The sequence below is a fragment of the Bos mutus genome, chromosome 2, assembly GCF_027580195.1.
Source record: "Bos mutus isolate GX-2022 chromosome 2, NWIPB_WYAK_1.1, whole genome shotgun sequence".
Classification (NCBI taxonomy): Eukaryota; Metazoa; Chordata; class Mammalia; order Artiodactyla; family Bovidae; genus Bos; species Bos mutus.
In genome coordinates this window covers 119,070,713-119,192,608 of record NC_091618.1, presented here as the reverse complement: position 1 = coordinate 119,192,608, position 121,896 = coordinate 119,070,713, and the positions used below count along the sequence as shown (strand labels likewise).

At 37.8% G+C, this 121,896-nt stretch overlaps 1 protein-coding gene across 1 annotated transcript; it reads left to right on the top strand.

The window, feature by feature from the left end:
- Positions 1 to 273: 273 nt before the first annotated feature.
- CWC22 (CWC22 spliceosome associated protein homolog) lies at positions 274 to 62,786 on the top strand. The gene is made up of 20 exons (XM_014482092.2): positions 274 to 403; positions 17,449 to 17,584; positions 22,606 to 22,673; positions 24,038 to 24,148; positions 26,660 to 26,899; positions 32,497 to 32,625; positions 34,980 to 35,148; positions 35,423 to 35,476; positions 37,669 to 37,804; positions 37,903 to 38,109; positions 38,203 to 38,265; positions 43,010 to 43,114; positions 44,712 to 44,793; positions 48,305 to 48,365; positions 52,919 to 52,996; positions 53,619 to 53,771; positions 55,298 to 55,425; positions 57,091 to 57,192; positions 57,293 to 57,513; positions 61,962 to 62,786. The coding sequence occupies exons 2-20, from the start codon at positions 17,558 to 17,560 to the stop codon at positions 62,528 to 62,530; spliced, it is 2,703 nt and encodes a 900-aa protein (XP_014337578.2). The 5' UTR covers positions 274 to 403; positions 17,449 to 17,557; the 3' UTR covers positions 62,531 to 62,786.
- The last annotated feature ends 59,110 nt before the right edge of the window (positions 62,787 to 121,896 follow it).

Sequence of the window (121,896 nt, the reverse complement as noted above, 5' to 3'; positions counted from 1 at the left end):
ACAGTAAACTTTAAAAAATCTTAAGACAGAACTAGGTGGCCCGTGAGCTCCCAGAGCGAACTCTATGCTCCTTATCCAGAAGAACTATAATTCCCGTCGTGCATTGCTGCCTTCTCAGCCTACAACTGAGCGCCTCATTTCCGCCTGCATTGGCGGTGGGTTATGGGTTTTGTAGTTTGTGTTTCTTTTGTCGCTGTCTTGGGAAGGGAAAAGTGTGGCCGGATCGACGGCTCTGAATCTGGTATTACAAAACAATGTTTAAAATAAGTTAATACAATAACGCATCAGAGTCAGTTTAGCCTCAGGTTAGTATGTATTTCACGTTCCGCCTTCTTCCTACTGCGGGGCCCGGGAAAGGGAAGTGACGTGCTTCCGGTGTAATGGCGGCGCGGTGGAGCTCCAGGTAATTACCGAAGTCCGTAGACTCGCTGCAGGCAGCGAGTTGGAGTTGGGGTTCCAGGTTGCCGGGCCGGGTAGGAAATGAAGGGGGCCCAGGAGTAGGTGCGGGCTCGCTGGTACGGCCGTGGGCGGTTTTCGGGTGCGCTTGGGTCTCCCGCCGCGCGGTGGCCCGCGAGTTCGGACTGTGAGTGTCGGTCGGGCGGAAGAGCCCCAGCGAGTGGGATGGGGACTGCGCGGTGGGATGGAGAGTGCCTGCGCGGACAGGGGAGGTTCCTGGAACTGTCTCTCCGCGTTGGCTTTTACTGTGAAATCCAGCACCAGCGCGGGTACCCTTTCCTTTCGTGTGAGGTGTGTTTTGGGCGCGGATCACTTGGAGCCTCTCGAGTCCTTGGTTCGGGGCCGCAGGCCCCTTTCTTAGTGCCTGGGCCCCGAACCATAGGTGTGAGATTAATAAACCCTGGTTTATTAAAAAGCTGTGGAAGTTCTCCTCTCATTCCTCTTTCCGGCGAAGTATTTTTGTGACTGCTTCTTCAAAATATCATGAGTCGTTTCTTTTTCATCATTTACCACGTAGTTCTGAGGACTGTTCGTTCATTATTACGTGTGTTCTTCCTCTGTTATCCTTTATCCCTACATAAATTGTTTTTCAGTCGTTCCGTCGTGTCCTACTCTTTGCGACCCGATGGACTGCAGCACACCAGGCTGCCCTGTCCTTCACCATCTCCCGGAGTTTGTTCAGACTGGTGTCCATTGAGTCAGTGATGCCATCGAACCATCTCGTCCTCTCGTTCCCTTCTCCTGATTTCCATCTTTCCCAGCATTAGGGTCTTTTACATTGAGTCGTGTCTTCGCATCAGGTGGCCAAAATATTAGAGTTTCAGCTTCAAGGTCAGTCCTACCAATGAATATTCAGGACTGATTTCCTTTAGGATTGACTGGTTGGATCTCTCTGCTGTCCAAGAGATTCTCAAAAGTCTTCTCCAACACCACAGTTCAGAAACATCAATTCTTTGGCACTCAGCTTTCTTAATGGTCCAGTTCTCACATCCATACATGACTACTAGAAGAACCATAGCTTTGACTAGACTGACCTTTGTCACCAAAGTAATGTCTCTGCTTTAAATATGCAGTCTAGGTTTTTCATAGCCTTTTTTCGAAGAAGCAAGCATCTTTTAAGTTCATGGCTGCGGTCACCAGCTGCAGTCATTTTGGAGCCCCCCAAAAGAAAATGTGTCAGTAGTTCCTTTGTTCTACCATCTATTTGCCATGAAGTGATGGGACTGGATGCCATGATCTGGTTTTTAAACGTTGAGTTTTAAGCCAAGTTTTTCACTATTTCACTTTCATAAAGAGGCTCTTTAGTTCTTCACTTTCTGCCATGAGGGTGGTGTCATCTGCATATCTGAGGTTATTGATATTTCTCCCAGCAGTCTTGATTTCAGCTGTGTTTCATCCAGCCCTGCATTTAGCATGATGCACTCTGCATATAAGTTGAATAATCAGAGTGACAGTATATAGCCTTGAGATACTCCTTTCCCAATTTGGAACCAGTCTGTTGTTCCATGTCTGGTTCTAACTTGCTTCTTGACCTGCCTACAGATTACTCAGGAGGCAGGTAAGGTGGTCTGGTATTCCCATCTCGAAGAATTTTCCAATTTGTTGTGATCCACACTGTCAAAGGCTTTGGCATCGTCAGTAAAGCAGAAGTAGATGTTTATCTGGAACTCTCTTGCTTTATCTGTCATCCAGCAATTTGATCTCTGGTTCCTCTACCTTTTCTAATCCAGCTTGAACATCTTGAAGTTCTCAGTTCATGTACTGTTGAAACCTGGCTTAGAGAATTTTGAGCATTATTTTGCTATCATGTGAAATGAGTGCATGGTTCCTCTACCTTTTCTAATCCAGCTTGAACATCTTGAAGTTCTCAGTTCATGTACTGTTGAAACCTGGCTTAGAGAGTTTTGAGCATTATTTTGCTATCATGTGAAATGAGTGCAATTGTGTGGTAGTTTGAGCATTATTTGGCATTGCCTTTCTTTGGGATTGGAATGAAAACTGACCTTTTCCAGTCCTGTGGCCACTGCCGAGTTTTCCAAATTTGTTGGCATATTGAATACAGCACTTTAACAGCATCATATTTAGGACTTGAAATAGCTCGGCTGGAATTCCATCACCTCCACTAGCTTTGTTTGTAGTGTTGCTTCCTAAGGACCACTTGACTTCACATTTCAGGATGTCTAGCTCTAGGTGAGTGATCACACCAACTCATAAATGGATCAGACAAGAGTTCAGTACTTTCACCTTGAAAGCTACCCTGTGAGTCCTTTCCTGAATTAGTTTATCAGGATAGGTTTATTCTAGACATGATGACAGGAGCCTCTGGTCTAGAATGTAGTGCTGTATTTAGGGGCTACTTTATAAACATCTCTGTAGAGGCCACCCCCTCAAATTGTCTTTAAAATTTAGAATATGATTTACTAAGTGGCTCTATCATTTAATCATCAGCAAGCCCACCTTCAAAGCTGTACTGTGAGAGTTGAGAGAACATATCTGGCCCTTATACTTAAGTAAGGCAAGCTGATGAATGCTTTTTGGGGAGGGGGGAACAAAGTGGTATGAATGAAGGCATGCAACGTTCTCGGCAGTTAGACCTGTTTTAGTAACTTGAAGTCACTACACCTTGAGGGTCAGATTTCCTCTTGGATTGGAACTGGTAGGAAAGGAACTGATACTTTTTTCATCTCAATAGGGAAGGATATTAAAGCTACTCTCCAGGTTAACCGAGGGAGGGTGGCAGTGAAGACAGGTAAGGTTTGGCTCCTCATGGTACTGTCTTGATACTGTTGATGACAACAGCTTGGCCATTCCTAGAAGTAGGGGTTGATATGTGGGACAAGACTGTTGTGGTATTCCATGGTAAAGAAGTTGTCAGATATCATTATAGGGAGTTCTTCATAGGAAGAATTAGGAACAATCATCAAAAGCTTACACACTGCCTTTTATCTTTGATTTTAGAATTGGAACCTATTAAGTAGCGTGCACTGTCGTAAGTTCTGGATATATAGCAGTGACCAAGAATTTCAGGGATCCAGTGTTCTACGCGGTCTTTCACGCCTCTGAGTCCTTATACGTGCTGTCTCATTGCCTGAATGACCTACTTGTCCTTCACAATGCAGCTTCTAGACCGATTTCTTTCTTTGTTCCCCAGACCCACTTACTTGCCCTTCCATTTTTCTAGTAGTATTGTGTTTATAACATTGCTGTAGCACTTAGATCTCTCTGCTCTGCCTGATAATAGGAACTCTGTCTCAGCCCTCAGTGCCTTGTGTGCAGCTTAACATGTCTCCCCTCACAAGATACAGACACTGCCTTTGACCCTCTATTCTTAACTTGCTTCCAGAGAATTGGGGGTAAAGTAAAAAGAAAAAGACCATGACCATCCTGCTTTTTCTCAACCGTTTACTTTTTCTAAGTGTTTTTCTGAACCACTTTTTAATATAAATATCAGTTCTTTTCATTCTGTTTTCCTGTTTCTCCCATAAAAATTTTTTTCAGTTATAAAAAACCTCACAAAGGAGACTTTCCTCACAAATGCAAACTTTAAAGACAAAATGAAAAAAGTACTGTTCAGTGGGTGGTTAGAAGCACTGGAGATACTTCTTTGCCAGACAAGGTATATATTAAGTGGTGAGGGTTATGTAGGTTTTACATATAAGGTTTTTTGTCTCTTCTTTGTTGTCGTTACAATGGGTATAAATTTAACTTAATCACAGATCAGTAAAACCCATACTGATAATATTTGTTCAGTGAATCAGGTGCTGGGATTAGTGAGGAAAGTTGAATTCTGCTGCTGGCCACTTGAGCTGTGAACCAAGTGAAGTGTAGGGAACTAGAAGGCAAGATGAGGTGGGCTTAACAGGGTTTGAGGTCAGGTGGTTAAAGGCCTAGCAGCAGTGGAGATGTCCCTTGTGTGTGCTCGGTCGTGTCTGACAGTTTGTGACCCCCTGGACTGTAGTCCACCAGGCTCTTCTGTCCATGGAATTTCCAGGTAAGAATACTGGAGTGGGGTTGCCATTTCTGCTCTAGGAGTACCTTCTTGACCCAGGGATCAAACTCATATCTCTTGCGTCGCCTGTATTGGCAGGCGGATTCCTTACCACTGCACCACCTGGGAAGCCCCAGAGACATCCCTTAAGATTTATTTTTATTGAGTTAACAAGAAGAACTGCTACCAAAAACTCTTTTCTATTAAAGAATAATATAAGGAGACTGATGGTAGATACAGTAAGCATTGAGACAGAATTTTCATTTTAAAAATTTAGAAGGAAATTTCCAAAGTGTGAAATAATACAGTTATATTGTAGTGGGATGTGCTTTTAATTTAAGGCCTGGATTTCTCTCCAGGCAGCATTGCAGGTATTTACAGAATCCTTTTGCTCTGTGTGGGTAGAATGCAGTGGCGCCCTATGTTTTTTAGTGGCAAGTTGGGAAAGTCCTTATAGTCTGGAGATAAAGAAGACCTATGAGAAATCTTATTAGAGAGGTCAAAACTATTTTGCCTTCTTCTAAAATGAAACTAGGGATTATCTTATAGGATCTTCCCTAAATGGAACCTTCCCCTTAATTTTTTCCTGTATACAATGGCAGAGAGAATGGGGCGGTGGTGGGAAATGGGCAGATTTGATTCTGTCTCCTGTTAACTGAGAAAGTAGGATCAGTTAGATTTGATGACTGACACAGAATGAGGAAATTGTCACGTGGCTAGTTTTACAGGTAATATTTTAGAGGAAGTGCTGGTTTGAGGAGAGGAGGAAATGAGTTCCAACTTGGGCGTCTAGTTCAGCGGGCTTTTGGTGCATCCACACGGAGGTTTCTATAGGCATTTGGAGATAAAGCTTTGGAACACTGTAGAAAAGATTGGATGAAGTAAAATCGTTCTTATGAATATTAGCCTAAGATGTGGAAGTGGAGATGGTCTTCCAGAGAGAATGTGGAGAAAGGAAAGTTAAGGACTATTCATTTGTTCATTTAACAAGTATTGAGAAACTTTTGGGATTATAATAATGAACAAAACAGACAAAATCCCTGAGCAAAGATTAAACTCTGTGGAATGGTAAAATGTTAGAGGGGTGGACAGAAGAAGAGACAAAAGCAAAACCAGTGAACTTGGTGTCTTTGGTGTAAGATGAGAAATGAGAACTTCAAGAATGTGGTTAGCAGTACCAAGTGCTAGACACAGTGTTATAGAAGAAGGAAGTGGCCCCTAGATTTAGCAACAAGAAAGTCATTAGGTAACCTTGATACATACTGTGGAATCCCAAGAGTGGAAACCAGACTGGTAAAAGGGGTTAATGGGAGATTAAGAATTAGAGGTGCTTTATGTGAACTCATCTACCAGAAAAAGCTTGGTTGTGTAGAGAAAGAGAATGGAATTAGAGAGGGGGCAGCATAAAGGGAATTTGCCCCATATATGTCATAATTATATTTAAATGAATCAGTAAATAAGTTCAACATATAGAATTTTTCTTTAAAACTAACTCATTTGGAAATCAATACTGTAAATCCAGAAGTAGCTGATAGAGATTTTGAAACAAAAATCAACAACTTCCTGCTCTCATAGAGCCTGCATTCTAGTGAAAAGGCTGGATCTTCCTATGTACCAGAAAAAGACTTAAAAAAAGTTTAGGTAGCATATTCATATGATCATTATCATTTTAATTTCTTTGGTAACTTAAACACAGACTAATATGGATTGGCTTCATGGTGTGGGAAGTGAATGGGGGTTAACACTTTCAGTTTATAATGAGTGATTTTTGGTATGAATATTGGTCTTGGAAAAGGAAATGGCAGTCCCCTCCAGTATTTTTGCCTGGAGAATTCCATGGACAGAGGAGCCTGGGGGGCTACATTCTGTGGTGTCGCAAAGAGTCAGACATGACGGAAGCGACTTAACACACAACACGCGTTGGTGTCACTGAGTTCTTAAAAAATGACAAGACTTTTAGATTTTGTCTTTTTTTTTTTACTCATCTGAGTCTCACTGTCTTAAGAAGTCCCCAAGTTGGTGCTGTCTTCCCTACATAGAGTCAAAGACCAGTCAGAAGTGTTTATGTTGTTTATTCCTCATTGTTTAAAAACCCAAACAATATCTAATACTATCTGCACAGCTTCTAAGCCTGTCACTTCTACGTGGTAACCTTCAGTCATTCAGATGGTTATGCGTCCAAGCACACACCTGGTGTACTGTAGTGTACCAGAAAGCAGGCAGGGAGGACAGATCTGCATTTCTGCATTTGTATTGATAATTCTGATTTGACATTCAGAATTTGTTCAGATTTCTACAGAGAGAATACAGTGCAGATATATTTATTAAGTAATCCCCCTTTTGGGATCCCAGGGCAACATCATCTACTCAAATACATGTAATATTTCTATAGTACATCATGTGAAGAGTCACATAAAGTCTTGAGTTAGTGCATGTCAAATTTTGCTGTCAAATGAGTTTACCAAAAATCTGTATTTTTAGGACATTTCGGATTTCAGAATAGCAGGTAAGGGACTGTCACTCTTGTGACTTTTCTTGAAAAGTTTTGACCCTTTTATTTTCTTGGTATTATGAACCTGTGCTGAAATTGAATTACAGTATCAAATATTTTTCTTATGTGGCATATCATGGGGCAAATTTCTTGCTAATATGTATGTATTCCAAAAAATAGCAAGAAAAAAGAAGGAAGCAGTTTTCTTAAACAATTTTTTTTTCCTCTAGTACAAATAGGGACTGGCCATGGCAATCTTGTCATTCATGCTTAAGAACTGTGGCCAATCTGTTATTCCTATCTGTTCCTTGAAAAGGAAAATGAGTATTTGGAAGGGTCATCGGTTTGTGTCCTATTTGGAAATTTTTCCAAGGATTCCATCAACACCACCTTTCCATTACATTTTTGTATTAAGAACAGATTTGCACTAGCTTTCAATTTGAATGCTATTTACTATTCCATTTTCTTATTTTGTTTTTTGTTTTAAACTCTCTTATAATGTTTGGAGTTTGCCATGCTTACTGTTCCTATGTAGAATGCAGAAGAGCAAACTAAAGGAAATCGACTTTCTTTTAACAATTTTATGATAGTATATTTCCACAAGTTCCTCGAACATGGGTTGAAGATACCTAAGGGACAGTAGTAGATGTTTTATTTTGAAATAATTGAGAAAGTAATGCCTTAATTAATTGAATATTTTCCTGTTTTTTGAACTTTTGAGATAATTGCAGAATGTATAATTTTATAGTTTCCAGTTACTAAAGCAGTCTTCTTACAAATCTTATTAAGTATTTTGCTTTCTGATGCTTGCTGAAACAACATCTTCTTATTATAAAATATTCTCCTTGCTCAGGAGAGCAGGTGTGGTTTTGCTGAGTGACTTACTTGTGACAAGGAGAGAGAAATTTAATAATTCATCATGAAATCCACACAGTGATGCTAAGAAGAGCAGTGAGAACTATAAACTCTAGATAAATTACTCTCATTGCAGGAATTTCCAATTAGTCTACGTATCAAGCATGCACATATTGAACTCTCAGAATTTCCCTGCAGGCATATTCTGTATAAATCTGGACGATGATAGTACTTTATGCATATTTTGTTAGAACTGGGATAGCAGTCTATAGTATTATCAATTTCACTCTTATGTTTTGGGACATAGAAATGTAACAGATTGTACTTGATTGCCAGAAAAGTATTTGGTGATGACGGTTGAAGGGTAGAAAGGTGAAAGATGACACTGATCAGAAAGAAAACTCAGTAAACTTAAATGGGTGAGATAATTTCAAATTAAAGGCATTAAAAATTGCCAGGTGTGTGTGAGTGTAGGATGAGAAGAGAAACCAGGTTGTGTGTGTGTGTGTGTGTGTGTGTGTCGGATGAGAAGAGAAACCAGGTTTTAGACCCTAGAGGGATTGTCAAGGAAAATACTAGATATTGCACAGTAGTCAAGTGATTTATTTGCTCATATTGTACCTGGTCACAGTGAATTCTTGATATGCAAATTAAATAAAGGGATCCTTAACATTATTATTCATGTTAAAAAAAATAGTAGGGCCTCATTATATTAACATCAAAACCTTTACTATCTGGAACTTTGAATGGATCAGTTTAGGAAAATTTTATGCATAGTATATATAGATTGTGTCTTTTTACATTTTATAGTTTACCAATTTGGCATCAGCTTACTAATGTTGCTATTTTCCTTGGGATGCAGTATCAGATGGTTTGGCATCAGATAAACTTTCTTGAATTTTAGCTCTGTCACTTACTAGCAGTGATTTATTTGTACCCATCGCTTCAACTCTCTGTACCTCAGTTTTCCCATTGAAAAATAAGGTTTAAAAAAGTCACACAAGCAGGGTAACCATGAAGGTTGAATAAGAATATAGAAATGAAGTACCTGGTATAGTGTCTTTGTGACTATAACAGTTTTATATATTTGTTGTTGTTGCTATTGTTATCTGACTCTAAATTAGATGTTTCTGACTTCTGACACAGGAAATGTATGTAATTAGTTCATCTCATATATCTCAGAAACATCATTGTAATGTGCTGTAGAATTGTTAGTGTAGATGGCAAATTAGTGTGTTGTGGAGCTACTATACACATTGGCATTCTTCCCTTTGGCTGGTTCTGCACAGCATTGGGCAAGCTGTGTTCACTGTTGTATCATTCCTGTCAGCCAAGGGTCACTAACCATCACATTATTTTAAAATGACTTACCTCATTGGAAAACATGTTTTACAGTTGAGAAAAATGCTTTTGAATGTTTATAAATTATTGGTACTAGAGTTTAGACTATCTCCTTTATTATCAGTTTGGGCACACTATATAGGTAAAGGCTCTATAGGTATACAGTATACACTATATAGGTATATGGAGGAGGAAATGGCACCCCACTCCAGTACCTTTGCCCGGAAAATCCCATGGCGGAGGAGCCCGGTAGGCTACATACAGTCCATGGGGTCGCAAAGAGTCGGACGATATAGGTAAAGGCTGATTTTGAAATACATTTTATTTTAGGTACATGCTAAGGTAAGTTCTCTTGGGTTGAAAATACGTTTATCTGTATGGATTTAAGTATTTCTGAAAGTCCAGATCCCACCCTGTTCTCATTCTTCTACCCAGAAAACCATGATGTGCATATAATGCTTTTCAGCAAGTTCATACTATTAAACTGGACTAGAAAATGTGCTCTTCCATTATTTTGTCCCCCATTAAGGGAAGAGACCTCCAGTCTGCCTCCTTTATTTGGAAGGAAGACTGCATAGAGGATGTTGGTCAACTGAGTTAGTGCTCATTTCAAGTTAGCATGGATCCTACTATATAAACACACCCCATCATAGAGTAGGGCAAATTGTTCAACTTTGGATCTAAACACAGTCCACATATTACATGTGTTAAGTCTGTTAAGCCTCTTATAACAGTTGTACCACCCATTTCTTTCTTTTTTTGTCCCCCATGTCATCGAATTGTTGAAGAAAGTGCTTCATTTGTCTTGTATGTTAAAGCCCATCAATAAAAAAATCCCCAATAATGTACTTAGTGCTCACCAGGTATCTGGTCTTGCAGGCATTTGTTGACAAGAGAGAATTTGTAAACTAAAGAGTTGGTGGAACAGTAAGTGGGCGTATCTTAAGAACACATGAGTGCATGCCCACATCATTCTGTATGGGTCAGATGGGACTGAACAGAATTGACCTCAGATAATCCATGTTCCATATGATGACTTCAGTTCAGTTGAGTCACTCAGTCGTGTCCAACTCATTGTGACCCCATGGGCTGCAGCTTGTTTTTCTCTTTTGCAAATTAGTGGAAATCCATTCTAAAAGTTGTGGTTTCTGTGTCGGTGTCAATTCTTGGCTGTCAGCAGGGTTTGTTTTTCTTTTTTTCCATTTTATCAGTACCCCTTCTGGTTACTCAGTCTAAGCTAAAGGATAGATCATTTATCTTCTGGAGATGTGGTCAATCACTATCTGCACTGTTGTTCAGTGGCCCAGGATTGTATATGAAGTTTGTGATGGTAATAATACTTCTAATACTAGGCTTTTCTTGTTGTTTATGTAAAATGATTATTTATCATCATAGCAGACTGTGGGGATCACACATTGATGATTAAAACATAGACAAACTCTACGGTGAGGATTATTATATTCCTTATTTCTCATAATCTGAATCTGTCATGGAAAATAACCAAATGACTTTTCCCATAATTGGTTATGAGTTGTTTTTTTTTTTTTTTAACTTTTGACAGTATCTGAAGAATTAATTAGTATCATATCTTCAGTTCAGTTTAGTCTTTCAGTTGTGTCCAACTCTTTGTGACCCCATGGACTGCAGCATGCCAAGCCTCCCTGTCCATCACCAACTCCAGGAGTTTGCTCAAACTCACATCCATTGAGTCAGTGATGCCATCCAACCATCTCATCCTCTGTCGTCCCCTTCTCCTCCTGCCCTCAATCTTTCCCAACATCAGGGTCTTTTCAAATAAGTCAGTTGTTCACATCAAGTGGCCAAAGTATTGGAGTTTCAGCTTCAACATCAGTTATTCCAATGAACACTCAGGACTGATTTTCTTTAGTATGAACTGGTTGGATCTCCTTGCAGTTCAAGGGACTCTCAAGTCTTCTCCAACATCATAGTTCAAAAGCCTCAATTCTTTGGTGCTCAGCTTTCTTTATAGTCCAACTCTCACATCCATACATGACTACTGGAAAAACCATAGCCTTGACTAGACGGATCTTTGTTGGCAAAGTCATGTCTCTGCTTTTTAATATTCTGTCTAGGTTGGTCATAGCTTTTCTTCCAAGGAGGAAGTGTCTTTTAATTCCATGGCTGCAGTCACCATCTGCAGTGACTTTAGAGCCACCAAAAATAAAGTCAACCACTGTTTCCACTGTTTTCCCATATATTTGCCATGAAGTGATAGGACTGGAAGCCATGATCTTAGTTTTCTGAACGTTGAATTTTAAGCCAACTTTTCCACTCTCGTCTTTCACTTTCATCAAGAGGTTCTTTAGTTCTTGACTTTCTGCCATACAGGGGGTGTTATCTGCATATCTGAGGTTACTGATATTTCTCCCAGCAATCTTGATTCCAGCTTGTGCTTCTTCCAGCCCAGCGTTTCTCATGATGTACTCTGCATATAAGTTAAATAAGCAGGGTGACAATATACAGCCTTGATGTACTCCTTTCCTATTTGGAACCAGTCTGTTGTTCCATGTCCAGTTCAAACTGTTGCTTCCAGACCTTCATACAGATTTCTCAAGAGGCAGGTCAGGTGTCTGGTATTCCCATCTCTTTCAGGATTTTCCACAGTGTGTTGTCATCCACACAGTCAAAGGCTTTGGCATAGTCAATAAAGCAGAAACAGATGTTTCTCTGGAACTGTCTTGCTTTTTCCATGATCCGGCGGATGTTGGCAATTTGATCTCGGGTTCCTCTGGCTTTTCTAAAACCAGCTTGAACATCTGGAAGTTCACGACTCATGTATTATTGAAGCCTGGCTTGGAGAAATTTGCATATCGTATCTGGAGACTGTCAAAACAAGGATTCAGAATGCCCTGACTAAAAGCCTCTAGTGTCTACTAATCGTTTAGAATTGTGTTGTATAGTATGGTAACCAGTAGCCACATGTAGCTATTAATGTTTAAATATAAACTTAATTAAAATCATATAAAATAAATTTTCTCATTTCCACTAGGTATATTTGAAGTTCTCAATAGCCACATGTGGCCAGTGACTATTGTATTGGTATAGTGGCTACTGACAGTACAGAAAAAGAACCTTTCCATTAGTGCAGAAAGTTCTTTTGTATAGTGCTGATTTAGAAGTGTCAGCTAGCAGAGAGGGGAAAAAAAAATAAGAGGATCAAGGACAAAAATAATGCAAATGAGTCTGTGGCAGTGACTGGTGTCTAGCGTCTGTTGAAGGAGGGCCTTGTTCTGTCTTCTGTGTTTTCCCCTTCTGGATCAGAGAAGTCCTGAAAATGAGTCACAGGTGATTGATGGCAGCAGTATCCACCAGCATATTCCCTGCAAAAAGTAAAGAGTACCAGGCAGAGTCTTTTACTTAGATTAGATTCTTTTGAGGTTCATTTTGGACAATTCAGTTCTTGAGCCTAGTTCACAGAGGGAGTCTTGGTGAATGTAAGGAAGGGGCAGAAGCTCCTGTGGACAAAAAGTGACTCAGTTAATCCGTGGTGCCAGCGGGGTGTGTTTGTGCGTGCGTGCTCAGTCGTACCCCGTGGACTGTCATTCTCCAGGCTCCTCTGTCCATGGAATTTTCCAGGCAAGAGTACTGGAGTGGGTTGCCATTTCCTACTCCAGGGGATCTTCCTGACCTAGCGATCCAATTCATGTCTCTTGTGTCTCCTACATTGGCAGGCAGATTCTTTACCACTGTGCCACCGGGGAAGCCCCAATTAATTTGTATAACAACATTATTAAAATAGAAGAGAATGGAATCCTCTATTGAGGTATTGTATAGTATCATCCCAGGAGTAGGGACAAATTATGAATAGTAAGGACATTAACAGTTCTCTAGGCTTTTAATTTTTACATAAAATATGTTCCAGATCTCACAGTTAATAGGATATTTAAGCCTACGGGCAAGAAAATTTTTACTGTTTATGCCAGTCTATGTATATGCATTTTTTAACTTGAAAAGTACATAATCATTGAAACAATTACTGTTATCAGATACATATCTAGTTTACATAGGAAGACTGAATTCTGATGCAGGTTTTTTCTTTTCTTGCCCTATCAATTTTTCATGTTTTATTTTCATTTTAAGGATAATAAAAGTATTTCATGAACATATTTTGTCATCTGCATGACTCCAGTTCAGTGCTTAAATTTGTGTTTGTGATCATGTTATAGCAGATACATGCATGCTAAAGTCATTTCAATCATGTCCGACTCTGCGATGCTATGGACTGCAGCCTGTCAGGCTCCTCTGTCCATGGGATTCTGAATACTGGAGTGGGTTGATCTTCCTGACTCATGGATCGAACCCCCCATCTCTTATATCTCCTGAATTGGCAGCAAGTTCTTTACCAAAAGCACCACCTGGGAAGCCCATTATAGTAAATACTGTTACTTTAATTATCATGGCTGATGTCCTAAGCTCCAAAAAGCCTGTACTCTGGCCATCAGTGCATTATGAGTAAGAATTTTCTCCCTATAATTGTGCCCAGAATTTCTCAGATTTAAAAAGCACTGATACTGCTTTTTGTTTTTTACATACATGTATGTGCTTTTTATCAGTGAGTTAAGGATTAATATTTGAAATTTATGTTTCCCTTTTCAAATGGTTTATGTCCTAAATTCTTCACTACAAAGTAGATAAGCTGTGGAGTCTTGTATTTGACTCATGATTTAAGACAAATTGATAACCAGTTTCTCCTCCAGAATTGGAAAGCTGAGAAATCTTGAGGAAGAGTTGTATATTGGAATTACCTTGGGGATGCCTTTGTAAAACCAGTGTGCCTAGGTATCCCGCCCCCACCCCACCTCCACCCCTGTATTCAGATCTTCTAAGTAAGTAAGGTGGGTCCCAATATATGTACAAGTAATTCTCCAGCCATGCAGGTTTTCATATTCCACTTTTTTTTTTGTTAACATAGTAACTTTGGGATCTTGTTTTACAGTATTAAGTAATAATCTGAAGTGACATGTGTAAAAAAACCCCATCCAGCCACTTTGCTTTATTAGTAGCTGAGTGCTTTGCTTATCATTATAGATTTACTTTTTGTAAATAAATTAACTTTACTTTTTATAAGTTAATCTATAAATAAATTCATAAGTAAGCTTCATGTGTTAGGATTGTTCGTTGCTATCTACCCAGTTCTTAGAAGGATGCCTGGCAAAATACAAGTACAATAAATGTTTGTTGTTATTGAATAAATGTATGTATAAATAATACTGGATGATAAGGATATACTAGGATATAATGATGTAGAGGTTAAAAAAAAATACCATTACCTTTGGGCAAAAGTTTGTTGAATAAAATTTTTTGAGTTTTATACCTCTATACATTTATAGCCGTAAAAACAGAATCTTTGAAAAGAATCGTGATTTGTGTATGGCAAATACACATTGTGTAAGTCATTTTGAGGAGGCAAGTGGGACCTAAAATCCAGCCAAGACTAGGTTATAATACCTTCAGGGCTGTATCACCTGAGGTGAGGGAGGAGTAGCTTCTGTTTTTTAATTAGAAATGTTTGTTCATTAATACTTGACATAATTCATAGAGTTAGTTAAGTTTGCCATCTTATTTTTTTCTTTTTGTCCTCTGTTTTTTGTTCTGTTCCTTCTCTCCTGCATTTATAAATTATTTTTTTAATTCGATTTTAATTTATCTGTAGACATTTTAGTTATATTTATTTGCATTTTTTGTCATTTCTTTAGAGAATATCATGTCTGTCCTTAACTTTTCACAGGCTTCTTAGAGTTCATATTGTACTGCCTCAGAAAAAAATCAGAAACCTTGCCTCATGTAGGTCCATTTTAGTCCACATATATCTGCATACATACACTCAGTCGCTCAGTCGTGTCCGACTCTTTGCGACTCTGGACTGCAGCACTCCAGGCCTCCCTGTCCATCACCAACTCCAGGAGTTTACTCAAACTCATGTCCATTAAGTCTGTGATGCCATCCAACCATCTCATCCTCTGTCATCCCCTTCTCCTCCCGCCTTCAGTCTTTCCCAGCATCAGGGTCTTTTCAAATGAGTCAGTTCTTTGCATCAGGTGGCCAAAGTATTGGAGTTTCAACTTCAGCATCAGTCCTTCCAATGAATATTCAGGACTGATCTCCTTTACGATGGACTGGTTGGATCTCCTTGCTGTCCAAGGGACTCTTAAGAGTCTTCTCCAACACAGTTTCTGCTTTAAACAGATCTGTGTATTTTAGATAAAGGAAAAAGTAGTCTTTTATGTTTCTTGAGAGAGTTACCATTTCCAGTGTTATGCTTTCCCTTTTGAAAAGCCATACTTCTATCTGGTATTATTTCCCTTAGCATTCCTTGCAGTGCAGGTCTGCTGGTGATGCATTCTCTTAGTGTCTCTTAGTTGTTTTTGTTTGCTTTGTTCAGTCAGAAAAAATCCTTTATTTCATCTTCATTCTTAAGATTATTTTTGCTGAAAGTTAACAGTTTCTTAATCTTTCAGCACTTTAAAGATTATTCTGCTGTCTTTTGGTCTCCTTAGTTTCTAAAGAAAAGTCAGAAATAATTTGAATTATTCCCCATATATAATGTGTTCTTTTTTCTTCTTGCTGCTCTCAGGATTTTCTCTTTATCTTTAGTTTTCAGCAGTTTGATTACGACTACTATATATAACTATTTGTGTAAATGTGGTTTTCTTAATCCTGTTGGGGAGTGCTCAAGCTTCTTGAATCTGTAAATTTGTGTCTTTCATCAAATTTGGGGATATCTTGGCTGTTATTTCTTGAAATATTTCTTCTATCCCATTCTTTCTCTCTTTCCTTCTTGTACTTTAATTACACAATGCCCATTGATATTGTCCCACATATCCCTGATACAGTTCATTAAAATTTCTATTCTTTAGATTGGATAATTTCTAATGATTTTACATCAAACTCATTGGCTTTCCTTTATCTCCATTTTGCTCTTAAGTATGTCCAGTGAATTTTTTTGCTTCATGTATTTTTCAGTCCTTGGATTTCACTTTGGTTCATTTTTTGTTTTGGGTTTTTTTTTTTTCCCTGAAATTTTCTATATTTTTATTCCTTACAAGCATGTTTTCCTTTTCACTTTTGACTACGCTTTGAAAACCTCTTATGCTAATTTCAGCATCTGGGTTGGTGTCTCAGTATTGGTTTTCTTTGATTGTCTTTTTTCTCAAGATTGGGCCACAGTTATCTGATAAGTTGTTTTTTAATTATATGGTGGACGTTTTACTATTCTGTTAAGACTTTGGATTCTGGTGTATTCCCCTGAGGAATGGGGACCCTTTAGGCGATTATTTGATAAGGCTTAAGTTGCAAATTCTATCTCTTGAACCCATCTGTCTCTTGAGTTGTTCACATCTCTGTTCAGTTCTGTGATCCTGAGCGGGACTCTGTTCAGTATGTGTGTGGGTTTAGTATGTGTATGGGTGCAGGTGTAGTCAGAAATTTGGGAGAGTATATTGAGCACATGGGACTTCCCTTCTCTAGCTTTCTCTGCTCTGGGAGTCCCTGAGCAATAATATGCTTTAGATTGCAGTTATACTTTGTAGATAGATACATTTGTGAAGAATCAGCTATATTTTGTTTTTACTAATCTAGATAGCATGATAACCATGGTAAAGGAGACTTTTCTTAGTGATTTATATACCTCCTCAACTGCATTGTGATGGCAACTCTGTATCACTGTACTTTATAGTGCCTAGATTATTTGTGTATGTGGTCCAGTGAAAAGAATACCTAGTCAGGTGTCCTTAAGCTAGGTTTCTAGTCTGCTGCTAGCTTGTTTTATAGCTTAGAACATTGTTATAACTTAGAACATTGAAATGACTTATCTGACAGTGTTCTTATCCTTAAAATGAAGAATTGGACGAGATAATCTGTATCATCCTTTCTCCAATTCAAATTAGATTTATTTAAAATTGTTTTCAGTTATTTTAGTGCTGAGCACAGTTTTTACTCTATATTCTCTACCTCTTTTAATGTTTTTTTCTATTTGACTTTTGTGATTTCATTACCTTACACCATACCATAAATTATAAACTGCTGCTGCTAAGTCACTTCAGTCGTATCCGACTCTGTGCGACCCCATAGACGGCAGCCCACCAGGCTCCCCCGTCCCTGGGATTCTCCAGGCGAGAACACTGGAGTGGGTTAAATTATAAACTATTGATATGCAATTCTTATAAAATACGTGAATGGCAGTTGTGTATGAACATAACTTTGAGTTCAGCATTTTTCAAAAATTACCGAAATAATGACGTCATTATTTTACACACTTATTAATGTTAACAAAGGCTTATTTTGGTATATTTTACAGGTGACATTTGCAGACAGAAAGGTAAACTGTCAAGGAATTCATCCTGTTTGGTATTTATTTGGGCCGGCTTAAGGAGTCTTTGACATATCAGATCAACTGGCAAAAGAAAATGAAAAGCAGTGTGGCACAAATAAAGGTAAGTGTTTGAAACTTATAATAAAGAACATAAATTTGTAGTCATTCATCTACCCTTTAAACAAAAATGCATTTCTGTAATTAGGACAGTAGAATCAGACGGTAGAGTTGTGTTGTACACACATTGAACTTAACACAATTTCAACTCTAGATATTTGGCCAGATGGTCAAGTGGTTGGTTGAGAGAACATACAGGGGTGGAGGAGGATGTGTGTGTGTGTGTGTGTGTGTGTGTGTGTGTGTGTGTGTGCGTGCGTGTGTATGAGTGTGTGCATGTGTGTGTAAATCAAGAAAGTATATATGAGTGAGCATGTATGTATAAAAGAAAAATAACAAACAGCAGGAAATTCCGCCATTCTTCTTAAAGAGCATTATTTCCTGCATGAGTATAAAATGGAAGATGATTGTCTGCTTTCTCAGTTGGTCACAGTTTTTGCATGTCTGTCTACAAGTGAACCTCTTGTTGCATATTGCAGATGCATAAATGGGCTACTTATTTTGTGCTGTAGTTTAGACATTATACATTCGTTTATTCACCAAATATTCACTGAATTCTTACTATGTCCCAGTGATTGTTTTGAGCACTTTGGATAAAATGGTGAATAAAACAGGACTCCTTGGTCTTGTGGAGTTTGCATTCTAGTGGTGGAGAAAGCAAATAGATCATAAACTTAATATGTAAGTGGATTATATAGTGTTTTCACAGTGTTAAATGCTAGATTGTGCTATGGAGAAAAGAAATAGGGTAAGGTTGATCAGTAGCAATTGGATGATGCAGCTTTCAATAGGGAGGGCCCAGTGCAAGGGGGCTTTTGTGAGCACACATTTGAAGGAAATGAGGCAGTTAGCCCAGTAGATGTCTAGGAGAGGAGTGTGCTAGGCAAAGGGAACAGCAGAGGCAAAACTGACGAGTCCAGTGTGGCTCGAGTAGGTTCTGAGAATAGTAGAATAGTAGAGGTAGTCAGAGTGGTCACAGGAACTGTAACTCCATCTGCTTCAGACCTGTTCCTCTGACTCTGAGTGGACTTTGTGGAAGAGCAAACCATTCTCCTTCCTTTTCGTTTCAGCTGCACAGATCTACTTGCCAATGTGTGTAGTTCATAGATCTACAAGCAGGCACATTACTTCCTGTATCTTGGAGTCAGTAAAGGGGAAGGTGGATTTTTATTTGATTATAAAGACAGACACTTCTCCTTTCCGCTCCTCCACCACCTCTGCACCCCTAAACCTACTTTAGTGTGAGATAGGAGCTCCTTAACAGCAGGCACTAGGTACCAGGCTTGAGGTGTCATAAATGCTTAACAAAATGAATTGGTATGCTTAGGGACCGAGACAGGCTCTGTGGCCATCTCTTCAAACTTCTTTTGAGTATGAGAAGACACTGTCCAGTCCTCCCTCCTAGGTAGACATCCAGCCTGTGCTTACATATTTCCTTTGACAGGGCGTTCGCTGTCCCAGAAGCTGGCGCCATCTGTCAGTAGATACCTTCTTCATATTGCGTTCTGAATACTGCCTCTTTGGAACTTGTATTCATTGGTCCACTGACAGTTAAACACTTAATTGTGGGCCTAGTAGATGGCAGACTGTGGTAGGAGCTGGGGACCTAAGGAGAAAGGAGACCTTGTGCAGAACTGGCTCTTGACTGAGCCATGTTAGACAAGAGCACTCAGTTCAGTCTCTGCCTTTTACACAGAGCGAAAAGTGTTCAGTCTTTCTCAGAGTCCTCTTCCTGTTTCTCTCGACGGGGCCTCTCCACGTGCTCCTTTTGTTGTCCACATGGATCTTCTGGGAAATGTCCCCAGCAAGCTGTTCACTGTTAGTGGCTTAACCCTCTTCAGCCAGTTCTCAGTTTCATTTGCCTTCGTCTCTCCATCTTGTTGGCCACTAGCTGGGTTGGGTCCATTCTTACCTCAGATCCTCTCTTGATGTTCTGAGGCCTCATCTGTAAGGCTGACGATTCCTTATTTTTCCATTGACTTTACGTAGCTTCCTTAGTCGGTTAGAGGCAAGTTCCCTAACTCTTCCAGCCTCTCCTCTCTTTTTGTTCTAAAGACTTGTTCCCTGAGCCTAAGGGATGTTCAGAGCCTCTGGACACAGGCTTCCTGCTCCTATCACCTCCTTGCACTGCTGTCTACATTGTAAGAGACTACAGGTGACTGCTCAGTGTACCGTATTTGCTTTGCTTAAAGAAAAATTTAGAGAATTTTTAAAGGTAATTTCAACAATATATTACCATCAACTACTGCTCTGACTTCGAATCCAACCTCTGTGATAAGGGAAAGAGGGAAATTCAGGTTCTTATTATTTGGATCAAACTTTTAATTTATTTTTCACTAAGTAAAATGTTCTGAAACCCAGTTCAAGTTCCCCTTTACTCACTGTCACTCTTGGTACTGTGTACCCCAGTGCTTGGTCCTACTTAAGATCTCCTATTAGCACTGACTATATGTGCCAGTCATTTGTTAACTTGATCGCATTTATGAAATTCTGAGTCACGACTTCAGTATTTTTGATTTCTCCCTCTTGCTCACAACAGATGTTGTGGAGATGTGTTAAAAATCATTAGCACAGAATTGAGGCCTTCTCCCTAATGTAATCAAAATAATTGTCATGTCTTGTAAAAGAAAAGTAGAGAATGCAGTTTTATTGTTTTCTTTCTCTCCCCACTCCTTCCCCTTCTCCTCCCTATTCTTTATCTGTCTCACATATAATCTGATGTTTTTAACTGTGGAAATCTTTATAATCATCTCTCCTCTAAGATCCTAATCTCCTTGAAGGTTTTTCCTATCTTTTGTATCCCCCAGAGTGTCTAGGCTGGAGGAACGGGTGTGTCGTATAAAAAATAAGTAAATACTGTGTTTGATGTTACCATGAATTGCATGAATCTTGTTCTCCATATTTGTTTAGGATCTTGATGTCAAGTTTTATGGAAGCCTATGTCATATTGAACAACTGCTCACAACAGATGTTGTGCAGAACAATTCTACTTAATTATGCTGCCTGCCCAGTGAAAGAATTTTTAAAAGTTGTAGATATTAGAAACCGGACTTTTAAGATGTTTGCACTCAGTATAAAATATAGCCAGACTGACTACCTTAAATTATAAATTTTGATCACATGTTTATTCACCAGCACACATTAGTCTAATTATCGTATATTATTCAAAAAATTCACGGAGAAGGCAGTGGCACCCCACTCCAGTACTCTTGCCTGGAAAATCCCATGGGCAGAGGAACCTGGTAGGCTGCAAGTCCATGGGGTCGCTTAGAGTCGGAGACAACTGAGCGACTTCACTTTCACTTTTCACTTTCTTGCATTGGAGAAGGAAATGGCAACCCACTTCAGTGTTCTTGCCTTGAGAGTCCCAGGGATGGGGGAGCCTGGTGGGCTGCCGTCTATGGGGTCGCACAGTCGGACACAACTGAAGTGACTTAGCAGCAGCAGCGGCATTCAAAAAATTCAATACTTAAGGAGATTGTATTAGCAATTAATTTACTTGTGATAATAGACTCAAACTGTTGCTAATTAGTCATAGCATAAGAGCGAGGCTGCCCTGGTGACTCGGACGGTAAAGAATCCACCTGCAATGCAGGAGACCCAGGTTGAGTCCCTGGGTCAGGAAGATCCGCTGGAGAAGGGAATGGCAACCAGTATTCTTGACTGGACAGAGAAGCTTGGCCACAGTCAGTGGGGTCAAAGAGTTGGACGTGACTGAGGCACTGACAGCAGTAACATAAGACGACGTTGGAGCTTGTTTACATTTCTTTGCAGTATAATTTTCAATTTTTGAATGTATTTTTTTCCCATTAAGGAGGCAAGCATGTCAGTATGTGGAACAAATTACTCATCATTTGAGTTATTTTTTTCTTAGATTTCAAGATTAAGATTCTTTGAAAACATACTATATTTCCTTTCAGTTAATTAAAATCTGTTCAGTTAATTAAAATCATTTTAATTCTTAAAAATAAGCTTGTCAATATGAACATTTTTATAGGTGGTTTAAAAATTTACCTGTTTATAAATATTTTGGCATCTTATATGGATTTTTAAATTAGGAAATGTTCTTAAACTGGATAATTCATAGCTCTCTCTCATTGTGACATGTATCTTCAGCCTCATATTACATTGAAGTTTCCTTTTTGTATGTTATTCTTCAAAGGATTTGGCTTAGGAGCTATATTTTACAAGTCATATTTTTTAAATCTTTACAGCCTACCATAGTGTCATACAGGCTGTATCAGACACTTAAATAATGTTTGCTGAAAACAAAATTGAATTTTCATAAATACGTTAGTCCGTTTCTTTTGTTTTGTCCAGATTTGGTAACCTGGACTAATGTTATGGTTTTCTTAAGCCAAAGGAGATAAGAACATAAGTGCAACGTTATAGAAGACTTGGGCATAACCACAGAAAACCTCCGTCCTTTGGTCGTGGTATTCGCCAGGAAAGGCCTTTATAAAAATGGTGTTCTATAAATTTAAATCTTATTGAAAGTAAAAGTGTTAGTAGCTCAGTGGTGTCTGACTCTTTGCGACCTGTGGACTGTAGCCTGCCAGGCTCCTCTGTCCATGGAATTCTCCAGACAAGAATACTGGAGTGGGTAGCCATTCCCTTCTTTAGGGGATTTTCCCAACCCAGGCATTGAACCTGGGTCTCCCGGATTGCAGGCAGATTCTTTACTATCTTAATCTCATTACATAGGAATAAAATATTAGCTAAGTGGCATCGAAAATTTAAGAATTATTTTCTTCTAGTAAACCTTGAGGGGTTTTTTTGCTGTTGTTGTTGTTTAAAGACAGTATTTGATCTATAGCAAACATAACTGCCAGACATTTACCTGGGATGGCCTGAAAATTTTGTTTTATCTTATATACTATTTAGGTAGTATAAATTATTTTATGTTTAAAAACATATTTTGAATTAATTTTTAAAGCACTTCCAGTTTTCCAAGATACATGTGTCATTGTTTGTTTTTTTAACAATTTTAAAATTTCCCTTCCCCCTCTTTTTTTCCATTGAAAGCATTCTTCTGGTCATGACAGACGGGAAAATTATAATTCATATCAAAGGACCTCCTCTCCAGAAGACAGGTAAACAATTTTATGTGTTCTAAATACCATTTAAAATTTTATTGACAAGTTTAAGAAATTATTTAGCTCTTAGATTTCTAATTTTAGGTTTACTAACTTTTTTTGATGGTTTTACAGGAAATATTACTTGAGTGGGGTTGAGAACAGATCATCCTTGAATGACTGTTCTAGGAATTTCTAGTAAATAATTCTAGATTTTTATGAAAATTTTTAGGTGAAGGAGAATAATTTTAATATGTCAAATACTGCATAGAAGTTTATAAAATGGAAAGTTTAGTTGAAATCACATTATTTTGAAGTGCTTTTACTCTTAATACTAATGCTTTATATTTACATGGCTCTTTATAGTCTTCAAATGTTTTTATATGTATCTTACCATAATTCTGTTTTAAGTTCGAAGGCCCAGAAATGTTACCATTAATGTTCATCATGCCTTCATAGTATGACTTCAGTTATTTCACTTAGTAAGCTATAACCTTGAAAAAGAATTTATGAAAGGAGAAGCATCCTCTAGATTTTCTTCCAGTTGTCTGATCTCTTATTCCCTGTGTACTTTGTTCATATTCCATTCTGCTGTCTCAAAAAACCTTTGCTTTATACACAAGTTAATTACTGTGTTCTGCATCTACTTATTGTCTTTCATGGATCACCTCCTCCCTATATATATTTTTTAGAAACTCTCTCTATAGACATATACACACATATGTGTGTATGCAAATAAATTGTAGATATGCATATGAAACATAGATTATATTACTGTGTATATTTATCATGTGTGTATGTATTGACTTCTCTTAAGGTTCTCTGACTTTATTGACTTTTGAGATTCAAAAGGCAGATTTTATACTAACTATCCCTGTTTGCTGATCATTCAATCCATTCTCACAGATATCTAACAATATGACTTTAAGAATAGGAGCTGAGAAAAATAGCCTTTTGGAGTGGAATAACTGGATTTTATGGAGGCCAACCAGTGACACTAGTGGTTGCCAACCAGTGGAGGCCAACCAGTGACACTGTTCAGTACTTTGATAGAATGAGCCAGCTAGACAGCAGAGGATAGCTTTGTCCCCACTAAGCTGTATATGATATGCAAATATGTATCTTCTGCTAAGGACAGTATGCCCAGGATGTCAGGCTTGGTTAAGTGAATTCCAGGAGTTGTTTTTTTGCATACCAGTGGAAAGCTTTTATAATCATGACTAAGTGAATAGATGTCAACAAAATAATCTGTTTGTTAAGATCTACTTGATAGGACTTTGTACAGTCATAGAGTTACATCACCATTACCAATATATGACTTTTCTAAGTATAACATCATTGTTTTCAACTTGTAACTTTGGTTTTCTTATTTTATGTGTTAGATACATAGAACAAGAAAGATCTCCTCGGGATAGAGGTTACTTTGATTCCAGCAGGTCAGACTATGAGCGTTCAAGGAGAGAACGTTCTTATGATAGTAGCATGGAGTCACGGTTAGTATTGCATATTTTAACTATAGAAACATACTTGTTTAAATTTTCTTTATGCATAATAATAGTCACAGCTAGCATTAAGTGGATGTTTTTAGGTGCCAGGCTTTCTAATAAGGACTTAATGTGAATTAGCTTCTTATTGCAGTAAATATATACCTTTTATAGATGAAGAAAATGAAGCTTAGAGAAGTTAAGTCATTTGTTCATGTTTTAAAAGTGTGTCAGTGACAAGTCCTCGTCTGTCTGACTCTAGGTCTCAAGCTTTTATTCATTATACTGTGCTATATGAGGAATTGGCTTATATGAGTTTCAGAGATTGTTTACTGAATGAAAGTCATTTATGATATTGAATGATCTTAATTTACATAATGGCAGAGGGACATTGAGAATGAAGTTACCATTTTCTAAGTATAAATTATTCTTACTTGAGTCTTAGAGAACTTGACTGCCCACTTTATTAGTCATCTGGTTTCCAAAACTTGCCTAGCATGTACTTTTGTTCACATAGTTCTATATCCTTTTTGATGTCTCTCTCATATCTTCTATTCCATGACTCCCTAGACTATACCACACTAGAATTTTAATCTGATTTTTCCATGGTTTGGAACCAAGTGCATTATTTGATATCTGCAGCCAAAATTTCCTTTTTACTGCTTACTTTCTAACATGTAACCTGTCTGTATAAACATCAGATTAAATTAACCTCCAAAAGACAGGTTTATCTGCTGTCACCTTAATGACACTTTAATAAGAGCAGCTGCTACCACCGTAGTTGGTGAGCTAGGCATTCTCAGACCTTCTCAAATGCTGTCAAAACTCCTATATACTAGGTACTGTACCTCACAATTTACGTATAAGGAAGTGGGTTAGAACTGATTGTTACCTCAGGTTGCTGTTATCTGTCTAGTAGATAATGAAACTGAGATTTGAGCTCAATTCTGACTCCAGAGCCTATGTTTATATCCGTCCCTGACTGTATTACTTCACTATAATTCCTTGTCTAGTCCAGTGTTTGTATACAAAGTTTGATTTGATCCACACACACTGTGAAGTAAGCACATTGTTTATTATGTAGACTATAAAGGCTAACAGTAGAAAAACGCTTGAGAAATATTTCTGTTTAGACTGAGAAGACTATTACTTCTGCACTCTGAAGGAGAAACACTATAAGTGTATAAGGACACAATTTTACCAGCCAACAAGCAGTTTTACCTGGTGTTTCTCAGAAGAATCATAACCAATGTCAGTAAATTCCTTCTGTAGCTATTCTCTACAGAGAATAGATATAAAATGAGTTGCTTTTTCCTGTAGATGTAAAATGTTCAACTCAGTTACAAAGCAGTGGCTAGAGTTCAGAGCACCTGCCTTTGACTAATTGGGGTTTTTATTTGGAACCACTTTCCCGCTACCACTGTTCACATTGTGTTGGTAGGTACAGGCTGTGTCTTCATGGGGCGGTCACTCAGGTCTCTGTGCTTCAGTTGGAAAACAGTTTGTCCACAGCTACCTGGGTAGGTGACTAGAAGCACTCTTTTCCATGTATTAAGACATATTATTTCAAACATACCCTCTGGATTTAGGTGAAATCTACTAAGTGCTTTCCTGGTAGTACAGTGATAGTTATTCATATAACTCGTGGTCACACAAAGCATGAACAGAATAATCTGAGCTTCTAGGCAGATGTATGTAGCAAGCAGCCAAGTGGACAAACTCTCACTGGGGAAAGAGAGCAGACAGCAAAGATTCATTCTTTCTTGCTATTTCTTGATAGTTTGAAAATATTATATAATCATTTTACAAAGGGTAGTCACCTGCATTAGTAGGGAAGAGTTTTTGTGGCTAGAAAATGGTTTATTTTTTCACATTGTCTAAAATAATCAGAAGGTTCTGATATTTTGAGATTTATAATAAATTGCCAGTCCTATCAGGAAACAATTTCAAATTACAATTTATGATAACAGTCTCACTCCTAAATTGCTATTATTGGAGGTTAACTCTGGTTTCTCCTTTATGCAACTTATCACATACATCACAGGCCAATTTGTCTTTGGAAAATACTATTTTCATGTTACTATCCCACTCAAATTATTAATGATTTCTTATCACTTGCAGGATAAAAAAACTTAGTCTGTTGCTTGTCTTTTAAGATTTCATATTCTGAGTCGAACTCATCTTTCCAACTGCTGTTATACATTATTCTTTATTGTTTCGACTTATTCTGGCCTAAATAACCTTGCTCCATTTTTTAGTAGTTATTCTGTCTTCTACTAGTTGCAGAATGCCATCCTCCCTCCCCACCGCCCCCCCCACCCCCTCACCACCTTGCCCGCAATGTAAATCCTCTCGAGCCTTGATGACCTAGTTTAAGTTACATTTTCTCTGTGAGGCACTACCAAACCCCTTTTCCTTATCTGAATCTGTGGCCCCCAAATGGTCTCACTCATTTGGTATGCAGTTCATTTAAGAATGTATTTTGTGTCATCTTTTCTCCATCAAAAACATGTATTACAGAAGTAGAGACCGAGAGAAACGCAGAGAAAGAGATGTGGATCGGAAGAGGTCCCGGAAATCACCATCTCCTGGGAGAAGAAGCCCAGAACCATCGGTAACCCAGAGTTCCTCTGCTCAGGATGAACCTACTGCAAAGAAGAAGAAAGAGGAGCTGGATCCTCTTCTTACTCGCACTGGTGGAGCATATATTCCTCCTGCAAAACTCAGAATGATGCAGGAACAGATTACAGATAAAAACAGGCATGTCAATACCACTAAGTATATAAGGCGGTGACACTCTCACTGAAAAAAGTCATCTATGTTCCAATTAACCTTGACTGTTGAGAATTTACATGCAGAGTCCATAATGATAGAGACCTCAAATTATACTTCTTTCCTTCCTGCCTTCAGAAGCTCCACTGGAGCTCTGCTTAATATTTTCCCTGACAGCAGCTCTTAATGTCTTTACTTTCTGCATGAATAAGTGGAAAAGTCTGAGGAAAGGTCACTTATCTTTTTTTTTTTTTCTTTTACTGTTTTCAAACCATTCCTTTTGTAGTTGTATGCTTATTAGTGGTGTCCATTTTTCATTGATAATCAAGAGTACTATTTTAGAACTAAAATGGATCTTTCTAATTATACCAAACCAGGAGTCGGCAAACTTTTTCTATAAAAGGACAGATAGTAACTATTTTAGGCTTTGTGCATTATCCTGTCTGTTGTAGCTACTCCCCTTCACCATTATAGGGCTTCCCAGGTGGCACAGTGGTAAAGAATCCACCTGCCAGTGCAGGAGATGTAAGAGACGTGGGTTCAGCCCCTGGGTCGGAAAGATTTCCTGGAGGAGGAAAGGGCAACCCACTCTAGTATTCTTGTCTGGGAAATGCTAAGGACAGAGGAGCCTGGCCGGCTACAGTTCATGGGATCTCAAAGAGCTGGACATAACTTGAGGATGCGTGCTTCAGTATTTTATTGAATATAGCCATAGATAAAACATGTACACAAATGAGAATGGCTGTGTTCCAATAAAGCTTTATTTGCAAAAACAGGCTGTAGGCTAAATTTGGCTCTTGGGTGTAGTTTGTCAGCCCTTGTACTAACCTGTGAAGCAGTTGACAGTTTTCTCTTTTCCCTACTTTTTTTAGACCATAACATCTTACAGTTTTTTGCCACACTGAGGCAAATAATCAAAATTCATATGTGACCATTCTCTCTAAGTACCTTTCCTTCCCTTTTCAAAATAATTGAAATGATGAGAAACTATGTAGAAAAGTGCAGCTGTTTTCAAGGCCTTTTTCTCTAGTGAAATGAGATAATAACCAGGAAAACTGTGGCCTAAGATTGAAATGATCACTCAGTTGCCAGGTAGTCAAGAAAAAGATTGGGATAGAAGGTAGGTATACTTATAAGAAAAACAATTCCAGCTGAGTCAAGAAAGTCTTCTACATCTTTGTTGTGTATTTTCATGGCAACTTGAGAGTACTTGAGAACCTTATATAAATGAAATATAAATTTGTTGTAAGAATTAGCTTGAGGTAGAAATGTCATTTTTATAAAATAAGTTATAAATATTTGAAATACAGTATAAAAATTTATGAGCTAGAAGGGGACGTTTAAATGACATTAAAACACTAAGTTTTTCTTTATGTTTCATAGACTAGCACTTGGTAGTGATGCCTGCAGTGTTATGTAGAGAAGGGATTTGAAAGTTGCTTGTGTGGGTTTTGGGAGCTTCATGATCATGCAGGCATGCTGCTGTTATAGCAGGCAGTAGTGGAAGTATTAGTGAAAAATATGTACTGTCTCTGACCCCATTCAAAGCAATCCTAACTGTCAAAGATTGAAAGCATTGTCATTAATCTCTGAGTCTTCTTTTTAATGCGGGCAGAATCCATAATATATGCAATTTTAAGTAGATTCTTGGAAGATAATTTTATATACAGTTGAACTCTGCCTATAGGCTATAAAGGAAACAGAAGTGTAGTCTTTCCTCAGCAGATACTAAATCAGGTTAATTGTAGGTTTCCTAATTAAGAAGTACAGTTGTACTTGATTATTGTCTGTTGACCAAAGTTTAATGGAAGAGTTTGTGATTATGTATCAGCAGTATCTTGTTGATCAGGCTAGTTGTTAATCTATAAAGCTTACTACTCTGTATAGTAACATACCAAAGGGTTGGGTTGAGGGCAGGAGGAGTTCCACCTCAGATGCAGGCAGAAAGGGAATGTGCAATCTATAGAGAATTTAGAAACAGTGATGAAATTAACTGCCGTCTGCTTTTTATCTTCAGTGTTTGCTGATGACAGTGTCGGTGATAAAATGCGGTTTCTTACCAGTATAGACAGCTCTCACCACCACCTCCTTGATATACCTGGTATAGCACTCTAAAACAGGAGTTCTTTTTTTTTTTTATTTCATTAAAGTATTTGGGAACTTCCTTGCAGTTCAGTTGGTAAAGAGTCTGCCTGCAATGCAGGAGATCTAGGTTTGATTGCTAGGTTGGGAAGATCCCCTGGAAAAGAAAATGGCAACTCACTCCAGTATTCTTGCCTGGAGAATTCCATGGACAGAGGAGCCTGGCAGCCTACAGACATGGGGTCGTAAGAGTCGGACACAATTTAATGACTACACCACCACCACCATAGTTAATTTATAATATTGTGTTAGTTTCAGGTATATAGCAAAGTGACCCAGTTACATATTCTTTTTCAGATTCTTTTATTTATTATAAGATATTGAATATAGTTCCCTGTGCTACAAAGTAAATTCTTGTTGTTTATGTGTATCAGTTAATCCCATAATCTTAATTTATCCCTCCCTTGCCTTCCACTTGGTAACCATAGATGTTTTCTGTGTCTGTGAATGTTTCTCTTGTAGATAAGTTTATTTGTATTATTTTTTTATATTTCATGTGTAAGCGATAGAATATTTGTCTTTCTCTGACTTACTTCACTTAGTATAATAATCTCTTGGTTCATGCGTGTTGCTGCAAATGGCAGTATTCCGTTCTTTTTTATGGATGAGTAATATTCCATGGTGTAGACATACTACATCTTTTTTATATGTTCATCTGTTGATGGACACTTAGGTTGCTTCCATGTCTTAACTATTGTGTTAATAAATAGCACCACTGTGAACATTGGGGTGCGTGTATCTTTTCAAATTAGAGTTTTTGTCTTTTCTGGAGGTATGTCTAGAAGTAGGTTTGCTGGATCATATTGTAATTCTATTTAAGGAACCTCCATACTGTTCGTTATAGTGGCTGCTCAAGTTTACATTCCCATCAAGAGTGTCAGTCAGTCAGTCAGTTCAGTCGCTCAGTCGTGTCCAACTCTTGGCGACCCCATGAATCGCAGCACGCCAGGCCTCCCTTACCATCAACTCCTGGAGTTTACCCAAACTCATGTCCATCGAGTCGGTGATGCCATCCAGCCATCTCATCCTCTGTCGTCCCCTTCTCCTCCTGCCCCCAATCCCTCCCAGCATCAGGGTCCTTTCCAATGAGTCAACTCTTCGTATGAGGTGGCCAAAGTATTGGAGTTTCAGCTTCAGCATCAGTCCTTCCAATGAACACCCAGGACTGGTCTCCTTTAGGATGGACTGGTTGGATCTCTTTGCAGTCCAAGGGACTCTCAAGAGTCTTCTCCAGCACCACAGTTCAAAAGCATCAATTCTTCGGGGCTCAGCTTTCTTCACAGTCCAACTCTCACATCCATGCATGACCACTGGAAAAACCATAGCCTTGACTAGATAGACCTTTGTTGGCAAAGTAATGTCTCTGCTTTTGAATATGCTATCTAGGTTGGTCATAACTTCCTTCGTCTTTTAATTTCATGGCTGCAGTCACCATCTGCAGTGATTTTGGAGCCCAAAAAGATAAAGTCTGCCACTGTTTCCACTGTTTCCCCATCTATTTTCCATGAAGTGATGGGACCAAATGCCATGATTTTAGTTTTCTGAATGTTGAGCTTTAAGCCAACTTTTTCACTCTCCTCTTTCACCTTCATCAAGAGGCTCTTTAGTTCCTCTTCACTTTCTGCCATAAGGGTGGTGTCATCTACATATCTGAGGTTATTGATATTTCTCCTGGCAATTTTGATTCCAGCTTGTGCTTCTTCCAGCCCAGCGTTTCTCATGATGTATTCTGCATATAAGTTAAATAAGCAGGGTGACAATATACAGCCTTGACGCACTCCTTTTCCTATTTGGAACCAGTCGTCGTTCCATGTCCTATTCTAACTGTTGCTTCCAGACCTGCATACAGGTTTCTCAAGAGGCAGGTCAGGTGGTCTGGTATTCCCATCTCTTTCAGAATTTTCCACAGTTTATTGTGATCCACACAGTCAAAGGCTTTGGCATAGTCAATCATCAACAGTGTAGGAAAGTTCAAAACAGGGAATCTTAACCTATAGACTTTCAAGAGGTCATTGGATAAAATTCAGGCAGTCCATGAATGTGAATTGGAAATAATTGCATCTTTTAAAATTGATGTAGTTTAACATTTCTATCAGGAATGTAGGCAGCAGACCATAGTATTAACAGACTGTTTGTTACAAATACCTCAAAATACCGTTTATGCTACTTGAATTAGAGAAGCTATTATGCCTACTACTAGTTCTTGCTATATAATGTGTTAAGAAGCACATAGACTATCAAACTTTTGTTGTTTTCATCCTTTGAAAGCTCTATTTCAATATGATTGGTATCCTTTGTTATATATTTTTACACATTATTCTAAGAAGTTCATCACCTTCACCAGACTGCCAGAGAAATATAAGGAAAGGTTGAGACTTTTTGCACCTGAAATCATATTCCACAGAGAAATAATTATAAAAACTGTAGAATTTGAGCTTTAAAAGACCTTAGATATTACCAAGTTCAACCTAAAGAAACCCATTTAGACTAATAATTTACCTATGCTCGAAGTTAAAAAAAAAAAATAGTGTAGCCACCTAGCATTCAGCTAATAAGCCTGTGGGACTACTGCTTAAATATACAGATGTTCTTTAATATACTTAGTACAGTCTTTCAGTTCCATGATTTTGTATGACTTTCCCTTTTTCTATGATTAATACTATTTCTTTATGGTTTAACACTTAATTTTTTTCTTCTGTCATGCTTTTATGAGAAGGAACATAATACCAAATTTCCTTTTTACAGCTTATATTTAGGTATTATATATTGTAATTTAAATAAAAAATAGTTGCTTTTACTTTAAAACATTTCCTTTAAAGGCAAGTTTAGTAAATTAAGTGTTATAAAATAAGCATGTACTGAATCTAACTAATAAATGTTATAAATTGCAATATATATGGACTGGAGAAGGAAATGGCAACCCACTCGAGTACTCTTGCCTGGAAAATTCCATGAATGGAGGAGACTTGTAGGCCACAGTCCATGGGATCGCAAAGAGTCAGACATGACTAAGCGACTTCACTTCCTTTCTTTTTATAGTTCCTTTTGGAGAAGGAAATGGCAACCCATTCATACTCTTGCCTGGAAAATTCCATGAATGGAGGAGCCTGGTGGGCTACAGTCTATGGGGTTGCAAAGAGTCGACCAAGCTACTAATACACACATATATGGACATAAGAACAATGTTATCCTTACATATCCTTGTATTATTTTATTATGTTATTAAAACGAATTTGTAAATGAGTATAACATATATGGAGAATAAGATACGGTTTAGGTATAATTTCTATATCCACGTGTTCATATATTTTATTGTTCTTTTGGGTCATTTTGTGAAAATTATTTCAAAAATAAAGGAACACTAAGTATTTTTTGTGTTCTTATAACCTCTTGTTGTAATTGTTGACTGAATTTTCATCTTTATTAAAATCAATTCTTTTTAGCTTGGCATATCAGAGGATGAGCTGGGAAGCCCTGAAGAAATCTATCAATGGCCTGATCAACAAAGTCAACATTTCCAATATCGGTATTATTATTCAAGAACTTCTTCAAGAAAATATAGTCAGAGGAAGGTAAGATTGGCTGTTTTATTTGTAGTATTTCATAGCGCTTTTTCAATGGAAAGTAATATCTACATGAAAAGTAATCATTCATTTATTATGCTACTTCATTTCAAAGAAAATTTCAAGGAGTATTTAAAATGCAGTTGTTATAAATATGTAAGCTACTAACAAATAACTTAAACTCAACTATTAGAGCTTGTGTGGGGTTTTTACTGTTTGAGAAGCTTTGATGTCATATAATGATTTTGGCACAGTTATTTATTGACTGAATACTTCCAATAATTTAAATGCATGAATAAAAATAAATATTTAGTTTCTTTATATATACACAAAGTGCTCCTCACACCAGTTTAATTTCTAATGAAAGCAAAGTGGGAATGTGAAAGAAATGAGAAAGATAAGTAATAAATTTTAGAAAAGCAGAAGGGAATAACAACCATTTTCTGTGTGGTTTCTAAGTAGTTGTGATATTTTAACTCATCAGGAAATAGAAATATTCTATGTTCTATTTATTTTAAAATCTGAGGACTATTTTCCCATATGACCCAGATCATCAGTGCAAAACTTTGGGATATATATATATATAAAGGAAGGTGTAGCACGTGGTGGGGGTCAGTAAGGTGACCGGGAGGCAGCCACGGGAAAGCACTCTCATTTTATTCAGAAAGCAGCAGACTCAAAAGTTACAAGAGTAATTTAAGATGTTACTGTTTATAAACTGAGTTATCTTTTTTCAGTTTCTACTCTAGTGATTCAGATGTCATACCTAAACCTGATAACGAGGTTTAGGTATGACAGATGATAGTTTTTCTGCCTTTTGACAATCAAATATTGTTTGTTATTACATTGCTAAAAATAACTCTTCAGTTAGCCCGTTTTGTATCTCTCTTCTTATCAAATGTATACATTGATAGAAACATGTGCATTTCAAAATGAGTTAGAAGGTAGGACCTTTTATATTCCTGTCCTTGTTTTAGCATTATTTCTTCAGTGCTTACTTATGTCTTTATCTCTCAGGAATATTGTTTTCACTTTTATTTTCATGAACAGTAGACTTAAGCCTGTCTTTTAGATGGAAACCACCCCAATTTGTCTTTCATCACAGAATTAATTTATATGAATTTCATATAAAATTTCATAGTGGAAATTTTACTTTAAGTCAAAGTTCAGTACTTTTGAAGCAGGTCTTTTCTCCCTTCACTTTTGATAATGTTAAGTGAATTAATATAAGAAGTTAAGAACTTAAATTCATGAATAGATGTAATGAACAGCAACTGGAAAAGAAGATTTATATTTAGAGAGAAAAAATTTTGAAAAAAGTTATATTAAATCTATTTTATATAAGTACAGATTGAAATTTTATTTCCTCAAAATCAGTTTTAATTTATTAGTAAGACAGTTTCTTCCTCTAGATAAAGGTAGTGAAATTTTAGTTCTGATTTAGCTCTTATGATGATTTACAGAGAAGTAATATAGCTGGAATCAAGATTGCTGGGAGAAATATCAATAACCTCAGAAATGCAGATGACACCACACTTATGGCAGAAAGTGAAGAGGAACTAAAAAGCCTCTTGATGAAAGTGAAAGAGGAGAGTGAAAAAGTTGGCTTAAATCTCAACATTCAGAAAACTAAGATCATGGCATCTGGCCCTATCACTTCATGGGAAATAGATCGGGAAACAGTGTCAGACTTTATTTTTTGGGGTTCCAAAATCACTGCAGATGGTGATTGCAGCCATGAAATTAAAAGACGAAGGAAAGTTATGACCGACCTAGATAGCATATTCAAAAGCAGAGACATTACTTTCGCAACAAAGGTCCGTCTAGTCAAGGCTATAGTTTTTCCAGTGGTCATGTATGGTATGTGAGAGTTGGACTGTGAAGAAAGCTGAGCGTGGAAGAATTGATGCTTTTGAACTATGGTGCTGGAGAAAACTCTTGAGAGTCCCTTGGACTGCAAGGAGATCCAACCAGTCCATCCTAAAGGAGATAAGTCCTGGGTGTTCTTTGCAAGGACTGATGCTGAGGCTGAAATTCCAATACTTTGGCCACATCATGCGAAGAGTTGACTCATTGGAAAGGACCCTGATGCTGGGAGGGATTGGGGGCAGGAGGAGAAGGGGACAATAGAGGATGAGATGGCTGGATGGCATCACTGACTTGACACACATGAGTTTGGATGAACTCCGGGAGTTGGTGACAGACAGGGAGGCCTCGCGTGCTGCGATTCATGGGGTCGCAAAGAGTCGGACACGACTAAACAACTGAACTGAACTGAATATAGCTGGATTTTAGGTGAATTTTTTTCCTTCTAATGAAATCAGTGAGTATTGTTGACTCCTTTTCTTTTCTCTTTTAACCAGAGGCCTGCTATCCAGATCTGTTTTGCAAGCACAGAGTGCTTCTCCAATCTTCACCCATGTTTATGCAGCATTAGTGGCAATTATCAACTCGAAATTTCCACAAATTGGAGAGTTAATCCTCAAAAGATTAATTCTTAATTTTCGAAAAGGCTATCGGAGAAATGATAAGGTATATGTAATCGACTTGTAGGTAGACTGCTACAGATAACAGACTAATAAACCGTATCATAGTAATTAAGAATCAACCTTAGTAAGCGATGTTGATTTCTGTTGTTCCAGAAATGTCATGTTTTCACATATACTAATTTTTATTTTATAACACATTAAAATTACCTTGCATGTTACATATTTTAAGTAGAGTGTGTAAGTAAACTGTAGACTCTATAGATAAATGAAAATTTGTTTTAGTTTATAGATTAACTGTCTCTAATTTCCCTTTCCAGCCACTTTGTCTGACAGCTTCAAAATTTGTGGCACATCTTATTAATCAAAATGTGGTAAGTAATCATTTTCAAAATTTGGTGCCATTCAGTGCCATTAGACCACAGGCTTGATGCCACTTCAGTGAGAACTTTGTTTTGACTTACAGTCCTTCAGAAAAGTATCTTGAATGATATTTTAATTTTAGAACTATAATAAATGCATTTTTTAATGTAAAGAGGAACCCAGGACAAGTGTTAGTAAATTAATCAAACTCTTAATACTCTACGTGGTTACTTAACTGCATGTTTTTCCTTCAAAGACTATAATGTGTTTTTATTTTAAAAGGTACTATTTCTTCTCTTTTCCCTGTACCTAGTGTTCAAGAAAGCCTAACAGCTGATATTCTTTAAAAAATGCTATTCCCCACAACTGCATATATATATGTATATTCATATGTATAACTACATGGTATATGTAAATACTCATATATTCTTAGGATCATTTTATAAAATACTGTGTACTAAATACTTTTAATCTGTTTTAAATGCAAAAATTTATCATTTTATTATTTAGTTTTTGTGTTTATTTTTTTATTTATCCACTGAGAGTTTTGATTTGTTATCTTAAGTTAGGTTATGTGTCAGTCGCTCACTACTGTCTGACTCTTTGCAATCCCATGGACTGTAGCCCCCCAGGCTCCTCTGTCCCTGGGATTCTCCAGGCAAGAATGTTGGAGTGGGTTGACATTCCATTCTCCAGGGGGAAGTAAAAGTCGCTCATTGTGTCTGACTCTTTGTGATCCTGTGGACTGTACAGTCCATGGAATTCTCCAGGCCAGAATACTGGAGTGGGTAGCCTTTCTCTTCTCCAGGGGATCTTCACAACCCAGGGATTGAACCCAGGTCTCCTGCATTGCAGGTGGATTCTTTACCAGCTGAGCCACATTTTAAAAATGAAAACAGTAAAATTGCTCTCGTCCATACTCACAGTTTTCCTTCAGATATGTATTATTTTTAAAAATTATATCTATAAATAAGAGGAAGAATTTTGAAGACAGACTTAATCTTATTTCTCTAACATTTAATAATATTTTAATTCTTTGCTACATGAAATTCTGGTACTCACTTTAAGAAACCTTTTAGATTTTAACCTAGTCATATTACAATGATAATTTTCTACTTAAGATCACAGAAACATAATTTTACATGTCTGTAAACCTAATTTCACAGACTATAACAGCACAGATATGTTTCACTTTTTGAATATATATTATACTTGGAGATATTTTTGGCATTCACATAAACCAGTTAAAATGATAAGTATTTTGCATCTTCCAAACTGCGGTACAGGGCAGTATTTTCTTGTCCCTAATGTAAGACTGTTCAATCTTGCCTGTCTTCCCAAAATAAATTCAATGTTTATTTTTGATATTGTGCTAGATATGAAGAGGATATTTTCCTAAGTTGTCTCTCCATCTCAAGTAAGAGTCTAGTTTTTAAAAGGCATATGTATGGTCTTTTAAACACGCTTCCTAAGTCCATTTTCTTTTACAGCAAAGCTTCTCGATATACTTTTATTCCCTCTCTACTTGTTGGTGTTTATAAAATTCTAAACTTTGACCATGGCCAGTGTAGAGTTTGATTTAAATAAAAATAGAAGTATTCAAAACTGTCATTGTATGCTATAAACTATAGAAAGAAATTTTCTGAGAAAACTGGTATTCATGTAATTTAAGAACTGTTTGCTAACAGAATTGCTGAGAGAATGAATTGCGAAATGGATATAGAGTTGTGATCATGGAGAAGGATATTATAAAAAGAATCATGTTACTTTTCTTCATATAGTAGTTATGAAAATATCTCAGATTAAAAATTAATAAATGACTTTAACTTCTATTTTGAGGTTAATTATGACATTTCTTAAAAATAATGTATCTTTCTATTATAGAGAGTATAAGAGGAATATTTCTGCTAGAGATAAATCATCTAGTTCTATCCAGTAGAACTAGATGTAGTAATCCAGTATCCAGTGTAGTAAATTAAGATTTTTGGAAAAATCATCAGGAAATTCTTTGCAGATGCATAATGGAAATGAAAGAAAAATTGTATCCCATATTTGGAGTATTTTTATGTACATTATGAAACTTTGCTCATCATATGTACAATACCATCACTGTGTAAAAACTAGACTTACTAATTTTTAAAATTACCATCAGTAGTAGATTAATACAGGTGAAAGCATTTTGTATGTCTTCTTTCTATTCAAGGCTCATGAAGTTTTATGCTTAGAAATGCTCACTTTGCTTCTGGAAAGACCAACAGATGACAGTGTTGAAGTAGCTATTGGTTTTCTTAAGGAATGTGGTCTCAAATTAACACAAGTGTCACCAAGAGGGATCAATGGTAAATATATATCCTTGGTTTGAGATTGAGCTTTAGTTTGAGTATTATTATATGTAGTGCTTTGTGTTTACTTTTATTTTCTTTGTGTTTAACTTTAGCTATATTTGAACGGCTTCGAAACATTCTCCATGAGTCTGAAATTGACAAAAGGGTTCAATATATGATTGAAGTGATGTTTGCTGTAAGGAAGGATGGATTCAAGGACCACCCTGTTATCCTAGAAGGACTTGATTTAGTGGAAGAAGATGATCAGTTCACCCATATGCTTCCTCTGGAAGACGACTATAATCCAGAAGATGTTCTTAGTAAGTCAGGGGTGGGCATTGGGAAGTGGCATACAAACAAATGTCAGTATCGAAAATAAACACTAACTTAACTTGTGTTTATTTATTTTTGAGATGTTTTCAAGATGGATCCTAATTTTATGGAGAATGAAGAGAAGTACAGAGCTATTAAGAAGGGTATGTAGAACTTTAAAAAATAATTTCCTTTTAAAAGAAGAAGTTTACTTAATTGTGTGATACTGATAGAATGGTATAGATCACTCTGACCCCTGCCTACTGGAATCTTTGCTCTGTGAAGCCATTCTCTTTTCACCATTTGCTCGTGCATTATTTTTCTTTCTAGTGTTTATCCATGGTGGTGTTGTTGCTGTTGTTTAGTCTCTAAGTCATGTCAGAATCTTTTGCAACCCTAGGACTGTAGCCCACCAGGGAAGTCCTACCCATGGTATTACTTTTAAAATATTTAACTCATTTTCCTTCTCCTCTTTCTCTATTTAATTATGTAACTCTTCAGCTTCATCCCTCTTAAGAAATATCCATGTATTACAATGGCCGTTATTTAACCTCACTTCCAGTTAAGAGTTGCTGCTTAAATTGCCACCAATTTAGTATTTGATTAAGTGCTATACTGTGTTATAAAGTTCTATACTTCATTATTTCTTGAGGGCAGATTTATATCTTTCTGATAAAATCAATCACAGTAGCTTAATATACTTCATGGATAAATTGATTATTATCATTTGAACATCATTAGTATACCATAAGCACTGTTTGTTTAGATAATGGTTTGTATTTTGTTTCTGCCATTACTAGCTAAGTCACCTAGAGTAAGTTACTTTTTTGATACAGGAGTAAATGTTTGTGTAAAGATAAATAAAATACAGTACTTTGTCTTACCACAGAGCATGTATTTAGACACTGTACTGTTTTTTTTTAATGTGTGTCATTATTTTTCTACTAAAGCTAATATTCAGAGCTACTTACACCATTCTAATATATAATTATTTATATTATTTTACATATTATAATTCTGTAATAATCTTATAAGTTTATTTTCCTTGAGTTGTGATTTTACCTAACAAATACTTACAGCTCTGAAAGCTCCTCGGAAGAGAGAGCAGAGATGTAGAACTCTGTCGTTGCTGCATTCTGTGCTTTAATCATTCTTAGAAGGAGAATGTTGAAGGGGAAGTAAAAGTGTAAGAAGCTTCCCATTTTATACATTATCCTAAAATCTGGTACAATAGGGACATGCCAGATTCCTTTTTCTCTAATAAATTTAGTTTCCAAACATAGAGAAACCCCTTCAATCTATTTTGTTCTTTTCGTATGAATTTCTTTTTCTATAGTCTCCCTGCTATGCAAGCATGCTAAGTCGCTTCAGTTGTGTCCGACTCTGTGCAGCAGCCCACCAGGCTCCCCCGTCCACAGGATTCTCCAGGCAAGAATACTGGAGTGGGTTGCCATTTCCTTCTCCATAGTCTCCCTAAACGATACCAATAATTTTGTAGAATTCTTATTATACCTGGTATAGAGGTTTGTTTTTTTTTTTTCTTCCTTTTTTTATACTTGGGAATTCCCCATCCATTTCTTTATTAGGTTCTTGGCAGTTGGCCAAGAAAGTAGTATTTTTCTTTCCTATAGCATTCCTTAAACTCTGTGGTCTCAAGATCCCTTTATACTCTTAAAAAGTATTGAGAATTCCAAAGAGCTTTTGTTTATGTGGGCTATATCTATTGATATTTACTTACTAGAAATTTAAAGGGAGACTATAAAAAATACTAGGTCATTTCAAAATAACAATAATAAACCTAGTACATATTTGCAAAAGTTACATGTTTTTATAAAAATAATTATGAACAAAGAAATTTAAGAAAAAGAATGGTATGTTTTAAATATTTTGTGCAATTTAGTGTCTGGCTTAATGGGAAAATTGAATTCTCATATTGCTTCTGATTTTACTCTGTTGCAGTAGGTTGTTTTGATTGAAACATATGAAGGAAATTTAACCTCACCATAGACATGTAGTTGGAAAGGGAAGAGTATAGCCTTTTCAGAATTATAATTGTGTATATTTCTGTTTAACACTATTCCAATTAAATATTTAATAGCTAGTAGTTTCTAATGATTTAATTGCACTGTGAAACCTGAAATTACATCCATTAATGTTCCTATTTTGTTAACATTAAAATCTGTTGGTCTGTCACTTTGAATGGATCTTTTACCCAAGCATGATTTTGTAACATGTCTCCTCAGTCATTTGGAAAATACTGATGCACTAAGTTATTCACATCTTCCAAGTATTAACGGGTTAACATTATCCAAATTAAATTGACACATTAATATATTCTCAAAAAATCACATTTATTCATATTACCACCTGTCTTTATCAGAAAAATCTTAATGTTTTGGGAAGCTGTCAAGCTCATAGGAATAGATACGTGTTTTCCAGAATTCTGATATTCTCTTGAAGACTCATTTGATGATTGTGGCAAATATCTGAAAATAACTGTTGGTTGTTTTCCTTGAAATAACAGTATTACTTTGTTTATATTTTAGAAAATATCTGGTAAATACCTAATAACTCTAGTTTGTTTGCCATTTTTTAAAGTAAAAATGAAAAATATAAGTAATTCATCTTGCACCTCTGTCACACGAGTTTTTCCTTGAGATAACCATCACCATTGTGCATTTGTCTTTTAACAGAAGTGCTATATATAAACTTCGTATTTTCTTGCTCAAACTACTATAAATGCCAATACTCAAGGGCTAAGACTTAACGAAATTAATAATTTTATATTTTTTCTTCAAGGGCGTTCTTAAATGAAACTTTTTTCCTACTACATTAGTGTGGCAGTAAAAAGTACAATGAGTGCTTGTGCAGCTTGATACCTTGATTGTGCTCAGGATGCAGCAGGTTTTAACTCCTGTTGCCTTTGCGTCTTTATTTCAGATGTCAGCACAGTGAAAAGGCAGATAATATTTCGGTGTTACTATGAAAATAGTTTGACCTACAGACGGCTCAGACGGTAAAGCGTCTGCCTGCAATGCCAGAGACCCGGGTTCGATTCCTGGGTCGGGAAGATCCCCTGGAGAAGGAAATGGCAATCCATTCCAGCACTCTTGCCTGGAAAATCCCATGGACGGAGGAGCCTCATAGGCTACAGTCCATGGGGTCGCAAAGAGTCGGACACGACTGAGCAACTTCACTTTCACTTTCACAGACCACCTGGCAGGTCTCAGTGGTTTCCTCCAGGATTCACAGACCATACTTGGAAACCACTGCTTTATTTAGTTAATAAAATCCAGTTGTCATTGCCTAAATGATTTTAGTAAGTAGATTCTAAAGTGAAGGGATAAGAGAGGATGATGTAAACAGCTAGACAATCCATTTGACCTTCATTCTTTCATAAAGTGTTCTTCTAGAGTCGGCATTAAAAAAAATGACCGTGGCAGGAAGTGGGCACAGCTTTAGTAATTAGCACCTTAGAGTGACCTAGGTGTACTTGTGTTTTAGGTCTTACAGCATTTGGGAAAACAGCAGGAGTGCCGGTCTTCCTCCTGTTGAATACTAAATAGTTTCCCCTTTTAAAGGTCTGTCTGAACCACATTATGTAATAATAAACTAGACACTGCAGATCATTTCTTGCAGTCACATTGGTTAGAAATATTCTTGAAGAGATTTGTATGTCAGCTAAGGGCTGAATGACAACTCTCCACTTTTGTAAAATGACTTGTTTCTCTAGTATGTGGGTTTATGCTAACTTTACGTGTGACTCCTGATTTATACTATTTAGTTAAATATAAGGAAATTAGAATTTTCCTAAAAATTAGTTGGCCCAAAACTGTATTAAAATCTGTCTGATTATAATAAAAATGCAAAGAGGGATTGTTGGCCAGGTTTGTAAAATCTTTTGTCAGACTTACGGAACACATACCATTGGGCAAAATATGATTCTAGTTTTTGTCATTTATTACTGTTAACATGATGATAGACCTCATGTAGTCTTTTACATCACAGTTTTGAATAGTTCTGAATGTGAGTTGTATTTTAAGAAATGACAGTCCAATGAAGTGCTTATCTTTCCGGTTTTTTTTAAAGGTCTTTAGACTTCCATTTCTATTGCACATATGAAAATTCTATCAATTAATTATAATGTTCTACTTAATAGGTATACATTTTAATAAAAGTCTCACTACTATTTAAATTTCATTCACTATCTAAATATGTTAGTCACTCAGTCGTGTCCGGCTCTTTATGACCCTATGGACTGTAGCCCTCCAGGCTCCTCTGTCCATGAGATTCTCCAGGCAAGAATACTAGAGTGGGTTGCCATTACCTTCTTTAGGGAATCTTCCCGACCCAGGGATTGAACCTAGGTCTCTCTCATTGCAGGCAGATTCTTTACCATCTTAGCCATCAGGGAGTGAATACTAAATTATGCTTTTTTTTTCCTTCTGTCTTTTTTGTCTTTCAGAAAACTTTCTTAGGCTATATTCTTGTTTTCTATTGCTCATCTTAGGTTTTTATAATAGACTTATCTTCTTGGTGATGAACTAGTAATATTTTGACTACATTCTCCATTATGCTAATTTCTCTTCCTAATTTATCATTCCAGTGCTCCTGCTCTTTTGGAAAACCTTCATCTACTTTTTCTTTGTTCTTCTCATCCCTTGCTTATTTCATGGCTGCTTTCTATCTGGCAGAAGAATTATACTTATGGTTTTCTCTAGTCTAATTAGTTATAATGCCCTCTGAATACCTAGGTAGTAACATGAGACCTGTGTGATCATCTTTGTTGGCTGACAAACTCTTACACCACTGTGGGTTGTAGTGAACTGAGAATTATCTCCCCAGAATGCGGTACATTTATATCCCTTGCTCATTCATGTTTTCCTAAACTTAACTTTGTTCTTTTAGAAATTCTTGATGAAGGAGATAGTGACTCAAACACAGACCAAGATGCTGGAAGTAGTGAAGAGGAGGAGGAAGAAGAGGAGGAAGAGGGAGAAGAAGATGAAGAAGGTAAAAGTGTAGCTGCAAATAAAATTGTAAAATATACTCCCAGAATAATCTAATGTGATCCTCTAAACAGTGATTCTTAATCTGTGGAGTATTGGGAGAGATGCTACTGTTACTAGTGGGTGAAAGCAAGGACTCATAAACATCCTATGAGTCACAAGATTGCCCCTCACAGCAAAGTATTATCCAGCCCAAAATATCAGCATTGGCAAGGTTGAAAGAGCCTGCTTTAAAAGTATGAAACAAGGAAATTCATTTTTTAATACCAGCATAATTTAAATTTGATGTTTTATGACTTTGATTTTGAACTATGAAAAAGGTGCATTCATGTTGAGTACATGTGATTTATGTTACTATGGCGTGAATGTGACAGATGCGAGTGACTAGATATTTGCTCTTCATTTTGGAAAAATAGGTTGGGGAAGCCAAAAGCTATATTTGTACAGAAGCAGGCATGATGTCCTTCCTTTTCAGCTTTGATTATATTATTTCATAGGAAAATAAGCTCAGAACTTTACTTCAGTTAAGTCTCCATTAAAACACCAGAATATATATACACTGGTCACTATTTGCTTATGTTACATTTTTGATGTCCAGAGCCGTGTTAGGCATTACTGACAGAAAATATTAAAAGTATAACTCTCCCTTCTAGGGCATAATGTATTTTAGTTCTGTCTTAGAGTATAGTAGATCTTCTACAACATAATTTATAAAAATATGTTTAATTTTTTCCAGTGTCTTTTTCATTTAAAATGTCTCTTAACCAAGTTAACATTTAACTATAGAATTTGTCTTATGTGGAAATACAATTCAAATAAAAACTATTAAATGTTTATAAAGTTTTCATGCATTAGATAAGATAAAACTTTAACAAATATTCATATTTGTATTGGACCCATCCAACCTGTCATGATGATCTAATGTTCTCTGAACCTGAATTTCTGTCCATAATTTATAGTTCTTCCAAATCAAGATAATTGTTTATAAACATAGAAATAATGTTTTCCCTAACAACAGCTTAAGTGTGGCCTTTTATCATGTCTAAATGAGCAGGTAACCCAGAAACAAAAATAGTTTTCTTGGTTTGGCTCTGGACTTCTTTGAGCTGACAAAAACTTACTCTGCTGCTGCTGCTAAGTCGCTTCAGTCGTGTCCGACTCTGTGCGACCCCATAGACAGCAGCCCACCAGGCTCCCCCGTCCCTGGGATTCTCCAGGCAAGAACACTGGAGTGGGTTGCCATTTCCTTCTCCAATGCATGAAAGGAAAAGTGAAAGTGAAGTCGCTCAGTCATGTCTGACTCTTAGCGACCCCATGGACTGCAGCCTACCAGGCTCCTCCGTCCATGGGATTTTCCAGGCGAGAGTACTGGAGTGGGGTGCCATTGCCTTCTCCAATTAAAATACTCTAAGATATGGCAAAAGACTAGAAATAGTTATGTTGAATTCTATAAATATCAATACTAACTTACACTATAGAAGAGAATATTATATTAAACTCATAAATTCTAAAAAGATTATGAAAACATTACTATAAAGGGATACATTTTCAGTTCTTCATTTATTTTTATAGTTTTATAATTTTGTTATGTTTAATTTCAGGACAAAAGGTGACTATTCATGACAAAACTGAAATTAATCTAGTCTCATTTCGTCGTACCATTTATCTCGCTATTCAATCAAGGTAAGATACAGTAGCTCAGTTGATTCTAATTTTTGACAGGGGATGGGCAAGAAGATGGGATTGTTAGAATCCGGTGACAGAAAACTGGATACTGTTGCAGGGATTCTCCAACTGCTTGCCTCTCCTCCACCAGCCCAAGTCCCAGAGTGTAGATTCCTACTGTTTTTAGGAATCTACAGGAGCAATTTGTCTTTACTTTTAACTGTTTCCTAATTAAAATTTTTTTAAGTTATGTCATTTAGTATAATTAAATATTACCAACAATCTGAAAACATTTCTGTATTACAGAGTTCGCACAGTATTGTGTAGTGGAAGTTTAATGTTTTATTTTTTTCTAATTTGCTTTCTAACTCTGGCTCTAAGCAGAGAAACTCTTGTGATATTTGGACACTGATTTGTTGTGCAGATGGAAATGAATGTGAATGGAGGTAGGAAGTAGACTTAGGAAGGTTTTAAGGACTCTTTGAAGTAATATTAAGCAAGAACTGCTATGATGTCATGAAAACAACCTTTTCCCTTTGAAGGCTGTGAGGTTAGTTTTAAACAGAAATAAATGAAAATATTAAATGCTGAGTACATCTGTTTTCAGTGGGAATCAACCTACTGATTTAGTGGGCACCATGTTTTTATTTTACAGTGGAGAAGGAATATTTTCCCTGTTTTGTTTTGTTACTAAGTTTTTTATATTTCCATTTACTATGATGTAATAGCAAAAATGATTCATAAGTAGGAGTCATCTTGTTTTCAGTCTGTCTGAAAAGTTTTTGGCTTAGATTCATCTTCAAAAAGAGAAATGTTAAACAGCAAAACGTTAGTTAGAAATGTTTTTGCTTTACCCTTATGTGTTTCTTGGCCTTTCACATGAAAGAAAAAAACTAATTAATATTTTCTTATACAAACTTAAAAGTGGATAATGAGAAATTTTTGTTATAAGTAGCTATTCTTAGAGTTTTAGAGTTTGACCTTTTGTTTGTCCTTTTTAAAGAAATTCAATGCTAATCAGTTGTAAAGAGCAGATTCATTGTTTTAATTTTGCTGTTAACATTAACTTTGAAGAGTCACAGTGGAGCTCTTTGCATGATTATTATAAAGAAACTTTATTTTTTAGGTGATCTAACCTTGATAACAATAACCTCTGAATCACACAAAAATGTTAGAAAAACTAAAACACTAGACAAGTGACCGACACTGATAGAAGTTCTACCAATTTTAGTAATAGTACAATAAATACTGTCTTATATGTTATTTGTCAAATGTTCTCAGCCCCTAAATGCCTAGTAAAAATAATTTTAGGAAGTAAAGACAACTTTGATAAAAAGGTATTTAAAGAACATGGTTGGGAGACTCAGGTAATGGGATTATAAGTAAAACATAAAAATGTTATCAAACAAATATTCTAGATGCATAAGTACTATTGGTCATTAAAACAGCTGAAGTGGTTTATTTTTTTTAAAGCAACAGTACTCAGTAGTAATGATGATTTCAATTAGATACACAGAAAGATTTTTGGTGGAAATTTAAATTGGTGCATTCCTTTTGGAAAGCCTTTTGGTAGCATGAATCAATGGCTTAGTTGATTGCCATTTGACCCTTCTTTTTCATTATATTTCTTAAAGAAATACATATTGGCAGAGAATTATACAGAGCATTATTCAGTGCAAAAGAGAGAGAAAAATCGTATTGCTCAATATGAATAATCAAAGTGTTTTCATGTTTAATGCCACTATTAAAAATTAGGTTAATGGAGAATTACTGGGCAAGTGGTCTGATTTAATGTTAGTTGGGGATAATAATACAGAATATATGGCATCATGCTGATAGCATTGTCTTAATTGTATAAGTATGTGTGCAGGTTCTAGAAATAATACACTAACATATCAACAGTGATTATTTTGAGAGGAGGTTAGATTATTTATATAAACTGTTCACTTTTGGAAATCTTGTGAACAAAACCAAGTTCTGGTGACTGAACTATTTGGGGATTTTATTATTTAAATTTTCTTTCCTTTTATACTTGTTGACTGACCTCACCAATACTCTGATCTTTTTACTGTTCTGGCTCCTTAAACAGTCTTCTTTTATTTATGCAAACATTGAACTACATAGTTAACTTTGCTATTAAAAGTTGGACATTCCGGGTTGTTCTTGGTTTTAAGTGATGTTCCAGTCTGATGTTGTATTACTGGAGTAATATCCTTAACAATTTGAAGTTTCTTAATTGGAGACATCAACAAACCATTGAAAACTGGCATTATATAAAATCTATTTTCTTTACCCTTCCCTCAGTCACTGTTAATTCTAGAATATGTTTGGTTTAAAATAGCAAGCAAAGTTAATAATTTCTTTAATATTTACATTTAGTGCAACTTCAAAACAATTATGGTAGGGAGTCACCAAATACTTTTCAAATAAAACAAGAACAAGGAAAATACTGTCATACTTTCTCTTTGATTCTTCACTTATTAGACAAAAGGAAAGTTGTAAAAATTTTCCATGAACTACTTGACTTGTTTTTCAGAAATTATAGGATTTTTTTCCCAAATACTGTTTTTTAAAAAATAAAAACTAGAAAATGACACATTTTTTAAAATACTTTTTGGTATTGCTATATTATTGAAGTTCATCAACTACAGTTAGCTATTTTAATCTTAGTTCTAGTTATTATTTAATATTACATGTTATGAAAGCTCTTCTTGATAGATTTTTTTTTTTCATTTTTTTTTTTAATTCCATTCTACAATCCTGAATTACTACCCTTTTGTGCTTGTGAAACCCAATAAGTAATAGAAGCTGAGGATTACTGAAGAACTATAAAACTAAATTCATTATCATTATTTTTCAGTGGGTGATTATTTTATATTGCTGTTATCAAAAGATACTGGCATTATTCCTGAATCAAATTCACACTGAGTTTGATAATTCTCTAAGCAAAGCATATTGAAGATATTTTTCATGCAATTTATATGAATGTTGTACAAAAACAAATTCTTTTCTTTGTAAGTGATTTTAGTTATTTATTATTTTATAATAACTTTTTATATAGTATATAAAAGCCCTATGTTTGGGTATGAATCAAGATAACTTGTAAGTGTGGTGATTAAGCTCTGGATGTCATGCTGGGCTCTTGAAACATCTTTTACCTCTTCCTAACTTGGATCAGGGAGAAATGGAAATATTTAGCAGTATAAAAGATTTGTCTGCTTTCCATGTCTATGAATTTGTACATTCTGGACTTTTTATATAAATGGAACTATGCTATATGTGGTCTTTACGTCTGACTTCTTTCACTTAGCATCAGTCAAGGTCCCCCATGTGATAGTATGTATCAGTACTTAATTCTTTGTAGAGTTAAAAACCTTATCTTTTTTATATATACAATATAGTAATATGAAAATATAGAAGAAAAATTTTAGACAATTATTAGGGTAAGATTCTTATATATGAAAGAGTGCTACAACTTAAATATGCTGCTATTTTTAACCTAACTATTGTGACCATTTTATCTCTACAGTTTAGATTTTGAAGAATGTGCTCACAAGTTGCTAAAAATGGAGTTTCCTGAGAGTCAGACAGTAAGTTAGTACTTTTTTTTTTCTATTAGGAAATATATATATATATGTTATAAAATATATATATGTATGTTATAAAAATGTTTAAGATAGTTAATAGGTTTCATGAAATGAATCAGTAACTCAGTGCTTCATATACACTGCTCATTGCAGTGATTTAAATGAACTGCTTGTTTGAGCTGTGAGAAAAGGAGAAAGTTTCTCTGAACCACCACACTTTACATAGGTTTCTGAGTGGTTGCCTATAAATCAAATTGTGCCTTAAATACAATAGGAAGTTTGTTCTTTAGTGAAGTACCTGGTCCATCTACTTTATGCACTAAAGCATTCTTTTGTCATAGAAGCAAAGGTCACCATACTTGTTGTTACATTACTTGAATTGGATATAGAAGAACCTGTTCCATTTTTTTTCATTCATTAATTCATTTAACAAAACGTATTCAGCATATATAGAGAAGGAAATGGCAACCCACTGTGTATTCTTGCCTAGGAAATCCCATTGACAGAGTCTGAGCCTGGTGGGCTACAATCCATGGGGTCGCAAAGAGTCGGACATGACTTAGCAACTGAGCACATTCAACATATACTATATGTCAGGCTTTCTGTAAGGTGTCAGGGATTCAGCTATCCATAAAGTACATTTTAGCCCCCTCTTAGCCCATGGGACTCGTACCCTTATAACTCAGTACATACACTTAACTGTTCAAAATATCATGGAACCCTAATACCAAGGGTAATACAGGTTAGATTGAAAAGATTATCTTAGTTTTTGTTTTTTTTTTCCTAATTCTTTCCTTATGTATATTGCTCCCTGCCCATCTATATTTTGGATGCTTGAAATTTGAAGCAAAGGCTTTTAGGGTTTGGTTTTTCACATCTTGATTTACATGTAGTAGACTCAGCACAGGTCCAGAGTGAATGTATCAGCTCTAATAGGCTATTTGATTTCTGGTTCTAAAAGATCGTGACTGTCTGAACTAAGTTAACATTACATGGAAGTCCTTTGACTTAAGGCCTTAAATATGTTCTGTTACAGAGATTGGCATACTGTGGCACAGGCCCACTGCCCATTTTTGTTAATAAAGTTTTATTGGAGTGCAGCCTTACCCATTGGTTGGTGTATTGTGTGTGATTGATTTTGCCCTATAGCAGCAGAATTGGCTAGTTGCAGCAGAGAATATACGGCCACTAACAGCCTGAAATATTTGCTGTCTGGTCTTTTCCGGAAAAAGCGTCCCAATCCTTGTTTAAGAATGTAGATTAGTTCTTGAAATGCCATGGTATGGAATTTTGAGAAGAGATTATTTTTTGCAAATTAAAAAATTTATTTTTTCCCTCTTAAAATTTATTTATTGATATACTAATAATAGTGTCCTTATATGTATTATGGGTATACTTGATGTATTGTCATTAGAAGGGAATAAATTAGTGAATTAACCTTTAAAATTATCAGTGAAACTAAAGTTATGGTATGATCTTGTCACATTATTTGCTGAATATAATTGTTATTAAAAATGTTATTAATGTGGAGGATAGTTGTTCTAGAACTTAACTTCACTGTTTTTTTCCTTGAAACCACAGACCAGAATATTTATTTTTCCCTCATATCTGAAGGATTATTTGCTAGATAAGATCATTCTTGCTAGAAATTTTTTTTTTTTTACTTCATGTCGAATATGGCTTTTCACTGTCTTCTGGCCTGTAGCATTTGTGCTGAGAACTTCAACATAGTTTGATAACATTTGGAAGACTATCTTAGTGCATCTCTTTTCATGCACTCAAAAGAATCTCCTAAAATCACTATGATATTTAATTAAAATATTAAAACATTTAATTATTTTATGCCACAGGGAATAACTCTTATAATTGCATTTAGTCTCAGAGAGAAACTCATTTGTTTTGCAGGTTGTGCTGACTTTATTAGCAATGCTATCAGCGTATTACCATGTTATATTGCTTAAAACCTGATTAAGTGTTACGTTATTGTAAGATACAGTGTTGGTAGAAGTTGAAAATGCATTTTAATATATTGAATTAGTGTTGTGTGGCAGAACTCAGAAAAGGTTATTTAGGTTTTTTTGGTACTATATTAAATTTTGACAAAGTACATCTCTTCAGAACTTAAACATTTATAAACATTTTAATTGAGGCAACTTGTGACTAACCTTTAAAAAAAATAATAATCTAGCAGTATAATTACATCTAAAAATAACCTTATATTGTAAAGAGAAACCTTTCATTAGATAGTTTTATAAGTAGATTATCAGCTTCTCGAATAATACTGCCCAATAGAACATTTTGCATTGATGAAAATATTCATATTCTTCCCTTTTTAGTACAGTGGCCACTATACTGGTCACATGTGGCTTCTGAGTATTTAAAATGTGATGTATGACTAAGAAACTAAAATTTGAATTTTACATAATGTTGAATAATTTAAATTTAAATGGCTATGTATTGCTGGCCATCACATTGGCCAGCACAGTTGTAAAGTGTTCCATGCCTCTTCAGGGTCCCCCTTCCTTCTTGCTCATGGATCAGTCAGTTCAGTTCAATTGAGTCACTCAGTAGTGTCCGACTCTTTGCGACACCATGGATTGCAGCGTGCCAGGCTTCCTGGTCCATCACCAACTCCCGGAGCTTGCTCAAACTCATGTCCATCATGTCGGTGATGCCATTCAACCATCTAATCCTCTGTTGTCCCCTTCTCCTCCTGCCTTCAATCTTTCCCAGCATCAGGGTCTTTCTCCAAAGAGTCAGTTCTTTGCATCAGGTGGCCAAAGTATTGGAGTTTCAGCTTCAGCATCAGTCCTTGCATTGAATATTCAGGACTGATTTCCTTCAGGACTGACTCGTTGGATCTCCTTGCAGTCCAAGGGACTCTCAAGAGTCTTCTCCCATACCACAGTTCAAAAGCATCAGTTCTTCAGCACTCAGCTTTCTTTATAGTTCAACTCTCACATCCAAACATGACTACTGGAAAAACCATAGCTTCGACTAGATGGACCTTTGTCGGAAAAGTAATGTCTCTGCTTCTTAATATGCTGTCTAGGTTGATCATAGCTTTTCTTCGAAGGAGCAAGCGTCTTTTAATTTCATGGCTGCAGTCACTGTCTGCAGTGATTTTGGAGCCCAAGAAAATGAAGTCTGTCACTGTTCCCATTGTTTCCCCATCTATTTCCCATGAAGTGATGGGACCAGATGCCATGATCTTAGTTTTCTGAATGTTGAGTTTTAAGCCAACTTTTTCACTCTCGTCTTTCACTTTCATCAAGAGGCTCTTTAGTTCATCGATTTCACCATAAGGGTGGTGCCATCTGGATGTCATCTGGATAGTGTAATCTGGTGGTGCACATGGAGATTTCTAGTAAATGCATATTGACCTAATTTTTTAAAAATATATATAATAATTACATATTAATAGATTGTATCTCATTTTATCAGAGGACAAAAATGTCAGAATTCCTAATTGAAGTATAAAGGTAAAAAATAAAAGTGAACTGAAAGAGTATATAGTATATTTTATAGGCTTGCTTTCTGTTTATAGAACACAAATACATTACAGTTAATGTATTTATAAAAAGTTACTTTTAAACTTTCTGATAAGAAATGTTTTGTAGAAAAAGATCTTTAGTCAGTTTAGCAGTACTCAAAGTTAGGGTTAGGGTTATTCTCTTTTTCACTTTGTCTCCATTGATTTGTCCATATTTCCTGAGTTTCTTCATCTATGAAATTGCTGTAATTGATACATATTTAATTAGGGTTATTTCAGGAATTAAATAATATTTGTTCATTATAAGTAATTTGTGATGTTGGTATTTCCCGATCTTGGATTAACTCTTGCATTTCGTAGTTCAACAGAATTTTCACAAAGGAGTTTTCAAGACACAAAAATAAGTGCTTGGACAGTGTGTGGAAAGAGCAGTTATGGAATGATTCCATCTATTTATTTAGATTCATCTGTGGACAGATCTATATGCGTAACATTTATTTTGAGGCTAAAAATCTTAGCCACAAAGGTCTTTTTTGTTGTTGTTCTTTTAAATATATTTTCTTATCAACAAGGCGGTCATTATGTTAGCATTGACGTTGTGCCTATTTTATCCTCTGTAAAGATTCACCATGTTTTGCCTTTTCCATATTAACAAAATATATTCTTGATAACTCGGTTTAAATGTTGTATTGGTCTGTATTTAAAAGATTTCTGTATAGAATCTTTTAGAATGTGATATATTTAGTTTCTTTTTGTTGATGTATCTGTTTCCTTTACTAGGTTTTCTTGAAGTGGCTCATACTTATATGAGTTTAGAATTTTTTAAGCAGTCTGATTGGCATAAATGACATGGAATTTCTGTTAGCCAAACAGAAGACTTTAAAGAACTATAGTCTTGACATAGATTGAATTTTTTGTTTTGTCTTCATAACTCAACTTCACAAAGTTTTATGTTTTTAAAACCTTATTTAAAAATTCAGGCTATCTTTGTCATACTGATAAATTATCACACAGCATGGATTCATTGTGTTTTGAATCATTAATGTACTTTTTTTCCAAACAGAAAGAACTCTGCAACATGATACTTGATTGCTGTGCCCAACAAAGGACATATGAGAAATTTTTTGGCTTATTAGCTGGGGTGAGTTCCGACCTCATTTTTCATGTTGGATTTTGATGAAATCACAAGGGTAATTCTGAACATGAGTATTGTGAATTAATGGGTCTGCTTTGTTGCCTGGTCTAATATACTAACATATCTTTGCTGAAAACAAATCGTTCTTTCCTTCCACAGTTTTTCCCCATCTCTGTAGCTTCCTCCCTTCCCACTTCCTGTTTGTAGTTCTTTGATATTACATATCATTCTTCCAGAACTTTGAGGCATTCCACATACTTTGTAACAGTTTCCCAAAGAGAACAATTAAATGCTGTCTTTTCAAAATTTCACAGCAGTTTCTGGTCAAGTACATGTTCAGGCAACATATATAAAGCATGAGCTAAAATAATTTTTTGAATCCAAACTTAACCCATGGAGAAGTATATTTATTTATCTTATATAAATGTGTGTATCTGTGGTCAGCCATGTGTATAGCTTTGTTTTAGCATATAAATCCCAGGTAGATAGTGGTATAAATTAACTGCTTTTTTAAGCATCCCATTATACAACAAATAAGATTGATATTATATACAAATATTTATTAACTTTTGATTGAATAAAATTAGGATTTAATATGGTGTTGACATTTTTATTTTTAATTTATTAGCGGTTTTGCATGCTAAAAAAAGAATACATGGAATCCTTTGAAAGTATATTCAAAGAACAGTATGATACCATCCATCGCTTGGAAACAAACAAATTGAGAAATGTTGCTAAGATGTTTGCTCACCTTTTATACACTGATTCACTTCCATGGAGCGTAAGTAGATGAGTCAATATTTGTACTTCTTTCCTAATCCCCTGTTATTCCGAAATAAATATTATTAAGTATAACATAGCCATACTTTTCCAATGTAGGCAGTGTACTTTAAAATGACATGTGGAGCAAACATCTACTATAATGGCACTCTTTGAGGTTATATTCATGTAACGTGGGATCAAAAAACTAACAGTGTTTGAATGTAAGAAATAACATTTTGAATGATATTAATAGTCTAAACGTTACAATGCTTTTTGAAGGCGATACCTAGGAATGTTTTCAGAAAAAACATAGTTTTTTATCTTATCCGTGAGCATTCATGTGTGTGCATGCTCCGATCCATGTACGGCAGAGTTTGGTGGCACATGATCCTTTGAGTTACTGCCTGTTTCCTGATGGAGTAACTGTCAGAAGTTCCTCTGGTAAGGGCAAGAGAGAAATGACTGTTCTGGCAGGATGTATTTTTCTTAGCCAACACTGAAGTTGGATAAGTGTTTGGGAGGAGTTCCTGTAGTCATAGAACAGGGAAAGATACTCTCGATGGGGAAATGTACACTGGGTTGGAATTTGAACTGCATTCCCTAAGCTGCCACTTAATTGTACAACTGCTGTTCATTCAACAACCATTTGTTTAGTCACCAACTCTGTGCCCAGAAAGAGACACTGGGCTTCCAAAATGAATTATATATGGTCCCTGCTTTCAAGGAGTTAAATACCATATAACAGAAGAGGTAAGATGCCCATGGTAGTAATACAGAATACAAGTGGTAGATTAGGCTGAAGGAATTGAAAAATTCGAAAGAAATTATATCCAAGAAGAAAGAGGATCATATTGTAGAATACCACAGCCCAATGGTAGAATGAAACAACATTGTTGAGCTTATAAACGTTGGACACATTTTGTAATACTTTAAGTACTAAGTGTGTCCTAACCCTGCAGGCTGTTAAACTTTTTTACTTTGTTTTTTTCTTCCTTCTCTGGGAAAATGAAAGGGAAGTTTTAAAACAATTGGAATAGTAAGCTTCTGGAACACACGATCCATTAAAAACTGGAGGTTGCTTTTACTTTTTTTCACCCTGAAATCTCTCTCTATGAGCTTCAGTTTTGAAGCCCTAGTCTTACTATTCAGAACAAGCCGTCATTCTTGGTCTTTACCCTTCTCATGTACTGTATGCACTGGACATACAATGTGATAACATCCGTCCAGATAACTAGGTTTTAGGAGCTAGTAATCTTAGCATTATATGCTAAAGCCAATATTCCTCCCTGCTATAAAAAGCACAGTACTCAGGAAAGAGAATGAACTTTACTTCTGTAGCATCTTAACATTTTGAAAATTTGTATAGAAAAGCAGTCTTAAACTTTCCCAGGTACTATCAGCGTAATGGAAGATATTTATAGATAATTCTTATTGAAGATAACAAATTATAATTTCAGGGGACACTGAAAGTTAGAGATATTGGTCACTGTGTCTTACCATTTGAATACCAAAATAATAATGTCTTTTTTTAATTCTCATTTTCAGGTTCTTGAATGTATAAAACTGAGTGAAGAAACCACTACGTCATCCAGTAGAATTTTTGTGAAAATATTTTTCCAAGAACTGTGTGAATACATGGGTCTTCCTAAACTTAATGCAAGATTAAAGGATGAGTAAGTTTATTATTAAATTTTAAATTAAGCACTTTTTATTCTTACTTTTATTCTCCTACTTTAGCAACCGTAAGTCTACTCTTAGTTGTAAAAATAAGTCCTTAGGACATTCTGTCACTACTCTGACTCTCATGTTCTGTGTGACAGGGGACAACATGAAACTTTTAATGGTCATTTAGTTCAAGTAGAGAAAATGCAGATTTCATGCCTCTTTTAATTTAGTTAGAACATGCAAAATTATTTTTCCATACTGATTGGAATTTTCCAGTAATGAGTATTTGTAGTTTTATTTCATTTTTACCCTAAGGTTGAGGCTTAGAATGATAATGTTTTATTATCAGTGGATAATTGTAAACATATACTGGTGAAGGTCAGTCCTATAAGTCGTATAATTGTTTAGATTATTATGGTGAACTCAGGCTTTGTTCCAGGACTACTTTGTAATCCCTATCCCAGCTCTCTTTCTTGGCAGGTATTCAGATTGCCCATTACCACTTACATTGACGTCTACTCCATTCATACTCCTGAAATCCTTTCAAAGTTTTCTCAGTGATCATCTGCCAAATCCCCCAGTCCTGTACAGTCCTCATGCCTCTTGACCTCTTGGTCTCACTTACACTATTGACCACTTGCTCACTGACACCTTACTTTATTCTCATTCTGCCTTGCTCCTGCCAGTCTCTCTTCTTTGGCCTGCCTCGCTTATGTTCGCCAGAGGTCTGTCCTGAATTCTACATGCTCTTGGCCAATCCATTTGCTTCTCTTAGCTTCATATACTTACTTACTGGTCCTTGTCTACTTGCCAGGCTCTGGGACTCCTTCTCCAGCAAGATGTATTCTGGCCACTCAAACATTGCACAGCTTATTAAACATAATAGTAAGCTGATTCATGCTCCCTTACCTCTGTTTCCAGAGCTGGGAATTCCTTCTCTTGTTCTGTCCAGCAAACTCTTAATCATTCTTCTTATATTGTTACCTTTTCCTATGAAAGATGGTTTTTCCTAACTCTGCTGCTTAGTCCACTGAGTGTGTCACTCAAAACCACGTGACATTGCTGTTTTTCTATTTGTTCCCCTTCTGAGAAACAGCGATTCCATAGTCTTCACCCTTGATTTCTCCTGACTTTTCCCCTTCCGCGTGCCTTGCACAGTACTGTGTAGACATGCGTGTGTGTGTGTACAACAGAAGAGGGCTTTTTTTTTTTTACTTTTCTGTACATACACTCAAATATAAATACACATATGTATCCATAGATTTATATGTGTTATATATGTATATCCTGACTATATATGAAAGTTTTTTTTAAAAAACCTCCTCTCATATAATTATAGAAATCAATTTAATTTCTTTATTTTGTGCCGCACCTCGTGACTTGCGTGATCTTAGTTCCACTATCAGGAATGAACCGGGGCCCCTGGCAGTGAAAGCACTGAGTCCTAACCAGTGGACCGTCAGGGGAATTCCTGGAAGTCAATTTTAGTGAACTGTCACTTGCCCCTACTCATGTCATTAGATAGCATGCAGCCTGACCTAATCGGTGATTTTTAAATCACTTACTTATATTTCATTTACTAATTTAATGTATAGAAATTCTGAAAAATGTATGAGGATTTTGCCTTTTTATCTCCAAGCATTCTGTTCTCTTTTGTTCATTTTCTTTTTCAGAACTCTACAGCCATTCTTTGAAGGATTATTACCCCGAGATAACCCAAGAAACACTCGATTTGCCATCAACTTCTTTACTTCTATTGGTCTTGGAGGTTTAACGTAAGCATTATTATCAGAGTTTTATTCAACTTACTTATCTCAAACTTACCTCACAGTTCCTTCGAGGCAGAATCTAACAGTGGGTTATGTTTTTAATTAGGGATGAACTGCGTGAGCATCTCAAAAATACACCAAAGGTCATTGTGGCACAAAAACCAGATGTTGAGCCAGATAAATCCTCCTCCTCTTCAAGCTCTTCCGAGTCCTCCTCCTCAGAGTCTGACTCCTCTGCCTCTGATTCAGACAGCAGTGACAGCAGTTCAGAGTCTTCTAGTGAAGAAAGCGATTCTTCATCCACCAGTAGTCAGAGCTCAGCCTCAGGTACTGAAAGTCATTTATAATTGATCGTGCTCTTTTCTAACAAGTATGTTGCTGGTGCTGTTTACAAGGGAAGAGAAAATTTGATTGCTTATTTATTTTAGAGTTCACTTGTTTAAAAGCCACAATTAATAATATAAATGATCATCTATCACTGTTGCAGTCTATACTGAATTCAATATTTATAATGTTAGGATTATCTTTTGGAATCCTTTTCATCAAAATGAAGATACTCCGTTGGCAAATATTTGTCTGAGTGCTGACTGAAATGCCTTTCGTAATATCTGTCATCTGCTTTGCAGGAGCTCTCCTGATGGTTGTATTTTAAAGAAATTTTAATTTTTTTAGTATTAACAGTGAAGCCCTTATGTTAGTAATTGACACATACCACATATTCAGTGCATGTCTTATAAATGAACAGCTGTGTCAATTTTCATAAACCATATCCATGTAGCCAGGACCCAGAACAAGAGCAGTCAGTACCCCAGAAGCCTTCCCTTGTTCTCTCCCCTGCTTAGTACCACTCCTCCCATCCATTGGCTCATGGCAACTCCTGTTCTGATTTGCAATTCTCTAAATTAGTTTTGCCTGTTTTTAACTTTGGAATTATGTATTATGAACTCCTTTATGTCTGGTTTATCTTTCAACTTTATGTTTGTCAGATGCAGCCATACTATGGCATTTAGTTATTTTTCATTCATTCTCATTGCTGTATAGTTTTTCAGTATGTACAAGTGTTTCATAGTATATTTAACATTTATCCTTTTTACTCAATGGAAATTTAAATTTATAAATAGTGTTTCCATGAATGCTATGATACACATCTTTTGGTGACATATGTGCGTATGTGTATACACATTTCTGTTGGATATGTTCCTAGAGGTGGAATCCCTGGTTTGTAGGGTGTGTGTAGATACTGCTGAACAGCTTTCCAAGTGGTTATTCCAGTTTACACTCCCACCAGCCATGGATGGGGCTTCCCCAGTGGCTCAGCAGTAAAGAATTTGCATGCAGTGCAGGAGCTGCAGAAGAGGTGGGTCTGATCCCTGGTTTGGGAGGATCCCCTGGAGGAGGACATGGCAACCCACTCCAGGATTCTTGCCTGGAGAATGCCATGGACAGAGGAGCCTGGCAGGCTACAGTCCATAGGGTCACAAAGACTCGGACATGATTGAAGCAACCTAACATCCAGGCAGCCATGTGTGAGAGTTGCAGTAGCTCCCATCTTCACTAATGTTTTAACCATCATTTTCATTTTAGCCATTTTGGTGGGTATGTGGTGGTATTGCATTGTGATTTTAATTTGCATTTCCTTGATCACTAGTGAGGCTGAGCATCATTTTGTGTATTATTGGCCATTTGAATCTTTTCTTTTTGTTAAGTGGCTGTTCTAAGCTTTTTGCCTCCCCCTACCCTTTTTAAATTATGTTGTCTTTTCTGTTTATTTATAAGTGCATTTATGTATTTTGGATATGTCTCTTTTGTCACATGTATATATTGCAAATAACTAGCCCTGTTCCTGTCTCTTAAGCCCTGTGAGGCAACCAGAGCTCTGCTGGTTTCTTCCCTCGGCAGCAGCCCTGAATCAGCAGATGCTTGCAGGAAGAAGGTGACATCAGCTCACTTCTCTGTGGTTCTGCCTTCTCTTGAATCTTGGCCCTTCTAATCCTCCTTTTGTTTTTGCCAGCTCACTGGTGTCTTCTTTACTTTTTATTTTAAAATAATTTTGACTTATAAGAAGGTTACAAAAATAGTACAGAGAATTTCCATATAGCTTTCACCCAACTTTCCCTAATGTTAGTAGTATCTTCCATAATTATAGTTTAGTTATCAAAATCAGGAAATTAACATTGGGAAAAGTCTGAATTTCACCAGTTTTTCCACTGATGTCCCTTTTCTTGTTCCAGGATCCTTATTGGCCTTTAATTGTATTTCTCTTTAGCCTTCTATATAACCCATGATAGCTTCTCTCAGGCTTTCGTTGGTTTGAATGGCTTTGACCCTTTTTAAGTCCTTTGGTCACTTACTGTGCACAATCTCACTCAGTGTGAATATCTGTCTGATGTTTTCTCATGATTAGAAGGAGATTATTCATTTTTGGCCAGGATACCATAGAGATGATGTGTTATTCTTACTTTGCCTTACTGAGAAGTTGATAATATTGATATGTCTTATAGGTGATACTAATATGTCTTATAGGTGATACTAACTTTAATCACTTGGTTATGGTGATATCTGCTGTATTTTTCATGGAAACCGTTTTTCTCTATAAATTACTGTTATAGGAAGATAATTCAGTACGATGCAGATCTCTTTCTCCTCTTTTAGTCTTCTATTTTTGCGCCCATCTTTGGATCTTATCTGCAACACTTGTTACTATAATGTTTGCCAAATGGTGGTTTTTCTATTTGTCTCTGTTTTTCTGCATTTAATAATGAAATTTCTCTTGTAAGAAAGAGTTGTGCCCCCTGCATTTATTTATTAATCGTGTTACATATATCAGTGTAGACTCACGGATATTTATCTTATTCTGTGAGTTAAAGTCCAGTGCCGTCATTTATTTTCTTGTTCATATCATTTCAGCTTTGGCAATTAGAAGTTCCTTCAAGTTGACTTCTGTGTTCTTTTGACACACACCCATCCTTTTTTTCTTGAGCGCTTACTTCCTTATAGCATCTCAAGTTGTTTCAGATCTTTAATGCCATTAAATAGCAGATTTTAAGCTTTTATCGGGCATTTCTAGTTGTTTTCAGCAACATTACTAGTCTTTCACAATCTTCTTCATCTTCCTTGGAAGAGGAAGTGCTGTAGTAAAGTATTTTTTCAAATATGCCATTTTCTAAAAAGGTCTATGTTGTTTTCCCCAGGGCCAACTCTGCTTTCTTTCACCATAGTATCTTAATTTAAATAAGAGAGAGTCTGATTGCCCAAAATGCATGTCATTTCTTGTTTTTTTAGTGTGTATTTCAGAGACGCAGCACTTGTCCTCACAGCCTTATTAGTAGGTTAGTCAGGCTAGTCTTTACACACTTGTTTCTCTTCAGAGTGTTTTACATACTATGTGGCATCCAGAATTAGGGGACTCGGTGATTTATATTGTTAGAGCAAGACTCCATTTACTCACAGGAAGTTTTATTCTTAAGTTGAAATATACTAACATTGTTCATTTACCATTCACCTCTAAAGAATTTGTTATTTCATGGTATCTGTTTTGAGAACAGATGATAACACAGCATGAACTGCTGCAGTAAGGAAGCTTGCTGATTCAAAATTAATTTGCCTCATCATACAATTTCAGTAGAGAGCTTTCAGTTTTATTAATAACATATTAAATAGCATAAAAGCAATATGAATATATACCAAATTAGAAAATTGTAAAGCAAACACCAGAGAGGAAAATGCATATTACTGTAGGGCTCAGGTTTTGGTGTCAAGAAGCACCAGGGGTGGGATACAGAGGGTCAGAGAGAGGCGTTGATTCTGCACAGAGCCAGATGGTTTCTGCTTGGGTAGCTGTAGTTCAGCTGAACTGCTTGATAGGAACCAGAGAAACTGGTCCTTTGTGGCAAACCAGGACCCATGGTTTGCCACGGGTAGGCATTTGGCAGGAGAAATAGACGCTGGTACATTTGAGTGGAGGTAGGACAAAGATAGGCAACTTTCCACCTTTGACAGAAATTGTGGTCTTCTCAGTACTTTTGATATGTACCCAAAGCAGATAACACAAAGTGGCTAAGTGTGTTTTATAGCTTAAAATGGGTAAGATATTTCATTTTAATTAATACTTATATTTGTGGACAAACCAATAAAAGAAAAGTTTCAAAGCCTTGGAAGAGTTTTCTTAGCAATCAAGCCTTTGTGGCTCTCATAAAGCCTATGCTTAGATTCCATCATAGCTTCTCTTTGCATAGTTACTACTTCTCTGGTAGCAGGACTGTTATTTTTGTAGGCAGAGGTTTGTATTTGAAAAATATGTATTCCTGTTTTTACACAAACCCAGTCATCCCGTTCAACCCACCTTTTAGGAAGTGATGTTGCTGGCATGTAGGATCATTGTATTTTAATTATGTATCATATCTGACATTATATTTCATATGACATAATGCATATGGGCTGAAATTTATGTTTTGGATAAAATTTGTAAGTGCAAATGTACCACTTTAGTCACATCATTAAAACTTTTACATTTCCTATATACCTTATTTAAAACATTTGTTTAAGGATCAAAGCAGTTACTTCAGTAACTAATGTATTATATTGTATATTCTTAAAAATTATATTTTTTGTATACTGTTCTGTCATCAGATTTTGCATTCAGTTAATTTGATTCTTCTTCCAGTTTGTCTGAATTAGTAAACAAACCTATAATGTATAAATAAATATTTTTTTTCAATTGTGAAATTAAGATTAAAATATAAGCTAACTAACTATATTTCATTTTACACATGCAGCTAAAAATGTAAGAAAGAAGGGGCATGGGAACCACAGAAGTAAAGAAGTAGATAAATTGATCAGGAAACAAGAAATAAATGACAGAAAACAAGAAGAAAGGAGGCCAGAGCATCGGCACCAGGAGACAAGGACTGAGAGAGAAAGGAGGTCAGAGAAACCCAGAGAGAGGGACTCAAGAGGCTCTGGAACAACATACACTTCAGACAGAGGGATTCCTTCTGCGAGAAACAGCTGCAGCAGAGCCGTGCATGACCGAGACCAAGAAGCACGCGTGGATTTGGCACGTAATCATGGAGATCCCGAAAAGAAAAGGGAGAGGAAAAATTCTTTCTCTGAAAATGAGCACAGACATCGAAACAGGGACAGTGAGAATTTTAGAAGGAGGGATAGATCCAAGTCAAGAGAAAAAAATAAAAAACATTCAGGTTCTAGAAGCGAGGACGATAGGTATCAGAACGGTGCTGAGAGGCAATGGGAAAAACCTAGCCGATACTCTGAACAATCCGGAGAATCAAAGAAAAGTCAGGACCGGCGAAGAGAAAAGTCTCCAACAAAGCAAAAAAAATAATTCTGCAAAATCACAGAAACTGAACATGCCTTATATTCAGTTGCAACAAAGTATTTTTTACATCGATTGACAAACTTTGTAGAGAATTATTGTATAAAGTACTGGTTTGTATTTGTACATTTAAAAATGTTTTCATTTTAATATGTTTTATAATTGATATGTCTCAAGGCCTTCTACAAAAAATTATTTGAGAAGTTTCACCAGAGAGGGTTATAATTCTTGCCTATATTTTGTTAATAAAACAATCAAATGCTCATTGAATTGATGATTTTTTTATCAACAATTTTTTTTCTGATAATGTTTCTAATTGTTTATTGAATTATTATAATGAATTGTTAGTGACTTTTTATTTGTAACTGAAGACCAAAATAGATGAACCTTTTTAAGGTTTTTGCTTTGTTAATGAGATACTATAAACTTTTCTTAGGAGTCTTGCTTTTTTTAAAGTAGAGGAATTATTTTAAGTTTTATTTTATGTCTTTAACAAAATATGTATGTATAATTTTTTTTCAGAAGTGTTTCAGTGAAGCTAGGTGTGTGTTAGTCTTTAAACAGATACATAGCTGTCTTATTTAAAAATTAGGACTTTTCTCATTGATAACATTTCTTTCTGGACTGTTAGGTTAACTTTTAATTGAAATTCTTTGTGATGAGTGCTTTTTCTCAGCCTTGAAGTTCTGTCACTGTTGGTAAGTTACTATGTATTTAAGCTTTAATGTGGATTAATAGGTTATTGGAAAACACGCAGTCATGAGAAATACAGGCAAGACCAACAGTGAAATAATTTTAGTTTTTTTATAAGAATTTTAAGGGTTGCTATCCTTGTAACTCTCAGCAGTTACTGTGTGACCATATTATTTATTACTTTTGAAATAAAATATTGCCTCTGAAATTTTAGATTTGCTGACATTAAACCGCATTTAGTAAATAAGCTATTTGTACTTGCTCACCTTAAGAGTACATAAAATCCATTTTAGCCAGTGTCCAGATTCAAGAATAATCTTAAACCATTTTAAAAAATCAAACTATTTTAAAGTTTGGCTTTTGGGCATACTCCGATTTATTTAAGAACTTGAGTATAGGGGCTTCCCTGGTGGCTCAGTGGTAAAGAATCCACCTGCCAATGCAGAAGATACGGTTAGGTCCCTGGTCCAGGACATGCCACGGAGCAGTTAAGCCCGTGTTCTAGAGCCCACAACTATTGAGCCTGTGATGTGGAGCCAAAGGGTGGCAACGACTGAGCCCACGTGCTGCAGCTACTGAAGCCTAGTGCCTAGAGCCTGTGCGCCACAATGCTCAGAGCCTCTGCAATTAGCAGCCCACGCACCACGACTAAAGAGCCTTGCAGCATCCAAGACCCAGCACAGCCAAAATACATAAAATTATATATTAAAAAAAAACTTGAGCATAAGTATAATAAAGTCCATGTCGATAAAGGCATACTATGTTCTCTTTCTCTTCTCCCCCTGTCCCCCGAGTATTAATTGAATATGGCAGTTTGGAAAAAGTACCTGTGTTGGTTAGAAGGTGGTAAGTTGTGATTAGAAAGGACCATCACAGATGTAGTACATTTCACAGAACTGTGAAGCTCAGCAAATCGGATTTAAGTAACATACAGGTTGTAAGCCCTAAGGGAAATAAATGAGTTAATTCTTTTAACTTTATTATCTAATTATTATCTAACATTCATCTTTAGAGGTGTTAACAAGGAAAATGTACTAGAAATTTTATTTTCTCAACATTATTTCATAATTTTCTAAATGTAAAAATGGGAAACCATTCTTTTTATTGAGTGCTTAAGATGTTAAAGAGTTTTTAAAGTAGATTTTTTTTTTAATGTAACTTTTATTGAACTTCTACGTTGCCAAGTCTATTCTAGGAATTAAAGATAAAGCCATGAAGAAAACAAAGTCTCAACTCTTAGATAGTATCGTTGGGAAAGAGACCGGCAAAAGACAATGAACAAAGAAATGTAAGTGTACCCAGTGGTAATAAATGCTATGAAGAAGAAAGGAAAGGAGAGAGTGTGATAATGGAGGAGGACAGAGGGTGATGATTCTACCTAGGAAGCTTGGAGAAGAGCTCTCATAAGGTGGCATTTAACTGAAGCAGAAGGAACTGCTGAGGCATAAATGTTTGTTTATAATAAATATTGCCTGGAAATTTTTGTTAACATTTCCTGTTCTACTTAGTTCATCTTTCTTTGCTGCTCAGTATTTTATTAATATTTACTCTTAGAAAAGCAATTAATGGAACACCTAAGTGCCTTCAGGCAGAGGTTTTTAAGAGTAAGGGAGTCATATCAGGACATAATAAATAAGAGCCTAGGTGAAGAATACACTTTCTGCCTTCTGGATGCATTTCTGAAGCATCAGATATTTGTTCCCATCCACCACCTGCCACTGAGGCAGATTTCTCACTTTCATCCTTTTTAATATGCAGATAAGAAATTTATTTGTTATTTATTCCTAAGTTTTTATTTCTTAGGATTAGTATTTTGTAAGGACCAGCTGAGTTACAGATATTTTACATGCATTGCTCATTGTTTTTCAGTTTCTCAGCTTCCTTGCTTCTCATCCATCCCTGCCTTTCACATCCCTAGCTACCCACTCCCATGGTCATCTTCTTCATGTTGACTTTAAAATCCATGTAACCTCTGAACTCTCTCCTTCAAGCATCACACTTTGACCACTGCCCATCCAGCTCCTCTGCTTTAATGCTGCTCTCCTAGCAATCTTTTCACTTTATCACAACATTAGAGTTATTGACTTTGGTGTCGTGTTATCCCACTCCCTCATTTCTTCACTTCCTTGTTCTATAGTCCATCATTTGATGGATGAAGTAATGAATAAACCAGTTTTCACAAAATAACCCTATGAGAATTGGTTTTGTCTCCCCATATTACAAAAGAGAAGAGTGAAGTCCAGAGAGGTTAATTAGGTTCGAGCCAGAAAGCTAGGAAGTGGCAGACCAGATTTTAACCCAGATCAGCTTCATTCTAGTTTGAAAGAAGTGTTTGAGTACCAGCTCTGCCACCTAACAGCTGTGTGGACTTGGGCAAGTTATTTCATCTCTCTAACCTTCACATTCATCTTTAAAATGTTTATTGTGCCCACGTTATACAGTTGTAGTCATAATTAAATGAAATAAGCAGTCAAAGTTATATAGTAATATATAGCGCAAAGTGGGCATTCAACGAATACCGGTTTTCTTTTTCCCCAGCATCTAGCAGAGACTTAGGAGAAAATTAAGGTTCATTGATTGACTCGTGATTGCTCTATTATATCACTGTAATGTGTGTGGTTAGTTGCTCAGTTGTGTCTGACTCTTTGCGACCCCATGGACTGTAGTCCGTCAGGATTCTCTGGTCAAGAATACTGGAGCGGTACTAGTTTGCATTCCCACCAACAGTGTAAGAGGGTTCCCTTTTCTCCACACCCTTTCCAGCATTTATTATTTGTAGACTTTTGGATCGCAGCCATTCTGACTGGTGTGAAATGGTACCTCATAGTGGTTTTGATTTGCATTTCTCTGATAATGAGTGATGTTGAGCATCTTTTCATGTGTTTGTTAGCCATCTGTATGTCTTCTTTGGAGAAATGTCTATTTAGTTCTTTGGCCCATTTTTTGATTGGGTCATTTATTTTTCTGGAGTTGAGCTGTAGGAGTTGCTTGTATATTTTTGAGATTAGTTGTTTGTTGGTTGCTTCATTTGCTATTATTTTCTCCCATTCTGAAGGCTGTCTTTTCACCTTGCTAATAGTTTCCTTTGTTGTGCAGAAGCTTACACTGAGGAAACCAGAAGGGAAAGAGACACGTGTACCCCAATGTTCATCGCAGCACTGTTTATAATAGCCAAGACATGGAAGCAACCTAGATGTCCATCAGCAGATGAATGGATAAGAAAGCTGTGGTACATATACAGAATGGAGTATTACTCAGCCATTAAAAAGAATGCATTTGAATCAGTTCTAATGAGGTGGATGAAACTGGAGCCTATTATACAGAGTGAAGTAAGCCAGAAGGAAAAACATAAATACAGTATACTAACGCATATATATGGAATTTAGAAAGATGGTAACAATAACCCGGTGTACGAGACAGCAAAAGAGACACTGATGTATAGAACAGTCTTATGGACTCTCTGGGAGAGGGAGAGGGTGGGAAGATTTGGGAGAATGGCAATGAAACATGTAAAATATCATGTAGGAAACGAGTTGCCAGTCCAGGTTCGATGCACGATGCTGGATGCTTGGGGCTGGTGCACTGGGACGGCCCAGAGGGATGGTATGGGGAGGGAGGAGGGAGGAGGGTTCGGGATGGGGAACACATGTATACCTGTGGCGGATTCATTTTGATATTTGGCAAAACTAATACAATTATGTAAAGTTTAAAAATAAAATTAGAGAAAAAAAAAAGAATACTGGAGCGGGATGCATGCCCTCCAGGGGAATCTTCCCAACCCAGGGATCAAACCAAGGTTTCCCGCTTTGCAGGCGAATTCTTTACCGTCTGAGCCTCTAGGGCAGCTGTAAAAAAAGGAGGAAGGGTTGTGTTAGAATAGCCACACAGAAAATTAATGGATTTTTCTAGAGTCAAAGCACAGCAAAGAGTAATTTTCTGTCACTTTATTCCCACTGTAGTACTTCTTTCCCAGATGTATATATTGTTTTAATTTAAGCAACCAGCTTCTAATACCCCTGATTTCACATTTCCCAAACATGTCAGAAAGAGGGGGGAAAGTTTTGGTTATCTCTGGGTAATTACAAGTGATTTTTTTGTTTTTTTTTTTAATGAATGAATTTTTTGTTCTTGATTTCAATACTTTGTTTATGCCATTGTCACTTTGTCATTTTTACTCAACTAATGTATTTTTCCCCTAATTCATGTCTACCTTATAATTGTATGCTTTCATGCACCAAGATCTTTAAGAATCCTGTTTTTTTTCCTAATCCTTTTCTCACTTTTTCAAGTGTAATCATCAGATGTTCTTTCTCATCTTTCAGATTGTTTCATTCTGTTCCATATTTATTCCACTGAATGTTTCTTAAGTCAGGCAAACTTTAATGTTGGATGATATTTTAGGAGAGAACCCAGAGTGCCTGTGAGACCTTTAGGAAACCACTGTCGATTCACTGAAATACTTCAAATGGTTTTCCTGGCTCTCCTTATTCTCATCTCTTGTGTCCCCTATCCCAGCCTCTTGTCCCTGGATATGCTCTACAACTTCCATTTATACCCACCCTCATGTTTCTGTTTAAATGTCCTTTAAAACTTTTGAGTACATTGCATATCTCCATTTAGAACATGATTTCTTGAAGATAGTCCTACCTGCGCATTGTGTGTTTTCTAGAGATGAATGTGAGGACCTCTCTCTACCACTATGACTTACCCTCCTTACTGCGCTTTGTGGTGTGAGATGAAACTTAGTTCACCTTTGGCCAGCTTTACACAGGTAGAAGAAGAAAGGAAATAGCTGCCCAAAGTCATACAGGGTGTGCCTGTCTGTTGTGTATGTACAGAAGAGCACAGGCTTGCTTTAGGAAAAGATTCTGGTTCATAAAGAGTAATTTATTACCATTTAAATTAAGTCCTCTTTGGTGAATTTAAATCTGACTTTTAATTCACCTCTGCCACTTGCTGGTTGTTGACTTTCAGACAAATCCTTTAACCTCTGTGTCTCAGTTTTCTCATCTGTAAAATGGATTCGTAAGAGTAACTCCCTCAAACAGTGAATGATCTCTGTGGCATACTTAGAATAGGACCTGGAACTAAGTGCTAATTGTTACTGTTTGTATTGTTATTGTCACTAAAGCTGACATGGTAGCAGTTGACCAGAAACTGCAAAATCAAGTACCTACAGGGCCAGGTGGGTCACAATCAAATGTGGGAAACGAGTCATTTAAAGGCACAGCAGGTGCTTAGCTCCACTGTGCCAATGGAAAAGAAGACCAAGATTGACACATCTCCCTGGTTTTGAAGAGAATAAGAATTTTGTATGTAGCTTTTGACTGTTAAATGTTGATGATGACCTCATGTAAATTTAAAATAGCCCAGAGTTTTGAAAGTCCAAACAAAGCTTTTGAGTATCTGGTTTGTGATTCCACTGTAGTCCCTCAATAACAATCTGTTACTTAATTTTGGAAAGACACTACTTACTGTACAAAAAAGATCATTGTTTCAGTTTTTGCTCTCAATAATGTTGGGAGAATAGGCCCTTCATCTTTCTTGAGAAACCTCATCTACTTTGCTAGCAATCCCCTCTAGATAAATTACTCTAAAATTTTTGTTAAGTTTCAGTGCTGCGCATCACTGGCCTATTGCCCATAATGTCATGGATCCAAAATACAATTCATTTTTCCTCAGATCTATATCTTTTCTAACTTAACTGCAAATGATTCCACCCATCTCCCATCACCTTTACATTTCAAAGCTGTTCTCCTATCCTCAAATCACCAAAAATTTATCAATATTGCTTTTGGAAATCTTTGCCAATATCCCATCCAAACTGCCACCACTCTAGTCCTGGCCCTTTTAACTTTGTGGCTGAACTTGGAAAATAGTTTACTGATCATCTACTGTGTGCCAGGTACTATTCTGAGGATATTTGTTTTTGTTTGGTCTCTAGGTCATATCCAACTCTACCCCCATGGATGGTAACCTACAGACTCCTCTGTCCTGAGGATATAGTGAAAAGCAAACAAACAGGGGAGCTGTTTTCAATTGAGCCTAAATTCTTGCAACAGAAACCAAAGATAAAGTTTAAAAGTAGAGACTTGTGCTTAGAAAACTGTTAGCTATTAAGAAAAGTCAGAAGAATAATACAGTGACCACTTATATACCACCACCTAGATTCAGATTAATCTAAAGCATTATTTTTGTCCTGTCCTCCCCTTAGACCCTAAAGTCCAATGACTCTTCTAGTATTTCGGTACAGTTCAGTCTTCCTCAACGTTCACTTTAGGAGCTGACCATCGTTTGAGCACTACCATGTGGCAGGCCTAATTTTGACAACCATAAGGTAAGGCTATGGCAGTTTTAGAGTTCACACACTCGGCTAAGACATCACAAAGCCAGGACTCCATCCACCACGTGATCACACACACCAGGTGAAATAATTATTTCCTTAAGGTTACCCACCCACAAAAACCCTGCTGTAGCCAAGCTGGTTATTTAAAAATACTACCCTTGCTCCTCTCTAGACTTCTGCCTCCCTCCTACCCTCCACCTAAATTATCCCTGTTAGCCCATTCAAATTTTTCAAGATTCAACGTACATCTACCTCGCTACTAACACGAAGGTTGCTCTGATAGAGAACCCAACAATGGCTTTTCCTTCTGGACAGCCTGATGCAATTCAGGCACACATGGTAAAGGTCTTATAATTAGCATTTATGTATTACAGAATGAGATCATTTTTATTTTTTGTCTTATCCCACCTAAGTAGATTGTACATTTGTCAGTGACAGAAATTTTGTCTTAAGCATTGCCTTTTTGCCTGAACATTGCTATAGACCAGTGTTTCTTAACCTCAGTACTATTGGCATTTTGGGTTAGTTAATTCTTTGTTGTGGGGGCCTGTCTGGTACATTGTAAAGCATTTAGCCTCATCCTGGCCTTATCTGTTAGATTCCAGAAACACAAACTCCCAGCCCTGACAGTGAAAAATATTTTCAGACATTGCCAAATAAGCCCTTGGAGGCAAGATCATCTCTAGCTGACTACACTGCCATAGACATATCACTTAAGAAAATACTCTTCAGTTCAGTTCAATTCAGTCACTCAGTTGTGTTTGACTCTGTAACCCCATGAACTGCAGCACGCCAGGCCTCCCTGTCCGTCACCAACTCCCGGAGTCCACCGAAACCTGTGTCCATTGAGTCGGTGATGCCAGCCAACTATCTCATCCTCTGTCATCCCCTTCTTCTGCCTTCAATATTTCCCAACATCAGGGTCTTTTCAAATGAGTCAGCTCTTCACATCAGGTGGCCAAAGTATTGAAGTTTCAGCTTCAACATCAGTCCTTCCAATAAACACCCAGGACTGATCTCCTTTAGGATGGTCTGGTTAGATCTTGCAGTCTAAAAAGAGTCTTCTCCAACACCACAGTTCAAAAGCATCAATTCTTCAGCTCTCAGCTTTCTTCACAGTCCAACTCTCACATCCATACATGACCACTGGAAAAACCATAGCCTTGACTAGATGGACCTTTGTTGACAAAGTAATGTCTCTGCTTTTTAATATGCTGTGTAGGTTGGTCATAACTTTGCTTCCAAGGAGCAAGTGTCTTTTAATTTCATGGCTGCAATAACCATCTGCAGTGATTTTGGAGCCCAGAAAAATAAAGTCAGCCACTGTTTCCACTGTTTCCCCATCTATTTGCCATGAAGTGATGGGACTGGATGCCATGATCTTAGTTTTCTGAATGTTGAGCTTTAAGCCAACTTTTTTACTCTCCTCTTTCACTTTCATCAAGAGGCTCTTTAGTTCTTCTTCACTTTCTGCCATAAGGGTGGTGTCATCTGCATATCTGAGGTTATTGATATTTCTCCGGGCAATCTTGATTCCAGCTTGTGCTTCCTCCAGCCCAGCGTTTCTCATGATGTACTCTGCATATAAGTTAAATAAGCAGGGTGACAATATACAGCCTTGACGTACTCCTTTTCCTATCTGGAACCAGTCTGTTGTTCCATGTTCAGTTTTAACTGTTGCTTCTTGACCTGCATATGGGTTTCTCAAGAGGCAGGTCAGGTGGTCTGGTATTCCCATCTCTTGAAGAATTTTCCACAGTTTATTGTGATCCACCCAGTCTTCAGTGGATCATAATATTAGTCCATATTCTGGGAACCTGACTATCTTCCTCTTATACAAAGCTGTGTGTACTTATACTGCCCTCTTATTTTTATGAGGGTAAGATTTGTTTTAAATGGGGAACTCACCACTTTAATAAAGTGGTAGGCAGCAATATCCTGTTTTTGTTTGGCAAAATATTCTGATATCTCATTCTAGAGAACACATTCTGGTTGACATTTTAAAAGGTAGATTTTCTGCAAATGGAAGCATGATTAGCCTGTTAATATAATTATCTCATATAGATTCTTACATCTCACTGTAGCTATTTATTATTAACCAACACATTTTAGGAATGGAAAGCAATCAGCTGTTATTATTGTATTATTTCTTATCCCATATTAGAGAATCGTGCATGCTAAGTTGCTTCAGTTGTGTCTGACTCTTTGTGACCCTTTGGACCATAGCCCGCCAAGCTCCCAAGTCCTTGGGATTCTCTAGGCAATACTGGAGTCGATTGCTGTGACTTCCTCCAGGGGATCTTCCTGACCCGGGGATCAAACCTGCGACTCTTACGCCTCCTGCTTTGGCAGGTGGGTTCTTTACCACTAGCACAACCTGGGAAGCTTATCCAATATCCAAACACCTTAATTTTTGATCAGACATTTCAGTGACAGTCAAATGGTTGTTTAAAGTGAATTAACAAGTTATTTAATCAGTCATTTCATGCACTATAAGACCTAAAATATTGGGCAAGTTGGGGTTGAATCTCCTGTGCATTAGCTTCCTTCCTAGAAAAAATCCTGCAATGAGGAAGCTTGCTATGAATTAGTCCTTTTGAGTCCCATAATTTACACAGCAGCCTGTTTGCTCAGTCAGAGATGCGCCCTTCTCAAACACTCTTCATGGCCGATACGTGAAAAGCCCCTTTGAGGGCTCTGCTGAACATTTGCTGCTGTACAAGGGTTATTCCTTCTCTCTGATCAGATCGTTCTGGTGAACTGCCAATGAAAGAACTCCCTGGCCCGGTCATACAGAATACCTGAACCCCTGGGCAACACCACTGGTTCACAAGTGAATATGTCACATAAGCTGGGCCACTCAGAGCCTTCTCCAGTGGTTTTTCAACTTGGAAGGGCACACAGCAAGGAAGGTGTTTATTGAAGCTAGAGCATCCACTGCTCTATGGAAAAAGCCACCCTGCAATAGAGGACGAGTACAGCTCAAAACAAGCAGTGCACAGACGGAAGAGGAGTCCGAACAAGTTTGAGTCCTTAAATGTAACTGTGGCTGGCACAAGACCTCCCAGTTACATGAGCCAAGAAATTCCCCTTTCTACTTTAGCTACTCTGATTTAGAATTGTACCACTTGCATTAAAAGTGTGCCAAGTCACTTCGGTCGTGTCCGACTCTCTGCGACCCTATGGACCTGCCAGGCTCCTCTGGCCTAGGGATTCTCCAGGCGAGAATACTGGAGTGGATTGCTGTGCCCTCCTCCAGGGCATCTTCCCGAACCAGGGATCGAACCTTTGTCTCTTAACGTCTCCTGCATTGCAGGTGGGTTCTTTACCACTAGCTCCACCTGCACTAAAAGCATCTGTATTAATTCAGGTTGACTGCTGTTGATGGGCAGGCTTAATAAGGACAGCTCTTCCCGCTATACTTTTGCTTACATACTTCTGCTTCATATCCTCTCCTTCTGAGTATAGATGGAAATAAATATACACTCAATAAAGATAACCTGTGGAAAAAATATAACAAAGGACCTTTACGGAAATATCTAAATGAGTGATTTTAAATGAGGTTAATTTTAAATGACATTAATCTTATTACTAGTGCTCTATTTTTATAACACAACCTCACTTTGGCTATAGCACTCATCTTGGGCTTTGAAATGTATTGCACAGATGTAACAACTCAATTCACAAATGAAAATTGGTTTCATATTACTAGTAAAAGGACTAACTGCAGCTATTTTGGGAGTTGTAATGCCTCCTTTAAACCACAAAGATACTTGAGCATATCACCTTTACAACTAATGTATTCTCCCGATCATTTTACAAAATGAAATACTTTTCAAAATAGTAAAGACTTCAAAGGTTTGCAGTCTTCTCACACAATATAAATGCGGCCTGAGAATCCCATTATACACAAATACATGCAGATACACTTCCTCGAAATACAGGAAAAAATGTAGAAAATAAAGATTTCCATTCCTCAAGTTTGAGAACAATTTTGCTTATGTCCTTAATATTATTTTCTGTCCAAAAATGAGGAAGTGAAATTCTTAAGGATAGTTGTCCAAAGAGGGGAAAGAGAGGAGGGGTTTGTGGTTAATGAAAGGTGCTGTATTGCTCACCTGGGCTGGAGACAAGTATTGGAGAGTCTCTAGGAGAGGTGGGAGGCGCTGGAGAAGAACAAGAACTAATGAATGAGAGTCTTCTACTAGTGTAGACACTTCTTGGAGGTCAGAAGTTCACTTTTACATTCCTTTGTAACCCCCGGTCTCTCTATGTATTATAACTATATTATATATATATCAAATCTATCTCTTATCAATAGGCATTTGATGAGTGAATGGGCAGATTATTTTGACTTACTGCTTGGCAGAATGATTTGATATACTTTGGGATTCTTAGGTTTTTAAGAAATTTTAAATGCAAGATCAGCTACTGTTAACCTAATTGGAGTCCAAATGTAAGTATTTCATTTGGTAGAGCAAGAGAAAGTAGAAGGTAAGAATGCATAAGCTTAAAACCCTAAAATGTATATATAAAAGTAGTGGGAGTGTAAATGAGTAAAATCAGTTTAGAAAATTGTTTGATAGTATCAGCTAAATTTGAGCATACATGTTCTCTGTAAGCCAGCAGTTTTACTCCTAGGTACTTAATAGGAGAGTGGAGCACTGCATGTTGAATCGGGGGTGGTTGGTAAAAGGGTACAGCCTTTCAGTTATAAGATAAATAAGGTCTGAGGATATAATGTATAACATGGTGACTGTAGCTGATAACACTATTGTATAAATAAAATTTGCTAAGAGTATAGAACTTAAGTATTCTCATCAAAAACCAAACAACAACAAAAAAAGATTGTGTGTTACATGAGAGTTGTGTTAATTAACTCATTGGGGTGGGGGAGGAGTGGTATTTTTTCACAGTGTACACTGTACACTTTAAATATCTTACAATTTTATTTATCAATTATATCTCAAAACTGCAGGAGAATTAAAAAAAAACAAACACTGCCTGCTAAGTACTTAGGTACTTGAACAGTAAGAACACTCAAACATTTCAGTCTCCTTTCTTAGCAGAAATGTATGTACACCAAACGACATGTACAAGAATATTCAGAATATCCACATTCATAATAGCCAAAAATTGGAAACAATCCGAACATTCATCAACAGTAGAATGGATAAACAAATGTGTGGTTTATTCATACAGTGGAATGCTATACAGAAATGAAAATGATAAAACCGCAGCTATGTTCAATAACAGAATAGTGGTTACCTTTGGGGAGGAGAGTAGGACAATGTGGGGAGAAGAGAGAAATGGGACTATTGGGGTACTGGTATAGTTTTATTTCTAGACATCGGTGTTACAAAAGTGTCTTCATTTGTGCTAAGGCATTGACTTGAACAGGCTTAGTATTTTTATACTTTTTTTTTTTGTATTTATTTCAATCTTTAATTTCTCTCAGCAATATGACCCAGAGGGATGGTATGGGGAGGGAGGAGGGAGGAGGGTCAGGATGGGGAACACATGTAAAAAATTAAAAAAAAACAAAAAAAAAAAAAAGAAAAAGAGAGAAAAAAAAAAAAAAAAAAAATAAAATAATAAAAAAAAAAAACCAAAAAAATTCGAAATTGAAACTTTAAAGAAGTTCCATTTATAACACATCAAAATGTAAGAAATAGGGATACATACGACAAAATATGCACAATACTTGTATGCTGAAAATAATAATTATTTTTATACTTTCTGTTCAGTAGCAAAAGCAAAAAGAAAACATATACAGATGTGTAAAATCTCCTACAGCTGCTTTTGACCTTCCAACTCAAATACAACTTGAATTATTACCTCATATTTACTATAAGCAAAGATGCATGAGGTAGGAGAGTAGATCACGGCCACAAATTTGTCTAATCTCTTTTCACCCCTTTATCACTGCATTATACTCTATTACTCCATTGTTGGGTCCAAGGAGATACCCGATACTGAACCTGTGTGTTTGTCTGAACCCTAGTTAGAATTTCAGCCTTTTTACAACAAGATTATATAATTTACCCTTCTGCAAGAGGTTTGAATCTAGGGATGTGATTTGCTTTGGCAAGTGAATGGGAGTCATGAAAAGTCTTATCACTGGGGCTTAGAGTCTCATGATGCTGGAAATCCTTTTTCCACCAAGTACATGAGTCCAGGCTAGTTTGCTGGGTAATGAGAGGCCATGACCACACCCCTAGCCTCCAGTGAGCCCTGCCCTGGCTGTCACAGACCAGAACCACCCAGCAACCCCTCAGAACTTTAAGAACTAATAAATGTTTGTTCTTTTAAACACTGGTTTCAGAGTATTTTGCTTTGCAACAAAAGCAAACAGATACATACAACAATGATCTGAACTTTTTGCTCAGCAACTAGTATAATAAATACATTTCACATACTATTACATACTCAACAAATGTTCTAATAATGAGGACAGTTTCCTCTTGTTCTTCTAACCTTTCTCCTAAGTGGTCGATTTTACAACATAAACCTCCCAATGTTTAGCTTTAGAAATGTTAAAATATTTTAAATGCCTATTGCATTGTTTTTATCATTATTTTGTTTTGTTTTACTAGACCAGCCTTCTTGAAATCTCCAGGAATGATCTTCATATATGGTAAGGTTTTTTTCCCCAAACCATGCTAATCACTGTTTTCTATCTGTTTAGAAAATAATAATCAAAGCTATTTTTCAGCAACTGGATGACTTTTTTTTTAAGGAGTGTATTTCCTGTCAGAGAAATGTTGGACAAATTTTCTATGGAGGGTTGTGGGATCTACCGTAGACTTTTGAAGGAAAGACTTCTCTCCTTTTGGGATGTATCTAAAGGTAATCTTTTGATCCTTTCTAACCTCCTGATTTTAGTTTACGCCACAAATGCAACATAAAGAAGCAAGCCCAGGAAAGTTGGCTTGTATCTCTGCAATGTAGTGGGACTGCCAATAATTTTTATAATGGTCCTAACTCTGAGACTTGTTGCTTATAATTTGGGTACTAGGAGACTTCTATATAATAAATGATTTCTCTTAGCTGTGTGTGGTAGTCCCTATCTCTTAGCTGCTATCTTTCTGATGTGTATTGCTACTCAGAGGTGCGGGATGAGGGAGACTCTGGTGAATAACACGATTGTATGGCTACGATAAGAAACTCACCCAAGTATATGTTCTACTGAGAGAGGCTCAATAGCACCATCATTAAACAGCTATTAGGGAGTATTGCAGAGAATTCTATCTCTATTCTTGATGTTTCTAACAAGTCTATGTGGCAGATGTTTTGAAATATTAACTGGTATGTTTTCACTCTCATCTCCCTCCCATCACTTTCTGTTACCCAGTTTATCCTTTTCAGCGTTTAAATCATTAGGCAGGTGACCTATTGTCCTCAATGGGAGTTGCCACAGTAGAATCAGAGAACAAAGATGTCAGGTCTTGGCTTTTGAGTTTCAAAAGAGAAAAGCCAAGACATTTGGAAGAATTCATGATGAGGAAGAGGAAGATGAGGAAGACTTAACTTTTTATCACTCCCTTCTAAGATAAAGATTCTCTGAATTTGAAGGGAGAATAGACGACACCATGTAAATTTGAAATTCTGAGTGAAAGAGTCCTGTAACCTGCTGCCCTTTTGGGTTTCCTGGGAAGGTCACAAACCCTGAAGAATTCTTTGTATCATCATAGCACTGGAGAATACATTAGAAATATCTAAATACAATGAAGAGACAAAAGAATCTTAGGAAGCCTTACAGATTCCTCATGAAACTCAACCTGCAAAGCGAAGTGAAAGTGAAGTGTTAGTTGCTCAGTTGTGTCCGACTCTGAGACTCTGTGGAATGGACTGTACCCCTCGAGGCTCCTCTGTTCATGGAGTTTTCCAGTCAAGAATACTGGAGTGTGTAGCCATTTCCTTTTCCAGGGGATCTTCCTGACCCAGGGATCGAACCCGGGTCTCTTGCATTGCAGGCATATTCTTTACTGTATTTTTCTGTGAATATGACACTGAGAACCTGTGGATTTGTCATTTGGGGCCTCATAAGAGGGAGAAGGCAGAGCAGCATATTTAGTGTGAAATTTGCAGTAGAAGGTATATGAGCACTGAGACATCACAAGATTTGCCAGTGTAGAAGAGTGGTGGTCACTACAGTGTTCCAAGATGGATCCATAAAGAATAAGAGACTCAATCCAGGGGAGAAAATGGGGAGCAAGAAAACCATGACTTCATTGGATTTACCCTAAATTGGCTATGTTAACTTTTCTGTCACTAAATAAAATAGAGTTCAAAACTGAGGGTTGTTAGATGAGAATAAAACTGCACATCTTGTGATGTGAAATGAGGCCGTAGGTATCATGCAGCACCAGATCATAAGGAGCATTGTCATCTGTGCTGTGGGAGCCATTGAAGAGCTTCAAAGTTGGCTACAGAATCAGCTCTTGTGTTTTAGGAATTATCTCTCAGCAGTGCACACAGTGCCCTGGAGAACAAGCAAGATTAGAGGAATGAGCTTTGGTGACCAAGTAGGATGGTGGAGAGGCACCAGAAGAGGAGACTCCATTGTTGAGAGACTTGATTAGGGAAAGGTTCACTTGTATTAGATATAATCTCCATGATGGTACATGAAACTTCAATTATAGTGAAAGTAACATCATACAAGAAAAGATTGAGGGCCTCTGGGTTAAAGTCTAAGTTAATGTGATCATGGTCCTGCCTGGGGAAAGGGGAAGTAAAAACTTATTCCAATAACTTAATATTGTATAAGATTTAAGAGGGTGCTAGTGCTAAGTCACTTCAGTCATGTCTGACTCTTTGCAACCCTATGAACTGTAGCCCACCAGGCTCCTCTGTCCATGGGCTTCTCCAGGCAAGAATCCTGGAGTGGCTATGGAGAACAGTGTGGAGATTCCTTTAAAAACTGGAATATAGAACTACCGTATGACCCAGCAAACCCACTGCTGAACATACACCCTGAGGAAACCAGAATTGAAAGAGACACATGTACCCCAATGTTCATTGTAGGACATGAAAGCAACCTAGATGTTCATTGGCAGATGAATGGATAAGGGAGTTGTGGTACATGCACACAAAGGGATATTACTCAGTTTTAGAAAGAAATGCATTTGAATCAGTTCTAATGAGGTGGATGAACCTGGAGCCTATTATACACAGTGAAGTAAGTCAGAAAGAGAAAGACAAATACTGTATATTAACACATATATGTGGAATTTAGAAAGACAATACCAATGATCCAACATGCAGGGCAGCAAAGGAGTCACATGTAAAGAACAGACTTTGTACTCAGCAGGAGAAGGCAAGGGTGGGATGGTTTGAGAGAACACCACTGAAGCAAGTACATTACCATATGTAAAATAACTGACCAGTGCAAGTTCAACGCAGGAAGCAAGGCACCCAAATCTGGTGCTCTGGGACAACCCTGGGGGATGGGGTGGGGAGGGAGGTGAGAGGGCGGTTCAGCATAGGAGGACACATGTACACCTGTGGCCGATTCATGTTGACATATGGCAAAAACCATCACAATATTGTACAATAATTATTGTAAATTTATGACCAACCTAGACAGCATATTAAAAAACAGAGACATTATTTTGCCAACAAAGGTCTGTCTAGTCAAAGCTATGGCTTTTCCATAGTCATGTGTTGGAGGTGGAAGTTGGACTATAAAGAAAGCTGAGTGCCAAAGAATCGATGCTTTTGAACTGTGGTGTTGGAGAAGACTCTTAAGAGTCTCTTGGACTGCGAGGAGATCCAACCAGTCCATCCTAAAGGAAATAAGTCCTGAATATTCATTGGAAGGACTGATGCTGAAGCTGAAACTCCAATACTTTGGCCACCTGATGCGAAGAACTGACTCATTGGAAAAGACCCTGATGCTGGGAAAGATTGAAGGCAGGAGAAGGGAACAACAGAGGATGAGATGGTTGGATGGCATCACCGAGTCTATGGACATGAGTTTGAGTAAGCTCCGGGAGTTGATGATGGACAGGGGAGACTGGCGTGCTGCAGTCCATGGGGTGGCAAAGAGTCAGACACGACTGAGCAACTGAACTGAATTATTCTCCAATTAAAATAAATTAATTAAAATTACCAAGCCCAACGTTGGTACAGGGGAGGGAGCTGGAGATTGAGTTCAGTCATGTGGCCAGTGACTTCATGAATCATATCTAGGTAATGAAACCCTAGTAAAAACTCTGGACATGAGGCTTGGTGTTAGTGAGTACCAACCAAGGGCCTCCTGGTTGGTGAGTACATTGACATCCCAGAAAGGTGAAGCTCCCTGACACCATGGGGAAAATGCATGGGAGCTCTGCCTCCCCCCTCCCCTCAGTCCTCACCTATGTGTGTTATTTATAATAAACCCTTAATTGCCAATCTAAAAAAATTAATGATAAGACTTGAGTGGGTTGCCATGCCCTCCTCCAGGGAATCTTCCCAACCCAGGGATCCAACCTGAGTCTCTTATGTCTCCTGCTTTGGCAGGCAGGTTCTTTACTGCTAGTGCCACCTGGGAAGCCCAGGATTTACGAGTCTTATTTAAAGACTGGTGCTGGCCTTTCACATCTAGTTATGATGTAGGCAATAGAAAGTCCTATAGAACAAGAACAATCTGGATAATGTACAGATTCATAGTTTTTTTGTTTGGAGGGCAAAGAAGAGACCTGAGGATGCAAAGAACCTAATAAACTACAATGAGAGAGGAGATCCACAGATGCCCCATTCTTGGTGGAATAGCTGGAGGAGGAGGAAGCTGATACAAAAGTGTGTAAGAAGAGGATGGTTGAGTTTTTTAACACATCTTAAAAGTCTGAGTAAAGCGCAGTGTGATGATTCAAAAACCCTGAGATTTCATACACAAAGACAATTTGCTCTCACCCATCAGAGTGAGACTGTTTAAAATATCCAATTCTTCAGGATAAAGAGTATTTATAGATGGAAGTGGGACATTTAATAATAATAAACCAATAAACAATACGTAGGCACCTAATTAAGCTCTTAAGTGCTTGAAGTTATTAGTATGATAGGAGACAAATTTAGTGAGAGATTTTAGCACCTTACTAAATGACAGAGCAAGTAGAAGAAAAGATCAGTAAAGATATAGAAGATTGGAAAAAATGGTATCAACTAAATGGATTTACACATCCCTTTCAAAATATTACCACCGAAAACAAGAGAATGCAAATTCTTTTCAATTGCATATGGGAAATTTGTCAAGAGAGACTGTATATATACTCTAAGGCAAGTCTCAATAATTCCAAAGATTGAAATCTTTGGAGTATATTTTCTGACCACAATAGTATTTTTTTTTATTATTAAAGTATAGTTGATTTACAATATTGTATTAGTTTCAGGTGTAGAATATAGTGATTTAATATTTTTATAGATAATATATTCCATTTAAAATTATTATAAAATAATACCTATATTTCCCAGTGCTGTGTAATATGTCTTCTTTGCTTATTTATTTTATACATAGTAGTTTGTGCCATCTTGCCCCTCTCCATTTTCCCCACTGATAATCACTCTCTCTGTCTGTCTGTTTATCTTTTTTTAATATGTTTTATTTTTTTTTTAGATTCCACATAGGAGTGATGACAGAATATTTGACTTTCTCTGTCTGACGTAGTTTACTTAATATAATACCCTCTAGGTGCATCCGTGTTGTTGCAAATGGCAGAATATCATTTTTTATGGCTGAGTAGTATTCCATTGTGTATATACACCACATATTCTATATCCACTCATATCTTGTTGGACGCCTAGTTTGCTTCCATAACCTGGCTATTATAAATAATGTTGCTATGAAAATAGGGGTTCATGTATTTTTTTGAATTAATGTTTTTTTTTTTCAGATATATACTGAGGAGTAGAATTTTTGGTAGCTCTATTTTTAGCTTTTTAAGGAACCTCCATACTGTTTTCCACAGTAGCTGTGCCAATTTACATTTCCATCAACATTTCAAGGGTTCCCTTTTCTTTATATTCTTGCTAACATTTATTATTTCACAATAGAATTAAATTAGAAATTATTAACATTAAGATGTCTAGAAAATCCTTAAATGTTTGGAAAATAAACAACTTATTTCTAAGTAACTTATGGACCAAGGAAGAAATCACAAGTGAAGTAAAAAAATAAAATATGTGGCATGCAGCTAAAGCTATGCCTAGAGGTCAATTTCTATTTCAAATAGAAATGTTTATACTGGAAAAAATAATTTATAAAAAACCTTATTTATATTATAAGCTTGCATTTTATTTCTTTACTTTTTATATTTTTTTTTTCCACTGAGTTTCTTTGGTATTTACTATGCAATACTATGATGGTAATAGATACTAATACGAAACCTAAAGAAAATATTTTTAAGAGAATTTGCAAAGAAGTAGAACTAGAAAAAGTTTTGCTGTATAGTTCACTAATGATTTTTTTTAAATTTTTTATTCCTTTATTTCTCATGTGTTCCCCATCCTGAACCCTCCTCCCTCCTCCCTCCCCATACCATCCCTCTGGGTCGTCCCAGTGCACCAGCCCCAAGCATCCAGCATCGTGCATTGAACCTGGACTGGCATCTCGTTTCATTTCAGTGAAAATGAGTATACTACCCAAAGCAATTTATAGATTCAATGCAATCCCTATCAAGCTACCAACAGTATTCTTCACAGAGCTAGAACAAATAATTTCACAATTTGTATGGAAATACAAAAAACCTCGAATAGCCAAAGCGATCTTGAGAAAGAAAAATGGAACTGGAGGAATCAACCTACCTGACTTCAGGCTCTACTACAAAGCCACAGTTATCAAGACAGTATGGTACCGGCACAAAGACAGAAATATAGATCAATGGAACAAAATAGAAAGCCCAGAGACAAATCCACGCACATATGGACACCTTATCTTTGACAAAGGAGGCAAGAATATACAATGGATTAAAGACAATCTCTTTAACAAGTGGTGCTGGGAAATCTGGTCAACCACTTGTAAAAGAATGAAACTAGAACACTTTCTAACACCATATACAAAAATAAACTCAAAATGGATTAAAGATCTCAACGTAAGACCAGAAACTATAAAACTCCTAGAGGAGAACATAGGCAAAACACTCTCTGACATACATCACAGCAGGATCCTCTATGACCCACCTCCCAGAATATTGGAAATAAAAGCAAAAATAAACAAATGGGACCTAATTAAACTTAAAAGCTTCTGCACATCAAAGGAAACTATTAGCAAGGTGAAAAGACAGCCTTCAGAATGGGAGAAAATAATAGCAAATGAAGCAACTGACAAACAACTAATCTCAAAAATATACAAGCAACTCCTCCAGCTCAACTCCAGAAAAATAAATGACCCAATCAAAAAATGGGCCAAAGATCTAAATAGACATTTCTCCAAAGAAGACATACAGATGGCTAACAAACACATGAAAAGATGCTCAACATCACTCATTATCAGAGAAATGCAAATCAAAACCACTATGAGGTACCATTTCACACCAGTCAGAATGGCTGCGATCCAAAAGTCTACAAATAATAAATGCTGGAGAGGGTGTGGAGAAAAGGGAACCCTTTTACACTGTTGGTGGGAATGCAAACTAGTACAGCCACTATGGAGAACAGTGTGGAGATTCCTTAAAAAACTGGAAATAGAACTGCCTTATGATCCAGCAATCCCACTGCTGGGCATACACACTGAGGAAACCAGAAGGGAAAGAGACACGTGTACCCCAATGTTCATCGAAGCACTGTTTATAATAGCCAGGACATGGAAGCAACCTAGATGTCCATCAGCAGATGAATGGATAAGGAAGCAGTGGTACATATACACAATGGAGTATTACTCAGCCATTAAAAAGAATACTTTTTATATTTTAGTAGTGGGTTGCCATTTCCTTCTCCAGTGCATGAAAGTGAAAAGTGATAGTGAAGTCGCTCAGTCATGTCCGATTCTTAGCAACCTCAAGGACTGCAGCCTACCAGGCTCCTCCGTCCATGGGATTTTCCAAGCAAGAGTACTGGAGTGGGGTGCCATTGCCTTCTCTGATAATATAAGCTTCACTAAAAGTTATATTAGGGAAAAAAGATGTAGATTTCAGTTCAGTTCAGTCGCTCAGTCGTGTCCGACTCTTTGCAACCCCATGAACCACAGCATGCCAGGCCTGGCTGTCCATCACCAACTCCTGGAGTCCACCCAAACCCGTGTCCATTGAGTCGGTGATGCCATCCAACCATCTCATCCTCTGTTGTCTCCTTCTCCTCCTGCCCCCAATCTTTCCCAACATCAGGGTCTTTTCAAATGAGTCAGTTCTTTGAATCAGGTGGCCAAAGTATTGGAGTTTCAGCTTCAACATTCGTCCTTCCAATGAACACCCAGGACTGATCTCCTTTAGGATGGACTGGTTGGATCTCCTCGCATTCCAAGGGACTCTCAAGAGTCTTCTCCAACACCACAGTTCAAAAGCATCAGTTCTTCTGCACTCAGCTTTCTTCACAGTCCAACTCCTACATCCATACATGACCACTGGAAAAACCATAGCCTTGACTAGATGGACCTTTGTTTGGCAAAGTAGTGTCTCTGCTTTTTAATAATGCTGTCTAGGTTGGTCATAACTTTCCTTCCAAGAGTAAGCGTCTTTTAATTTCATGGCTGCAATCACCATCTGCAGTGATTTTGGAGCCCCCCAAAATAAAGTCTGACACTGTTTCCACTGTTTGCCCATCTATTTCCCATGAAGTGATGGGACCAGATGCCATGATCTTAGTTTTCTGAATGTGGAGCTTTAATCCAACTTTTCCCCTCTCCTCTTTCACTTTCATCAAGAGGCTCTTTAGTTCCTCTTCACTTTCTGCCATAAGGGTGGTGTCATCTGCATATCGGAGGTTATTGATATTTCTCCCGACAATCTTGATTCCCGCTTGTGCTTCCTCCAGCCCAGAGTTTCTCATGATGTACTCTGCATATAAGTTAAATAAGCAGGGTGACAATATACAGCCTTGACGTACTCCTTTTCCTATTTGGAACCAGTCTGTTGTTCCATGTCCAGTTCTAACTGTTTCTTCCTGTATACAGATTTCTCAGGAGGCAGGTCAGATGGTCTGGTATTCCCATCTCTTGAAGAATTTTCCACAGTTTATTGTGATCCACAGTCAAAGGCTTTGGCATAGTTAATAAAGCAGAAATAGATGTTTTTCTGGAACTCTCTTGCTTTTTCCATGATCCAGGGGATGTTGACAATTTGATCTCTGGTTCCTCTGCCTTTTCTAAAACCAGCTTGAACATCTGGAAGTTCACGGTTCACGTACTGCTGAAGCCTGGCTTGGAGAATTTTAAGCATTACTTTACTAGCGTGTGAGATGAGTGCAATTGTGCAATGTAGATTAAGTGACCTATGTTTTTAACTTAATAAGGAACTTGAAAAATCAGAGCAAATTTAGCCCAGTGTAAGTAAAAGATCTAATAGGAGTTGAAATCAGTGAAATAGAAATGGACAAAAACAAAAAAAAAAAGGATGATTTCAAAATTTGGTTCTTTGAAAAGATTAATAAAAACTGTTAAATATCTAACAAAACTGATCAAGAAAAGAGAGAAAGCGCAAATAGCCAATACTAGGAATGATGGAGGGGATAGCATTACAAATTCTGCATATATTAAAGATGAAAAGGGATATTACAAACAACCTTATGCCAGTAAGTTAAAACTTAGATAAAACAAGCAAATTCAATATAGATACAAATTACAAAAACTAACATAACAATATGTAGAAAATCTTGATAAGCTTACTTCTGTTAAAGAACTCAAAACCTCTGTATGAAAATTCCCAAAGTTTCAGAAAATACAGAAAGAGGAAACACTTCCCATCTTGTTTTATAAGGCCAGATATCTCTAATATCAATCAAGACCAGACAAGACTATTCCAGTCCACACTCACTAAAATGGCTAAAATGAAAGTGACTGACCACACCAATGTTGTTAAAGAGTAGATCAAACAAAATTCTCTTACATTCATGGTGGGAGTGTAAAATGGTACTTTGAAGAACTCTTTGGCAGTTAAAAACAAAAAATATACATTTACTTTGTAATCTAGTTGTCCCACATCTAAGTGTTTAATCTAAAAGAAATTAAAACATGTTGTTCACCAATACCTTATACAAAAGTATTCATAGCAGCTTTATTTGAACAGTAATAACTAAAGTCTGGAAACAGCTCAGGTGGCCAATAAGAATATGGATGAACAGTCCGTGGTATTCAATAGAACAAAAAGCATGAACCAGTTTTTAATTTTGCTGAACAAGAGAAGCCAGACACAAAAGAATGACTCTTGAAAATTAAAATCCAATCAATGATAATAGAAATCAGGGCAGTGGTTGCATGAGGTTACAAGTTGAGAAGGTCTGGGCACAAAGGAAAGTTCTCAGCTAATGATAGTAGTCTATAGCTTTATAGGTGTTTGGGTTACTCAGGCATATTCATTTGTTAGATTGGATTGAAGTGTATATTCAATATCTGTGCATTTCATTGTATATGATTATACTTTAATAAATATGACTGCAAATTAAAAGAAAACTTAGAAGCAATTTAGGCCACCTAAAAATTGCAAGCTAAATTAAAATCTTCAAATAGGAAACAGTATTCACCCTTAAGGATAAGTTAGCTTATTTTTTTAATGTTAGAAAAACTGAAGCACCTTTCAAAGAGATTTTTAAAATCTCATTGTCTCCTTGCATGATTTTGCAAACTGTAATTTTTATGAAGTGAAAAGTCATTCATTGGTGTCTGACTCTTTGCGACCCCATGGACTGTACAGTCCATGGAATTCTCCAGGTTAGAATGCTGGAGTGGATAGCCTTTCCCTTCTCCAGAGGATCTTCCCAAGCCAGGGATCAAACCTAGGTCTTCCACATTGCAAGCAGATTCTTTACCAGCTGAGCCACAAGGGAAGACCAATTTTTATAGTAAGTTGAATTCAGCACATTAAAGAAGTCTTTTTCCCTTCTCTTTAGGATTTGATTATTCAACTAGTTATTAAAAATTCTCTAAAAACATACCACTGTCAGTGTTTCTCTTACCAATGAGCCATATTCTAATCTTTTCTTTCTATAAACACATTAATTCAAAGTTAAATCAATCTTATTTCTGCCACAGACTCTGTTTGCAGCAAGTTTAATTCTCAGCAGTCTTATAATTTTATCAGTCCCAGATCTCTAGTTAATTTTTCATTAAATATAATTAAAAACTGAAGTAATTCAGTTTAAGAATCTTCATAAGTTCCAAAGAGTAATTTAAAAGCTTCCTTAATCCATTGGAAATTTTATATTATATTTTTATTCACCAAAGAAAAAACAGAACTCAAAGGAGTCTTCCCACTCTGTAATATTTTAGAACTTTGTCTATTTATCTATAAATAAGAGAGAAAATTCTAGGTAATAGGATTCTCTGAGTTTGGTATTGTATGCAAAGAGATTCATCATGTTGTGAAACCATATGCTTCTTTTCCTGTATTAAGTATGTTCATCATTATAGTTTTACTATAAATTTAATATAGTTTCAAGAAAAAAAGTGAAAGTATCAGAAAATATGGGAAAATAAAAATACTTATAGTTGCATGATCCAAATGCAACTATAGTTAACACTATGCAGTATTTCTTTTTAGGCTACTTTAAAAATAGATTAATAAAATATTTTATTAAATATTGACAATATAAAAAGGAACACTTAAAATGTATTTTAAGGCATAAAGAATAACAATAGAAAGGAATACCTGTGTATCCACTGCCAACATTAAGAAATAGAATGTTACTAGTACAATTATCCCATGAACAACATGGGTTTAAACTGCATGGAATCCACTTATACACAAGTTGGTGGTTGGTCGTATCTCTGGATGCAAAGGAACTCTGGATATGGAGGGTAGACTACTATGGATTAAGCTCCCATTGTTCAAGGATCAACTGTATTTTTATTTTTATTTTAATTTTATTTTATTTTTAAACTTTACGTAATTGTATTAGTTTTGCCAAACATCAAAATGAAGACCTAAGTGCCCCACATGAGCCAGTGCTCCTCTCCATCCCTCCGATAACCATTATTCTGAATTTAATATTTCTTATTCCCCTGTTTTTATTTATGGATTCACCACGTGTGTGTCTCCCCCTCCCCAACATTCTACCATACTACTCAACCTCTCTCACATATTTGCCACTCCTTCTGACACTTCTTGCTGCAAACTTGATACTTTCTTTAGATCTGCCTTTTGATTTTTCTAATGCTTTCTTCAGCTGTCTAATATTCTATTTAACTTGTTCAATGGGTTTTTCATTTCCATTACTTGATTTTTTTATTTATAGAAATACTATTTGTTTTCCTCAAATCTGTTTCTTTCTTCTATTTTAATAGACCTTCACTCTGTTCTCATATTTATAGTTCCCCATTTAATGTCTTTAAATATATTAAATTAGTTTTCTATTTTGTGCCCAATTTATATATTTGAAATTTTTGCAAATCTGTTTTTTTTGCTGTTGTTATTTACTGTCTCATTTTCTTGGATGTTTAAAATGTAGGCTAATATTTTTTTTTCCTTGTGCTAATTTTTGAGTCTTAGTTGTAAGTGTATTTCTACAGAAAGGGTTTGTATTTGAATCAACCAAAAGTCTGGGAATACTACCAACTGGGGCCACTTTTGAATTTCAGTTCAAAATAGGTAGTATGAGTTTCAGGTCCTAACATTTTCATGAGGGTAAGCTTGCAGTTAAATTTTCAGGGAAGATATTTTATCCCCCACCTAGCATCAAGTTTGTTTTCTGTCTTTTTTAAAGAATTTTACATATCTTGTTTGTTTTTGGTTTCACTGGGTCTTCGTTGCTGTGTGATGGCTTTCTCTAGTTTCAGCGAGTGGAGGGCTCATTACGGTGGCTGCTCTTGTTGGAGCACCAGCTCTTAAGTCGTGCGGGCTTCAGTAGTTGTGGCATTTGGGCTTAGTGGCCCAGCAACAGTGGAATCTTCTGGACCAGGGATTGAACCTGTATCTCCTGCACTGGCAGGTGAATTCCTAACCACATGTCCACCAGAGAAGTCCCCAGTTTGTTTTCTTGATGATTCCTCCTGTGGAATAGGCTTATTTCTGCTTCTCTTTTACACTAAATATGCTGTTCTCTGGAACTCAGCTTTACAGAGGGTCTAAAATTAGACTCCCTATGTCCTATAGACACTAGGATTTGTCTCCTAAACTTTATGCTCAGTAATGTGTTGGGATGGAGAAGGCAATGGCACCCCACTCCAGTACTCTTGCCTGGAAAATCCCATGGATGGAGGAGCCTGGTGGGCTGCAGTCCATGAGGTCGCTAAGAGTCAGACACGACTGAGCCACTTCACTTTCACTTTTCACTTTCATGCATTGGAGAAGGAAATGGCAACCCACTCCAGTGTTCTTGCCTGGAGAATCCCAGGGATGGGGGAGCCTGGTGGGCTGACGTCTATGGGGTCGCACAGAGTCGGACACAAGAGAAGTGACTTAGCAGCAGCAGCAGCAGCAATGTGTTGGGAACTTCCTAGGAACTGGCTCTCTGAGAAAGAGTTCCTTGATTTGTAGCATTTCCTGGTTTCTGTATTATAAATACTCTCACAGCTGATTTCAAGTTACCAAGTTGGAATTATTGAAGTTGCATAGTAGCCAGCGGCATCACTCCACTGCTACATGGCTCTGAAAACAAGCTCAGTTCACCAGTGTTTGGCATATCCCTCAAAGTGGAAGACATTTGAGTAATTACTTACCTCCTTGGAGTTCTTTGAATTTGTTTTAGGCTTCTGTGTGTCTCTACCAGCTTGGCAATATGTTTTGTTTATATAACTGTTTATTTTGTGTTGGAATATAGCTGATTAACAAGGTTGTGATACTTTCAGGTGAATAGTAAATGCACTCAGCCATAAATATACATGTACCCATTCCCTCCAGACTCCCCTCCCATCCAGGCTGCCACAAAACATTGAGCAGAGTTCCATGTTTGGCAGTGTGTTTTAAAAGGAGAGGTTTTATTTTTATTTTAGCCCAGAATTTCTTTTCAATAAAAGGGATATTTAGGGTACATGTTCAGCTTTATTGCCAAAAATAAAATTCTGTTTAATTCCATTTTAAAAATATGATGTATTGTTTTTATTCTGAAATTGTAAAGATAATACATGTTAATTATCGAGAATTTGAATAGTAAGCAAAAGTGTGGAAAAAAATATTAAAACCATCCACATGTTCATCATCCAGAGCTAAGTACTTTTTGGTACTTATCTTTCCTGTCCCTGTATGATGAATGTACATGTGCATACCTCTGTTTATTTCTGTCTAATTTCCATCATGCTGTATCTACCATTTTATAAGCTCATTTTTATTTCTTTATAATACTTAATGAATTTTGTGTCATTAAATATATCTCTGCAACCCATTTTTATGACTGCATAGTGTTCTCTCACATGAGAGCGAACCATAATGGCAGGTGATTTATGTTGTTTCTAAGTCTTTACCAGTATAAATACCACTGAAGGGAAAGTAAGAAGTGTGCTTTTGGTCAGTTCCATTTTCCACTAGGCAATGCATTTTTTTTCCATCTTGGAATTGAGACATTCTTCCTCTGTCATATTAGACCATTTTTCTCTTTTCTTATTTCTGCCTTCCTCAGCCTCGCCTCATTCTGCAGCAGCTCACTTTTTCCTGCTGTATCTCTAATTCTTCATCATTAATAATTCCTTATAGATCTGTATTTTTGCTTTGTCAGCCAAACATATTAACCATTAAAAAAAATGGTACCATGAAGGAATATATAGTTAAATGCAGTTTTTTAGAAGGCTGAAGGAAAAATCTGCTAAATCTTTTCCATTTCTATGTTCACTAAAATCAGTTTTGCTCCTGGATATTGATGGTGCTATTAACTATTGATATGGCCACCTTGTAAACTATCAAAAGTATTCCTTCTCAGCAAATAAAACTATCGCCAGCCTATTGTGGCCAGTTTGGCAAAGGTACAGAGACAGCAGAGCAGAAGCAGCCAGTGATGCCAGTGTCCACAAAAGAGGTGAGTCATCCCTTTATGAGAAATTACAATGCAGGTCAGTCCTTGTTTACTAAACACTCTTCATTTCTCCTGCTGCCCTGATACTTGTTTTCACTGATTCTCTTTTGGGGTAAATCACCTACCAGGAAAGGACAAAGCAGGAGGAAGTGAAGGAATGATTCCATATTGACCCCTGGAAAGAAAACAAAATAGTTAATATAACACAAACTTGAAGTAGGAAGAGTAGGTCGTATTTCCCAAGAGATCTGTGGTCAAAAGGACATTCGAGACTGTTATTTTTAATAACTCAATAATAATGGATTTTGGAATATATTTTGTATTAAAGCTGCTGCTGCTGCTGCTAAGTCACTTCAGTCGTGTCCGACTCTGTGCGACCCCATAGATGGCAGCCCACCAGGCTCCTCTGTCCATGGGATTCTCCAGGCAAGAACACTGGAGTGGGTTGCCATTTCCTCCTCCAATGCATGAAAGTGAAAAGTGAAAAGTGAAAGTGAAGTCGCTCAGTCGTGTCTGACTCTTAGCGACCCCATGGACTTCAGCCTACCAGGCTCCTCTGTCCATGGGATTTTCCAGGCAAGAGTACTGGAGTTGGGGTATTAAAGCTAATTCATCTAAAAAATCAAGTTGTGAAAACAAAAGCAGCCTCACTTCTCTGATAGACATAGTTAGCAATCTCATATAAAATCAGAAGCTATTAAATGTCATACTTTAGTTCTAGAAGGATTGCAGATAATGTTTTTGACTAAATTCAGTTTTCCATTCTCCAAAGTGAATGAGATACCTAGAAAAGCTTTCTTCTACCCAACTCTTTCTCCCCTATTCCATAGTAAGTATTAAATATTAGTCAGTCATATTGCTGATATTCAACCCTGTGTACTCAGACACATAATATATATGCTGCTGCTGCTAAGTCACTTCAGTCGTGTCCAACTCTGTGCGACCCCATTGACAGCAGTCCACCAGGCTCCTCTGTCCCTGGGATTCTCCAGGCAAGGATACTGGAGTGGGTTGCCATTTCCTTCTCCAATGCATGAAAGTGAAAAGTGAAAGTGAAGTCACTCAGTTGTGCCTGACTCTTAGCGACCCCATGGACTGCAGCCTACCAGGCTTCTCCGTCCATGGGATTCTCTAGGCAAGAGTACTGGAGTGGGGTGCCATTGCCTTCTCCCATAATATGTAAGTGATATATACAGTCTATTCAGTCAATTCTTGTTCACCCTTTATCCAAAAGCAAAAATAATTTGTTAATATCACTCTCACTAGCCAAGTCCTGATGTAACATTGCGGTAGATGATAAGAACGTAGATTTTTCTTAAGATGATTTAGATTTGAATACTACACTGTCACTAGATATCTTTGTGACCTTGGCCAAATTATTTGATTATTTCTTCCATTTCTTTGTTTGTAAGATGGACATGATGAACTCTACTTTCCAGGTTACCTTCAGGATTAAATGAGATAACATATGTAAAGTACCTAGTACAATACTAAGATAAATGTGCTAAATACCTTATTAACCATCAGCGTCTATTTTAAATGGTCACACTCAACTGAATTTACCTAGTACTTACTGAGTGCTTAGTTATGAGATAGTGGTTTGGTAAACTAAAAGAGTATAGGGCACATTTTTAATATATTTATTTTTAATAAAAGTTGTATACACTTAAGATTTACAACAGGATGATATACATATATATATATAGTGAAATGATTACTATAGTCAAGCTAATTAACATGCATTTTCCTCACATAGTTATTCTTTTGTGTGTGTGTCATGAGAGTACCTGAAATCTACTGTCTTAGCAAATTGCCGTTGCTCAGTATATTATTATTAACTATCCTCATCAAGTTGTACATTAGAGCTCTAAACATGTCTATTCTAAATAACTACAACTCTGTACTCACAGACTAGCATCCCCCTATTTCTCCATTCCACAGTCCCTATAAACACCATCCTATTTGCTGCTTCTGTATATTTGACTTTTTAAGAGTGCATATTAGTAAATGTCTGGCTTATTTCACTTAGCATAAAATTTTCCAGGTTCGTTGCGAATGGCAGGCTCGCTCTCTTTTTTTAAGCTGGGTACTATTCATTAAGTAGGTAGGAGATACACAGATAATCTCAAATTTTTTATCCATTCATTCACTGCTGGACACTTGAGTTGTTTCCATATCTTGCCTATGTGACTTATGCTGCAATGAACATGGGAGTGCAGATATCTCTTTGAGGCATTGATTTCATTTCCTTTATTTGATTTCATTTCCTGTATACCCAGAGAAAGGATTGCTGAATCTTTTGACCGATCTATATTTAGTTTCTTAGAGAACTTCCATACTTTTTCCTTAAAAGCTTCCCCCATTTTTATCCCCACCAACACTGTATAAGAGTTCTCTTCTCTATATATCCTCACTGGTAACTTGTTATCTTTTGTTTTTTGATTCTAATATGAGAGATACTAGTCATAAGCCTACCTTCGTGAAGTTTACAGTCTAGTTGAAGAACAAGTTTTACACACTTTAAGCATGTACTTGACAATATAAAGCAGTATATAATTAAACATGATATACGTGGGAAAAGCTCTGATTTAGAAAAGGGAGTGAAATTTGTGTGGGCTGGAGAAGTAGGCAGGTCTTTTGAAGGAGATTTAACACTCTTAATAACTCAACTGTTACTGTTAATGAGAAGAGCTGAGGCTTTAGTGTCAAATAGGAATGATTTGAATTCTGGCTCTGCCACATCTAACAAATTATTTAGCTTCTTCATTCCTCAGTTCCCCAGTCTGTGCCATGAGGAGGAGTAGCCATAGAGCTGTCTGGAATGTGTAGCAAGACTGTGCATTAGAATGATGAGTGCAGTTCTTGGCCTGTGCTGGGTGCTTTATGCATGTGGTGGTGATATAGAAAATGTTGTAAATGAAAACCGTTAAAGAGAATGAACGTAGCAGCTCCAGAAAGGTCAATCTTTAAGGAGCCCCTATTTTGTTATTTATGTACTCAGTGTGATTTTCAAAGAAGAAAACGGGAGTTTAATAAAGATTGTGATGATCATACTTTGTTATTCTTTTTGAACTTTTTAATAGAATGCCAATGGTTTTTAGGGCTAAATGATTGAATTTTTAAATAAGTTTCAGAACCAAAAGCCATCCATGAATCATTTTCATTCTTTGTAGGGTACACAAATTTTTAAAAACCTTCTGTACCATAGTGTTAATTTTTAAATCAATGTATTTCCTAAAGCTCTGTTTCTATTAATAGTTTTTACTTTATTCCTTTCCCTTTAGATATAATTCTACTTTATATAATTTTGTCTTTTTTCTAAAATTATATTTATTGTTCTCATAATAACACCTACACAGTTGAATACAAAACACAAAAGCCATCAACATGCAGTTATTAATATGCCTACAAGATAAACATGATTGAATTAGAGGTATTTACATCTCTGATGGATAATCCATAGGCAAATATGTTGAATAATAAAACCTTCATTGGTGTTCTATTAAATTAGTGAAAATCCAATGGTAAATATTAGTATAATATAAGGCTTGAATATTCATTATATTCCTTCCACTTTGGGATTTTTCTCTCATTTGAGAAAAAATATTATCATTTCCATAACCCCGGCTGTACCTAATATCATAAAGAAGCCATTTTAAAGAATAATTTTATCATCAGAACTTTAGCTCCTTTCTTTAAAAAAAAAAAAGTCTGGATTACTCTTTTAAAAGTTTGGATAACATCAGTGTTTACTTTCCTACTAATAAAACTTGGGAAACTGAGAAGTAATTAATCACAAGTTCATTAGTGGTACTTATGTGAATGAAAGGAAATTCATCCAGGAGACAGAAACCAATCAGTCAGGGTTAAGACACAGCATAGGTAAAGGAAAATGAAGAAAATTAAGTCAGTCGTGGGCAGGACTGGAGCTAAGAGCTTTGTGTGCTAGAGAGTAAAGGTGACTCTTCAGGACATCGTGCAGACAAGGAGCAGAATGCAAGGAGCCGTCTTAGTGAGCAGAGTCCACACTGGCCACCATAACTGGGCCCTGTAGGTGCTGCTTTGACAGGAATTCACAGTGGAGATCTCCCCTTTCACTGTGGCAGTCCAGATATTTCTTAGGTAGCCTCATCATTAATGCTGACTTTTAGGCTGACCATGGAGGAGGCATGGCAACCCACTCCAGCATTCTTGCCTAGAGAATCCCATAGGCAGAGAAGCCTGGCGGGCTACAGTCCATAGGGTCACAGAGAGTCAGACAGGACTGAAGCGACTTAGCACAGCACACAGGATGGGATATTCACTCTCCTAAAAGGAAATCTTTGATTTCTGTGCGGGTGTAAAAGTCAGAGGAAATCTTTTACATCTAAGGAAACAGTTTCTATGGACCAAGTACAGGCTGATTTCTTAACTTTTTATTATTCTTTGGGAATTATCTATCTCTGAGGCAGGTCCTTTCCAGTAATAGTTGTATCCTTGAGTTTGGCATTGACAATTGTTTCTAAAATCATAGCTCTAAGATACTCCTTGGTAATCCATTAGACACACAAGGAGAAACATTACTCTTTCAGGTCACTGCGACTACATTTATTGAATTTCTGTTTTAAGGTATTAAATGCTTAGTCAGTCAACCTTTATTGAGCACACATTGAGTATCCAGCACTATATTAGATGTTGTAGACAGGCAGAAAAGATATAATAGATGAGGTTCATTCCCTGGTCTAATTTCAATACAGGAAAAATAAATGTAAAAGACAAAAGAGCTCTTGAAATGAAACATTAAAATGTAAAAATTAATGTAGCACATTTTGTGTATGTACCACACTCCATCATTCATTTAACAAATAGCTGTGGTACAATAGATACATAAGACCCTAGGATAGTGCTATGATGTTGTAAGCTTTGAATATACCACAGCCTGGCCTTACATTGCTCATAACCTAGGAGTAATTATGAAAAGTAGACAAGTAGTCATAATGCTTGCAATGTACAAAGTAACTGGACAGACTGAGATGGATACAACTAAGAAAAGCATTAGAATAAGTGATATTTGTGTTGTGCCTTAAAAGGTAAGGAAGCTGCAATGGGAGAACATGTACAAAGCGAATCCACAGAGAAGGAAAGCTCAGAACAAAAGACACAAGTATAGCCTGTCTGTGTTAGTCATCTAACGCTGTGTAACAAATCTCCCCATAATTTACTTGCTTAAAACTATTGAAATCATTTGTTATATCTCATGGTATTTATGGATGAAGAAATTGGGACTGGCTCGGCTGGCTGGTTCTGCTTTGGGATCTCTCGTAAGGTTGTATTCACATCCTGACCAGGGTTGCACTCACCTGAAGGTTTGACTAAGGTTTTCATATATCAAGTAGTCTTTCCATGGGCCACTTGAGTGTCCTCGTACTGTGTGGCTATTTAGTGAGAAATCCAAGAGACCAAAGTGGAAGCAGTAATAACGTTTCTAACCTCAGAAGTCACTCTGCTGTATTTTATTGGCCACACAGACTAGCACTCATTTATTTATTTATTTTTTTGGCTTGCAAAGCAAATTTTTTTTTAATATTTATTTTTTTTATTTTATTTTTAACTTTACAATATTGTATTGGTTTTGCCATATATCAAAATGAATCCACCACAGGTATACATGTGTTCCCCATCCTGAACCTTCCTCCCTCCTCCCTCCCCATACCATCCCTCTGGGTCGTCCCAGTGCAGCAGCCCCAAGCATCCAGTATCGCACATCGAACCTGGACTGGTGACTCATTTCATATATGATATTATACATGTTTCAATGCCATTCTCCCAAATCATCCCACCCTCTCCTTCTCCCACAGAGTCCAAAAGACTGTTCTATACATCAGTGTCTCTTTTGCTGTCTCGTATACAGGGTTATTGTTACCATCTTTCTAAATTCCATATATATGCATTAGTATACTATATTGGTGTTTTTCTTTCTGGCTTACTTAACTCTGTATAATAGGCTCCAGTTTCATCCATCTCATTAGAACTGATACAAATGTATTCTTTTTAATGGCTGAGTAATACTCCATTGTGTATATGTACCACAGCTTTCTTATCCATTCATCTGCTGATGGACAGCTAGGTTGCTTCCATGTCCTGGCTATTATAAACAGTGCTGCGATGAACATTGGGGTACATGTGTCTCTTTCAATTCTGGCACTCATTTAATGTGGGAAGGAGCCTTATAAGAGGATAGAGATCGGGAGGTGAGGACATTGGAAATCATCTTGGAGACTGAGACAAGACTACCCACAATGAGGATGATTTTAAAATAATATATAACAATCTGAAAAATCAGGTGATACACAGATATGAGATTCAAAAAATAATTTTAAAATAAAAATTATGTTCAGCATAGTTGGTTTTGGACTCATTTGTAGTTATCTATCAGGGATTTCTTTGTCTACCTTCCCAACTAGTTAATGTGGATACCTGTAGGGTAAAAATGGTGTCTTTTCTTCCTGTGTTGTTTTCTTCAATACCTAGATCACTGCTTGGAAAATTATAAACATTTCATATGTGTTTCTTGAAGAAGTGAATTAGTGAATATTTGAATGAATATGATCCAAAAGATAAATTTAAAATATCAAAACCACAGGGTGAAGTCTTGATTCAGGAGAATGTGAGAAGCTACAGAAGTGAGCTAGGTTCTGCACTGAATCTAGAAAAGAAGGTAAGGTGGATAGTTAGAATTGTAGGTGTCATCCAGGCTAGCCCAGGCTCCCCCTGGCAGACATGATTATTCCAGTCACTCACAAAATCCACCTTGTGCTATAAATGAGGGAGTGGGTAGATGAAATAAACTGCAGAACACCCAGAGAGTTTAGATGATCAAATCAGATCTCTGAATTCCATCTCTGAATTCACCAAACAAGTCTTGCCTCTGAATGTTGTCACGGGGGACACAGCATGTTTCCTGTGACATATTGCTATTCTTCACCTTAGAATGTCTTTGGTGGAAATGGCAAAGAATTTGGAGTCAGTTATTTATCATATCATTTGTTCTTCACAAGCTTAGCCCGTGGCCAGGCCAGTTGTACTGAAGTCCCAAGTAACCCTATGGTTCAACAAGAAGCAAAGAAGCAAAGTTGTGGCATAACTGCCATAAGGCAGTTGCAGCACATCTGGAAATCCTGAACCTGGAGCCTGGATTGGAGGCCTGAGTGCTGAAGGCTGCTAGGCCCTGCAGCGCCCACACAGCCATCCCCTTTTATAAAAGTATAAAAGGCAGTGAGCACACCTATGGGATCTTCGGACCTGGTGGATTTCTCTCTGAGTGACTGCCAGGACTCCAAATTTTGGGAACATGTAAACAAAGGAGCCGTGGGAGCCAAATCTACTCACACCATTGTGTATCCTTCATCATGCCCATTCTGTTTGCTTATTAGAACAAGGGGAAAGCAGTCTTACTGGGGCCTGAGTCAGCCTTCCCCCGCCCTCGATCCTGCACCAGCTGTTGAGGCCTGCCCTCCCCCCACCCCTGAGCACAGCACTAGCTAAATTAAACCCATTTAAATATCAATAACCTCATATATGCTGATGACACCACCCTTATGGCAGAAAGTGAAGAATTAAAAAGCCTCTTGATGAAAGTGAAAGAGGAGAGTGAAAAAGTTGGCTTAAAGCTCAACATTCAGAAAACTAACATCATGGCATCTGGTCCCATCACTTCATGGGAAATAGATGGGGAAACAATGGAAACAGTGTCAGACTTCCTTTTTTGGGCTCCAAAATCACTGCAGATGGTGACTGCAGCCATGAAATTAAAAGACACTTACTCCTTGGAAGAAAAGTTATGACCAACCTAGATAGCATATTGAAAAGCAGAGACATTACTTTGCCAACAAAATTCCATCTAGTCAAGGCTATGGTTTTTCCAGTGGTCATGTATGGATGTAAGAGTTGGACTGTGAAGAAAGCTGAGTGCCAAAGAATTGATGCTTTTAAACTGTGGTGTTGGAGAAGACTCTTGAGAGTGGTTGGACTGCAAGGAGATCCAACCAGTTCATTCTAAAGGAGATCAGTCCTGGGTGTTTATTGGAAGGACTGATGCTAAAGCTGAAACTCCAATACTTTGGCTACCTTATGAGAAGAGTTGACTCACTGGAAAAGACTCTGATGCTGGGAGGGATTGGGGGCAGGAGGAGAAGGGGACGACAGAGGATGAGATGGCTTGATGGCATCACTGACTTGATGGACGTGAGTCTGAGTGAACTCTGGGAGTTGGTGACGGACAGGGAGGCCTGGCGTGCTGTGATTCATGGGGTCACAAAGAGTCGGACACGACTGAGCAACTGAACTGAACTGATGTTCAAACAGAACTATAAAGGTTCTTGGAAACATGGAAGGCTACATATCATCCTTTTGTTTTCTCTTATTTGAAGAAAGTGTTTAGAGTTGTGCTGCATAACTCCATTAAAATAGAGAAGAGGTGGAGTACTTTCCTTCTACACAGGAGCTACTGTTAGCAGCTTGCAGGGATGGCATTTGACAGGTGAAACCCCACTTCCCACTCATACACTTTCTTCCTGAGGTGTGCTAAGGGCTACATCTCCTCACAGAGGCAGCACAGCTGAGCAGAGACAAAGCCAGAGAGAACACAAACGCAGCCATTATGCTGGCAAGAAGCGGGCCCAGGTTACAGTTAATGGTACAACAGCTAAAACCAAAGCTCTGGGTTTTCTTTCAGTGCTAACAAGACTGGAACATGTTTCCAATGAAAGGGCTGAAATTTGGTTTTGACAGTATTATTATCACTTTTTGAAAGAAGAGTGCCCCGAAGCAGTGCTAAGACAGCACGTGCCCAGACCTAGAGACCCGGTCAGAAGCGGCTGCCTCTGAGACTGAACTGAATAGAATCAACATCTATTCACACACGCCCTCACCCCGCACCCACGCACCCTTGCTCAACTCTTACCTGCAGCCCACTCTGTGCTGGAAATAGATCGATAGACTGCTCTGTCAGGCTTAGGCAAGGCTGACAGGCGCTCAAACCGCTCTCAGACTGATGTGCAGAGTGGGAGTTTGCCCAAGGGGTTAAGAGTTGAGGTTTCACAGGGTTTCTCTATGCACGAAGAAAATGTGTGGGGTTGAGGTCTTAACAAAACAAAGCAGGTTTGGGTCTGTAACAGCCTTTGGGTTTTCCGTTTCCTGAGTTCCCGGTGAGGTCTGTTCCCGCCCCAGCCCCCCCAGCCCCCCCAGCCCCCCCCCCCCCAGCCCCCCACAAGCTTTGTCCCACAGGTGAATCCCCTTTTGTCCTATATAGAATGTTGGGGAGGAACCCCGTTTAAATAATGCTGATTCAGTACCACGTCTCTGACGCTGTTGGTCCTTTCCAAAAACATTGTATTTCTTTATTATTTTTTGGCCGTGCTGCATCTTTGTTGCCGTGCTGTGGTGAGCGGGGGCTGCTCTTCGTTGCAGGGTGCGGGCTTCCCATTGCGCTGGCCTCTCCTGTCGTAGAGCACAGACTCTAGAGCATGGGCTCAGCAGTGTGGCGCACAGACTTGGTTGCGCCACGGCATACGGGATCTTCCCAGAACAGGGGCTGAACCCGTGACTCCTGCATCGGCAGTCAGGTTCTTTACCGCTGAGCCACAAGGGAAGCCCCGAGGCTGTTGGTCCTTAGCTGAGTTTGGTGAGCCAGGCTTGCAGTGACTGCGATCCTGCCACGGAGTCTCAGCATCTCAGTCCTAGCTGCGAGTCTCTGTCCCAGGTCTCCTGGAGTTAGAGCCCAGGGGATTCTGTGCTGTAGGCTCTGTCCCAGTTCTCCTACCTGGCCGCTGACCAGGTGATCTCTTCTGAGACTTGCCCACCTGCCTCAGCCTCTTGAACTTGGGCGTTGCTTATCCTGTTTCTCAGCTCTGTTGCTCATCAACATTGCCCAGGAAGGGCTTTTGCTTTTGTTCTTTTTATACTTTTCCCCGTTTTATTGAGAAAGAATTGACGTATATCACTGTATAAATTTAAGGTGTGCAGCATGGGTGGCTTGATTTACATACATTGTGAAATGACTTACCACAGTAGGTGTAATTAACATTCTTTTTGTTTGTTTTTTTTATGATGACAGTATACATAATGTAAGATTTACCATTTTAACCACTTTTAAGTGTACAATTCAGTGGCATCAAATACAGTGTTGTGTGACCACCACTAGCATCTATCTCCAGAGCTTTTTCATCTTCCTAAACTGAAATTCTGTGCCCACTAAACACAGACTCTTCCTTCTCTCCTCTCCCCAGCCCCTGGAAACCACTCTCTTTTCTGTCTCTATGTATGTGATTACTGTAGGTGCTTCATAGAAGTGGAGTCATAGGATATTCGCCCTTTTGTGCCTGGTGTTCTGTTACTTAGCATAATGTCTTCAGGTTCTGTCCATGTTGTAGCATGTGTCAGCATCTCCTTTTTTTAGGCTGAATAATAGAGTTGGATACAACTGAGCGACTTCACTTCACTCACTTCTTTCTTTATCATTAGAGAAGGAAATGGCAACCCACTCCAGTATTCTTGCCTGGAGAATCCCAGGAACAGAGGGGCCTGGCGGGCTATGGTCCATGGGGTCACAAAGGGTTGGACACAACTGAAGTGACTAAGCAAAGCAAAGCAAAGCAAATATTCCATTCTATGTATACATCACACTTTGCTTATCCACTTACCCACTGAGGGACATTTGCCTTGTTTGCACTTTTTGGCTGTTGTAAATGACGTGGCTGTGTATGTGGCTGTGCAGATATCTTTCTGAGTTCCTGCTTTCGATCCTTTGTGTCCGTAGCTAGAAGTAGAATCACTGGGTCATGTGGTAATTCTGTGTTGTAGATTTAAGAAGTGCCATACTCTCTCACACAGCAGCTGCATCATTTTACATTGCCACCAGCAATGCACAAGGGTTCCAGTTTCTCCTTATCCTTGCCAACGTATGTTATTTTCTGGGTTTTTTTTTGACAATAGTTATGGTAGCGGATATAAAGTGGTGCCCAGGGAGTTTTGGAGAAGGCAATGGCAACCCATTCCAGTGCTCTTGCTTGGAAAAATCCCATGGACGGAGGAGCCTAGTGGGCTGCAGTCCATGGGGTCGCAGAGAGTCAGACACGACTGAGCGACTTCACTTTCACACATTGGAGAAGGAAATGGCAACCCACTCCAGTGTTCTTGCCTGGAGAATCCCAGGGACAGGGGAGCCTGGTGGGCTGCCGTCTATGGGGTCACACAGAGTTGGACACGACTGAAGCAACTTAGCAGTAGCAGCAGCAGGGAGTTTTAAAAATTTATCCTATGGGTCAGTCCTAGAGACTCTGATTTAAGTGAGGTGAGGCCTTGTAAACAATATTTTTTAGAACTTCCCCAGGCGATATTAGCATGCAGTCAGTGTTGATAACCTCCAATATGTTCTTGGCTTATGCTACCTGACTTCTGTCTCATATTCCCAGGCTGCCTTCCTGATCTCACATGAAGATACAAAAGCCTAGAGGGACTTGCCAAGTACACACAGTGGTAATTAACAAAGGTCTGTCCAACTCCAAACCCTGTGTTCTGTCCACTGTATCCCAACTGTGCCCTAAAGGATGACACAGGATTCCCAATGCAGTCTGCCAGAACAGATCACACTAACTCACTGGATGTGGAGTGTGTGATATATTAGTTTCCAGGGCTACCATAACAAATTACCATACTGTATGGCTTAAAACAATAGAAATTTAGTTTCTCACATTTCTAGAGGACAGAGATCTAAAATCAAGGCATTTGCAGAGTTGGCTCGTCCGGGAGACTCTGAGAACTCCTTCCATGGCCCTCTTTTCGTTTCTGGTGGCAGCTGGCAACACTTGGCATTCCTTGGCTCATCGCTCCAGTCTCTGCATCCATCTTCACCTGGCTTTTCCCTCTGGTCTTTGTGTCTTCTCTTCTGTCTCCTATAAGTATACTGGTCATTTGATTTCAGGCCTGCCCAGAATCCAGGATAATTTTAACTTGAGAATAACTTTTTTATAACTGCAAATATGCTTTTTTCAAATAAGGTCACAGTCACAGCTACCTAGAGTTAGGAGTTGGACATATTTGGCAGGGGTTGTGAAGGTAGCCGGGCTTCTTAAGTGGTGCCAGTGGTAAAGAACCTGCCTGCCAATGTAGGAGACACAGGAGATGCAGTTTTGATCCCTGGGTTGGAAAGATCTCCTGGAGGAGGGCACAGCAATCCACTCCAGTATTCTTGCCTGGAAAATGCCATGGACAGAGGAGCCTGCCAGGCTATAGCCCATAGGGTCACAAAGAGTTGGACACAACTAAAGCGACACAGCATGCATGGGAAGGCAGGCAGAGGCACAGATATCACATTACAAGGAGTTTTCTGTTTCTCTTCTAATTGTAATCAATTCCATTGAGTCAAGAGTTCAGTTCAGTTCAGTTCAGTTCAGTCGCTCAGTTGTGTCCAGCTGTTTGCAACCCCATGAACCACAGCACGCCAGGCCTCCCTGTCCATCACCAACTCCTGGAGTTCACCCAAACCCACGTCCATTGAGTCGGTGATTCCATCCAACCATCTCATCCTCTGTCGTCCCACTCTCCTCCTGCCCCCAGTCTTTCCCAACATCAGGATATTTTCAAATGAGTCAGCTCTTCACATCAGGTGGCCAAAGTATTGGAGTTTCAACTTCAACATCAGTCCTTCCAATGAACACCCAGGACTGATCTCCTTTAGGATGGACTGGTTGGATCTCCTTGCAGTCCAAGGGACTCTCAAGAGTCTTGTCTAACACCACAGTTCAAAAGCATCAGTTTTTTGGTGCTCAGCTTTCTTTATAGTCCAACTCTCACATCCATATATGACCACTGGAAAAACCATAGCCTTGACTAGACAGACCTTTGTTGGCAAAGTAATGTCTCTGCTTTTTAATATGCTGTGTAGGTTGGTCATAACTTTCCTTCCAAGGAGCAAGTGTCTTTTAGTTTCATGGCTGTATTCACCATCCGCAGTGATTTTGGAGCCCAGAAAAATAAAGTCAGCCACTGTTTCCACTGTTTCCCCATCTATTTGCCATGAAGTGATGGGACCGGTTTCCATGATCTTAGTTTTCTGAATGTTGAGCCTTAAGCCAACTTTTTCACTCTCCTCTTTCACTTTCATCAAGAGGCTCTTTATTTCTTCTTTACTTTCTGCCATAAGGGTGGTGTCATCTGCATATCTGAGGTTATTGATATTTCTCCCGGCAATCTTGATTCCAGCTTATGCTTCCTCCAGCCCAGCATTTCTCATGATATACTCTGCATAAAAGTTAAATAAGTTCAGCATATGCCAAAACTCAATCTGTTAGGATCAAGGCTAGAACTGGAATCAGATTACCAGTGTGGCCACCTAATCCTTGCCTCAGGCCAAGGAGGCTGCCTGACTTTATAATCTGTCTGTAAGGGTCTCTGGTGAAAAAAATCCATCACTTCATGGGAAATAGATGGTGAAACAGTGGAAACAGTGTCAGACTTTATTTTTTGGGCTCCAAAATCACTGCAGATGGTGATTGCAGCCATGAAATTAAAAGATGCTTACTCCTTGGAAGGAAAGCTATGACCAACCTAAACAGAATATTAAAAAGCAGAGATATTACTTTGCCAACAAAGGTCCGTCTAGTCAAGGCTATGGTTTTTCCAGTGGTCATGTATGGATGTGAGAGTTGGACTGTGAAGAAAGCTGAGTGCCAAAGAATTGATGCTTTTGAACTGTGGTGTTGGAGAAGACTCTTGTGAGTCCCTTGGACTGCAAGGAGATCCAACCAGTCCATCCTAAAGGAGACCAGTCCTGGGTGTTCATTGAAAGGACTGATGCTGAGGCTGAAACTCCAATACTTTGGCCACCTCATGTGAAAAGTTGATTCATTGGAAAGGACCCTGATGCTGGGAGGGACTGGGGGCAGGAGGAAAAAGGGACGACAGAGGATGAGATGGCTGGATGGCATCACTGACTCGATGGACATGAGTTTGGGTGAAATCCAGGAGTTGGTGATGGACAGGGATGCCTGGCGTGCTGCAATTCATGGAGTCGCAAAGAGTCAGACATGACTGAGCGACTGAACTGAACTGAACTGAAGGGTCTCTGGAACAAAGTGTAGTCCTTAAGGTAGATTTGAGGCTGCCTAGAAATGGCAACCTACTCCAGTACTCTTGTCTGGAGATTTCATGAACAGAGGAGCCTGGTGGGCTACAGTCCATGGGATCGCAAAGAGTTGGACACGAGTGTGTGACTAACTTTCACTTTCACTTTCAGATGCTAATGAAATAGTGCCAAGACCCTGCAAGATACCACAGGAACGTCCAGAGTAGAGCACATGCCCATTTTCTCTCCCATGATAAAAGAACCTTCCAGAGCAATAAGGCATTGAGGCTGCTCTAGGATGGAAGTGTCTGGGGCAGAAAGCACCAGTCCCTGGGAGCAGCTGTACTGATAGCATTTACTGCCTCCCAGTTAGAGATCCAAGTCTCCTTGGATCTCTTCCTGTCTCCTTACTCAAACTTGCCTCATCAAATCTTTGGTGTCCACACTGCCCCCATGATGATTTTGACTCTTCTTGGAAAGGAAATGACAATAACAAAATAAACCTCCTTCTCATAGAACAGGCTGGGGCCTGTGGTAAGATGGGAGGGCTCCTTACCAGACTGTCTCACTCTTCAGCTAATTTACTGTCCTGTTTGGATCAGAAAGATTGATCCCTAAAGGTCCATCCCTCCAGACCCTGTATAATCTTTCAGCAGTTTGGGGGGAAGGAATTTACATTTCGACTCATAAATACCTCTACAACATGCCAGAATCAGGGCAGCCCCGCTTTTTCAACTGCATGGGCATCTGGTATGCTGAGTGTAAAACCCTGAGCTGAATTATCTTCAGTTTTGACTCCTTTGATAAGGTGTCTTAAGAGAGAGCATTTTGTTTCTCAGCTTTACAGAGAATTGTACTCATTGTTCTCACTCATTTTCTTTTAATGACTGGAATGATTTTATTACAAGCTAAGACTCCTTTATGAGTGAATACATCTGAGAATCCAAACGCAGGCTCCCAGTGGACGCAGCCATTTGTAAAACTGTCAGGGATTCTACAGGCGGAGGTTTTAAGAAGTGAGAGAAGCATTTCATCAACTCTTCATGCATATTCTCTGACTGCCAAGGAAATTAAATTTCTTTGCTCCTGAAACCTCAGCACATGTTTATAATATAGACCTAATATGTGTTTAATGCTAATCTGCAGTCAGTTTACCCATGGTGATGAAAACTTTGCAGTATATATTTTTTCCTCTTTAGAAGTTTTCCCTTAGCATATCTATTGATGATCTAATTTGTGGGTCTGTATCCTAAAGGATTTGTAAATTTACAATTTTGTAATTGAAATGTCTAAACTGGTCATGTTTAATTTTAGTTTCACCTGTTAGGATGTTTGGTTAATTATACAGAAGTAGTACAAGTTCAGGGGAAGATCATATTAATCTTTGCTTCCAAGTGCTTAGAGGAGTGCCTGCTTCATAGTAAGTATCCCACAACCGTTTATTGAAATGGACATATGCAAAGTGGGTTTGTCCCTTATATGCAACACATAAGTTTATTTATTTATTTATTTATTTTAACACATAAGTTTAATCTCCCCCAAAATTTCATTTTATCCATTTCTAATAGTTCTGTTTGTGTTTTATTGTAAGCATTCTCAAACCTTAGTAGGGTATTTGTGTTATATACACACAAAACCACATGAATATAAAAGTTGTAGTGTACAAAAGGCCAATAGATACATGTAAAGATGTTCTATCTCATTGATGATTAAATAAATGCAAATTAAAACTGTAAGATAATTTTGTCTGTTTGGCATACATGTAAAAGTCTGATAACATTTTGAGCATTTTGAGCTGATGAGAGCAATGGCATACATTGTTGATGAGAATCGAAATAGGCATATGAATTCAAGAATTAAAATGTTCATTTCACTTAAGAGAGTCATCTCAATATTGGGAATCTAGCCTACAAAAATCAGAGAAGGCCCTGGCACCCCACTCCAGTACTCTTGCCTGGAAAATCCCATGGATGGAGGAGCCTGGTGGGCTGTGGTCCATGGGGTCACGAAGAGTCAGACATGACTGAGCGATTTCACTTTCATTTTTCTCTTTCATGCATTGGAGAAGGTAATGGCAGCCCACTCCTGTGTTCTTGCCTGGAGAATCCCTGGGACGGCGGAGCCTGATGGCTGCCGTCTGTGGGGTCGCACAGAGTCGGACACAACTGAAGTGACTTAGCAGCAGCAGCCTACAAAAATGATTGCACAAATCTGTAAGTACACTTGCACAAAGAACTTTGTATTAATGAATAATTTTAAACAATCTCAATGCCATCTGTAGAAGCATGAATAAGGAAACTGTGGTTCAGACAATGGCATATAATGCAACTTTTAAAAAGAACAAACTAGATCTACATAGCCCAGAGGATGGTCAGGGTATATTTCTATGTGACAAAATTAGTTATGAAGCAATATGTATATAGAATAATCCCGTTTTTATTGGGAAAAAGTGGGTGTTTATATATATATGGGTGTAAGTATATGTGTGTGTGTGTGTGTGTGTGTAAGAGTATAAGTATAAAGATGAAAAGCAGTATAAGATTTGGATAGTGAAACTCCCCGCAATTTTTATTTTGTTAAACTTACACTTTTTAAATAGAGAAATAGAAATAATTCAGAGGATATGGCTTAACTTGATATAGTGATTATTAGAATGCTGCTGCTGCTGCTGCTGCTAAGTCGCTTCAGTCATGTCCGACTCTGTGCGACCCCATAGACAGCAGCCCACCAGGCTCCGCCATCCCTGGGATGTATGTTTTCTTTTAATATAAGTTTACTTACTTTAAAAATCATCTTTAGAATCATTGAGATCTGGAAAGCTGAAAGTTATACAGTCATTAAGAAAGGGAGGGAAAAATGAGTATTTTAGGGAGAGAAGGACTTCTTGGAAAGTGCTAGCCCTGAGAAGACTGGAGAGAAGAACATTCTAGGCAGAAGGAAAAATGTAAGAGCCCCCAAATTGTGTGGTCAGATGATGTGGACAGAATTGTATTCCCTCCCTCCCCTCAATTCATATTTGTAGCCCTAACCTAGATAGCTTATTAAAAAGCAGAGACATTACTTTGTCACAAAGGTCCGTCTAGTCAAGGCTGTGGTTTTTCCAGTGGTCATGTATGGATGTGAGAGTTGGACTATAAAGAAAGCTGAGTGCTGAAGAATTGATGCTTTTGAACTGTGGTGCTGGAAAAGACTCTTGAGAGTCCCTTGGACTGCAAGAGATCCAACCAGTCTATTCTAAAGGAGATCAGCCCCAGGTGTTCATTGGAAGGGCTGATGCTAAAGCTGAAACTCCAGTACTATGGCCACCTCATGCAAAGAGTTGACTCATTTGAAAAGACTCTGATGCTGGGAGGGATTGGGGGCAGGAGGAGAAGGGGACGACAGAGGATGAGATGGCAGGATGTCATCACCGACTCGATGGACATGAGTTTGAGTGAACTCCGGGAGTTGGTGATAGACAGGGAGGCCTAGCGTGCTGCAATTCATGGGGTCGCAAAGAGTCAGACATGACTGAGCAGCTGAACTGAACTGAACCCTCCATGTGTCTAAATTTGGGGACAATGCCTACAAAGAGGTAGTTAGGTTTAAGTGAACTCATACGGGGAGGCCCCAGTAGGCTGGGATTAGTGTCCTAATGTGTTCTGTCTCTTTCCCAGCTATGTGAGAAGGTGGTTTTCCATAATCTGGGAAAAGAGTTCTCATCAGAAACCAAACTGGGCAGCACCTTGATCTTTCCAGCCTCCAGGTTTATGAAAAGATAAATTTCTGTCATTTAAGTCACTTAGTCTATAGTATTTTGTTATGGCATCCCAAGCTGACTATGATCAGGTTTAAGATCAGTTTAAATTGGAGCATACAGGACTTCCTGAGAAGTTGAATGTACAGAGTAGAGGGAAAAAGATCAAAGATAACACTGAAGCTCTTTGCCTGAGTGACTGGGAGAATGGTGATATATTACGTAAGCTGAGAAGAAGAGTGGGGTCAGGAAAGTACATGAGACGGAGGAAGAAGGATCAGGATTTCACTGTATACTTACTCATTTTAAGATTTCTGCCTGTTAGACATTGCGATAGAGTTGGACATCCAAGTTGGGGCCCAGGGATGGAAATGCTAAGTTGGATGTCACCAGCATTTATATTGGGTTGAAAGCTGTGGAATGGAGTGAGATGATGTAGCAAAATCTGTTGGTGGGAGCCTGGATGCATTGCAACAGTCTGAGAAGAATCAAAGACAGAGAAACTGACAAGGAGAGCACCTTCTGGAATGGTCAGGTTACTGCCAAGTGCTGCCAAAAGGTTAAGTGAGATGAAAACAGAGGTTGAAGGTTGGATCAGTGGATGGAGGTCATAGGGCATCTAGATGACAGGAGTTTCAGTAAAGTAGTAGAAAGTAAAAAGATAAAAGGCTAAAGAAGAGAATGAGAGGTAAAAAAGTAAAGATGAGTCTTATGTGGAATTTTGCTCGAATTAGGAGCAGAAGAATGAGTATGGACTTACAGAGAGATGCAGGCTCAGAGACTTTTTTTTTAACTTTTTATTTTGTATTGGGGTATAGCCAGTTAACAATGTTGTGATAGTTTCAAGTGAACAGTGAAGGGACTCAGCTATACATATATGTGTATCCATTCTCCTCCAGACTCCACCCTCCCCCCCATCCAGGTCACATAACATTGAGCAGAGTTCTATGTGCTATATCTTATTGGTTATCTATTTTGAATATAGCAGTGCATACAAGTCAATCCCAAACTCCCTAGCTATCCCTTCCCCCTGGCAACCTCAAGAGACAACTTTTAAAAATATTTTTATGATTTTTAAAACATAAAATGGTAGACCCAACAGTATGATAGACTTCCAGTACCCATCAACTGCTTTAAGAATTAGCAATCTTGTTATTTAACTTCTATGCAGAGTACATCATGAGAAACGCTGGGCTGGATGAAGCACAAGCTGGAATCAAGATTGCCAGGAGAAATATCAATAACCTCAGATATGCAAATGACACCACCTTTATGGCAGAAAGTGAAGAACTAAAGAGCCTCTTGATGAAAGTGAACAAGGAGAGGGAAAAAGTTGGATTAAAGCTCAACATTCGGAAAACTAACATCATGGCATCTGGTCCCATCACTTCATGGGAAATAGATGGGGAAACAGTGGAAACAGTGTCAGACTTTATTTTGGGGGGCTCCAAAATCAATACAGATGGTGATTGCAGCCATGAAATTAAAAGACACTTACTCCTTGGAAGGAAAGTTATGACCAACCTAGACAGCATATTAAAAAGCAGACATTACTTTACTAATGAATGCCATCTAGTCAAGGCTATGGTTTTGCCAGTGGTCATGTATGGATGTGAGAGTTGGACTGTGAAGAAAGCTGAGCACCGAAGAATTGATGCTTTTGAACTGTGGTGTTGGAGAAGAGTGGTTGGACTGCAAGGAGATCCAACCAGTCCATCCTAAAGGAGATCAGTCCTGGGTGTTCATTGAAAGGACTGATGCTGAAGCTGAAATTCCAATACTTTGGCCATCTCATGCGAAGAGTTGCCTCATTGGAAAAGACTCTGATGCTGGGAGGGATTGGGGGCAGGAGGAGAAGGGGATGACAGAGGATGAGATGGCTGGATGGCATCACCGACTCGATGGACATGAGTTTGGGTAAACTCCAGGAGTTGGCAATGGACAGGGAGGCCTGGCGTGCTGCAATTCATGGGGTTGCAAAGAGTCGGACATGACTGAGCGACTGAACTGAACTGAACTAAATCTTGTTCATATGTACTGCTATGTACTTATCTATCCCGTATTGTTTGTAAGCAAATTCTAGATATCATTATTTCATCTATAATATTTGAGAGTGTAGCTCTAAAAGATAAGGACTGTTTGCAAAGAAATATAATCAAAATATCTTTATGAAACCTAAAAAAACTGGTCCTTATCCCTTAATATCAAATATCCAGTGTCCAAAGTTCTAATTATGTCATGAGTGACATATTTTTGAATAATTTGTTTGAATTAATTTACAAACAATATTCACACTTTACAATTTCTTTTGGTTCAGCATTTTTATATCTTTAATTCTCTCCAAGAGGGAGGGGATAAATGTATACATATAGCTCATTCACTTTGTTGTAGAGCAGAAACTTAACACAACATTATAAAGCAATTATGTGCAATTAAAAAAATACCATTACAAAAAATAAACATTCCCTCTCCATCTTTTATCCCTCTTGTTATTTATTTTCAAAGAAACTGGGTTGTTTGTCCTGTAGAGTTTCCTACAGTTCGACTGAACTTCTGTAGTTTTGTTGAACATGTTCTTCTTTTGTATTTTGTAAAAACTGAGAGTTAGATCCAAAAGATTTATCAGATTCAGGTTTAAATTTTTTGGCAAGATTATTTCATAGTGTGGTGATCCATAAAGAAGAATATAATCCTTTGTTGCCTCTTTTTGTGATGTTAACATCAATTGGCACTCTCTACCTAGAATTTTTAACTCACAGATTGCAAAAATGGTAGCATTCTGCTTCTATCCTTGTTTCTACATTTATTGGATGGAATGCATTCCTCATTCCTTATTTGGTTACCTACTGTTACAATTTGTCTAGGAAAGAAAGAATATATGTTTGATTCTTTCTGTTTAATAGTTTTTAAAAATAAGTTATTTATCTAGTAACCTCTAACAGTGAAAAATTTTTTAATAATATGAACTCATGGATTTAAATATATTTAATGCATTTCAATACGTTGTACTTTTTATCCCTATTGATGCTCAGATCATTGCCATTTGTGCCCAAGGGGAGGTTCTTCCGTTGTCCCTGGAGTCCTTCTGCCTCACCCCGCTGGTTTTATCTGTTCCTTGTCTTACAGTTCCCTATTTCCTGGTATAACGTGGTATTCTAGGCTCATCTTGTACAGTTCCTAACTTACATTGGAATCAGCCATTTCTTCAAAGGGAAGAATTTTTATTTTAAATTTGACATATTGAAGTTCATTTGTACATGAATGGGAATAATGCAGATTAGAGGAGACAACTGTAGAAGCACGATCACTGAGTAGGTAAGAAGGGATGGGGTAGGTGGAAAGGTTGGTTTTTGAGTGGAACACGTAATTCATTGTGATGGTGCATTAGGCAAAGCAAATTCTGTGAAAATGTAGGAGCCATATGGATGATTAGAAAATAAAACTCTGCCTTCACGATTCTGGGTTAAGTGCCACATTTCGCACTTATAAATTCTACACTCAAAGGTATAAAATTCAGTTAGTCATTTCCTTGATCAACAAATATGTTGAACACTTTTGTTTTTCTATAAATTACTTCCACAATCAAGAAATCACAAGATATTTGACTAGCAATACACTAAACTTTGGGGATATTCCATAGATTGTTAACAATTATTTCAAACTCTAAAGAAAAATACTTAACTCTCAAAGTTTTAAAATTGTTTGTTCCTCAATATTTTTCTCTTAATTTCCAAGCTGGGTATTTATAATATTTACCCCTAATATATTTGAAAAATTGAAAAATATTGATCTGGTGGTTTCTTTGCTTTTGCTGCCAATAGGAGGATCTCTTAAAAGTCACAAAGTTTTCACCAGTGACTGTCTCTGGCATACAAATAGCTCTTCTATCTGTCTGACTTGACTAAAGAGTCCTCCCATGACGCCTGCTTTTCCTTCTTACTCATGGCTGCTGGTAGATCTACGCCATTCCTTTCTCTGCAAGGGCTGTGACATGATCTCTTCTCCCCATTTCCTTCTCATGTTTGTCTCACTATGTTTTAAAGGAAGCTGTCAAGGAATGTCCGGATACTGTTTTTTTAAATGCAAATCACTTCTGTCACCTTTAGGCCTGGTATAAATGGGCCTCATGAGACTGCCACTCTCTCTCTTCTCCCCACCATCATGCCTTCTTCCTACATTTTTGGTTCACCTGGATTGTAAGTTTGGAAGAGATATGATGAGTCTGTCATGTTGAAACCTGAAATATGCATTTTAATGCCATTCAAGCAAGAGACTACAAAAAGAAAACCTTAGAGCAAGACCCTGAGGATAGAAATAGATAAGAAAAAAAAAGAAAATTAGATGTGAAAGAGTACTCATAACAAAGCTTGCAGGTTTGAAATAGTGCTTTGAACTAGGAGTGAAAGAAGAAACTGTTCTCCGTTCTCTTTCTTTCTGTGACATTCTGTGCTCTCTGGCACCAGAATCCTGAAATTGAACTACTTATGAATGGTGCTAATGTGCTACAGGTCACCAGCATCAGAGTTCAAAAGTATGGTTTTGGAGAATTTAACTAAAATGATTAGAGGATAAGATTTTATTCTAATTTTTTATTAATTTTCACACTGCCTTTCAAACTATCAACTATCTCATGAGCTGTTTTTCAAAGTACAAATTAGCATCCAGTGACTCAGTTTGCAGAAGCATTTACTCTAGGATTCCTTTAAAATAGGAACTTTTTTACTGTTTGTTTCCAGACCATTAACTACTTGACAGAGAATCTATGGGTGGGTTAAGCAGCCTAATGTACAAAAGTTGGAAATCGTTAGACAAAGATAGATGAGAAATGAATGTTAAATAAATTATAGGGAGATAGGAAAACAGAATTGATTTATTGATCTATACATTGTAGGAATAAGTCTATTTATGAAAGTGAGATAGAGCCTTAACTGCTCCTCACCACGCACATAGTATAATTTTGTTGTGTTGTTACAGGGGGTAATCAAGTGTGTCCTCCTTCCAACAATGGAAATACTTACCATTGTTTCCTTATTCCAGTCTATGGATTTATCTGCATACTATTTGACATACTTAATTGAAATGTTTATACATCTGCACGTTGCTTATGAAAATGCAGTGTCACTGTCATATATATCCCAGAGAGTTTTTAAACTTTAATGAGCTTCAGTTAATGATAAATCTTATAGCCATAACATAAAATATGATGGTGAAGTAAGGCAATTATCTAGGTAGTTTGGGAAAATGCACAGACTTACTTCACTTAATGCTTCTAGATATTTTTTAAATGTCCCTCTAGAATTTAATTTAAGATTTATACCACTGAGTAATTGGAGTGAGGCTGAATTTTAGCAACCCTATCCATGACTGCTTTTGTTCTAAACTGGCAATTAAATCACATGTATTGAAGGATCAGATCAGATCAGTCGCTCAGTTGTGTCCGACTCTTTGCGACCCCGTGAATCGCAGCACGCCAGGCTTCCCTGTCCGTCACCAACTCCCGGAGTTCACTGAGACTCACGTCCATTGAGTCAGTGATGCCATCCAGCCATCTCATCCTCTGTCGTCGCCTTCTCCTCCTGCCCCCAATCCCTCCCAGCATCAGAGTCTTTTCCAATGAGTCAACTCTTCGCATGAGGTGGCCAAGGACTGGAGTTTCAGCTTCAGCATTATTCCTTCCAAAGAAATCCCAGGGCTGATCTCCTTCAGAATGGACTGGTTGGATCTCCTTGCAGTCCAAGGGACTCTCAAGAGTCTTCCCCAATACCACAGTTCAAAAGCATCAATTCTTCGGTGCTCAGCCTTCTTTACAGTCCAACTGTCACATCCATACACGACCACAAGAAGGAAGCCTCTCTCATTTTACACGATTCTTTGGCTAAAGGTTGAAAGCCAGTAACTACTTCATAATGCTTATTCAATTCAACTCAAAAATATTGAGTTCTTAGCATCTCTGCTAGATACAGAGATTACTGAGTCTCTAGTTTCATGGAGTTTATGATCTAGTGAGGAACACTGAAATAATATAACTTATAATGTGGTATACTCTAAAAGTAATGTCTAAACAAAATTCCATGGGTATAAAGCAAGTAGAGTGATTTGCTCTGAGAAGTCTCTGTAGAAAATGTAGCTTTTAAGGCTAGCCTTAAAGGATGAGGAGGTTTTTCAATAGGCAAAAATGTTGGGGGTTAATTTTCTGAAGAAAGAATACAGAGAGAGGAAAACACAAGACGTCCTTGGAGAATTGTGAAATGTCCTGTGGGACTAAAACCTAGGCTATGGGAATATGGTATTTGGAAATATGATCTGGGACCAGAATTATAGGGTTTGGCAACATAAGACAAAACTGAACCTTCCTAATTGGCTGTGATAGCTGGGGAAAGGTTTTGAACGTAGATGGTTCTGTTTAAGGAAGGTAACTCTTAGACCAATTTGTGGGATTAGAAGGGACAGAAACTGGAGTGTTGGAGATCAAACAGAAGACTCTTGCACTTGCCTAATGAGAAGCAAATGAGGCTCTGAATTGTGTAGGAGCAATGGGAATGGAAAGAGAGGGTGGTTTCTAGATTTTACCAGGGTAGGATTGTGATAACCTAGTGACAGACGGGGTAGCAGGGAAGTAGGGGTGATGCAGAAACCTCCCACATTTATGCAGAGGAAGAGAAAGAAAAACGATAAGAAGCAAGTTTGGAGGAAAGCTCCACAGTATCTCAGAAACCAGATGAGGAGAGGATTTCAAGAAGGAGGGCAACAGAAACAAATGATTCAGGGAAATACAGTTAAGGCTGAGATGAAGAAGTATGTTGATTTAACAATCAGAAATTTGCTGTTAGTTTTTATTAAGGTGATGAAATTGGAAACCAATAAAGGAGAGTTGTTACCTTGGAGGAAACAAGAGTAGAGAATTATTTTTTGAGAAGAGGTGATGAAGTGTAAAGGGGAGAGGAGTATCTCTTTGAGGAGAATAAGAATGGAAAGGAAATTGTATTAGAATAAGGAAAGCTGATTCTAAGGAGAATCGGTGAGCCCCAGTGAGCTATGTCTCTCAGCATTCATGTCCTTGTGTGGTCTCTTCTCCTCAAATCTGGGATGGCCTCATGACCAACAGAATGTAATGTCCTTGGACAGGCTTCCAAGTCCAGGAATTAAGGAGACCTGGCAGCTTCTGCTTTTAGACACTGGAGAAGCCAGCCTGCTGTGTAAGAGGTCTGAACCTGAAACCATCCTGCTGGGCGGGAAGCTCACACTATCCACATGAAAATGTCAAAAGGGCAGAGAGAGATGTCCAGCCAGCTGAGGCACCAGACGTAAGTGTAGAAGCCATGTGGGGATTTCCTGCCCCGGAAGACGCCACAAGGATCACTGAGCACCCCTGCTCTGCTCAAACTAGACTTGTGCGTAAGTAAATGACTGGCTATTTTAAGCCACTAAAGTTTGTGAGTGATTATTATGCAACAATAGATGACTGGAACAGGTGGCTTCTTTTTCCCCCTTAATGTTAGAGAGGTTTGAGAGATGGAATAAGGCCCTAAAGAAGATGAAAGGAGACAGGATCAAGTGGAAGAATTGATCTTGGAAGTGAAGGAAGACATTGCTTTTTTGAGGTAGAAAGAGTTGAGGAAAGGATGGGTAAAATTAAAGTTTGACATGAATGGGAAGGAAATGGGACCAATTCAAGTTAGATAGTGAGGTATCATGTTGAGAATGAGGGGGCTGAGGGCTAAAGAAGGAGAGAAGTTTCACTGTAAGTGGGAACAGGATTTATCCTGCAGGAGTAGACCACGGGCAGACCTATGGGTGCCCTGGTGAGTGTGGTGGTCATGAGCTTGTAATGAGGCCAAGAGGTTTGTGGTATTTTGTACCCACCCTTACTGAGATTGTCTTCCGTCAGCAATCAAAAAGCGTACTGTCTAGGTGGGTAGAAGTTTATTTACTTTAGAAGATTTTGGACGCTAATTGTAAACAAATGGAAATTTTCTTTATTTGTTTACAATAATTGTAAACAAACAAAAAAAAAAAACTAGAATTTGTTTCAAGCGTTTTCAAATCTTTTCGAGACCCTCCCCACTTTTATAAAAGAATCCATGGACCTGCTGCAAATGATATTTCCATTTGCAATACCGGAAATGACTTCATTAACAATTGTGAATCATACACCTGAGACTACAGACAAGGCTATTTATACTAAAGAAATAGGGTACGCATCTGTTTTAGCTTCCTGGCCGATTTTCACACTTCCATCCATTTGGATTTCTGTCCCATATGTTGTCCTCGGCACTCTGTCTGAACCTGCTGTCTAGTTATAGTTCAAAAAACAAAAAAGCTGCTGTTCCAAATGGGACTTTATTTCAGTAGGGGGCTGTACTTTCTTTTAAGCTATTACTTAACTGACAGATACTGTGAAGCTTAATTAGTCAGTTTTAAAAGCTCTCTGTGATGGCAAAAAGAAAAAAAAGATTAGTTCTTATATCCTTGAATTGTACAGAGTGACTGTTCTTTGTAACTCCTTATACAAAAGGTAAACCACTGGAGGGATTTGGAATAAGGTTGGTTGTAGAAGCCAAACTTAAATGAGCCAATGACGTTGAGACACTGAAAAGGAGTTTACGACGTGCCAAAAAGTCTCCTTGCTTCCACTTCCTCCCTCAGCTTGATTTGACCCCCAGAAACTCCCTATTCCCTGACCTCTCATTCCTCTAAGCCTCAAATTCATGGTTGGGTTTGAACTTCTGATCCTACTTATTCTTGTGCCAGGACCTAACTGCGTCGTTTCTCTCAGTTCTAGCTGTTCAGCCTGACTCAGTGACCCACTGCAATCAATGGGCCTGGAGTTTCACACTTTGACATCCCTCCCACTGACTAGAATGTGCCTGCACAGTAAGAAAAGAACTTGCCATGATGCAATACCCACTGACCACAGGCAATGCCTAGTGTTATGGTTGACCAGAGAGGTTATCCAGTGGCATTCAGGTAATTCTAACAGCTACTAAAATAGGTTTGTTCACCAGAAAATTTCAAACAGGCCCTTTAAAATATGATAAGATAATGTGGGTTGTCATGTCAGGGTTGCTAAATAAAGTTCCAGACATTCAGTGAGAAGATCTAAGTTAGCATTCATGGTTCTTTCAATCATTAGCTGGGAAGCAATTTAGGACTCCTTTATGTTCATACCTATATGCTGGAAGTTAATACATATTAGGACAAGCATGGACTCACTGCTAAATGAATATCAGGCTGAAGGAAATTGGGGTTATAGTCCGTGGTATGTACCATGGACAAGTAAAATAAGTATTTCAACTGAAACTAAAATACATTTTTGCTATCCCAGTCAAACTACATGCTAAATAGATTGGGAAGGAGAAAATAGAATCAAACAAATCTATGGCTTGGAAACAGGATTGGCATCAACATAACCAGGGAAATTCAAGCCAGATTGGAGATGTGCTAAAAACCAAATTTTCTAAAGGCCCTGGAGACTTTGGCATATAGTATTGAGCAGTTAAATTCTAGAGCTGTTTCATTTGTGCCAGCTACTTACCATCACCAACATCAAACTTGCATAATGACACTGCAGTTTTACTGCTGAAAATGAACTGTTTTTGGCTTGAAAATGTGGAGAGGGTAAATGGCAAAAAGATATCTGAACTGCTGTGCAAAAAGCTAAAGGGAAACATTTATAGGAGGAGGTTTTGAGCATAAAGAACTTCCCAAAGACATTTGACAGAATGATTTCCATGTAAGGGATTGCCATTACCTGGTTTGAAACAACAGACTAAAGAAACTCATTTCATATGAGGCCTTCCAAAACAATAATTAGGAACAAGATGTCCCAAAGATCATAATGAAAAGAATGATGATCATAGAAAGCCACAGGAAGACAGATATTTCCTGTTACCTGATATAAAAACTTTCATACAATGCTTTTCATACCATACTTGCAGTGGATACTACTATTTGCCACCTTGATGCCCTCTTCAGGGCTGAGGTGTTCTCCTCAGCTGTGTGGGACACTGGCTGCTGTTAGCTTATAGCTGATTACCTAACCTTCTGCTAAGAAAGCTGTCTTTCTCCAGGTCATGCTCCCTTCCTGGAGCAACCTCTATCTACTGACTGTCGGTTAGTGGGTACAAAGGCCTGGGCTCCTGGTCCCGACTCAGGACAACTCTGAAGGACCATCACACTTTCAAAGCTCCATTGGAGGACAACAGGGGGCCTCCATTCACATTGCTTCTCACTGTTCTGTTACCCTGCTTTCCTTCTTCTCTAACAGGGGTTCTTCCAAAGAGCTCTCCTCAGTAAACCTCTTCCAGTCACATCTCTGCCTTAGAGTCTCTTTCTCCAGGAATCCAGTCTAAGATGAGGCTAATCTGATATCAACACTGTGTTGACAAATTGCCAACATATGCTTGTTCCCAGCCTTCCTTTCCACTATTCCTCTAAAGAGGAGTCAGATGTTGTTCATTTCATTTCTCCCCCTTTGGCCTACTCCAGGCACCACACTTCTTTACAGAGTTTTGATAAAGTGGAACACAAGCAGGTAAAGAAACAGAACAAAGCCAGTGCTCAGAAGATTCCTCTGCCTCCTTTTCCAGTCACTGCTGTCTATCAAGGATCCTCATTTCTTAACTTTGTACTCCTTGGGTTTTCCTGCTTTTTTGTAGTATATGTAACTGGATGCATAGCTCTATAACTTTTGTATCTGGTTTCTTTTACTATATGTTTTATTTGTATGATTCTTCCTTACTGTTGCATGTATTTGTAAGCCTTTCATTCTTATTGCATAGCATTCCATCGTATGAATATTTCACAACTTGCGCGTAATTCTTTTGGAAGCACTGTTACTATAACTGGTAAAAATCTAACTTCCATTGCTTTGTCTGAATCTCTAGGGCCAGTAGTTATGTACGGATGTGAGAGCTGGACCATAAAGAAGACTGAGTGCCAAAGAACTGATGCTTTCAAACTATGGTGCTGGAGAACACTCTTGAGAGTCCCTTGGACAGCAAGGAGATCAAGCTAGTCAGTCCCAAAGGAAATCAACCCTGAATGTTCTTTGGAAGGACTGATGCTGAAGGTCCAGTACTTTGGCCACCTGATGCAAAGAGCCAACTCATTAGAAAAGACTCTGATGCTGGGAAAGATTGAAGGGAAAAGGAGAAGCAGGGAGAACAGAGGAGCCTGACAAGTTGCAGTCCATGGGGTCACAAAGAGTGATACAGGACTTAGCAACTGCACAACAACAAAAACTGGGGCCAAACAGTGCTTTCTGAAGGGAGAGGCTACCTTTTCCCAGGCTTTGCATCCCTTCAATGCCAAAAAGCCATCCTGGCCCACTTTGATAGCACAGAGCTATGCTGTTAACACAGTAGCTCCTAGCGGACATGTGACTACTGAATATTTGAAATGTAGCTGGTACAAATTGAGAAAAACATCTACTTGTCCTTCATTGACTATGCTAAAGCCTTTGTCTGTGTGGATCACAACAAATCGTAGGAAATTCTGAAAGAGATGGGAATATCAGACCCCCTTACCTGCCTCCTAAGAAATCTGTATGCAGGTCAAGAAGCAACATTTAGAACTGGACATGGAACTAATTGGGAAAGGAGTATGTCAAGGCTGTACACTGTCACCCTGCTTATTTAACATATATGCACAGTCCATCATATGAAATGTTGGGTTGGAAGAAGCACAAGCTAGAATCAAAATTGCTGGAAGAAATATCAATAACCTCAGATATGCAGATGACACCACCCTTATGGCAGAAAGTGAAGAGGAACTAAAGAGCCTCTTGATGAAAGTGAAAGAGGAGAGTGAAAAAGCTGGCTTAAATATCAACATTCAAAAACTAAGATCATGACATCCAGTCCCATCACATCATGGCAAATAGATGGAGAAACAATGGAAACAGTGGCTAACTTTATTTTCTTGGGCTCCCAAATTACTGCAGATGGTGACTGCAGTCATGAAATTAAAAGATGCTTGCTCCTTGGAAGAAAAGCTATGACCAACCTAGACAACATATTAAAAAGCAGAGACATTACTTTGCTGACAAAATTCTATCTAGTCAAAGCTATGGTTTTTTCCAGTAGTCATGTTTTTTCCAGTAGTCAAGTTGGACCGTAAAGAAAGCTGAGTGCCAAAGAATTGATGCTTTTGAACTGTGGTGTTAGAGAAGACTCTTGAGAGTCCCTTGGACTACACGGAGATCAAACCAGTCAATCCTAAAGGAAATCAGTCCTGAATATTGGAAAAGCTCCAATACTTTGGCCACCTGGTGTGAAGAACTGACTCATTGAAAAAGACCCTGATGCTGGGAAAGAGTGAAGGCAGGAGGAGAAAGGGGTGACAGAGGATGAGATGGTTGGATGGCATCACTGACTCAATGGACATGAGTTTAAGCAAACTCTGGAAGTTGGTGATGGACAGGGAAGCCTGGCATGTTGCAGTCCTTGGGGTCGCAAAGTGTCAGACACGACTGAGTGACTGAACTGACTGACAAATTGAGACGTGCTGTATGTGTAAAATACATATGAAATTTCAAAGATTTGGCATGAAAAAATAATTTACAATATTTCAATAATTTTATATTACTTGTTGAAATATGATTTTGACTGAATGAAATACACTATTAGAATTAATTTTGCCTTCTTTTACTTTTAAAAATGTGGCTATTAGAAAAATTTAAGTTCCATGGATGCCTTTTATTATATTTTTATTGGGCTATAGGGATCCAGATCACTATCTTACACAGATAGCTTCATTACTTTTCTGCCTGAAGTCAGATGTTGGACCAAGTGCTTTTCCAAGTGTTTTTGTTCATAAAATTTCCAAAGGTCCAAGTGCCCATTGGAACCAGTACATGGATGCTCAAGTCCCATCAGCAATTTGAGGTCTGTCCAAGTGGGAACTAAAAAGCTTACTGCCTTGGAATGTGAGGTCTGTGTCTATGCCTCGGTAGCCAACAAGCTTGGGTATTGCATTAAACACTGATACCACTTTAATTAAAAACGTGACAAAATGTTGATTATGAAAGCATACGAGGCTAAAAATCATGAGAGGCTTCACATTTCCTGCCTCCATAGGGAAACCACTTCTCGCTTCAGTTCACACTGTTTATAGCTGCTGTTGGTTTATATGGAAAATGTGGCAGCTAAAGTTCAAACGATTTATATATGGCAATATAATTTATATGGAGTCATTTTGGAGGCCAGCTGAATAATGAGAATGTCAATTAATTTTAAAGTTTTCAACCACGTGTCTAGGTTTTATCATCCATAGACCGCATTTTAGATCAATTCCAAGAATTCAGATTAAGATGGTCCCACAAGTCCCACAGCAATAAAGAAATTAAGATGATCCTACTGAAATAGGAATATAAAATGTAAGAATTTCTTTTAATGAAGATATGGTTCCTAAGAACTTTACTGAAT

Bases quoted from the DNA above. Each gene is read 5' to 3' on its own strand.
- CWC22 (XM_014482092.2), top strand. From the start codon at position 17,558: ATGAAAAGCAGTGTGGCACAAATAAAG. The intron at 26,900-32,496 runs GCATGTCAATAC...AATTCTTTTTAG, and splicing joins CAGATTACAGATAAAAACAG to CTTGGCATATCAGAGGATGA. The intron at 53,772-55,297 runs GTAAGTAGATGA...TCTCATTTTCAG, and splicing joins CTGATTCACTTCCATGGAGC to GTTCTTGAATGTATAAAACT.